The sequence below is a fragment of the Rhinoraja longicauda genome, chromosome 14, assembly GCF_053455715.1.
Source record: "Rhinoraja longicauda isolate Sanriku21f chromosome 14, sRhiLon1.1, whole genome shotgun sequence".
Classification (NCBI taxonomy): domain Eukaryota; kingdom Metazoa; phylum Chordata; class Chondrichthyes; order Rajiformes; family Arhynchobatidae; genus Rhinoraja; species Rhinoraja longicauda.
The window spans coordinates 39,586,723-39,730,901 of NC_135966.1; the positions used below are offsets into that span (position 1 = coordinate 39,586,723).

A 144,179-nucleotide genomic window follows, 5' to 3' on the forward strand; every position below is an offset into this window, starting at 1 on the left:
CTTTGTTGATTGATGGCATGCATTGCTTGGTTCATAGCCGGCTGAAAATTTGCAAGAGGCAAACTTTAGAGGCAAAGCCTCTGTGGCATCAGTGGATATCACTGTCCCACACCAAATGAGCTCATCATTTATACTTTTGTGGAGCATTAAATCATGAAACTGCTGGAGATGCCAGTGTTCCATGTTTATTAAAATGAGGACATCTAAAGTGAGATTTGAAGGATCATACAACACAATTTGAAGCAGTGTTTCTACCTGGTGTTCTTGCCAATGTTTATTTCCTGAACAACACGAACCATCAACATTTCTTAACATCACTATAAATCAATTTGTTCATCATTATCACATTGGTGACTGGTGTGTGTTTGACAATTGTGTTTCCTAACACTGTAACGATCAACATCGGGGATGTCAAAATATATATTTTTTACTTTGGCTCATCCATACAAGGCATTCTATAGGATTGGAGCAGAAGGGTACACTAAAAAGATGTTGACAGTCTTGGATTGTATGATAGTTTTATGTATTTATACACTGGGGTACAATTAAGGCTCAGTCGAGACAACGATTGACAAAACAATATAATGATATCAGCAACATCAATGTTTACAGAAGGTGATAAATTACATTTGATTTGTATTAAGATAGTGGGCAGCTGGATTACCTGTAAGTGATTTGTTTTATTTTCCAATCCTACTTAGCTGCCAATCATTTTTTTCTTTTTTTTTATAACAGAAAGGAGGCTATTTTAACGCACTGAGTCTGTACTGACTCACAGAATGATCCCGTTTCTCCACTTATTCTCCACACATTCCCATCAACTCTCTCTAGTTTCTAATACCTAACTGCATACTAGGGGCAATATACAGTGCCCAGTTAATCTACTATCCTGCCCCTCTTTGGAGGAAACTAGAACACTTGGAAGAAACTCGCAAAGTCACAGGGAGAATTTGCAGACTCCATAAAGTCACGAGAGGTCAGGATTGAAACCAGATTATTTGAGCTGTGAAGTAGCAGTTCTAATTGCCGTAAATCAAAATAATCTGCAGATGCTGGAAATCTGAAATATGTAAAAAATGCAAACAAATAACATCAGATCAGGAATGCATCTGTGAGAAGAAAAACAAAGAATGCTGCATAATGAGCGAGAATTTCAATTGCAAGTGAAAAACAGAAAATATCTCCAATCTGAAATATTAACTATTTATTTTCCCACAGATGTACAAAGACGTACAGGTATGTAGGTTAATTGACTGGGTAAATGTAAAAATTGTCCCTAGTGGGTGTAGGATAGTGTTAATGTGCGGGGATCGCTGGGCGGCGCGGACTTGGTGGGCCGAAAAGGCCTGTTTCCGCGCTGTATATATATGATATGATATGATATGTAGCCTGATCTATAGTGTATTTGCAGCATTTGCCGCGAAAATGTGGAAGAAATTCAGTGCTATTCTGCAAGATAATGCTGGAAACATTCAAACGGTCAGACAGCATCTATGGAAAGAGAAACAGAGTTTTACATTTCAGCTCAGAAACATTTTCTATTTTATTGATTTTTAAAAAAAATTGAATTGAATTGAATACATTTTATTAGCCAATTATGTATACATACAAGGAATTTGCCTTGGTGCTTTGCTCGCAAGTAAAAACACGACATACAGTAAACAATTAAGAATAAAACATAAAACATTAAATAAAACATTATAATTTAAACATGTGAATGAAATAAAATACCAGAGCAAAAGGAGGCTACAGACGTTTGGTTATTGAGTAGCTACTGCTCGTGGAAAAAAAGCTGTTTTTATGTCTGGCTGTGGCGGCTTTGACAGTCCGGAGTCGCCTTCCAGAGGGAAGTGCTTCGAAGAGTTTGTGGCCAGGGTGAGAGGGGTCAGAGATGATCTTACCCACTTGCTTCCTGGCCCTTGCAATGTACAGTTCGTCAATGGGGGGAAGGTTGCAGCCAACAACCTTCACAGCTGATCGAACGATGCGCTGCAGCCTCCGGATGTCGTGCTTGGTGGCTGAGCAAAACCAGACCATGATGGAGAAGGTGAGGACACACTCTACGATGGCAGTATAGAACTGGACCATCATGGCAGTATAGAACTGGACCATCATTGCCTCTGGCAAATTGTGTTTTCTCAGCAGCCACAGGAAGTACATCTTCTGTCGGGCCTTTTTGACTGTGGAGTTTTCAGGTCGAGACTCTTCTTCAGACTGATGAAGGGTCTCAACCTGAAACGTCACCCATTCCTTCTCTCCTGAGATGCTGCCTGACCTGCTGAGTTACTCCAGCATTTTGTGAAATAAATACCTTTGTGGTGTTGTTGATGGTGAGTGGGGGAAGGGGAGCTCTCCTAAACTCTACTATCAATTCCACTGTCTTAAGAGCATTGAGCTATTTAATTTGCAAATTAAGTTTTTGGTCTTAATGCAACTTTTAGAAAAAACAAAAGGTGACCTGCAACATTTCTAATGTTACAAAACTGTGGAGAAATTACCCCAGGTCAGGATATTTTACTACATAAGTGGTGTCTGTATAATTGCGAATTATATTGTTCCAAATGCGATTAACCTCTTTTGTTATTCTTTAGTTAATGCTTCATTTAAATGCAATATAGAATTTCCCCCGAGAGCAGTAATTCTTAACCATAAATCTTTGAGTCTCTATTCTCATCTCGGGGAAAAGAATAGTGAATGTAATGGGAGAGTATTGTGTTTACAAACCTGTTGTGCTTCTAGAAGTAAGAATTTCATTGTTCCATTTCGGTACAGATGACAATTAATCATTCTTGACTCTCTTGACTCTTGAGATGATGGGACAATGTCTAAAAGGATGTCAGACTAATTTTTGACTAATTTATTAACTTCTGTCGATGTTATTGTCTTTTAAATATTGCATAATCATGACCAGAAATATATTTAATATTTGTAATAATATTCTTTAACAGATTTCTAATAAATGTTAAGAAAAGAGGCAGTGGAGTTTATGAGTCATAGTACACGAGTGGATCAATGTCTTGAATCTGTTATTGTGAGAGATAGGAACTGCACTCAATGTTTCAAACAGCTTATAAGTTGTCAGATGTAACTGGTCTTTAATGGCACAACTGTGATCTAGCACTAATGGACTGGCAGTGGAAAAGAAAAGTTGCTATGGTAACCTGAAGTAAAATGTCTTTCTGTTTCATGAAAAGCCCATCATTCTCCAACAGTTGAGTCCTCTGAGACCTGAGTTAATAGTCTGGACTGAAAGTTGCCCATTGCATACATTCCAGGAAGTGTAGCTTGTCTCAAACTAATTGCTTCTGCATCATTGACACCGTCAGTCTGCATTAAATGCTCAGCAATAAAAAAATATTATTCAATTGAATTTGGGTTGGTGACAACTGCCCGACATCTGGAATTGGTTAAGGTAGCTGGCCATCCATCAATCCACTTTCACTTTCTGCCTGTGCCTGGACTGGCCTCTGGCTCGGTCTTTACAATCGATGTGTAATCTCAGGTTACTGACTGCCCTTCCAACCAAACATTTCAAACCAACCACAGACTCATTACTTCACTGTCCAGAATTTAATGGATTGTTAATGGGTCTCATCACTTAAAAGTGCAGTACGTTTTGCCTCCTCTATTTTCCCAAGCCAGTACAATATTCTGTACAGCTGTTAGCGTGCAGTAACTACAAATTCTTTGAATGGGTTAAATATAGTAAAATAGAGCTTTGCAAGCCGAAGCATAAGGGGAGTGCCAAATCATTTCACGTGTAATAGAAATGACAACCGGACGGAAGGCAATGCTTCAAGAAAATTTCTTTGGTCCAAAGGGAGAACGCTTGGTCCACGTTTTACCAATTCAGGTATCTGAAGAAAATGAAGATTACTGCTTGTGCATTACAGGTAGTCAATGCAATGTCTTCATAGATAATTATGCCGTCTTTTAATTGTGCATTGACTAAAAGCTCTTTTAAAACATAGTAAGGTTTTGATGCTATAACTTTTCCATTTTTAAATTTTAGTCACCAGAGACGAGGAGGTGTATATTACTTTTATGAAAATCACAAATAAGGGCCTTAAAGAGATGTACATGATTCAGGAAGTCTGGTACCTGGAAGATCTAACACTGGTGGATGGAAAAGATGCGAACTCAGTAAGACTTACAGTTCTTATGCTTTCCTATCTTATTACGAAGAGTTGTTATTGTGTTCTTGTGGAAAGGAATTAAGAGAAATTCAAAAGTAAGACAACGATCATTCAGAACGGTTGCCAGATTTGGATTGATACATTAATTAATATTTTTAATGATCTATCTTAAACATATTAATTAATGTATCAATCCAAATCTGGAATAAATTTCTGAATGATCATCATGAAAAATTAACTTATGAATCCAAATCTGGCATACTGTTCTAAATGATCCTTGCTTTCAATATAAAACAGGAGTGTTGTGATAATATATACATCGCATGTACTGTGAATAACTATTCTGTCAGAGATGTGAGTTTATAGCAGTGATTTTTGCACCAGTGGTTGAAGTCGACCTGTAGAATGCTCGTGCATTCCGTTTTCTCTGGTGAATTAATGGAAATGGAGAAAATGTCCCCGTAAATCAGGCAGAATTACATCGGCAAATAGAGTCAGGTGGTAGAGACAGAGGTTTAGGAAGCTGGAGGATATGTCATGAACTATCAAAGTGTTTTACAGGCATCTTGGGAATGGGTAGATAACATCACTTATGTAAGTACCGGTAGAATTTATTGTTGTTAGCATTCAGTCAATTCAAATGTGCAGTCGTATATTATTGACATCATATAGCCTAGGCTAACAAAGTAATTTGTAGTAAAATGGTCATATTGCCAAGGCTCTTAAATGGAATTGTTGCTGGACTCTAGAAAATATTACTTACAATGGGGACGTTTTTATAACATAATTTACAATATAACCCCATTCTGCCTGCACCATGAGGACATGATAACTCCATCACAGTGAGATGCAGATTGAGCAAATACATGTGAAATGGCTTTTTTTATTCTTAAATAGTAATTTTATCTTTAAAAATCTGTAATCATTTGAAGTCACTCTTGAAGCTGAACTGTTTAAAAACATTGTTACGTATTCATTCTGATTTGTTAAATAAACCCATTCATTTTAAAGTGAAATAATAAACTGATTTAGTTATTAAATCATCGGAGGTGCACCGATCAATGTAATATCATAGTAATGTAATAGTTTAACGTTAAATTCAGATTGCAATCTATATATCTATGGTGACTATCAGTATTATAGGAGGATTTCGGAAAGTTTCTAGGAGCGTCCAGAAGCACCAGCAATAGTTTCTTAATTTTCAATAGTTTTCTCACATATAGGTGTTGTAAAACCCTCTGAGACATGCTGAGGTTGTGACAAAGTGTCTTTTCTTTCTATCGCTGACCATAAGATTTTTCCATTCTGTGATGAATCAATTATTCATGCAGGGTGCAAAAGAGGTTTACCAGGGTTCTGCCTTTATTGGAGAGTATTAGCACGAAGGAGAGACGGGGCAAATTTGGATTGCTTTCTCTGAGAGGTTGGAGGCTGAGGGGAGATCTGATAGAAGTTTACAAAACTATGAGAGGCATATATAGGATATGCAGTCTGAACTTTTTTTCCCAGGGTGGAAAAATCAAATACTAAGTGGCATAGCTTTAAGATGAAAGTGGGAAAGTTTAAAGCAGATCTCCAAAGATGCAGGTTCAATCCTGACCTCGGGTCTTATCTGGTGTGGTGGTGGATATAGATATGATAGTGGTCTTTAAGAGGCTTTCAGATTGGCACATGAATATGCATGGAATGGATTATGTGAAAGCAGAACGTAGTGGCTTAATGTGACATCATGATTGGCACAGATATCGTGGGCCGGTTGGCCTATTCCTGTTCTATGTTCTAATTATTTAATTGATATCACCAAGTTAATTTCTCTGAGAAAATGTGAAAGGGCACTCAGTTGAAAATCGTCGGTGTGAATCTTAGCCTTCCTCAATGGACGAGTTAGGACTGAAAAGATGAGAAGACTTTAAATAATTTATGTTGAAGTTAAATCACTGCTGGATTTAACGAATGGTGGATGAGAGGTGAGAAACAAGGACCGAAGCTTTCCATTTCAATACTACAAGAAGCCAGCAGCCTAAGAGTTAACCTGTTCCATAGGTTTTATCCTGGAGGTTAGACTTCCAAGAACTAGAGGTAGCGGAAACATAGAAACATAGGAACATAGAAAAATAGTTGGCCATTCGGCTCTTCGAGCCAGCACTGTCATTCAATATGATCATGACTGATCATCTAAAATCAGTACCCCATTCCTGCTTTTTCCCCACATCATTTGATTCCTTTAGCTCTAAGAGCAAAATCTAACTCTCCCTTGAAAACATCCAGCGAATTGACCTCCACTGCCTTCTTTGGCAGAGAATTCCACTCTGTGGCAGAGAATTCCACTCTGTGGCAGAGAATTCCACTCTGTGGCAGAGAATTCCACTCTGTGGCAGAGAATTCCACTGTGGCAGAGAATTCCACTCTGTGGCAGAGAATTCCACTCTGTGGCAGAGAATTCCACTCTGTGGCAGAGAATTCCACTCTGTGGCAGAGAATTCCACTCTGGCAGAGAATTCCACTGAGGATGGTATTGTGCTTACAACACAGCTTGTGCCAGGTGCAACTGAAAGCCATTGCTCCAACCCCTACCTTACTCTTTTATAGTGGAATAGACCTCCTCAATTACATTTACCATCTCTTTCCATATAGACCTTTCCACCCCTGAGGTTAAACTTCGAACCACACTCAGGACTGAAAACCATCCCCCAATCCATATGACTGAATTAATCGACTAGCCTTACAAATTTGAAAACTACCATCATCCCACCCTCCTCTGCCTTTACCACTCGCTTTCTCATTGGCACCTTCGTAAGGCTAGATATCTTTCCAGAGTTCTTCCCGTTTAACTGGATGTCAAGCCTCTCTCTCGTTCAGGTAGACACTTACACTGGTCATAAAGTCATAGATTCAGAGAGTCATACAGTGTGGAAACAGGCCCTTCAGCCCAACTTGCCCACATCGACCAACATGTAGTCCCATCTACACTAGTCCCACTCGCCTGCATGTGGCCCATACCAATCTAAACCTGTCCTATCCATGTACCTGTCTAATTGTTTCTTAAACATTGCAAACATCCTGCCTCAACTACAACCTCTGGCAACTTCTTCCATACACCCACCACCCTTTGTGTGTAAAGGTTACCCTTCCGATTCCTCTAAAATCTTTCCCCCTTCACCTTAAACCTATGCCCACTGGTTCTTGATTCCCCTACTCGGGCCATGAGAACGTGCCTCTAACAGATCTATTTCTCTCATGATTTTGAAACCTCCATAAGATCGCCCTTCATCCTCCTGTGCTCCAGGGAACAGAGTCCCAGCCTGCTCAACCTTTCCCTAAAGCTTAGACCCTCGAATCCAGGCAACATCCTTGTAAATTTTCTCTGTACCCTTTCCAACTTGACAAAGTTTCATAGTTGTATCTTGAGTCTGGAGAGGTCTGCAGGGGTCCCTGTCACGATTCATTCCAAGCAGCTTCGTCACAGAGGACTCTGTGATCTACGGACTGTTCCCAGGGACGCATTCGGAGACCGACATCGAGTGCTGCTGGAAGGTCATCAACTCGGTGAAAGACGCTCTTTGGTCTGCCCGATCCTTGTTGACCTCCCAGCAGAGCGAGCTGTCCGTCGGGGAATGTTGCCGACTGGCCCGCTGCAGACTGCAGGAGTACATGCTGAGGGACGCACTGAAGCTTGGTGCGGCCAACGCCAAGGCCCTGTGGGGGAGGACCACAGTCTAGGGTCCTTCCGCTGCTGGACATGGGGGGCAGGGTGTGGTGGAGACGCCCCTCCATATAAGGGATACTGTGTAAAGGTGTGTAAATGTAAATAAATGTCTGTAAATTTGAAGTGAATGCCTGTATCGAATGTGTAACCTCCGGAAATGTCGGATGGGTTTGTTAAAAAAGATGTTTTGTAAGCAAATATTTATTACTTGAATAAAGTATTTTTTGATATAAAAAAAAAGTATCTTGCAAACAAAAGAAGCAGGTTCTGTAGTGACCAGACTGAACCTTCTTAAGTTGATCCTATTGCTGCAGGCAAATATAATTCTTGCTAACCGATCCAGCACTCTACTGAATCAATAATTGTTAGAAAAGTTCAAACCTTTATTGGACTACCACTCCAGTTTTTTTTTTGAAGCAGGAACTCTATATTTTGTGGTGAAGATGTACTGGAAGTATTTGGGATTGGATACCAACCACCCCCACTCCCACTGATGGTGTACACTGTTTCCACTTCCTTTGCCCAATGTGAAACACAATCATTTGCAGTAACTCAGCAGGACAGGCAGCATCTCCAGAGAGAAGGAACGGGTGACGATTTGGGTCGAGACCCTTCTTCAGACTAACCAGGAGAAAGGGAAACGATAGAAATAGACGATAATGTAGAGAGATAAAGAACAATGAACACCTTTGCTCAGTCCGCCTGGACCTACCTGATCTCCCAGTGGCTAAACACTTTAATTCTCCTTCCCTTTTCCACGCTGATCTTACTGTCCTAGGTCTCCTCCATTTCCAGAGTGAGGCTAAATGCAAATTGGAGGAACAGCATCACATATTTTGCTTGGGCAGCTTGCAGCCCAGTGGTATGAATATTGATTTCTCTAACTTCGACACCCCAGCATTCCCTCTCTTGCCATCCGTCCCCCACCCAATTTGCACCAGCTTCTCGTTTTCACCCAACAAACAACTACCAATGGCCAGTTTCTTTTATCTTACTTCTTGCATATTTTTCACTCATTGTTCTTTTTCTCTCTACATCAGCATCTACATCTCTTGTTTCTAATTCCCCAGACTAGTCTGAAGCAGAGTCTTGACCCGAAACATCACCCATTCCTTCTATCCAGAGATGTGGCTTGTCCCGCTGAATTACTCCAGATTTTGGTGTCTGTCTTCGGTTTAAACCATCATCTGCAGTATCTTCCTACAATTTGCCCAATGTGGTTTAGAGAGGAACCTGAATGCTTGCAGATGAGAATAAATAATTACCAATTGTGAGTTTGTGGAGGCCATGGAGAGTTCATAGAATTGTGCAGCAGTCTCTTTGTCCTACTAAATTATATCACTGGCCTAATTCCACAGCTAAACAATGCTAACAATTTTCAATATCGCACAAGAAATGTTATACATTCGTATTACATTTAAGTGACATTTTCATGGAAGAATGAAAGTGATAATCAGTTTTGGAATGCATTTATTTTTACGAGAAACAGTTGTCAGAGGAAAACTCAAAGATATCTCTCGGGTTCTGCAATGTAATTAGATTCATAAAGCAAGGCAATGAGCCTTCACTGTGATAATTCTGGCCCTAAAACCACTCTTTATCCAAGCCACCAGCAGAGAGAGGCTGGTAACCATTCAGGAACAGTCACAGTGCCACAATCTGTTTTGTGTATTGTGTAATGAACAGATGGATTGGCAGATTTTGCACAAGCACAAAACCGCACATGCAAAGTGTGTGTGGGTCATGGGCAGAGTGTGATCCTCAGTGGCTCCCATTTCTTCTCTAACCAAGTCTTTCCTTCCTTCTTGCTATCAATGGCTGTGGCGCCATGACCCCCTATCTTTCCCACCCTATCAATCAATTGTTAAAACTCATTAACTTTATTTCCTTCCTTTGAACTTTGCACTCGCCCCCAAATCGTATTAGTATTGATATTGCTTTATTATTGTCATGCACACCGAAATACAGTGAAAAATGTTGTTTTGCATGGTGTCCAGGCAGGTCATACCATACATACGACAGTGCATGACAAGACATTGGTTTAGGAAAATAACTGCAGATGCTGGTATAAATCAAAGGTATCACAAAATGCTGGAGTAACTCAGCAGGTCAGACAGCATCTAGGAGAGAGAGAATGGGTGACGTTTCGGGTCGAGACCCTTCTTCAGACTGATGTCAGGGGGGTGGGACAAAGAAAGGATATAGGTGGAGACAGGAAGACAGTGGGAGAACTGAGAAGGGGAGGGGGGGGGAGAGAGGGACAGAGGAACTATCTAAAGTTGGAGGTCAATGTTCATGCCGCTGGGCTGCAAGCTGCCCAGGCGAAATATGAGGTGCTGTTCCTCCAATATCTGGTGGGCCTCACTATGGCACTGGAGGAGGCCCATGACAGAAAGGTAAGACTGGGAGTGGGAGGGGGAGTTGAAGTGCTCAACCACCAAGAGATCAGGTTGGTTAAGGCGGACTGAGCGAAGGTGTTGAGCGAAACGATCGCCGAGCCTGCATTTGGTCTCGCCAATGTAGAGAAGCTGACATCTAGAGCAGCGGATAAAATAGATGAGGTTGAAGGAGGTGCAGGTGAACCTCTGTCTCACCTGGAAAGACTGTTTGGGTCCTTGAATGGAGTTGAGAGGGGAGGTAAAGGGACAGGTGTTGCATCTCCTGTGGTTGCAGGGGAAAGTGCCCGGGGAGGGGGTGGTTTGGATAGAAAGTGATGATTGGACCAGAGAGTTACGGAGGGAACAATCTCTGCGGAACGCAGAAAGGGGAGGAGATGGGAAGATGTGGCCAGTAGTGGGGTCCCGTTGGAGGTGACGGAAATGTTGGAGGATGATTTGTTGGATACGCTGGCTGATGGGGTGGAAGGTGAGGACAAGGGGGATTCTGTCCTTGTTAGCACCTCATCCACTATCTTAAACATTCACATCTTTCATCAGTGATGCACAATGGTCGTAGTGGATTGTGACTGCCATAGCTTGCCAAAGCTTCCTTCATTGTGCGCATTGACATGGTGGACAGAAGGGCATATTTCTATGCCTGTTTCAATGAATATATACAAATGCTGCACTGAAATGACACATTTCGCCCTCACCTATTCCACACATGTGGGAATGGAGAACGATCTGTGATAATCTCTTCACAATCTTTAAAATCATTAATAATTTTGGTAGTACAAATATGGGTGAAATGTGTCCACTTGTGGCCAAGACCAACAAGGAGGCCATAAGTATAAAATAGTCATGAGTAAATCCAGTCGGGAATTCAGGCCAAACCTCTTTATTGCGATGGCGGTTAGCATGTGGCCACACAGAGTGATTAAAGTGTATAGTATGGATGAGTTAAAGAGAATGCCAGATAAATATTAAACGGAGAACATAATTGAAGGCTATGGTGGAGTTAGATGAAAAAGGAAGAGAGAAGGCTTAAGGGCATAAACAACTTACTGGGATCTTTTAGGCACAATGACTTTTTTCTGTGCAATAAATTTTTTGCAATATGTGAATAGACAATAGGCAATAGGCAATAGACAATAGACAATAGGTGCAGGAGTAGGCCATTCAGCCCTTCGAGCCAGCACCGCCATTCAATTGTGATCATGGCTGATCATTCTCAATCAGTACCCCGTTCCTGCCTTCTCCCTATACCCTCTGACTCCGCTATCTTTAAGAGCTCTATCTAGCTCTCTCTTGAAAGCATCCAGAGAACTGGCCTCCACTGCCTTCTGAGGCAGAGAATTCCACAGATTTACAACTCTCTGACTGAAAAAGTTTTTCCTTATCTCCGTTCTAAATGGCCTACCCTTTATTCTTAAACTGTGGCTCCTGGTTCTGTACTCCCCCAACATTGGGTACATGCTTCCTGCCTCTAACGTGTCCAATCCCTTAATAATCTGATATATTTCAATAAGATCCCCCCTCATCCTTCTAAATTCCAGTGTATACAAGCCCAATCGCTCCAGCCTTTCAACATACGACAGTCCCTCCATTCCGGGAATTAACCTAGTGAACCTACGCTGCACACCCTCAATAGCAAGAATGTCCTTCCTCAAATTTGGAGACCAAAACTGCAAACAGTACTCCAGGTGTGGTCTCACTAGGGCCATGTACAACTGTAGAAGGACCTCTTTGCTCCTATACTCAACTCCTCTTGTCATAAAGGCCAACATGCCATTAGCTTTCTTCACCGCCAGTTGTGCCTGCATGCTAACTTTAAGTGACTGATGAACAAGGACACCTAGATCTCTTTGTGCTTCCCCATTTCCTAACTTGACACCATTCAGATAATAATTTGCCTTTCCTGTTCATGTGAAGGCATGAGAGGTATAATTATTTTTAAAATAATTGTTGGAGGCCAGTTTTACTATTAAAAATAACCTAGTTCATACCACAGAAGAACATCAGAAATGGTGATAAGAGTAGGGGCACCGTGGTGGTGCAGGTTGCTGATCTGCTGTCTTGTACCTCCAGTGACGCAGGTTCAATCCTGACCTTTGGACTTATCTGTGTGTAGATTGCATGTTCTTCTCATGTCCAAGTTTACTTCCTCTGGGAGCTGCAGTTTCCATCTACGGCTCAAAGATGTGTGGTTTGGTAAGTTATTTAGCCCCTGTAAATCTCCCAAATGTATAGTGAGTGTGGGAGTATTTGATGTGAATGTGGGAAGAATAAAATTAGTGTAGATGAGTGCTTGATAGACAATAGACAACAGAGAATAGGTGCAGGAGGAGGCCATTCGGCCCTTCGAGCCAGCACCGCCATTCAATGTGATCATGGCTGATCATTCTCAATCAGTACCCCGTTCCTGCCTTCTCCCCATACCCCCTGACTCCGCTATCCTTAAGAGCTCTATCTAACTCTCTCTTGAATGCATTCAGAGAATTGGCCTCCGCTGCCTTCTGAGGCAGAGCATTCCACAGATTCACAACTCTCTGACTGAAAATGTTTTTCATCATCTCAGTTCTAAATGGCCTACCCCTTATTCTTAAACTGTGGCCCCTTGTTCTGGACTCCCCCAACATTGGGAACATGTTTCCTGCCTCTAACATGAGAGGTATAGGACCAAAATCCTTGTTTCTGTGCTTTAAAGTTCCGTGAGTATGCCATATGGTGCTTCCTGTATTCTTCCAGCAACTTTGCCATTCAAGGCGATCATGGCTGATCCAATTTTGTGCTCTTCTCCTGCTTGCTGTCCCAATCCCCTGTTGACCTGCAATGCTTCTATCTCAGTTTTGAACGCATATTGAAATCATATGGACTCCACAGCTCCCGGTGATAGAGGTAAGGTGGGGTGAGAAGAGAATGATTTAGTAGGAATCAGAGGGGCAACCTTTTCACACTGAGGATAGTGGGTATATGGAACGAGCTGCCAGAGGAGGTAGTTGAGGCAGGTACTAAGCATATAATAGACACTTGGACGGGTACATGGAAAGAAAAGGCTTGGGGAGATATGGGCCAGATGTTGGCACATGGGACTAACAGGTGGGGTATTTTGTTGGCATGGATGATTTGGGCCAGAGGGGCTGTTTCCATGCTGTATGACTCTATGATTCTCTGACTCTATCTCCATGGATACATGTGCCCTCTCGGAGAAGAAACACCTCCATATTCATAAAACTCAAAGAGGTTGTGCTGACTGTTACCTTGTCTCCAAACACAGGCCATCTCACCAGCTGAGTGTTCCCAGTATTTTCTTTTTTTTTCTTGGTGATTTTTACTCTCAATATACGTATTGTTAAGATGCAGTGAATTCCAGGTAGCAACGTTGCAAAATAATTCTATCAATTTGTGTACCTCGTCTGAGAATAGGTTTACAATTTTACACAAAATGATCATCAAATGAAAATATTCTTCATGTCAGTACATGTGGCAGTTTGTCTGAATGTTAGTCTAATGCTACCAGAAGCAAATACATGGCACCTAATTGTAGCAACCATCACATCGAATGGATTTCAGCCAGTCAATGTTTTAATCTCTTTTGAAAGGGTATTATAAAATTGATTTGCAATTATAATAAAATTTAACCACAGTCATAATGTCTACTCCAGTACAGCGAGGCTGATTGATACAGCCATTGTTTTTAATATTGATGTTCGTCAATGCTCATTTGAATGAGGGAACATCAACTTTCAAGAAAAAAGATGCAATTATGTTCCACTGAGTGGGAAGCAATTCGAAGCAGACATCAGATGTAAAAAAAAAAACTTGCAGTCTCAAGTTTCGGTCAATACTTTTTTTAGACATAATGGTTTTCTTGACCACAAGAAACATTTAGAGCTTGGATAACAGAATTTTACCACAATGAAGCTAGTGGTACTGGTTCAGAAGCAAACCTGCATAGCAGGCTCAAACAAACAAATCACTGCAGTTAATTGCTCTCATTTATTTATAAAAAAGATTTGCTTTATACATTCAGCCTTTCATAACCCAGTATGTTCCAAAGTTCATTAAACTGTAATACTTGTGATGTGTTGTACACGAGCATATGCAACAGTCAGTTTGTTTATTGAGACTCCTAACATAGCGAGGTACAATTTTATAGAAACAAAGAATTGCAGATGTTCGTTTATAATAAAAATAGTCCTAGAGTGCTGGAGTAACTCAGCAGGTCAGGCAGCATCTCTGGAGAAAAAGGACAGGTAATGATTCGGGTTGGAACCCTTCTTCAGACAGAAAGGAAGGGGTGGGGGATGGAAGAACAGCTAGAGGCAAGAAAAGACCAGGACAAATCAGGGCTGGCAGCAAATGACTTCAGGCAGGGTGATGCCTTGGTAATCCAATTGTTGGTGCAGTCCCGAGAGAGATACATTGTGGTGAAATATGGAACTGGTTAATCGACTAGGTTGGAGGAAGGGGGCAAAGGGGGATGGAAGGAGATGTTTAGATTTAGATTTTGGTTTATAGTTGTCAAGTGTACCAAAAGCTTTGGTTTGCATGCTATTCAATCAAATCAAATAATACCACACATAAATACAATCAAGCCAGACTCAAGTACAATAGGTAGAGCAAAGGGAAAGATAGAAGTGTCCGCAATGGGGAGAGGTGAATCAGACAGTACCCTAATTTATGGAAGAACTGTTCAGAAGCCTATGAACAAAAAAGGTGTTCCTGAGACTGGTGTTGCATGCTTTGAAACTTCTGTATCTTCTGCCTGACGGAACATATAATGAACAGATGAGTAGAATGAACTAAAATGAGCAGATAATCTAGTTTTTGTGTTGACGAGTGAGAAATAAATATTGGCTAACTTACTGAGGAAAACGTCCCTGCAATAGCTTGAACACCCAGCTGAGAGAGTAGGCAGAACATTTCCGCCACTTATGGTCGAACAGTATTGTGCTCCTTTAAAATTACACTGACCTTTGATCCCACTTCTCTATATTCAAATCCAAAGCATTTTTAATTCTGCAGCTGTGCAATGATCAAGAACCGGAAGACATAGGTTTAAGTTGAGAGAGGAAACATTTATGGTTACAGGGAGTAGACAGGAGAATCAAGTTGAGAGGGAAAAATGGAGCAGCCACGATGGCAGAGCAGACGCGATGGTGCGAGTGGCAGAGCAGAAGCGATGGGGAGAGTGGCCTAATTTTGCTCCTATGTCTTACAAATTTATGAGCCTCAATTCTTGATCATTGAATCTCAGAGGAAATCAACTGAATACATTTTGATCAAGTGTAAATCTCAAGATTGTGGAAAACAAATGATATAACATCAAAGGTATCACAAAATGCTGGAGTAACTCAGCAGGTCAGGCAGCATCTCGGGAGAGAAGGAATGGGTGACGTTTCAGATCGAGACCCTTCTTCAGACTGATATAACATGAATATATAAATGATATAACATAATCAATCTGTTTAAAATCTTGCTTGTTTTTAAAATCTTGCATTTTTACTTCCATAGCTGACTTCTTGAATCCATTTTACACCACCACACTAAGCAGAGCTTAAGTGTGAAGTTTGAGCATCAGTTGGATGCTTGAACAGGGAAGATAATTTCCATATGTAAAAATATATTTGTCCCTGGTTTGCATCAGTATCCAATATAGACAATAGACAATAGACAATAGGTGCAGGAGGAGGCCATTCGGCCCTTCGAGCCAGCACCACCATTCAATGTGATCATGGCTGATCATTCTCAATCAGTACCCCGTTCCTGCCTTCTCCCCATACCCCCTGACTCTGCTATCCATAAGAGCTCTATCTAGCTCTCTCTTGAATGCAGAGTATAACACACTCTGCAGCAGAAAATAAAATCAAGATTGGAAATACCACTGATTTCATTTCCCCTCCCTTTATAAAGAGTGTACTTAGGGATCAACAAAAATTATAGACTAAACTTCGAACTATGCTGCTGTTTGGCACAATGCCTCATTCAGTGTTTCAATCTGTCGCTGAGTCATCCTTCAAAAAAGGCCTGTTTTAATCAGGGCACTTTAGCAGGACATATCTTTCAGTAAATTGATTCCAATCCAGATTGGAATTTTGTTACTGCATTCTGAAGATAATTTATTTCCATTCTCTAACAAAATACAATTGAGCAAATCTTTCATGAGCCCCAAGGTGTCCCCGGTGTACACAAGGCCCACTCCTACTACAAAAGTTCTTAAGTATTTAAAAGATAAGCAGCAGGCACCAGTGACTCAAGTCCCAATTTCAGAAAACTGCTTTCAGACAGCAAGATAAGAAAATAAAACTGAAGGAAATAGCTGGAGTAAAGAAAAGGTTAAATCACCCAAATCACCAATATTCACAATATCACCAAAATCCACGGAGTGGCATGGTGGAGCAGCGGTAGAGTTGCTGCCTTTCATCGCCAGAGACCTGGGCTCGATCTTGACAACAGGTGCTGTCGTACTGAGTTTGTATGTTTTCCCTGTGACCATGTGTGTTTTCTCTGGGTGCTCCCGTTTCCTCACACACTTCAAAGACGTACAAGTTTGTCGGTTAATTGGCTTTGGTCAAATTGTAAGTTTTCCCTAGTGTGTGGGATAGTGATAGTGTATGGGGATCGCTTGTCAGCTTGGACTCAATGGGCTGAAGGGCCTGTTTCCGCTTTGCATCTCTAAAGTAAACTAAATTAATGCTATGAAATAATGTGTATGCAAGTGTGGAAGACAGTCATTCAGCCTATTCTGCTTGTGTCTGGACTAATCCATGCCAGGTCATTGCTTCCTGCTTCAATTTCTCAAATAACCTTTCACATTTACTCTTCATAGAGTCTTAGAATCAAACAGCCCCTTCAGCCCAACTTGTCATGCCAACCAAGATGCCCCAACTAAGCTAATCCCAATGCCTTTTAAATGTTACTATTGTACCTGCTCATTCCATACACTCACCATGCTCTATACGAAAATTTTACCCTTCAGGTTCATATTAAATTTGTTCCAGTTACCTTAAACCGATATCCTCTAGTTCTTGATTCCCATTGGAAAAAGGTTCTGTGCATTCAATTTATTTCCCTCGTGTTCATCTCCACTTCTATAGGATCATCCCTCTGCCTTCTGCGATCCAAGGAATAAAATCCTAGCCTGCCGAACCTCCCCATAGCTCAGGTCCTCATGTCGTGGCAACTTCCTTGCAAATATCCTCTGCACTCTTTCCAGGCTTAATAATATATTTTATACAGCAGGGTGACCAAAGCCGAACACAGTACTCCAGTTGCAGCCTCTCAATGTCTTGTCCAACTGCTGTATAACGCCCCAACTTCAATACTCAAATCCCTGACTGATGAAGGCCAGCATGCCAAAAACCATCTTCACCACCTTATCTACCTGTGATGCCGCTTTCAGGGAACTCTGCATTTGTATTCCTAGTCCCCTCTGCTCCACCATACCCCCAGGGCCGTGTGAAGGTTCACTGTGAAGGTTCTGTCCTGGTTTGACTACCCAAAATGCAACACCACACACTTATCTTAATTAATCTCTTTGACCATTCCCCAGCCCACTTGCCCAACTGGTCATGATCCCATTATAATTCTTGAAACAATCTTTGCTACAATATCAGCCATTTTAGTGTCATCTGCAAACTTACTAATCTTGCTTGTGTAGGAAAAAAAACTGCAGATGCCGGTTTAAATCGAAGGTAGACACAAAATGCTGGAGTAATTCAGCGGGTCAGGCAGCATCTCAGGAGAGAAGGAATGGGTGACTTTTCGGGTCGAGACCCTTCTTTAGACTGAAGAAGGGTCTCGACCCGAAAAGTCACCCATTCCTTCTCTCCTGAGATGCTGCCTGACCCGCTGAGTTACTCCAGCATTTTGTGTCTACTAATCATGCTTTGTACATTCTCATCCAAATCATTGACATAGATGAACCAGGGAGGCAACACACCATCCTGAAGTCATGTTTGCATCCACAGAATCTCCTGTCCGTCTCAACCATTGAATCTCATCTTTATCTAATTTTGAATTCTACTTTAAACATAGTAATCAATAATTAACAACGGCTACCTTTGGTGAGCCATTTATCAATCTGATAACCCATTGTGTGCTTTAAATTGCATGGAAAAGCTTGCAACCACCTATTTTTTTCTAAGTCAGCAAATGTGTTGAATTTAAAGAATGTACCTGCTTCCTTCGACTGGCTTGTGTCAATAAGGTAGCATATTTATGCAACAGAATATATCTGTATTGGTCAATGAACATGAGCCACGTTTGGGGTTAATTTCGGCCATTGATGGATGAACTGAGGAACCCATTCATGTCTTAGCTATTGGATCATCTGTGTTCTTTCTATCTTTATACCAAGAGCAGATGGTATAAAGTGGTGAGAGGGAAGGGGTAAGACTGGAGAACATAACAGGTGGAACTTGGGGAACTGCCTATCATGCTTGGGGCAGCATGGTGGCACAGTGGTATAGACAATAGACAATAGACACTAGGTGCAGGAGTAGGCCATTTGGCCCTTCGAGCCAGCACCGCCATTCATGGCTGATCATTCTCAATCAGTACCCCGTTCCTGCCTTCTCCCCATACCCCCTGACTCTGTTATCCTTAAGAGCTCTATCTAGCTCTCTCTTGAATGCATTCAGAGAATTGGCCTCCACTACCTTCTGAGGCAGAGAATTCCACAGATTCACAACTCTCTGACTGAAAAGGTTTTTCCTCATCTCCGTTCTAAATGGCTTACCCCTTATTCTTAAACTGTGGCCCCTTGTTCTGGACTCCCCCAACATTGGGAACATGTTTCCTGCCTCTAACGTGTCCAACCCCTTAATAATCTTATACGTTTCGATAAGATCCCCTCTCATCCTTCTAAATTCCAGTGTATACAAGCCTAGTCGCTCCAGTCTTTCAACATATGACAGTCCCGCCATTCTGGGAATTAACCTAGTAAACCTATGCTGCATGCTGGCAGAGTTGCTGCCTTATAATGCCAGAGACCCAGGTTCAATCCTGACTAAGGCTGGTGTCTGTAGGGAGTTTCTACGTTCTCCCAGTGACCACATACACTTTCCCCGGGTGCTCCAGTTTCCACTCCAAAGACGTGCAGGTTTCTGGATTAATTGACGTCAGTAAAGACTGTAAATGGTCCCTAGCGTGCAGGATAGTCCTAGTGTATTGAGATCGCTGGTGAGCACAGGCTTGGTGGGCGGAAGGGCCTGTTTCCACGCGGTATTTCTATACTAAACTAAATACTCCACCTCTCCACTCTTCATTGCGATTGGCTCTGTTGTGAACATACTACTTGGGATGGATTAGGGTTCAATTCTGATGCAGGATTAGAACATAGAACATAGAACAGCACAGCACAGGAACAGGCCCTTCAGCCCTTCAGCCCATCATGTCCATGCCGACCATGATACCAAGTGAAACTAATCACCTGTGCTTGCACGTGATCCATATCCCTCCATTCCCTGCATATCCATGTGCCTCTTAAACACCGCTATTGTAATTGCCTCCACCACCACCCAGACTGTACATTCCTAGCACCCACAACGCTCTGTTTCAAAAAACATGCCCCCATACATCTCCTTTAAATCTTGCCCCTCTCATCCTAAAACTATGCTCTCTAGTCTATGACATTTCCACATGGGAGAAAGAGTCTGACTGTCAACCCTACCTGTGCCTCCCATTATTTTTATACACTTCCACCAGGGCACCACTCAATTATACGACGCCTCAGAGAAAACAATCCAAGTTTATCCAAACTTTCCTTCCAGAGATAATACCCTCTAATCCAGGCAGCAGTCTAGTAAACCTTTCAACCCAAAATATCGACCATTCCTCTTTGCCTCCATGCTTGCTATTTAACCTATTGAGTTCCTACAGCAATTTGTTTTCTGCTACAGATTCCAGCATCTGCAATCTCCCATGTCTCATAGAAACATAGAAAAATAGGTGCAGGAGTAGGCCATTCAGCCCTTCGAGCCAGCACTGCCATTCAATATGATCATGGCTGATCACTACCCCGTTCTTGGTTTTTCCCCATATCCCTTGATTCCTTTAGCCCCAAGAGCTAAATCTAACCCTCTCTTGAAAACATCCAGTGTATTTCTCCTGAAATACAGGGTTAATGTGATCTTGGCTCAGCCTGCGTGTTGCTAAAGCAGGAAGTCACTGGCTTGGCCCATTGTAGTTTAACATTTCCTAATGTTGTTTTTCTTTTGGCAGCAGCTACACAGCCCACAGTTAGATGAGTAAAGGCAGCTGAGGTTAGTGATTCAATGTAAATTCTAGAGCAAAAAACAACCGACTGGTGGAAATCAGTGGTCAGGCAGCATCAGTGGGCCTTTTATCATATCATATCATATCATATACATACAGCCGGAAACAGGCCTTTTCGGCCCTCCAAGTCCGTGCCGCCCAGCGATCCCCATACATTAACACTATCCTACACCCACTGGTCTCCTACCTCCAACTTCTGAATGGACAGAGGTGGCCTGGTACAGATATGATGTGCCTCATGGATTCCTTCTCAATAACCCAAGCAATCTCCGTGAAAGTCGTGAGGAACACCTAAATGATAGGGCCCTGGAGTGTGTTGCAGTGCAAAGAGACCTAAGGGTATAGATATGTAGGAAAATAACTGCAGATGCTGGTACAAATCTAAGGTATCACAAAATGCTGGAGTAACTCAGCGGGTCAGGCAGCATCTCAGGAGAGAAGGAATGGGTGACGTTTCGGGTCGAGACCCTTCTTCAGACTGAGGGTATAGATATGCAGTTTCCTGAAAGCAGTGACATGGATAGACAGGGTTATGAAAAGGGGATTTAGCATGCTTGTCTTCAATGGTACTCTTATTGCCACATGTGTGAAGTTCAAACGCATAGTGAAATTCCTTTCGTACAAACATTCCAGTAGAGTATTGCCATACCTAAATACATCCCTGATTAGGAATTGTACAGAAATAGGTAAGTGTATTGGTAAGTGTATCGAGTACAGTGGTTGGGATGCCATGCTATAGCTGTACAACATGTTGGTGAGACTACGTGGGCAGATCTGGTCAGATTGCTGTAGGAAGGCTATCATTGAGCTGGAAAGGATGCAGCAAACATTCCACAGGATCTCACCAAGACTTGAGGATTAGAGTTATAAATAGTGGCTATATAGGTTGGGACCTTTTGTGGGGTTGGTGCGTATATACAATGATCTGCCAGAGGAAGCTGTAGAGGCAAGTACAATGGTGATGTTTAAAATACATTTAGACAGTTACATGGATAGGAAAGGTTTAGAGGGATATGGGTCAAATCCAGGCAAATAGGAGTGGTTCAATTATAAATCATGGTCAGCATGGATGAGTTGGGCTGAAGGGCCTGTTTCTGTGCTTTATGGTTATGATTTGGTAGTCATAGAGTCATACAGCATGGAAACAGGCCCTTCGGCCCAGCTTTCCCATGCCAACCAAGATCCTCCGTCCATACCTGCCTGACCTGCCCTCATTTGATCCATATCCCTCTAAATCTTTCCTATCCATGTACCTATCTTAGATGTTACATTTAGATTTTATGTTAGATTTAGCTCTTAGGGCTAAAGGAATCAAGGAATATGAGGAAAAAGCAGGAACGGCTTAGATGATCAGCCATGATCATATTGAATCCCGGTGCTGGCTCGATGGGCCAAATGGCCTACTCCTGCACCTATTTTTCTATGTTTCTATGCTTCTATTTTTTGTCTATCTATATGTCTTTTAAATGTTGTTATAGTATGTTAACTATTCCATCTGGCAGCTCATTCCATATACCCACCATCCTCTGTGTGAAAAGATTGCCTCTCAGGCTCCTGTTAAATCTTTCCCTTCTCACCTTAAACCTAAGTCCTCTGATTCCTGATTCCACAACTCTGGGTAAAAGGCTCTGTGCATCAACCCTATCTTTTCCCTCATAATCGTATACACCCTTTATAAAATCATCCCTCATCCTCCTGTGCTCCAAGGAATCAATCCTAGCCTGCCCAATCTCTCCCTATAGCTTGGGCCCTCAAGTCCTGGCAACATCCTCGAAGAGGCAATATCCTCATATCTTTTCTTGGAGCCTTTATGTCTAAAACACATCTACTCAAAGCATTTCTAAGTATAAAAGCCCAAATAGTATAAAGTATTTGTATGCTGTGCAAGTGAATTTCATCCAAAACCTTATGCTGACCTTATATGCATATGTATGTGTATGTATGTATAATACGTTGTGGAAAGCTAACCGTGGTATTTTGTACACACACATGGAGATTACAAGTACCACTTATGCAAAGTTGCACCACAATTTGTGCTGTACAAATAACACAGACCTTGCTGAAGGTTGACCTTTCTTAAATCTCACTCCATAATCGGATTACTCTCCCTTCAATCTAACGACTCTCCCTACTCTTCCATGCTGGTCACAACTCTCAACTGCCCTTATTCCATCGGGTATCTGTCCTTATTCACTGCATGATCTCCCTCCCTGATTTTCGCCTTGGCTTATCACAGCCCTTCACATTCCCAGGCATCAGAGAATCTTCAGTGCATGCCATCCATTCATGGAGGTGTGGTGGATTACGTTACGACTTTTGACTCCGTAGATTGAAGCTTTAAGTTTCACTCCACTAAATGAAGACAAGATCTGGGCTACGACGTGCTGTATTTCAAATGTGATGCTTTGAAAGGCATTTAAGGATTGGAAATAAATGATGCCTTTACTGGGAATCACATGCAAAAATGTGAATGAGGGTAAACTAAAAGACAGAAAAGAAATGAGGATCTATTTGCTCTCATGGGAAAGCTCCCGTATTTCATTTCCAGCAGAGGGAAGTAGTTCCTAATGTCCCGGCCAGCGTTTACCCCATGTGCTGCATCGTTCCCGATGTTCCCGATGTTGGGGGAGTCCAGAACCAGGGGTCACAGCTTAAGGATAAGGGGGAAGTCTTTTAGGACCGAGATGAGAAAACATTTCTTCACACAGAGAGTGGTGAGTCTGTGGAATTCTCTGCCACAGAAGGTAGTTGAGGCCAGTTCATTGGCTATATTTAAGAGGGAGTTAGATGTGGCCCTTGTGGCTAAAGGGATCAGGGGGTATGGAGAGAAGGCAGGTACAGGTTACTGAGCTGGATGATCAGCCATGATCATATTGAATGGCGGTGCAGGCTCGAAGGGCCGAATGGCCTACTCCTGCACCTATTTTCTATGTTTCTATGTTTCTATGTTCAATCGTGTCCAACCTAATCACCGACTGTTACCCCCATGAACCTCCCTCCAACTGCACCACTCTTTCCCGCTTCTCAACTCCTCACACACCTCCCCTCATCTCCAAATCATCTTCACTGAATCTGAAGATGGTTTCAAAGCTTCAAGACAAATGTCTTCCCGATTTTCTCTCCGTCAATATAACCCTCACCTCAACCTAAATTCTCACTGCCGCCAAGTATGCTTTTGTAAGAAGCATATGAAAAGTGAATAAAGTCTCCCTGCAAAAGTATATTCCGTTTCTGAAATTTGGCAATGATTATATCCAATAAATGAGATTATCTGGTGAGGGCACAATGTTGGTGTTGCAAGTGTGCCTACAACTGCACCTGTCTTTTGGGTTTTTGTAGGGAGATGTCCCTCATATTTAATTACTGAAATTTCCAATTTGCCAAGATGATAATTCATTTAGCTCAGTATTGAAAATCCCTTGCCAGATTACCAAAATATTATTTCAATAAAATATGCTTCTTACAGTCAAAATGCTAGCCATTGATAGTCTTTAACTGAACTGAAAGCAGATATATTCTTTTAAAGCCTCAAAATATATCCTTTCATATTAGAATTTAAATCCAACAATCCTAGCATAGTTCTTGCTAAATCTAGAGCCACATTATTTGCCATATATCAGCTTGGTAGATACTGAGGTCATCCTATTCGGCCCCCCCGACTCCATCAAATTGATAACAGGCAGTCTTGGAAGTCTATCCTGCCTAGTCAAACCGCATGTCAAAAACCTCGGCATGATATTTGACTCTGCATTAAAATTTGATAAGCAAGTCAACGCTGTGGTAAAAGCCAGCTTCTTCCAACTTCGAACCATAGCTAAAATCAAACCTTTCCTCCAATTCGACGACACAGCAAAAATCATTCACGCTTTCATTTCCTCCCGCCTAGACTACTGCAACTCCCTATACACTGGGATCAGCCAATCTTCCCTGTCCCGCCTGCAACTGGTCCAAAACGCCGCAGCGAGACTCCTGACGGGTACCCGTAAAAGGGACCACATCACCCCGATTCTGGCCTCTCTCCACTGGCTCCCTGTACGGTACAGAATCAACTTCAAGCTCCTCCTATTCACGTATAAAGCCCTAAATGGACACTCCCCCCCCTACATCAAAAATCTTCTAACCCCCCTCTCTAACTCCAGGTCCCTCAGGTCGGCCGACTTGGGGCTACTCACTATCCCGCGGTCTAGGCTTAAGCTCAGGGGTGACCGCGCTTTTGCGGTTGCAGCTCCTAGACTGTGGAACAGCATCCCTCTCCCCATCAGAACTGCCCCCTCCATCGACTCCTTTAAGTCCAGGCTCAAAACCTATTTCTACTCCCTAGCGTTTGAGGCTCATTGAGGAGGTGCTGTGAACTGTTTGCGTGCTACTGTATGTTTCTTTTTTTTTTTCCCATTGGAACCTAATCAGATGTACAGCACTTTGGTCAACGTGGGTTGTTTTTAAATGTGCTATACAAATAAAATTGACTTGACTTGACTTGACATACTATGACAATAATGAGTCAAGAATGACAATAAACGCACTTTGCGTTTTACATGTGGGATATGTGCTTGAAAACAGCTCGTAACTTAAAAATGCGTAAATTAAACTTACACATGACTATCCTGCCAGCAGTGAATTTATTCCAAAAACACAAACGTGCAAATCAAACTTTAGTAATTAAAGGTTCAGGAGCGTTATTTAAAAATGCACAAATCAAAAATGCATAAAACAAAAGGAGCATGTGGATAACTACCTAAATGAATCAACCCATGGTAATGTCTCCATGGAAACCAAACAAGAGACAAGGAAAACCCCTAGAATGCTGACTAAACACCAAGAATGCAAAGGTTTACCAAGCGTCAAGGATCTAAAAGATGTTAGTGCATCAGGCACTGTATTTATGCTTGTGCAACTAAGTGAGTGTTCAACTCCAAAGATCAGCAAATCATTCATGCATGCTATCTTTGTTCCAGGGTGTGGTGACTTTTTAATCTGTTGATCGTAGATTTAAATTTCATTGATATGATGACAAGATCTGGGCGAACAAGTTGAGCACATTGATATTGTGCTGTATTTCAGATGCAATGTTTTCAAAGGCTTTTAAAAATTGGAAATAAATATTACTTTTTGCTGGGATCCATGTGCAGAAATCAAGAGGAGGGAGAACTAAAGACAGATAAGAGGCTAGGATCTAAATGTTCTCATGGGAAGACGTAAAAGGGCCTGCACCCCTATTTCATTGTCTGTGGAGAGAAATACTTCCTCATGTCCTCACGCATTTAGATGGACAAGGGCTGGTTAGGGATTGTTTTGGGAGGTTAGGGAGGTCATGTCTCATGAACCTGATTGTTTTTTGAAGATGAGACCAAACTATTTGATGAGGGCAGAGCTGTAGACGTATATATTGATTTCAGCAAGGCATTTGACAAGGTTCCACATGGTAGGCTGCTCTGGATGGTTAGATTGTATGGGATCCAAGGAGAGATGGCTGAATGGATAGAAAATTAGCTTCATGGAAGGAAGCCGAGGGTGATGGTGGAATGCTGCTTCTCAGACTGGAGGCCTAAATTTAAAGATGGAAACTAGATAGACGTTTACATAATGCTACAATGTGAGCATTGAATCATATTAGTACCATTGCAATTTGTGACCATTGTCTACATGTCAAGATTAGATTTGTACCCAATGATTGGTGAGATGTGAGATCACTATTACCTGTACTGAAGATGAAGCTTTGAAAGCTTCTATAACGAGTGCCCTGTTGGTTTTCTCTCCTGCAGGATAACCCACACCTCGACCTACATTTTGAAACCATCTGCAGCTGGGAAGCCAGTAGCACTGCTGCCAAGTATGCTTTTGTAAGAAGCTTACGAAAAGTGAATAAAGTCTACCTGCAAAAGGATATTCAATTTCTGAACTTTGACAGCGATTTTATCCAAGATATGAATTTCTTTGGTGTACCGGAGGACACAATGTTGGTGGTACAACTGTGCTTACAAGCCTTCAACTGCATCTGTCTTCTGGGTTCTTTGTAGGGAGGTGTCGTATATATTCTGCGGCTGAAATTGCCAACATCACCATTTAGCACAGTATGAAAAATTATTTTGCCAGATTAACAAAATATTATTTCAATAAAACATGCTTCTTACAGCCAAAATGTTAGCCATTTATGGTCTTTAATTGAACTGAAAGTTGAAAGCTATATTTTTTTAATGCCTCAAAATATATTATTTTATATCAGGATTAAAATCCAACAATTCTGGCATTGTGGAAACAAGGACCTACGGAATCTGGTTTACAAAAATTAGGCACAAAGTTGTGGAATAACTCAGAGGGTCACAGAGGATCTCCAGAGAACGAGGATAGGTGACGTTTCTGGTCAGGACTCCTCATCATTGTGGTGGGAAGGCATAGAAAGCTGGAAGAGAGGAGTATGACAAAGCCTGACGAGTGATAGGTGGATACTGACAAGGAGGGTTGTGGATATGCAGTGTCCTTCTCATATTCTGGACTAGTCCTGTGTAAACCTGCAGCTTCATGATTTCCAATATATCAGCTTGGTCGAGACATACCGCGATAATAAAGAATAAGTGATTACTCAGAGGAATCAACATTTGTTCATATCTCCATGGAATTCAATCAGGAGACATGGAAATCCCCAATATGAAGAGTGGTCATATTACTGTGTTTATCAAATTACTTGCATACGTCAACATTACAGCTTTTGATATCATTGTTGTTCTTTCTAAGAGATTTCTGGGGAATTGCCACTGGGAAGATGTTTACACAGTGTTTTGAATCACAGTGACACATACAAGCCAAACAACCTGGGATTAAAAAAGTTTTAAAAGAGGTATTAGACCAAAGGCACACAATTGGAAAACAAAGCCATCGTGCAAGAAATGGGGGTTCGCAGTGTTCTATTGCCAAACATCTCACTCATCCTTCTCCACCTGCTCCCCCAATCCAATTCAACCCTCACACACATTTTCTCTGCTGCTGAAAACAAACTTGTTTTCTCTTGCTCCAAGTTCTGATGAATAGTTTTTGACTGGAAATGATAACTATTTTGCTTTCCACAGATGCTGCTCTCCTTGCTGAGTATTTCCAGCATGTTCTGTATTGATAGTCCAAAGATGCCTTTGGTATGAAAGCTGAAGATTTAGACAACCAAAAATAGAGGTTCAGCGATACATTTTAACACAGGAGAGTGTTCAACTTGAAGTAAACTAGCATGGGCTTACTTCCATCAACTGCCTTGTCGTTCTTTGTGATAACGAAAGTACTGACACCTTGGTGTGGTTTTCTTGAACGATAGACTCTGCAGACTCTGTGAGAGAGAGGGTGAAAGTTAAAGTGGATGGCTGTGGTATTAAACAAATGAAGTTGCTTTGACCTGGATGGTGTTGAGCACAATGTGATGAGCTGTAGCCATCCAGGCAAGTGAAAATACACCCAACATGCTCCCAATCATGCATTGCAGGTTGTGGAAAGGCTCTGGTGTGTCAGTGTATGAGTTGTTTGCTACAAGATGTTTGTGTGTGGGTACATTCAGAGGTACTCCGGCATATATAAGTCCTTTATTAGCAGATCCTTGGCAGTACAGATGCTGGCTACCGTTACCTCCAGCTCACCTGATAGTCTCCCCACAAACACCAGGATAATGCAGTACAAAACCCAGCCTAGATTATGGACCGGATGCAAAACAGTAAAACCAGACATGGATCTACACAAGATACCCAGTCTCTCACCCAGTCTTATAGATATTTATGTACTTAGTCAGTTAAGTTTCTTGTTAATGGTGACACACTAGATATAGATGGTAGGAAATCTAATGATAATAATACTATTGAATGTTGAATGAATATTGAATGAAATTAAACATCAGTGAACATCCCCAAATCTGATTATAGAGTCAGCATTAAAAAAGATAATCATGAAACTACTATAATTCCCCAAGAGATATTTGTTAATATTCAGTTACTTATGGTTAATGTGCAACAAATGTGGATTGTGATCTTGTAAAACTTGACTTTATTGATTTCAGCGTCCCTGATCTTTAGAAGTGGCATAATATATGGAAGTGACACTATTGCTCATTTAAAGCATGGGACTGAGGATGAATCTTGAACCTGATCAAGATTTTGAAGCCTTTTATACACCCATGAGACCTCTTGTGATGAAACACTAGCTAGTATATGAAACATAATGATTTTAAAATTATTTCAGTGGTAAATCAGACCAGTACATAGATTTAATCGTGAAGAAAGTGCACTACGCCACAACTTCTCAGAAGTTTAAAGAGATCCAGCATGTCACTGAATACTCGAAAACATTTCTGCAGATGCACTGCTGAAAATATCCTGACTGGTGGCATCATGCCTGCTACGGCAATTCCAAGGCACAGGAATGCAAGAAGCTGCAGAGAGCATTGGACTCAGCACGGTCCAACATGGGCACAACTATCCCCACCATGGAAAGCATCTACAAGAGGTATCGCCTCGAGGGGAGAAGGCAGGAGAATTGGCTAGGAGGGAGACATAGATCAGCTGTGATTGAATGACGGAGTAGACTAGATGGGCCAAATGGCCTAATTCTACTCCTAGCCCTTATAACCTTATGAGAAGGCAGCATCCATCATCGACCCCCACTATTCAGGTCATGCCGTCTTCTCGCTGCTAACAGCGGGCTGGAAGTAGTTTTGTTTATTATTGACACGTGTACTGAGGTACAGTTAAAAGCTTTTGTTGGTGTGCTCTCAAGATAAAGGCATGAATACAATCAAGCCGTCCACAGTGCACAGATGAAGGATAAAGATACAAGATTTAGTGAAAGATATAACATTGAAGTCCGATAAAGTCCGTTTAACGATAGTTTAAAGGTTTCTAATGAGGTAGATGGGAGGTCAGAATTGCACTGATGGGAGGACAGTTTAGTGCCTCATAACAGCTGGGAAGGAACAATCCTTAAGTCACACACCACCAGGTTACAGAGTAGCTATTATCCTACAACTATTCAGTTCTTCAACCAATCTACACAATACCAATGTCCGCTTGACAACAGAACAATAAAGACCTCTTGCACTACCATCGACTTGTTTATTTCTCTAAATATGTTTTGTGCTAACATTTGTTTTAACACAATCTTTTTTTTTACTATCTTGCAGAATTATATGTGTAAGTTATGTATGATTTATAGCTTTGTGTGTCTGAGTCCATGATGCTACTGAACAAATGATTTTCATTGTACCTCACCATACTTGTGCATATGATGATAAATTCAATTTGACTTGATTTGAGAGTCCAAATGTCTCTCCTAATAATTGATTGTAGCACTTTTCCAAAAATAGTTGTTAGGCTAATTGGCTTGCAACTCCTGTGGCTTTGTCTCACACCCTTTTGAATAATTGTTCTCACGTTGGCAGTTTTCCATCCTCTGGCACTGTTCCAAAAATCAAGGATATTTGGAAGGTTATAATTAATGCATTCAGTACCGCAGTGCACACTTCTTTTGGGAACCTAGCCATCCAAGCCAGGTTACTTATCAGTCTTTTGCCCCATTAGTTTACCTAATTCCAATTCTCACGGGATGGTGATAGTGTTTAATTCCTCCCCGGCATTATCCATTAGCCGTAGAGTCACAGAAACAGCATGGAAACTGTCCATTTGGCCCAACTTATCCATGCCGAAGAAGATCGCCATTTAAATTAGGCTGGCAGAGTGGCATAGCAGTAGCTTGCTGCCTTAGAACACCAGAGGCCCAGGTCCAATCCTGACTACGGGTTCTGTCTGTATGGAGTTTGTTCATTCTCCCTGTGACCTCATGGATTTTCCCCGGTGCTCTGGTTTCCTCCCACATTCCAAAGATGTGCAGGTTTGTAGCTTAATTGACTTCTGTATATTGTCCCTGGTGTGTAGGATAGAACTAATGATGGATGGTCAGTGTAGACTCGGTGGGCCGAAGGACCTGTTTCCATGTTGTATCTCTAATACCAAATGAGTCCCATTTTCTTGCATTTGGCCCATATCCCTCTAAACTTTTCCTACCCATGTAGCTGTTCAAAGGCCTTTTAAATGTACCTAACTCAACCTCTTTCTCTGGCACAGATTGATCAGAGGCAAGCATCACAGATTTGCTGGTGGGAAATCCTGATTATCTAATTGAATTTTTTGAAGCACCATCTCAAGTACCATTAAGTGCTTATCTATATTTATCCCATTTACCCCACACTCAACCTCCAGCCTTCTATGCCAAGTATTCGTTTAAATGCACTTACATATTCATGAATATATCCCTCCATCATTGCTTAAGGTAGTATGTTACAGATTTCAACCACTTCCTATAGTGTGATGTCGCACACAGAACTCCAGCTGCCGCCCAAATGACATTTTACATAAATGTACCTTAATTGAGGAGATTCAGCCTTCTGCAGAGTACCCTATCAAACGTCTATGGGTGTGTGGTGGAGAACATAGTGACTGGTCACATCATGGTCTGGTTTGGTAACTTGATCACCGAAGAACAAAGGAGCCTGCACAAAATGATGGATAGTCCCTGGTCCAACATGGGTGTAGACCTCCCCACCACTGAAGGGATCTACAGGATGCGTTACCTCAAAAAGGTTGCTAGTATCATCAAAGACCCACACCACCATGGCCACATTCTCATCTCACTGCTACCATCAGGAAGAAAGTACAGGAGTCTGAGAACCGTTCCCCCCAAGTTCAAGAACAACTTCTTTCCATCAACCATCAGCTCTTCAACCACCCTGCACAACCCGAACCACATCCTTACCTCAGCATTTAACTGCTATGTGTTTAGCTATGCACTTTAACTTATATTATTATGGTCTGGTTATCTAGTATAAAAGATAATTATTTTTTACATTTATTTGTTGTAATGTTGTGTTTAGTGTGCCACTAAAGCTGCAGCAGCCCGCTGTCAAACAGTCTAAAATTTGCCACATTCAAACAGTCCAATGTGCTTTCACTATTTATTAGCTAAAAAAAGAATGCTGACAACAACTTTCTATACAGTAGCTGGTGGTTTTCTGAGGAAGTTGGTTAAAATCTAGCCTCTGCCGTGAGAGTGCCACAGCCCAGTGCAGAATGTGTGGAGGAGTTAACTAACAAAGAGAGAGTGGCACAGGCACATAGCTGGTACAGCCGCTGTACAACAGTGCCAGAAACCTGGGTATAACCTTGACCTTGGATGCTGTCTAAGAGGAGTTTGCACGTTCTTCTTGTGGCCGGGTGGGTTTCTTCCAGGTGTTCCGGTTTCATCTCATATCTAAAAGACACGTGGGTTTATAGGTTTATTGCCCTCTGTGAAAATTGCCCCTAATATGTACGGATTAGAGGGGAAAGTGGGATAACATAGAACTAGTGTAAACGGGCGATTGGCATGGACTCGATGGGCCAAAAGGTCTGTTTCCTTGCTGTATCTCTAAATCTAAAACTAAGATGGTTTTACAATAATGTGGAAAGGAGCAGTTTGCAAAACAACTGAATTGTTCACTTAATTACTGAATCAACACCTAATATTTACTCAGAATGCAAAGCTGTTAAAATGCATTTGCTGACACCAAGCAAACGGAGACCACAATATATTACTGGAAAACATTGAATGATCGCTGTGCTTGCTGTTCTTTTGCTTGTGAAATTCTCATCCTTGATTTTGACAAACTGCACACGCCACGACCTAATATCATTGCAACAGACGTGTCGCTTCTGTTCCGCCGCAGAAGGCAGTGGCAGCTGGATTTTTTCCGGACGCAGCAAATGCTAACTCTGTCTTGCTGATAAGGCTAACTGGTGGTGGTGCAGCTACAGTGTCCATTCCACACAGCACAGGTGAGAGGTGATAGACAACAGTGGGGTCATGAAGCAATGTCAGCATTTTGCACTCATTGGATTGGATCCACTGACCAGACTCAGCACCAGACATCCCTGCCCATTCACACTTATCTACTCCAGCTACAGAGAGTCGTAGTGTCTTAGAGTCTTATGGCATGGAAACAAGCTGTTCAACAGTTCAACAGTTCAACAGAGCTTTATTTGTCATTCGGTACCAAGGTACCGAACGAAACTACATAGCAGTCATACAAAAAAGAACACAAGACACATAACCCCAACACAAACGTCCATCACAGTGACTCCAAACACTCCCTCACTGTGATGGAGGCAACAAAACTTCCACTCTCTTCCCCACGCCCACGGACAGACAGCTCGTCCCCGACCGACCCGCACAGTCCCCGCAAGGGGATGGAAGTCCCCGCGGCCGAGTCGCACCGGGCGCTGAAACGTCTCGCGGCCGAGCCGGGCGATGGAAGGCCCCGCGACCAAGCCTTGCGCAGCTAAGTCTCGCGGCCGAGCCGCACCGGGCGATGTTAAGTCCCGCGGCCGAGCCGCACCAGCGATGAAAAGTCCCGCGGCCGAGCCGCACCAGCGATGTAAAGCCCCGCGGCCGAGCCGCACCGGGCGATGTTTGGTCCAACTTGCCCACAACATGTCCCATCCACGCTAGTCCCACCTGCCTGCAATTGGCCCATATCCCAGTAAACTTATCCTATTCACGTACCTTTCCACATGTTTCATAAATGTTGTGATATACCTGTCTCAACTACCTTCTCCGGCAGTTCCATTTATCCACCACCTTTTGGGTGAAAAAGTTACCCGCAGGTTCCTATGAATTCTTTCCTCCCCATCTAATCTTAAACCTATGTCCTCTGGTTCTCGATTCCCCTACTGTGTTCAAGAGACTCTATGCATCCACCCAATCTATTTCTTTCAAAATTTTGTACACCTTTATAAGATCACCCCTCATCCTCATGTGCGTGAACGAACAAAATCCAAGCCTGTTCATCCTCTCCCTATACCTCGAGTCCAGGCAACATCCTCGTAAATCTTCTCCGCACCTTTTCCAGCTTGACAACATCTTTCCTATAACATGGTGCCCAAAACTGAATACAATACTCTAAATGCAGCCTCACTAACGTCTTATCCAACTGCAATATGACTTCCTAAGTTCTATACTCAATGCTCTGACTGATGAGGACCAATGTGCCAAAAGCCTTTTTGACTACTCTATCTACCTGTACCTATACTCCTGGATCCCTCTGTTCTACAACACTTCCCAGAGCCCTGCTATTCACTGTGTAGGTTCTGCCCGTGTTAGTGTTCCCAAAATGCACTCTGTATTAATTCCATCAATCATTCCACAGCCCACCTGCCCAACCGATCAAGATCCTGCTGCAATTTTTGACAAACATCTTCACTATTTACAATACCACCCACTTTTGTGTCATCTGTAAACTTGCGTTCTCAATGTACGTTCTCAACCAAATCATTGATATAGATGACAAACAGCATAGGTTGTCCTCTCCAGAGATGCTGCCTGTTCCGCTGAGTTACTCCAGCATTTTGTGTCTACCATCAGCAATGGGCCCAGCACTGAAACCTGAGGCATACCACTGGTCACATGCCTCCAGTCTGAAAAGCAACATTCCACCATCTTTCTTCCATGAAACCAATTTTCTATCCATTCAGCTATCTCCCTGGAATCCCAATCCATTTAACCTTCCAGAGCAGCCCACCATGCAGAACCTTGTTGAATGCCTTACTGATAATCATGTATACAATGTCTACAGCTCTGCCTTCATCGATCTTTTTGGTCACATCCTCAAAAAACTCAATCAGATTTGTAAGACACCATCTCCACATACAACACCATGTTGACTATCCATAATCAGCCCTTGTCCACCTAAATGCCTATATATTCTATCCCTCAGAATACTCTCTAGTAACTTTTCGACCACTGATGTTAAGCTCAATGGCCTGCAGTTCCCAGCCTTCTCCCTGAAGCCCTTCTTGAATAGAGGCACAACATTTGGACAGAGGCACAACTTCCAGCACCTTGCCTGTATTTAATGGCAACTCATAAATCTCAGCGAGGACTCCTGCAATTTCCTCTCTTGCTTCCCACAGTGTCCTCGGATATATACGATCAGGTATAGAGGGCTAATAGAGGGCCGAATGAACCAGCCCACAACACGGAGGCATTCAATAAGATGTGGCGAAGCCGCAGAAGGTGATTGTGGAGGACCCACCACTGGAATTGCCATGAACAGGATGCAAACTGGAGGCAGAACTTCACCTCCTGCTCGAGCTGTGGCAGAGTTTCCTTTTATAGGTGTAAATCACTTTAAAATTTAAAGGTTTTTACAATCATCAAGTCAACAGTAATTTTTGTTTTCATTTTTTTGTTTTTTGCACTGTTTTAGTTTTTTTAGTTTTTTGCGCCCTTTTAAATTTCTCACCTTAATCTCATGTCCTATAGTTTGGAATCCTGCAACAAGGGAAAAAGACTTTCACTTGATCCTTGCCCTTCTTCATCTTGTACACCTCAAAAAGGTCACCTCTCAAACTCCTATGTTCCAAAGAAAAAAAGTCCTCTCCTATCCTCTCCCTACCACTCAAGCCTCAAGACCAGGAAACATCCTTGTGAATCTCTTCTGCACTCTTTCCAACTTCATGACATCCTTCCTTTAGCTGGGTGACTGGAAATGCAGAGTCTTGCACAAAATACTTGCCCTGGTTTGATATACCAAAGTGCAACACCTGATACGTGGCAGAGTTAAATTCTATATGTCATGTTTTGACCCATCTTCCCAACCGATCTAGATTTTTTTTTTAGAGGTACAGCGTGGAAACAGGCCCTTCGGCCCACCGAGTCCGTGCTGGCCAGCAATCATCCCTTACACTAACACTATCCCATACACTAGAGACAATTTACAATTTTACTGAAGCCAATTAACCTACAAACCTGCACGTCTTTGGAGTGTGGGCGGAAACCGGTGCACCTGTAGAAAACCCACACATCACGGGGAAAACTTACAAACTCCATATAGATGGCACCCATAGTCAGGATCGAACCTGGGCCTTTGGTGCTGTAAGGTAGCAACTCTATCTCTGTGCCACCATGCCGCCCAGTAGACCCTGTTGTAAACTTAGATATCTTTCCTCAGTTTTGGTGTCCATATTTAAGAAAGGATGTACTTGCTCTGGAGGCAGTGCAGAGAAGGTTTGCACGGTTAATTCCAGGGATGAGGGGGTTGACATATGAGGAAAGGTTAAGTAGGTTGGGACTTTTCTCATTGGAGTTCAGAAGAATGAGAGGCGATCTTATTGAAATGTATAAGATCGTGAGGGGCCTTGATCGGGTGGATGCGCTAAAGATGTTTCCGATGATCGGGGAGACCAGAACTAGGGGGCATAGTCTTAGAATAAGAGGGGGCTCTTTTAAAACTGAGATGAGGAGAAACTTCTTCACTCAGAGGGTGGTTAGTCTGTGGAATTCGCTGCCTCAGGGAGCTGTGGAAGCAGGAACGTTAAATAAATAGACAAAGGAATTAGGGGTTACGGGGAGCGGGCAGGGAAGTGGACATGAGCTATTGTTAGTATAGTAAGACCTGAGTAATCTCCTGGACAAGTTTCGATTGCCTAGCTTGGGGTCGGAGAGGAATTTCCCGGATTTTTTTCCCAAATTGGCCTGGGTTTTTATCCGGTTTTTCGTCTCTCCCAGGAGATCACACGGTTCTTTTGGGTGGGAAGAAGGGCGATAGTGGGAAGGGGGTTGGGGTAGGATCAGCCATGATCGTATTGAATGGCGGAGCGGGCTCGAGGGGCCGGTTGGCCTACTGCTGTTCCTATTCTTTTCTTGTGTTCTTGTGCACATTATATCACCAATTTTTGTGTCACCGCAAACCTGTTTATGCCAATCACATTCTTGTAGAAATCATTAATATATATGCTACAAATCAGATGACTCAGCACTGATCCCTATGGCACACCAATGATCAAGGCCTTCCGTCTGAAAAGCCACCCTTTACCACCACCCTCTGCATCTTCCCTCCAACCCAATTTTGAATCCAATTGACCAGTTCACCTTGTATTTAATTCCATCTACGCTTTCAGACCAGCCTACGCTAGACCTTGTCAAATTCCTTGCTAAACACCATGTGGACAACGTCCACTGTCCACTCATTAATCTTCTTGGTTATCCCTTCAAAAATCTTAAATTTATTAGACAAGATTTCCCATGTACAAACCCATGCTGACTATCCCTAATCACTCCATGCTTATCCAAATGCTGGTAGATCCTGTCCCTAAGAATCCCCTCCAACAACTTTCCCACTGGTGACACCAAGCTCATCGGCCTTTAGTTCTTTGGCTTGTCCTTGCTGCCCTTCTTAAACAGGGCAACATTTAGCCACCCTCCAGTCTTCTGGAGCTTCACGTGTAGCTAAAGATGATGCAAATATCTCTGCAAATATCTCTGCAAAGGCTTCCACAATTTCCTCCTTAGCCTCCTACAAGGTCCGGGGATTCACTTGGCCAGGCTCTGGCTTTATCCATGTTAACGCACTGTAAAACTGCCGTTACCTCCTCTTTGGTCATTCTTATGTGATCAAAGACATCACAACTTGTATTCCTCCATGATCTTTTCCTTAGTAAAAACAAATGAGATATATTCAGTTAATATCTAACCCATCTCTTGTGGCCCTGCACAAAGACAGCCATGCTGATGTTTATTGAGACCCATTCTTTCCATAGCTCCCCTACCCATAGAATCTCCAAGGGCTTTCCTTTCCCTTACTTGGCCAATGCATTTTATGTCCTCTTTTTTTCCTCCCCTGATTGCCTTGATAAGTGCCTGCCATAATGTTATATACTTGCAGAGGTACTCACTTGATCCTGGCTGCCTCAATCTGACATATGCTTCCTTCATTTTTCTGAACAGACCCTCTACATCTCATTAACCAGGATTCTCTAAACTTGCCTGCCTTGCCCTTCACACAAACAGGAACCTGCTGCCACTGTACTTTTTTCTATGCGTCTTTTATAAGCCTCCCACTTGCCAGCCACCCCTGTGCGTGCAAATAGACTCCCCCAATTGATCTCTGCACATTTCCATCAAGTGCCTCTAAAATCGACCTTGCCCCAATTGTGGACCTTAACTTGTGGACCAGTTCAATCCTTCACCATAACTACTTTAAAACTAACAGAATCATGGTCACTGGTCCCAAAGTGCTCTCCCACTGACACTTCAGCCACTTGCTCTACCTCCTTCCCCAAGAGGATGTTCAGTATTGCCTTCTCTCTACTAAGCCTGCCTATATACTGTTTAAGGAAGCTTTATTTGACCCATTTAACAAATTCAACCCCATCCAAGCTTTTTGCACTATGGGTGACCCAGTCAATATTAAGGAAGTTTAAAACTCCCAATACTATCCCATTACTCTTACAATCTCGGAATGTGAAAACATAGAACTAGTGCGAACAGGTGATCGATGAACAGCCTAAACTTGGTGGGCCGAAGGGCCTGTTTCCATGTTGTATCTGTCAATCAATCAATCAATGGAAAACCTCAGGAATGGAGTAACACAATTTTGAAATTTGTTGAAAATCTCCATTAGCATAGTTGAAAAAGGCAGTTTGCATAATTTAGTGCAAAAGTGATTATTTATTTAAAGGATATCAATAATTTAGAGATACAGCATGGAAACAGGCCCTTTGGCCCACCGCATCTATGCCGACCAGCGATCCCTGCACATTAACACTACCCTACACATGCAAAGGACAATTTTTACATTTACCAAGCCAATTAACCTACAAACCTGTACATCTTTGGAGTGTGGGAGGAAACCGAAGATCTCGGAGAAAACCCATGCATTTCACGGGGAGAATGTGCGAACTCCGTACAGACAACACCTGTAGAACCTGGGTCTCCGGCGCTGCATTCGCTGTCAGGCAGCAACTCTACTGCTGCGTCACTGTGCCGCCCTTATAATAACACTCAAAATCATTCAATTCAAATTCAAAATGAAATATCTAACATTTTCCAGCACTAGCAGCTTACTTACCTCTGACATTTCCAATGCATGATTTAAAATAATTAACTTTGTTTTGGTATAATTATCAGTAAAAGCAAAAGAAAATTAAATATAGAAACATCATTATTTGAAGATATCTCACATTGCTGTACTATCAATGAAGGGCTTTAGTTGTAACTAGAACAAGTGGACCAGTTGGGCCCACAACTCATTGGGTTGCCATTGTGATGTGGGGAAAAATTGCACTTTTTTCTTTAAAATAAATGGCTTTTAAAAATAAATAAATAAATAAATAAACAGATCTCAATGAAAATCGCGATTTTTCTTTAAAATGGTGTTTTTTTCTGCATTGGTCTAACACCCTCCCCTCCACTCCCTCACTCCATCCCCTCAACCCCTCTTCTTCCCCACCTACTCCTCCCCCTTCCCCTCCCACCCCCCAGTCACCCACTCTATTCCCCCTTATCCCCCCCGCCATTCTTAGGGGCTCTCCGGCAGCGCCGCCATTCCCGCCCGTCGGGTTTCCATGGTGACGTGGAACATGGAGGTATTACTGTGCATGGGCGGCTGACGGGCACAGCAAGTGGAAAAGGGATTTATTAAAATTTAAAATGTGAATAACAAAATATTACAATTTGAACGTCAATAGGATTTTTTGATGTAGGAATTTTCAACATCAGCATCATTTCCCCTTTTCACAACAGGAAGGAGTTGTCGAAAATCGGCACAACAAAAGGTAAGAATGCCGCCAAAAGGCTCATCGTTCTTTTTGCATAGATCTCGAAGAGTTCTGTCCACCGCTTCAAAGCTCTCCCTCCTAATCATCGGGCACTCATCCCAAACAATCAGTCTCACACTCCTGATCAAATGAACCATGTTGGAGTTCTTCTCAATGTTGCACATGGTATTATCGGTCACTTCGATGGGTATCTTGAATCGAGAATGTGCAGTTCTTCCACCAGGCATCAATGTAGCTGCTATACCAGAGGATGCTACAACAAAAGCAACATCAACTTGACCTCGAACTTTGGAGAGGATCAAATTGGTGAGAATTGTTCTGCCCATTCCTGCTGATGTATCAATGAAAAACATTGAAGGAACATTCCTTTCCAAGCAGCTGCACACATGGTCATACACTGTTCTTTGCTCAGCGTTCAGCAGAGGCTCCTTCTCTTCAACAAATCACTGTTGTTCAGGTCTATTGTACTGCAGTTCACTCAGCAATTCTGGATTGTCACTATCAAGGTTCATCCTCCCATGTCTTGGTAGTGGCACATGAAAGTATCCTAATGTCTTGTTGTAATTCACAAGATTGTCTTGAATGTACAACAGAGCCTGATCATGATGCCTCTCATCAATCATGATATATGGATCATCGATTGTTCGCCGTTCTCTTTGAAGGTAATCTTCAGACATTGAATTCTTGAAGCGATCCCATAATTGTCGAGAAGTGTTGATCTCATCAATCGTCAGCAAAACAAACAAATCTCTCATTGCTTCGGGGAGTCTTGTCCACTCAGCATCTTCCATCGTCTGTTGCCAATGGTCGTCAGATTGCAACAAACCTCTTTCTATGCAGATGTCTTTGAAGGAAGGAAGAATATGTCCGTCATGCATCCTCGATGAATCGAAGGATACTGGCCCTTTTACGTGATGGAGAAGCAGTCTCAAGTAGTAGAGGTCACATCTTGGAGAAACAGTATACACTCGTCCCAGAACGTTGGCTTCAAAAATACCTAGAAGATCTTCCACTATCTTCCCAACCTTCCTTCTTTGCCATTTCTTATTGTTCCATGTGTAAAATCGGGGTACATCAGCGTAGTACAGTGTTCTTGCAAATTGATCTCGAGAACACAATTCCATGAATTCAGTTAAAGTTGTTCTCGTGATATCCTCATTTCTCACCAGCCGACCAGCATCGACTCTGATGAAGACATGTTGTTCTTGTGGTAGATGTACCTGGAGTCGAATGACAGCGGGGCGTCTCTCATGAGTGGAAATCCAAGGATTGATCCCACTGCTTCCAACAGACCAATGTATCTGCCAGTAAAGTACTGTGCAATTTTGTCATCACTGTTAACTCCAAAAACTGCTTGATCACTCCCCTTCAAGGTGTACTTCAACACGTATTTGACCGACTTTACAGAGGAGCATATCTCAACATTGATGTGACATTTGAACAACTTCAAGAGTTGAGCATTACAGGGCACCACCCATTCAGAAGTAATAGGTTGATCCCGGCGTCCTTCTTGATGTCCCTGAAATCCTCCCATATCTGGGCCATTGTGATTTGCTGTTGAAGACCACTGGGGCAAGTATGTCTTCAATGAAATTAGGTTTGTGCAGTTTTAAATGAAACTCTTTCTTCATAACTTAGTCATACATTTCATAACCATTGTTCTTTTATTCAATACCAAGAGAATTGGGATGTGTGGGGAAAAACCAAAATACAAAAACCAAAACAAAACAATTTTTTCTTTGTTGTAAAAAGTATTTCTGTTCAATAACCTTTCTATAAATACCAGAATATACTCATGATAGGCCTGATATTGTACATGTAGTCCAAGAACTACAGACTGTTGGAAATAATAGTCGTTTTTCACACATGAAAGTAGCCCAACACGTATGCGCATTTGGCCTGCATACATTTTTTTTGCTGAAAAGTTGCATTATGTGCCATATTATGAATTTGATGTAAAATTCTGAATTTTGGACATCAAAATTATGTAAAACCAAATGTTGGGAGGTCTGTTGATGAACCATACTGCATCATGTTGGAAGAATGTTGGAACAATACATGTTGGAAGAATGGAAGATGCAGAAAGAGATTCCCGAAGCCGTTTATCGAAAGCACCAGGTGTGGAGATGAGTCACATCCTCTGTACAGGAGACAATCTCCGGATATGGGAGGATTTCAGGGACATCAAGAAGGACGCAGGGATCAACCTATTACTTCTGAATGGGTGGTGCCCTGTAATGCTCAACTCTTGAAGTTGTTGTGGACTGTCTCAGGGTAATGTATTATTCCTACACTCTTGTACTTAGGTATGATTGTACCTATGTATAATAAGACTTTTACTGAATTGTAAACAAATAAGGAATTTCATTGTACCTGGTACATTTTAGTTTAGTTTAGTTTAGAGATAAAGCGCGGAAACAGGTCCTTTGGCCCACTGAGTCTGCACCGACCAGCGATCCCTGCACATTAACACTATCCAACACACACTAGGGACAATTTACACTTATACCAAGTCAATTAACCTACAAGCCAGTACGTCTCGAGTGTGGGAGGAAACTGAAGATCTCAGAGAAAACCCACATGGTCACGGGGAGAACATAAAAACTCCACACAGACAGCACCCGTGGTCCGGATCGAACCTGGGTCTCTGGCGCTGTAAGCACTGTAAGGCAGCAACTCTACTGCTGCACCACCGTGCCACCCTGAGACAGGTGACAACAAAGTAGCGTTGATCAAATATGAGGGAACAGAGCGTTGCAGTGAGATGGGCAAAGTTTAAAGGCGATCATGAGCTAATGCTCAGGGAACACTTTAGTTTAGTTTAGTTTAGTTTAGTTTAGTTTGGAGATACAGTGTGGAAACAGGTCCCTCAGCCCACCAAGTCCACGCCAACCTACAATCACCCATACACTAGTTTTATCCTACATACTAGCGACAATTTACAGAAACCAATAAACCTACAAACCTATTTGTCTTTGGGATGTGGGAATAAACGGAGCACCTGAAGAAAACCTACATGGTCACAGGTAGAACATACAAACTCCCTACAGACAGCACCCATGGTTAGCATCGAACCATATCTCTGGATCTGTAATGTAGCAACACTACCGCTGTGCCACTCTGCCACCCAGGATGGAGTCAGATGGTACACTATTTTCTGCACACTATATTGGGGAGTCACCGAGAGTTTTGCACATAACCCTGAAGCGTTGAACTTACACCCACAACTTAGAGAGCAGACAGTGAGACTGTTAATAAGCCACAGCTAATGTTTGAAACCACAGGAAATAGCAAGATGCTGCGGTTTTTGTATATTCAAGGAGCACTGGTTACGGACATTTGAATATGTAAAGGAAGCAGCCAATTTGAGTTTATTATCCCAGGCACAAGCAGAGTGAAATACAGGTACAATGAAAAATGTGCTTACTGAATCATCAGAGCACATAGACTCAGACATTACACAAAAATAGAAATTATATATAAATTACACATAAATTCTATAAAGACAGTGAAAAAAAACTGCTAAGAAAAAAGACCGTAGTGCAAAACACCATTAGAAAACAAGTCCATGGTAGTGCAAGTGATGGTCCATAGTGTTCCACTAACAAGGCACGATTAGGGTTGTGCAGATCAGTCCAAGAATGTGATAGCTGTAGGAAAGTTGCTGTTCCTGATCCTAGTGGTGTGGGATTTCAGGTTTCAGTACCTCCTGCCAGATGGTAGCATGAGAAGAGGGGATGGTCCAGGTGGCAGGGATCATTGATCTTGGATGCTGCCTTCTTGAGGGAAGGCGCCATCCATCATCAAGCTTTGATGATTTTGATGATGGAGAGGGCTATGCCCGTGACAGCGAAAAGTATCGACACCAGCTTTTGTTCCTTTCATCAAAGTATCATAGAAAGACAAAGCCATACAGATGTACAGAACACAGACATACATTCAACTCATTGTGGTTTGCACTGATCTTGAGTAAAGCTAACTAGGTTATACCCACTTCCTATGCCTCTTATTTGTGATCTGTAGTTAATTGATCTTCAAGCATTCGATTCAGGCACTTCTGAAATACAGTGAAGGTTTCTGCTTGCACTGACCTACTGAGCTAAAACTCCCCATCCTTTGGTAAAGATATCTTTCCTTCATCTTGTCTAAACCTTCTACCTCCAAAGACGTACAGGTATGTAGGTTAATTGGCTGGGTAAATGTAAAAATTGTCCCTAGTGGGTGTAGGATAGTGTTAATGTGCGGGGATCGCTGGGCGGCACGGACTTGGTGGGCCGAAAAGGCCTGTTTCCGGCTGTATATATATGATATGATATGATACCAATTGACTTTAATCTATATTACCTCTCAGATGAGAGAAATAAGTTCTTCCTGTTCAATCTATGCAGCATCTTACAATGTTATATACATGAATTAAATCTCCTTTAAGTCTTTAGTTTAGTTTGGTTTACTTTAGAGGTACAGTAAATAAACAGGCCCTTCGACTTACTGAGTCCACACCACCGTCGATCACCTGTTCACATTAGTTCTATGCTTTCCTACTTTTCCACACACAATCCACGCAAGGCAATTTTAGAGGCCCATTAATTTACAAATCTGTACTTCTTTGGAATTTTGAAGGAAACTGGAGCATGCAGAGGAAACCCGTGCAGTTATAAGGAAAATGTGAAAACCCGGTAAAGACAGCACCCAAGTCTCTGGCACTGTGAGGTAGAAGTTCTAACAGTTGCGCCACTGTGCCGCCCCAATGTTGCACTGAAAACTAACCAACCCCCGCCGATATAGTTTCTCCCCTTCAAGTCATTGAGTAATACAACACAGAAACAGGACCGACAGCCCACCAAGCCCAAGCCAACCATCAAGTAACTTCTATCCTGTTTATTTACCAGCATTTGGTCCTTGGGCTTCTGTACCTGAGTATTACAAGTTCTCATCGACATATTTTAACTGAAATTTTGCAACCTAGGCAACATTCTCTCGGAATCCCTTTGTGCCCACACATTATTTTTGTAGTGTGCCATCTATATATTAAAACTCTCGTTTGTTTGTTTGTTTGTTTGTTCCTGAACTACAGCCAAAATGGCACACGACAGCGCGACAATTTTAGGCCCATCTTACTCACCATCGTCCCATCCCGTTGGTGCTAATGGAAGAAGTTTCATTGAAATCGGTGTTATATTTTTGAAGTTATTCACATTTTAAAGTTTAAATCTATCTCCTAGGGAGGGAGGGAGGGAGGGAGGAGGGTGGAGGGGGGAGGAAGGAGGAGGGAGGATAAGGGGGGTTGAGGGGGGTGGAGGGGGGGAGGGGGGGAGGAGGGAGGGAGAGAGGGGAGGGGAGAAGGGGGAGAGGAGAGGGGGGGAGGAGAGGGTGCTGGGTCCAACGGGTCCACTTGGTTTAGTCAATAAATAAACTAAATAGCTTATCTGACTCTCAGTACCAAATGAGATTTGGGTCCACTGAATATGAGGCAAGCTTGGGATTTATTCAAGTGGGTCCATTTTATTTGTGACTGATTTGTTGCAGTTCCCACGCTGTCCAATGCGTTGTGTTATCTTGGATCATCTTCAAATACTTTCATCTTTCGAGAAAGAATGATTGAGTGAAGAATCAGGAGCAGAAATCTGGCTTGCTTTCCTTTACATCAAACAGAGTTTCTGAGGTAAAATGTTATCCTGACTGAGATCAGCTACACCAGCAGAAAGAGACCTGGGATTTACCCATTCTCTAGCAATCACTCATTATAGAGTCATTGAGGTGCACAGCATAGAAACAGGCCAAACACGTCAATGCTAACAATCGTGTCTATTTATACTAATCCTATTTGCATGTGTTAACGTCATATTCCCTTGCTTATTCACATACTTGTCCGGATGCCTCTTAAATGTTGTTACTATTTCTGCCTCTACAAATTTTTCTAGCAGCTTATTCCAGATCCAATTACGCTATGTGTGAAAAATGTACCCTTCAGATCACATATAAACCTTCTCCTCTAAACCACCTTCACTCCAAGCATAATGGACTCAGCCAATTCAATCTCTCCTGGTAACTCTCGTCCTCCATTCCAGGCAACATCCTGGTGAATATATTTTTTGCACCCTCCCCTGCTTCCGTACATCCTTCCTGTGGTGTGGCAACCAGAACTGTGTACACTACACAAGTACAGCCTAACGAGTATTTGATACAACTGTAACATGACGTCCCAACTCTTGTACACATTGCCTCAGTCAATGAAGGCAAGCATAATGCCACATATACTCAATCTGTCTATCTGTGTTGCCACCTTCAGAGAACTATGTACTTGTACACCAAGATCATTTTGTTCAAAAAAACCTGGCGCAAAAGAGGATGAGGAGTGATCTTATACAGGTGCATAAGACCATGAGGGGAATAGATAGGGAAAATAAGCAGTATTTTACCCAGAATAGGGGAATAAAGAACCAGGTTTAAGGTAAGAGGGAAAAGATTGAATCGGAAAACAATAGTGAGAGAGGCAAGTTTTTCACACAGAGGGAGGTGGGTACATGAATGAGCTGCGGGAGGAGGTGGTTGAGGGAGGTACTATAACATTTAAAAGGCACATGGACAGGTACATGGATAAGAAATGTTGAGAGGGATATGGACCGAAGGGTTTGTTTCCATGCTATATGACTCTTTATGACTCTATAACACCTCCCAGGCACTGTCATTTGTTGTGCAAGTCTTGGATTAACTTCCCAAAATGCATCAGTTTGCACTTCCCTGAGTTAAATGCCATCCACCATTCCCTTGCCCAGTTTCCCAGTTGGTCTGTAGCCTGCTGTAACCTTAGACAGCCTTCAGCACTTTTCATTATACCTACAATTTTGTGTCACATAAAATTACTTATCATGCCACCTACATTCTTATTCAAATCATTAAAATATATGTAAAGCAACAGAGGAACCAGCATCGATCCCGATGCACATCAGTCTCACGCCTCCAATCTGAAAGGTATTCTCCACCAACCTCTGAGTCCTACCACCAAGCCAATTTTGTATCCAATTAGCTAGCTCGCACTGGATTCAATGTCTCTAGCGTTTCAAACTAGCATACCATGCATGACCTTGTCAAAGGCCTTGCTGAGGTCCATTAGGACAATGATTACCTGCATCCTGCCGCCTACCACCTACCTACCACCCTGCCTTCATCAATCCTTTTAGTCACCTCTTCGAAAACTCAATCAAATTCATAAACATGTACAAAACTATGCTGTCTATTGCTAATCATTTCATACCAATCATTTCCAAATGTAAGTAAATGCTGTCTTTCAGAATTCCTTCCAGTAACTTTCCCACCACTAATGTAAGGCTCTTTCTCTGTTTATCCTTCTGTTTGTTTCTTGTTCTCCCTCTCTCTTTTTCACTAATTACAGTCAGAGAGTCATAGAGTCATAGAGAGATACAATGTGGAAACAGGCCCTTCGGCCCAACTTGCCCACACCGACCAACAATGTCCCAGCTACACTAGTCCCACTTGCCTGCGCTTGGTCCATATCCCTCCAAACTTGGCCTATTCATGTACCTGTCTAACTGTTTCTTAAATGTTGGGATCGTCCCAGCCTCAACTACCTCCTCTGGCAGGTTGTTCACACCCTTTGTGTGAAAAGGTTACCCCTCGGATTCCAATTAAAACTTTTCCCCTTCACCATGAACCTATGTCCTCTGGTCCTCGATTCCCCTACTCTCGGCAAGAGATTCTGTGCATCTACCCGATCTATTCTTCCCATGATTTTGTACACCTCTATAAGATCACCCCTCATCCTCCTGCGGCCCAAGGAATAGAGATCCAGCCTACTCAACCTCTCCCTATAGCTCACACCCTCTAGTCCTGGCAACATCTTCGTAAATCTTTTCTAAACCTTTTCAAGCTTGACAATATCTTTCCTATAACATGGTGCCCAGAACTGAACACAATATTCCTAATGCAGTTTCACCAACGTTTTATACAACTGCAACATCACCTAGTAAGAATGTTATTGTAAGAAGTCCTGTTCACTTTTTACATGGGAAAGCATAGTGGAGGAAAATCGTTGAAAGATTGACAAATATGTCAGGTAAAATCTGACGAGGATTATGACAGATGAACATATCTACAATAAATCCATAAAGATGCCCTTCCTATCCAAAAAGGTGTGATTTTCTGCTTTGGTGGATATGGAAGGAAGCTCCTTCCACTGTGGAGCTGTTGTAATTGTTTCTGTCAACCATCAACCATCAACCACAAAGCCTGTAATATATCAAGTAGAAAAATCTATTGCTCCCATAATTACTGCATGTTCATGATTATCTGGGATAATGGTGGGGAGCACTCTGTGAATAAAGCAAACATTCAGCATACACATGTACACACACACACACACACACACACACTCACACACACACTCACTCACACACACTCATGCATACATACACATATCATCATATCATATCATATCATATATATACAGCCGGAAACAGGCCTTTTCGGCCCACCAAGTCCGTGCCGCCCAGTGATCCCCGCACATTAACACTATCCTACACCCACTAGGGACAATTTTTACATTTACCCAGCCAATTAACCTACATACCTGTACGTCTTTGGAGTGTGGGAGGAAACCGAAGATCTCGGAGAAAACCCACGCAGGTCACGGGGAGAACGTACAAACTCCTTACAGTGCAGCACCCGTAGTCAGGATCGAACCTGAGTCTCCGGCGCTGCATTCGCTGTAAAGCAGCAACTCTACCGCTGCGCTACCGTGCCGCCCATGTAAGCACACACACTTACGTACACACACAAACACACACAAACGTACACACGTGCATACACACACGCACACACGCACACATAGATGCATATAGATGCACATGCTCAAAGATGCTCAAATGTTATGGGGAGAAGGCAGGATAATGGGGTTAAGAGGGAAAGATATATCAGCTACGATTGAATGGCAGAGTAGACTCAATGGGCCGATTGGCCTAATTCTACTCCTGACTTGTGAACTTACTTATAAACATACACACATACACATCTATATGAAGGAACATTCAAGATGGCATAGAGAAACTTGAGATGTAGAAACAAAGAGCTGCAGATGATGGTTAATACACAAAAGGACACAAATTGTTGGAGTAGCTCAACATGTCAGACAGCATCTCTGGAGAACATGGATAGGTGACATTTTCGGGCCTGAAAAGTCACCTGTCCATGTTCTCCAAAGATGCTGCCTAACCTGTTGCGTTTCTCCCTCATTTTATGTCCACAGAGAAACTTGAGTCTATTCGTGACCAGTACACAAAAGCCCAATGATCATCATTCTGGAGCAATCGCCCATGAATTCCACACCAAGAGCAACTGCCCATTCTATAATGATCTCATTTTATTCTCCCCATACCTTTATGGGGGGGGGGACAAAAGTAGGAGCCGACGTGCTTTGTAACTTTGTCAGCGCCGTAGGTGGCTGCTATTTGTATACATTTGGTATGCAAGCAACGAATCTCACTGTCCCTAGTCACATGTGACAATAAAGTATTCCTATTCCTATTCCGATACTACAGACAATATGCAGTGGCCAACCTGCACAGATTTGAGGTGTGGGAGCAAATTGGAGCACCTGGAGTAAATGCCTGCAGACATCAACCATGGTCAGGATCCAAGTCTATCGCACTTGGAAGCAGCAGCCTTACTCGACTAGTCTTTAAGGATGGCACAGTGGTGCAGCAGTAGACTTGCTGCCTTACAGCGCCAGAGACACAGGTTTGATCCTAACTAAGGGGGCTGTCTATATGGAGTTTGTACGTCCTCCCTGTAACTGCATGGGCTTTTTCCAGATGCTCCAGTTTCCTCCCACAATCCAAAGGCGTACAGGTTTGTTGGTTAATTGGCTTCTGTAATTTGTCCCTCATGTAGAGGATAGTGCTAGTGTACAGGGTGATCGTTGGTCGGCGCGGACTCGGTGGGCCGAAGGGCCTGTTTCCGCATTGTATCTCTAAAGCCTTAAGTCTAAACGTCTTGGCACAGAGCTGACAGTTCCCATATTGAGCGGCAGGATTAACCTAACTTGGAAAAACAGGAGTTGTTAAGACTCAAGAGCGACACGAAAAGCTGGAGAAATTCAGTGGGCCAGGCAGCATCTCTGGAGAAAAAGAATAGGTTTCTTTGTCATATGTACTGAAACAGAAAATATAAATTATTATTTGCAGCAGTATAACACAGTACTCAAAGCGTCAATGGGAGATCCTGCCTTTCTATATTTGTTTGAGTGTTTTGAAGGAATAACAAAATAGAGGGCAGTGAGATTGGGGTGCAGAGCCTAAAGTAAGGCCTCTACAAAGCCCCACGTGGAAAACTGGTCCAAAAGATTAGAGGCCACAAGACTTTCTCCACCCATCTACCAATAATATTCCCTTCATGTATAACTACTTATCACTTGCTAGGCTTTGTCCCACTCCCACAACTCTTCCAAAGCTCTCCCCTCAACTACAATCAATCTGCAGAATGGTCACAACTCAAAATATTACCTATTCATAAAATGAGTTTTTAATAATGCTCAGGTTTCAAGGCTTCTTTATTCACAACTTGCAGTTGTTACATATCTAGGAGTGTGCAGACAAAGCAAACTAAAAGACCTGCAGGACACTGAGCGATCATTTTGCTGAGCACCTTCGCTCAGTCCGCCTTGGCCTATGCGATCTCCCGGTTGCCAAACACTTAAACTCCAATTCCCATTCCCACACTAATCACTCCATTGTCAGTGTGCGGCCAAACGCAAATTGGAGTAACAGCACTTCATATTTCACTTGGCAGCTTATCCCCTACTCTAACTTTGTAACCCTTGGATTCTCTCTCTCTCCTCACCTCCCCACCCTTGTTCCCCATCCTACTAGTTTCATAGTCGTTCTGCTTAGTTTCATTGCTTGTATCTGCTTGATATCACCTTCTCCACAGCCAGCAATAGATCATTGTGGACTCCACTTTTCCTTGCTCATAGTTGCTGGCTTTGATTTGTCCCTTTGCATACTGTACCTTTCATTCATTTGTTCTTTGTACATTTTCATATCTCTACTTTCCCTCTCCCCTGACTCTCGGTCTGAAGAAGGCTCTGGGCCTGAAACTTCACCTGTCCCTTTCCTCCAGAGATGCTGCCTGACCCGCTGAGCTATTCTAGCATTTTGTTTCTCTCTGCACTGTTTTCATTGTGTTTTTAAATCTACTGGTGTGGAGGTTTAATTTCTGAAAGTACAGGTCACTAAACTTGGATCTGTAGTTTTTTTCGATTTCAAACTACAGAATTTAAATCTCTTTTAATGCCTCCAATCACGACTTTGTACCGAGAAGCTTGGACTTTGGTGCATTTCGTTAGAAGAGTGGCGTTTTAATGCCTGGAAGTCCGATTTTAAAAAAAACTTTGACGTGTCGGGTTTTAATGTTGGAAAACGTAAGTCTATAAACGTGATAAAGAAGGTATTGAATCTGTATGATTTTAAATACGTAAGCAAAGATAGTTAGAATCTTGCAAGTCTAAAATGTAAAAGCCCGGTACTCGGGCTTTTAATGCTTAAAGGCGTGGATTTGAAAAGTTGGAGGCATGTTTTTGCAATACTTGAAAAGGCCGATTTTTAAAACCGAAAACGCGTCGTTGCGTGAAAGTGAGTGTTTTAAACCTGGAAACGCGTTTAAATGCCTTCAGACATGCCCTCGAGTCCGGATAATTTTAAACATAAAGGTTATTTTTATACATATATGAGGAAAAATGGGTTTGAAAATCTGGACAAATGCCTTTAATGTTGGAAAGTGTGTGTTTTAAAACATAGAAGGGGAAACTTTTAAAAGTTTTATTACAGATTTATTTTTCACGAATGAAATCGTGAGTTTCTAAGCATTGAATAACTTTTTTTCATGCTTAACAATGAGGTTTTTAAATCTGGAAATGAGGCATTTTTTTAAAATGCATCTTCCTTTATTTTTAAACTTGGGATGGTGTGGATTTATAACCCCATGTTTAACTTGTCTGAACGAAAAGCGCAGTCTTTGTGCACGAACAATATGTGTTTGTGAACATTGTGTTAATGTCCGAAGATATGTTTTTTTAAGGGCAAAACACAACGAGCTGCAGGAACTCAGCGGGTCAGACGGCATACGTGAGGGAATGGACGTTGTTCGTTTGATCCCGACCCGAAACGTCCAATATCCCTGCCCTCCACAGTTTCTGCCTGACATGCTGAGTTCCTTCAGCATTTGTTGTTTTGCCCAAGTTGCAGCATCTGCAGTTCCTTGTGGATTTTCAAACCTGGATAGAAACATTTTTAATACGAGAAGGTATATTTTGTTTAAAAACCTGAAAGGTGAGATGTAGGTGAAAGCTAAAACCAGGAGCATGGTCCTTTGGAAGTTAGATGTGTATGCCCAGACCGTTTGAAAGTTTTAAAAGAGCTTCTTTGAACTTTGTCGTGCATGTTTGTTGAGAAACCGAGGCGCTGAATTTGGTAAAGTGCATTTTTAAAATCTGTAAGTGCAAATACTCCTGGGAGGATTTATAAAGTTGTAGAACATGGAAGCGTGGTTTCATAATGCCTTTTTTAAAATCTGGGAAATTTGGTTTATAATGCCGCAGAGAAAGTGTACCAGCCGACAGCCGTGGGATGTTTCAGAATGAATGCGTGGACTCTTGATTCCAAGATTTTAAGTGTAGGTTTTTAAACTTGGAAGGATGGGATTTTAATGCCTAGTTTCTTCTAATATTTGGTTCTGGAAGCATAGGTTTATGTTGGTCAAATTGCTCGCTTTCTTTTCTGATGAAGCGTTGTTTTAATTCTGGGAGATAGGCATTTTCCTGCACTGAAATACAGATGTTTTCATATCTACTTAAGAATGTTTTTAAAACCTGCTTTTTTGTGTGTATTTTTAAAACGGGAAAGTTGAGTGTATATACTTTTTAGCATTTTAAACATGTATTTATGAACGCGGAGTTCGTCTGCTTATTGTTGCGGGCTTTTAATCGTGAATGGTTGGATTTTAATGTTTGAAGGCGGGGATTTTCAATCGTGCAAACACGCGCTTTATTGATTGAAAATGTGTCATTTTAATCCTGGAAACAAGATTTTTAATTACTTGGAGGTATAGATTTTTATGTATCCAAGCGTGTGCATTTATATCTGGGGATTCAGGTTTTTAAAACAATATCTGAAATTGTTTCAACCTGGATAATGCTCGAACTACTTTGAACCTACATGGGGCGGGGGGGGGTAACATTGAAAGGATGAATTGAGGAACGTTTTAAACCTGGGAATCTGCTTTTTTTTATGGATCGACGTCTCTTTTATTTTCATTATATCTGGAAAATAGAGTTTTGAAGTTTGGACAGGTATGCATTTAATACGCCAAAATACATATTTGAACCTGGAATTCAATGCATCAAAATACACGCTCTTGTGTCTAGTACGCTTTTTTTTTTTAATCTGGAAGCACGTTTTTAAATCCCGAAAGAATGTTGCAGAACGTTTTTGAACCTCAATTTGATGGTTTTTCTCTATGTTTTTTTAAACTTGCAGAAGAATACTTCAAAAATTGAGAGCAGTGCGTTTTTGAATCTGGAAGCATAATCGTTGAACGTGCAGGTTTTCAAAGCAGGAAGCATGCGTTTCTAACCATAGATGAATAGTTCAAACTGTTTAAAGCTTGAGGTTTTAACATCGGGACAGCTTGGAATTTATGGGGTTTTAATGTCCAGCTAACATTGCATTTGCCTTTCCTATTACCGTTTCTGCTTGCAGATTAACTTTTAGGAATCCTGCAATAGCACTCCCAAGTTCCTTTGCAAATAAGCCTTTTAATGCGTCAACATGGTTGGGTTAAAAACTGGAAGTGCGAAGTTTGAAATCTGCCTGAAATTGTGGGTTTTATGTGTAGAGAGGAACAGGTGATACTGCTTGAAAAATACTGGGGTTTAACCCTGCAAGCGAAGTTTTTTTACACCTTAAAACCTGCCTTGAAACTTGGTCGCATGGGCCTTATTCTATCAGCGTACGTGTTCTAATGCCTAAAGAAGCTTATTTTTAGTCATAGAATCACACAGCACGGAAACAGGCTCTCCGGCTCATCTCGTCTATGGTGACCAAGATACCCATCTACATTTTGAATCTGGAAGCATAATCGTTGAACATGCAGGTTTTCAAAGCAGCAAGCACGCGTTTCTAACCATAGGTGCATAGTTCAAACTGTTTGAAGCTTGAGGTTTTAACCTCAAGGTGGGGTGGGGCCACTGTTGGTAAGGAATGATAGTCACTCCCTTGCAAGGGGTGACATAGAATCAGGAGGTAGAATCAGTATGGATAGAAATGAGGAATTGTAAGGGTAAAAATACTCTAATGGGAGTTACCTACAGGCCCCCAAACAGTAGCCTGGACATAGGGTGCAAGTTGAATCAAGAGCTTAAATTGGCATGTCGCAAATGTAATGCTATGGTGGTTATGGGAGATTTCAACATGCAGGTAGACTGGGAAAATCAGGTTGGTAATGGACCCCAGGAAAGAGAGTTTGTGGAGTGCCTCCGAGATGGATTCTTAGAACATCTTGTACTGGAGCCTACCAGGGAGAAGGCAATTCTGGATTTAGTGTTGTGTAATGAACCTGATCTGATAAGGGGACTTAAGGTAAAAGAGCCATTAGGATGCAGTGATCACAATATGATAAGTTTTACTCTACAAATTGAGAGGGAGAAGGGAAAATCGGAAGTGTCAGTATTATAGTATAGCAAAGGGGATTACAGAGGTGTGAGGCAGGAGCTGGCCAGATTTGACTGGAAGGAGGCCCTAGCAGGGAAGACGGTGGAACAGAAATGGCAGAAGTTGCAGGATCAATTTATCCCAAAGAGGACAGATTCTAAGGAGAGTAAGAGGCACCCGTGGCTGACAAGGGCAGTCAAGGACAGCATAAAAATAAAAGAGAAGTATATCATAGCAAAGAAGAGTGGGAAGCCAAAGGATTGGGAATCTTTTAAAGAGCAGCAAAAGATAACTAAAAAGGCAATACGAGGAGGAAAAAATGAGGTACGAGGGTAAGCTAGCCAAAAATATAAAGGAGGATAGTAAAAGCTTTTTTAGGTATGTGAAGAGGAAAAAAATAGTCAAGGCAAATGTGGGTCCCTTGAAGTCAGAAGCTGGGGAATTTATTATGGGGAACAAGGAAATGGCAGATGAGTTGAACCGATACTTTGGATCTGTCTTCACAAAGGAAGATACAAACAATCTCCCAGATGTTCTAGTAGCCAGACATCCTAGGGTGACGGAGGAACTGAAGGAGATTCACATTATGCAGGAGATGGTGTTGGGTAGATTAATGGGACTGAAGGCTAATAAATCCCCAGGGCCTGATGGTCTGCATCCCAGGGTACTCAAGGAGGTGGCTCTAGAAATTGTGGACGCATTGGTGATCAATTTCCAATGTTCTATAGATTCAGGATCAGTTCCTGTGGATTGGAGGGTAGCTAATGTTGTCCCACCTTTTAAGAAAGGAGGGAGAGAGAAAACGGGAAATTATAGACCAGTTAGTCTGACATCAGTGGTGGGGAAGATGCTGGAGTCAATTATAAAAGACGAAATTGCGGAGTATTTGGATAGCAGTAACAGGATTGTTCTGAGTCAGCATGGGTTTACGAAGGGGAAATCATGCTTGACTAATCTTCTGGACTTTTTTGAGGATGTAACTAGGAAAATTGACAGGGGAGAACCGGTGGATGTGGTGTACCTCGACTTTCAGAAAGCCTTCGACAATGTCCCACATAGGAGATTAGTGGGCAAAATTAGAGCGCATGGTATTGGGGGTAGAGTAACGACATGGATAGAAAATTGGTTGACAGACAGAAAGCAAAGAGAGGGGATAAATGGGTTCCTTTCAGAATGGCAGGCAGTGACTAGTGGGGTACCGCAAGGTTCGGTGCTGGGACCGCAGCTATATACAATATACATTAATGACTTGAATGAAGGGATTAAAAGTACAATTAGCAAATTTGCAGATGATACAAAGCTGGGTGGTAGTGTGAGCTGTGAGGAAGATGCTATGTGGTTGGAGGGTGACTTGGACAGGTTGTGTGAGTGGGCGGATGCATGGCAGATGCAGTTTAATGTGGATAAGTGTGAGGTTATCCACTTTGGTGGTAAGAATAAGAAGGCAGATTATTATCTGAATGGTGTCAAGTTAGGAAAAGGGGACATACAACGAGATCTGGGTGTCCTAGTGCATCAGTCACTGAAAGGAAGCATGCAGGTACAGCAGGCAGTGAAGAAAGCCAATGGAATGTTGGCCTTCATAACAAGAGGAGTTGAATATAGGAGCAAAGAGGTCCTTCTGCAGTTGTATAGGGCCCGAGTGAGACCGCACCTGGAGTACTGTGTGCAGTTTTGGTCTCCAAATTTGAGAAAGAATATTCTTGCTATTGAGGGCAAGCAGCGTAGGTTTACTAGGTTAATTCCAGGAATGGCGGGACTGTCATATGTTGAAAGACTGGAGCGGCTAGGCTTGTATACACTGGAATTTAGAAGGATGAGAGGGGATCTTATCGAAACATATAAGATTATTAAGGGGTTGGACACGTTAGAGGCAGGAAACATGTTCCCAATGTTGGGGGAGTCCAGAACCAGGGGCCACAGTTTAAGAATCAGGGGTAGGCCATTTAGAACGGAGATGAGGAAAAACGTTTTCAGTCAGAGAGTTGTAAATCTGTGGAATTCACTGCCTCAGAAGGCAGTGGAGACCAATTCTCTGAATGCATTCAAGAGAGAGCTAGATAGAGCTCTTAAGGATAGCGGAGTCAGGGGGTATGGGGAGAAGGCAGGAACGGGGTACTGATTGAGAATGATCAGCCATGGTCACATTGAATGGTGGTGCTGGCTCGAAGGGCCGAATGGTCTCCTCCTGCACCTATTGTCTATTATCTATTAGTCCCATTTCCCACGTTGGACCCTATTCACTCTAAACCTTTCCTATCCATATACCTGCCAGTGTCTGCCTCAACCCTTTCCTCTGGCACCTTGTTCCATGTACACACCTCCCTCCCTCTGTGTGGAAAAAGTTGCATGTCAGCTTCCTTTTAAATCTCTCCCCTCTTACCATAAACCTATGCCCTTCTAGCTCATGATTCCCATACACCTGGGAATAGGAAAGTGTGCATTATGCTTCTCATTGACTTTATATGCCTTCTGTCCATTCTGCGGCACTTTATTAAAGGCTTCTGAAAATCCAACTAAACACCAAACACGAATTCCTGTTATTTACCTCCTCAAAGAATTCCAACAAATTTGTCAAGCAAGATATCCACTTCACAAGACCATGCCGACTTAGGCATTTTTTGATGTGCACCTAATTATACAAAAGCCCCCTCCTTAATAATGGACTCTAAAATCTTACTTGTACTAACCACTGAAGTTAGGCTAACCGACCTATAGTTTCCCCTCTTTTGCTTCACTCCCTTCTGGGAACAGTGGAGCAGCATTTGCAATTTTCTAGTCCTCTGGGAAAAGTGCTGATTCTAGTGATTCTTGAAAGATCACCACTAATGCCTCCACAATCTCTAAAGCCACCTTTTTCAGAACTCTGGGGTGTCATCCATCAGGTCCTGGTGACTTATGCACTTTCAATCCTATCAGCTTCCAGAGCACCTTTTTTTGCCCATGCTGAACAAGATGGCCAAGCTACGTTAGTCCCCCCTTCCTCTCGTTTGTCCCATATCCCTCTAAACCTATCCTTCACATGTACCTGTCCAAATGTCTTTTAAATGTTATTATTATAACTGCCTCAACTACCTCCTCTGGCAGCTCGTTCCATGTACCCACCACCCTCTGTGTGAAAAAGTTACCCCCTCAGTTTCCTATACTCTTCTCACCTTAAACCTATGTCCTCTGGTTCTTGATTCCCCTACTCTGTGTAAAAGACTGTCCATTAACCTTATCTATTTCTCTCATGATTTTCTACACCTCTATATGATCAGCCCTAAGCCTGCATTGCAGCTTTGCAGCCATTCCAGCAAGCCCCCTGCTTTGCCTGGTCAATTTACATTTTTTTTAGTTTTAGAGATGCAGCGTGGAAACAGGTCCTTCGGCCCACTGAGTCCACACCGACCAGCAATCCCCGCACATTAACATTACCCGTCACACACTAGGGACAATTTACAATTATACCAAAGCCAATTAACCTACAAATCTGTACGTTTTTGGAGTGTGGGAGGAAACCGAAGATCTCGGAGAAAGCCCACACAGGTCATGGAGAGAAAGTACAAATTCTGTACAGACAGCACCCTTAGTCGGGATTGAACTCTGGCGCTGCAAGTGCTGTAAGGCAGCAACTCTACCATTGCCGCCCAACAGCTCAGGCCCTCAAGTTCTGGCAGCGTCCTCATAAATCTTCACTGCACTCTTTCCAGCTTGACAACCCTTCCCATGGCAGGGTGATCAAAACTGAACACAATACTCTAAATGCGGCCTTACCAATGTCTTGTATGTAGTACTCAAGAAGGGTCCCAACCCGAAACATTGCACATCCATTTCCTCCAGATACTGTGTGCTGAGTTATTTCAGCATGTTGTGCTTTACTACTTTGTCAAGGCCAGTTAAAGATTGCCAATAAAAGCCCTCCTGAATGGAATTTGTTGATAACAATTGTTCTAAATCTTCAACTAAGAATTGTAAGTCATACTTGGACTGTGATCCAATTAGTTATGGATATTGATAGGATCCGAAGAAGGGTCCCAGCCCAAAATATCACCTATCCATGTTCTCCAGAAATGCTAACCTGACCCATTGAGTTACTCCAGCACTTTGTACCTCTTTCTGCAAACCACCATCTGCAGTTCCTCGCATCTTCATCGGTCATTCATATCTGGTTGACTAATGCTTGCAGTGATTCATCAAGAATGTGAGGAGCTCTTGGTAATAAACATCTCCTGCAGACGTATAGATGCTAGGAATTATAGGAGTTCTATATTATTTTCATACATAAATTATTTCTATTTTTATCAATTTTAAAGATGATCTTCCTTCTCCAGGATGCACTTCAGCCCCAAGGATGCAGCAGTCCTGAAAGATTTCCAATTTGCCAGCATACACTGTATGTTCCCTCATCACAGACACTAATGACAGACTAATTAAACAAGAATCTTAACCAAAGTTGTATTCTGTATCTTGTTAACCAAACTGAGGAATCTTAATTCTTTATTTTACTCATCAGATGTTACCTTTGCTAACTGTAGTGATTTTTTCAAAAAGTTGGTTTACTTTTATCCTGTTGCATAGCACAATGCAACCTATTTTCTAGGCAAAGCTAAACACAAAATGCTGGAGTAACTCGGTGGGTCAGGCAGCATCTCTGGAGAAAAAGGATAGGTGATGTTTTGGGTTGGGACTCTTCTTCATATTAAAGTGAGGATCCCCCTCTCCTGTGTCCAACATTCCTCTTTCTCTTGGACTCCCACGGACAGTCATCTACCCTCTCTAGACTTTTTTTTATCCCTAACTGCCAGTGAGACATCAACCGTCTTGACATTTGCATTCCTTTATTTACTTTAATCTCTGAATGGCAAGCCCCTCTGAATGGCAAGCCTTCCGCTCACTTTGAAACAATCCCAACACTATCATCGTACCCGCCAACAAGGGAGGTGGCGCTGTAGTCTGGTGAGCTGACCTCTGCTGTGCTGAGGCCAGACGCCAGCTCTCAGATGCCTCCTCTTACCTGTCCCTTGACCTGGATCTCGCAGATGAGCACCAGGCCATTATCTCCAGGACTATCTCTCATTTCATCATCTCTGGCGATCTGCCCTCCACATCCTCCAATCTCATCGATCCCCAGCCCCGCACGGCCTGCTTCTATCTCCTCCTGAAAATCCACTTTTTTAAAATTGGGTTAACATGTGACCTTTGGGTTGTGTTAATGTGGAATGTCCCTGGTATGGAACAAGTGATCACAGAGAAAATGCACACCAACAACTAAACTGGAAGAGTGAATGAATTATTCTAAGAACTTAACCCAACACCCACTCACCTTCACAGAAAGTATTTGCTGGTTTCTACATTCCAGGATGCTCTATATTTTGTGTGTGTGGGTATGTGAGCTGAGTAATAACATGCTATTCACACGATCAAAAGCAAAATAAAACTGGTTTTAAATAGTATTATCTCTAGGAACATCACAGCTGGAATTTTTTCAGCCAGCACCAAGTCAGGCTGGGTGGACCAACAAAATAAAAATCCAATATTGACTCCATTCTGCAGTCCATATTTCTTTTGTTTTCCATGGTGAGTGACTCTTTAATACCAATTAGAGTCATACAACATGGAAACGTGCCCTTTGGCCCAACTTGCCCTCGCCGACCAAGATGCCCCATCTACACTCGCCACACGTACCTGCATTTAGCCCATATCCCGCTAAACCTTTCCTATCCATGTACTGGTCCAAATGTCCAACTTGTAGCCAACCAAACTGTCCAACAACATTAACACATCATTACAATTCCAAATTGGATCAATTCAAAATATTTTAATTTTTTTGTGCGAAAACTGTTTAGAAATTCATTCCCAGTCAATGGTACCAGATATGGGCAGCATAGTTAAGTCAAGTCAAGTCAAGTCAAATTTATTTGTCACATACACATACTCGATGTGCAGTGAAATGAAAGTGGCAATGCCTGCGGGTTGTGCACAAAAAGAATTACAGTTACAGCATATAAATAAAGTTAATAAGTTACTAAACATAGCACAAAAAGTGTCGACAAAAATTTAGTCTCTGGGGTTATCAAAGTTGACAGTCCTGATGGCCTGTGGGAAGAAGCTCCGTCTCATCCTCTCCGTTTTCACAGCGTGACAGCGGAGGCGTTTGCCTGACCGTAGCATCTGGAACAGTCCGTTACTGGGGTGGCAGGGGTCCCTCATGATCTTGCTTGCTCTGGATCTGCACCTCCTGATGTATAGGTCCTGCAGGGGGACGAGTGTAGTTCCCATGGTGCGTTCTGCCGAACGCACTACTCTCTGCAGGGCCATCCTGTCCTGGGCAGAGCTGTTCCCAAACCAGACTGTAATGTTGCCGGACAGGATGCTCTCTACAGCCCCAGAGTAGAAGCAATGAAGGATCCTCAGCGACACTCTGAATTTCCTCAGTTGTCTAAGGTGGTAAAGGCGCTGCTTAGCCTTACCCACCAGTGCGGCAATGTGCGTTGCCCACGTCAGATCCTCTGCGATGCGGACTCCCAAGTATTTGAAACTGCTCACCCTATCCACAATAGACCCATTTATCTCCAGTGGCGTGTACGTCCTTGGATGTTTAGCCCTTCTGAAGTCCACAATCAGCTCCTTTGTTTTAGTGACATTCAAGAGGAGGCTATTGTCCTGACACCAGAGTGCCAGATCAGCCACCTCCTCCCGGTAGGCCTTCTCATCGTTGTTGGAGATCCGGCCCACCACCACAGTGTCATCAGCAAACTTGATGATGGAGTTTGAGCTGAACCTGGCCCTACAGTCATGTGTGTACAGGGAGTACAGTAGGGGGCTAAGGACGCAGCCCTGGGAGGATCCTATGTTCAGGGTGAGGGAGCTAGATGTGTGTTCCCCCATCCTGACCACTTGGGGCCTGGCAGTGAGAAAGTCCAGGACCCAGGCACACAGAGGGGTGCTAAGCCCCAGTTCCAGCAGCTTTTCAACCAGTCTGCTGGGGACTATTGTGTTGAATGCTGAACTAAAGTCAATGAACAGCATCCTCACATAGCCCCCCTGGCTGTCCAGATGAGAGAGAGCGGTGTGTAGAACCTGGGAGACCGCATCATCCGTGGACCTGTTCGGACGGTATGCGAACTGTAGTGGGTCCATGTTGCGAGGAAGGAGGGCGCAGATGTGCTTCTTGACTAGTAGTATGCATAGTAGTGCATAGTAGTGCAGTGGTAGAATTGCTTCCTTACAGCGCCTTTCATCTGGGAGCGGTAAATCTTTGGAATTCATGACCTATTCTGTACTTCGTCACCGGATAAATTCAAAGCAGGAATCCTTTCATAAACTTTGTGGAAAACAATGGTGTGAAAAGATAAGTGGTCATTACTGGAAAGTGGCACAAACATTACAAAAAACGTTCGTGATCTTTTGAATGGCAGCTCATGCAAGACATCAATATCACAACCAAGAACGATGCAACTCATATCATGGAATTCTTCATTAAAGTGAATCAAAGCACAGGATGTGTTTTCTGAGTTTACATCCAGACGAAAGACTGCTCTCCGAATATTGAAAGTTCTCCTGAAGCTAAAAGACATCCTTATCTTTGTTGTCAATTATGGGCCCAGAGTCTGTAGTTGAATGACAGTGAAAATATCAGCCCTCGCTGTCGTATCTTGGTGAAACAGACAGCAACTACTGCTGCTAGATGCATGGTGCAGATGCATGGTATAGATGCATGGTATGGAAAGATGCATGGTGTAGATGCATGGTGTAGATGCATGGTATAGAAAGATGCATGGTGTAGATGCATGGTATAGAAAGATGCATGGTGTAGATGCATGGTGTAGATGCATGGTATAGAAAGATGCATGGTATAGAAAGATGCATGGTGTAGATGCATGGTATAGAAAGATGCATGGTGTAGATGCATGGTGTAGATGCATGGTATAGAAAGATGCATGGTGTAGATGCATGGTGTAGATGCATGGTATAGAAAGATGCATGGTGTAGATGCATGGTATAGAAAGATGCATGGTGTAGATGCATGGTGTAGATGTATGGTGTAGATGTATGGTGTCGATGCATGTTGTGTAGGAAAATAACTGCAGAAGCTGGTATAAATCGAAGGTATCACAAAATGCTGGAGTAACTCAGTGAGTCAGGCAGCTTCTCTGGAGAGAAGGAATGGGTGACGTTTCAGGTCGAGACCCTTCTTCAGACTGATGTGGTGTTGATGCATGGTGTAGATGCATGGTAAAATCATGGTGCATTGATTCAATTGATATTAATGGGATGATTATGAATACAGAATGCAATGCCCTAACTTGACTATGTAGTGATCTTTAGACTTTAGACCACTGAGTCCGTGCCAACCAGTGATCACCCCGTACACTAGCACTTTACACACAAGGGACAATTTGCCAAAGGCAATTAACCTACAAACCTGCACATCTTTGGAGTGTGGAGGAAACATTTGGTAATGTACCAATCACTATTTGTTCTATCAAAACACATGATGCAATCATAAAGAAAGCCCTTCAACATCACAGCTTCTTTAGACGATTGAGGAGATTTGGGTGGCACCGTGGCACAGCGGTAGAGTTGCTGCCTTACAGTGCCAGAGACCTGGGTTCAATCCTGCTCTCTGTATGGAGTTTGTACGTTCTCCCTGCAACCATGTGGGTTTTCTACAGGTGCTCTGGTTTCCTCCCACACTCCAAAGACGTATAGGTTTGTAAGTTAATTGGCTTCAGTAAAAATTGTTAATTTTTTGTCTAGTGTGTAGGACAGTGCTAGTTAGTATATGGGGTCATTGCCGGTCAGCGCAGTCTTGTTGGGCCAAAGGACCCGTTTCCATGCTATTTCTCTAGTCTAAAATCTAAAGTAAACTAAACTAAAGAGATTCATTATGTCGTCGAATACTCTGTTGAACTTCTACAGGTATATAGTAGAGAACACATTGACAAGTTGTATCATGTCCTGGTTCAGTAACCTGCCCAGGAGTGACGGAAATTAAAATATGTGGTGAACACAGCCCGACCCACCATGGCTATTGACCTCGCCACCATAGAGGTGTTCTATAGGAAGCGCTGCCTCAAAAAGGCAGCTCGCATCGTCAAAGACCCACTCTCTCATTTTACACCTATCATTGGGAACAAGGGATTGGAATCCGAAAACTGTGACCACCAGGTTCAAGAATAACTCCTTTCCAACAACCACAAGGCACTTGAATGCTACACAACGTTAACCGATGAATTATGGACTAGCTTTGGTTGCACTGAGGACTTTTGGTGGTTTTTGCGCTAGTATGGTTATTAATTTAATGAATTTGTTTATTTATTATCTATATGGATTCTGCATACACGTAAGAATGCTGTAAGAATGTAATTGCTGTAAGAATGTAATTGTTCCGTGGTCAGTACATATGACAAATAAACACTCATGACTCTTGAAATACACCTTGATTTCAGACGGAAGATAGACACATAAATCTGATGTAACTCAGTGGGACAGGCAGCATTTCTGGAGAGATGGAATGGGTCAAAATCCTTCTTCAGATGCTGCCTGTCCAGTTGAGTTACTCCAGCTTTTTGTGTCTATCTTCGGTTTAAACCAGCGTCTGCAGTTCCTTCCTACATATTTGATTTCAGACGCCTGTACCAAGTATACGTTCAAAGCATCCCATTCTCTTAGTCTTACCAGATAAACAAAGGCAACTGGCTGTCCCAAAGGGATGATTTATAACACTCTAGCGTGCTCCAGATGATAAAAGATGTGGAAGAGTTTCCACAACTCTTGTAACTGAAGTAGGGTCCTAACCAGAAAAGCTGCCTGTCCATTCCCTCCATAGATGCTGCCTTTCTCATTGAGTTACTCCAGCACTATGTGCTTTACTGAAGATTCCATCAGCTGCAGTTCCTCATGCCTCCTCCTGCATTTTGCCAGATTTTAAATATTTGTCCAAATCCAGCTTCATGCACTCCACCAGTTTAAGCTTTAACGTTAACTCTGTTTCTCCCTCTGCAAACATTGCGTGATGAGAATATTCAGCTACATTTTTGCATCTGCTTTGGATTTCTGTAAGATTTTATTTTTGTCTCGCATGTTTAACAGTGAGAAGGCCCTTCATTTAACAAAATTCATTCCCATTAATCTCCACTTTACAACAGTGAATTGGTAGATTTGAACCTTTGACTTCACAATTGTTGTGGTTTCCTCTTTTGTTAGCTCCTTTGTCATATTTCCACCACCAGAGGCTTTTTCAGAAGAATCTGTTGGTTGTGTCCGATCCAGACCATTAAGTCATCTTTCTTCTCGTGGTTCCATTGACCTTCTGAGCATTTCCTACACTTTGCTTTCATTATAAACTGGGACCGGTGCCAGCAAAGAACAATCACGAGTCTAAAGTTAACTATTCTGCATCACTCACACAAACATCGTACCATTACCTTTGTTTGAGAAGCAAGATTCAGAGGGTAAGGGCTAACAGCAACACATTTTATTTGTTAAAGGGGCATTAAGCACCAGGAAATGTGGATGGCCATGCCTTTTCATGATTCCTATAACCATAGAATCACACAGCACAGAGACATGGTCTGAAGAAACGCTACCCATTCCTTCTCTCCAGAGATGCTTCCTGTCCCGCTGAGTTACTCCAGCATTTTGTGTCTATATCTTCGGTTTAAACCAGCATCTGCAATTCCTTCCTACACAGAGACTATTTAGGTGGTGGCACTGATTCTATGGCAGTCTAGGTGAGTTCTGTTGCTATCCTTCTTCCAGCAGTTCTCAATTATAACCTTTTCAAGCATCTGTACAATCCTCTTCGAATTGCTACTCAAATTGCACCCACAATTTCAGGCAGGGTATCCATATCTGAGCAACTCAATACAGAACTTGTTTTTGTTAATGTATCAGTCCTGTTTGTTTATTCCAGAAACCTCTTGATTTCAGATGCCTGCATCAAGTATCCTCTCAAAGCATCTCCAGGCTAAAGAGAATAATCCAGTTTATCGAATTTCAGTTAAAGGAAATTCCTAGCTTAATTCAATGAATGATTCAATGGTACTTTATTGTCACATGTACCTATTTACAGTGAAATGCTTTGTTTCCCATACAACCCAGTAAAATCATAGAACAGAGCTCACCTAGGCAGGTGAGCCACATTTCTGGTGCTGACAAAGTTACAAAAGTTCACCAAACAGTCCTATCTTCTGCCTGCCACTGCACATGGCAGCAGGTTCCCCCTCCCCCCGTCAGGTTCCCCCTTCATTCTCCGCGCCCCCCCCCCCCCCTTTGCTCTCGGCGGTTCCCCCCTCCCCTTACTCTAGGAGACTTGTTATTCTCGAGCATTTTTTTAATAAAATATTAACGTGGAAAACATCCTGAAATTCCCAAATCATCTCCTTTCCAAATAAGAAAGGAAGTGGTGAATCGAAATTCCATTCACTCGGTGCGATTTAATGACCAAACGTTAACATTAGGATGCTTGATATGCTCACCCACTTTGAGGAAATAAATATTATCAGTAACAGAAAACATTAATTTCCTGAAATTCTTGGCAACATTTACAATGTTTACGGGAATTTTCATGAGATCAAACGTCCCAAGGAGCTTTAGAGCAATAGGATATTGCAGCAGAATTAAATTAATGGCATGAAGAATCCACACATCTGGTCAAGAAGAATCCAAATAAAAAGTTTGAGTCCTTGGAACTGATAAAACATAATTACTCTAGGGGCACTGATTCTCACAAAGTATTTCACTGGTTCTAAAACACTTTGGGATATTCAGAGGTCATTAAACAATCTAACAAAACATTTCCTTATTCTACAGTGGTGCCGCGCCAGAGTCCTGGGTTCGATCCTGACCTCGGATGCTGTCTATGTGGAGTTTGTACATTCGCCCTGTAACGGCATGGGTTTCCTCCTGGTGCTCCGGTTTCCTCCCACTTTCCAAAGACATGCAGGTTTGTAATTTAAATGGTTTTCATTAATATGCCCCTAATGTGTGCAATAGAACTAGTGTCGGGCTGATCGATGGCCTCTGTGGACAGTGGGCTGTAGGGCCTGTTTCCAGGCCGTATCTCTAAACTCTAATGTTAACTGCCGATTATTTCAGGAGGTTAATGTTTTCTTGTACTATTGACGATATTTTATTGTGGCTATGCAAAGCTGAAGTTGTAATTAATGGACGTTTGAGTTTCATTAATAGAACATAGAAGGTAGAACAGTACAGCACAGGAACAAGCCTGTTGGTGCCGAACATGATGCCTACTTGAACTAATCTCATCTGCCTGCACATGATTCATATCCCTCTATTCCCTGCACTTACATGTGCCTATCTGTAGATCAGTGCATGTTCCTTTAACATAATGACCTCACCACTACTAACCACTCCCCATTGTCTCTTGTATAATTGTAGCTTCCCCACCTCCAGCTCGCTCTCTAGTTCCAGTGATGACCACGGACAGCTAGGGCATAACTTGTGTAGTGAAATTAATAAACAATATCCAGTAAAAGACTCTGTGTGCAAAGGACGTCTCTTTACATGGTGTCAGAGCGGTAGACTTGCGTCTCCTGTTTATCGGGTTTTTATTTTTAGCATTTGTTCGTCCCAGTTGTGTCCCATCCTTCCACTTTGCCATGGCTCCCTCGTGTCGTCGTCCGGACACGCTTGTTTTTGATGAGGACATAGTGCACCGCTGGACTGTCTTCCAGCGGGACTACGAGCACTATATAGCGATTGCCCATCCTGATGCAACTGCTGCGATAAAAGCTCACCTGCTCCTCAACCTGGCTGGTCCGGAGGCAATGGAACGCTATGCGTCGTTCGAATTCGTCCCTCCGGAGGACCGCAACGACCCGGTATGTCTCATGGCTAAGTTCACTGCCCTGTGCGATATACCCACCAATAACATTATCGAACGTTTCAACTTTTTCTCGCGGCGTCAGACTCCAGGGGAGCACGTTGACGCCTTCATTGCATCTTTAAGACATATGGCTCGGCGGTGCCGCCTTCAAACGATTACACCCGACGAGATGATCAGGGACGTCCTGGTCAACGGTCTCCTAAACTCTAAGCTGCGGGATGAGCTCCTGATGAAGCCTGACCTGTCGCTAAAGGACGCCATACATGCCGCACGCATGGCCTCTGCTGTTGGCTCAGTATCTCGGCCGGCGCCCCAGGACATAAATTTCACTGGCCGCCGGCGATTGAATGACCCGCAGACCAGGGTCACCCCCTCCGCGCCCACTATGGTCACCCCTCGCAGATGCCCAAACTGCAACTTCTCGTCACACAGGTATAACGTTTGCCCAGCGCAGGGCAAAACTTGTAATTCCTGCGGGAGGCAGAACCATTTTTCTGCAGCTTGTCGTTCTCGTGGGAGACCTGTCCCTGCTCCTAGAGGGAGTCTAAACAACCTTGCGACCGATGATAGCGCAACCGGTTCCCGGTACCAACATGAGGAACTCCATGGCTCAGATACGACTTCCTCCCATGGAGACTCTATGCTGTTTTCGCTTTTGGGTGCACCTGCATTGATAACGGATCCATCCGTGCATGTTACAGTCAATGGACACTCCTTCCCTGCCAAGGTCGATACTGGGGCTTTTGCAAATGTTATGTCTGTGGGCCTCTTCGAGCAGATAAGCTCGGGGGAGAGGGTTACTCCTGACAACTCCCGCCTCCATGCCTATGGGGGAGGCGTTCTGATTGCCGTGGGAAAGGCAACGGTTATCTGTACTGTTCTGGAGACCTCTCGGCCCCTCACGTTCCTCCTGCTAGCATCTGACAACGTCACCCTGCTGGGCGCCCGTGCATGCCAGGACTTTGGTTTGGTCTCATTCCACCGCGACATCCACCTGGTGCAGGCCCCCATGGACCCCCTGATCGAGTACCCTGACCGATTTGATGACGTCCTGGGGAAGCTGCCCTGTGCCTACAAGATCGTTGTGGACCCGGGGGTCGACCCAGTGGTCAGACCGGCCCACCGTGTGTCTTTTGCCATGAAGGGCCGCGTGGAGTCCACACTACGTGGCATGGTGGACATGGGCATCCTCAAGGAGGTGAGTGCCCCCACCCAGTGGGTCTCCACCATGGTGGTCGCTGCCAAGAAGGACGCGAGCGAGATCAGGATCTGCATCAACCCCAAGGACCTGAACCTGGCTATTAAACGCCCGCACTACCCCATGCGGACGGTGGAGGACGTCGCGGCACAGGTCGGTCCAGCCACAGTTTTCTCGGTCCTGGATGCCAAGAGCTCCTTTTGGCAGATCCCGCTGGATGCACGTTCCTCCTTCCTGACCACCTTCAGCACACCGTTCGGCAGGTTCCGTTTCCTCCGCATGCCTTTTGGGATCAACTCGGCAAGCGAGGTTTTTCAGCGTACGATGGAGCAGCTGTTTGCTGGGTTGCCGTGCGCCATCATTGTGGATGACATCCTGGTGTACGGGAGGGACGTCGCTGAGCATGACCGACACCTCCGCCAAGTCCTGGACAAGGCTCGTGAGATCAATCTCAAGCTTAATCGAAGGAAGTGTCGGTTCCGCGTTGAGGAAGTCACCTACGTCGGCCACGTTTTCACGGCGGGGGGCCTGAAGCCAGACCCCGAGAAGACGGCGGCGATCACCGAAATGCCCGCTCCCACTGACGTGCCCGGCCTGCAGCGCTTCCTGGGCATGGTCAACTACTTGGGTAAGTTCATACCCGACCTCAGCGAACTGAGTGCCCCCCTGAGGGAGCTGACCAAGAAGGACAATGCCTGGGTCTGGCTCCCGCACCACCAATCGGCCTTCGTGGCCCTGAGGTCCAGACTCGCACGGACCCCCACTTTGCAGTTCTTCGACCTGAACAGGCCAATCGTCCTCACCTGCGATGCATCTCGGTTCGGCCTTGGTGCTGCCTGCCTGCAGCTCTACGACGACCGACAGCTGCCCGTCTCCTATGCCTCTCGCACAATGACCCCTGCTGAACAGCGCTACGCCCAAATTGAAAAGGAGCTCCTTGCCGTGGTGTTCGCGTGCTCCAAATTCAGAGACTACGTTCTGGGAAAAACTTTCACCATCGAAACTGACCACCAGCCGCTGGTCTCTATTTTAAACAAGCCCATCCACGCAGCCTCGTCCCGCTTGCAGCGAATGATGCTGCAGCTGCAGCGTTTTACATTCGAAATCGTGTACCGCAAAGGCAAGGAGATGTTCGTGGCAGACACTTTGTCCCGTGCCCCACTACCTTCCATTTCCCGCCATCCGTACGAATCGGCTGACCTGATGGTGTTGAACGTCAACATCGTTCCATCTTGGCAGATGCAGTCCCTGGTCACACACACTGCCGCTGATCCGAACCTTCAACAGCTTGAGGGCGTCATCCGCCGTGGCTGGCCTGAACGACGGTCTTCCCTGCCGGCTGGTGCCGTGCCCTACTTCCTGGTTCGGGATGAACTGGTGCTGCACGCGGGCGTGGTGGTGAAGGGTCACAAGGTTGTGGTGCCGGCTGCGCTGCGAGATCACTACTTCCAGACTGCCCACAACGGACACCCAGGGGTGGAGGCCACGTTATCCCAGGCCCAAGCACAGTTTTACTGGCCTGGCATGGTCAAGGACATCCGGGACAGGGTCTCCGCCTGCGCTGCCTGCAACAGCCTATTACCTCATCAGCAGCGCCAGCCTCTCCTGCAGCAGCCGGCTCCCGAGTTGCCGTGGATGGCTGTTGCCGCCGATATTTTCGAGTGGCGTGGCAAACACTACCTGGTCCTGGTGGACTCCTACTCCAGCTGGTTCGAGGTGGACCTGCTGCCGTCCCTCACGTCTGCTGCCGTCATCGGGAAGCTTCGCCGCCACTTCTCTACCTTTGGTTCCCCGGCATCCCTCCAGTCCGACAACGGCAGCCAGTTTACCAGCGCGGAGTTTGCAGCTTTCGCCACCCGGTGGAACTTTCGCCACATCACCAGCAGCCCCGAGTACCCGCAAAGCAATGGACTTGCAGAGCGCGCTGTCCGCAGCGCTAAGGAACTGATGGAACGTTGCCGGCTTGACAGTTCGGACTTGTACCTTGCCCTCCTCAACCTCCGCAACATCTCCCGGGACCCCGCGCTCGGTTCCCCTGCCCAGCGCCTCATGTCCCGCACCACTAGACCCCCTATCCCCGTCTCCCAGCAATCCCTGCAACCCACGGCTCGGAGCCCTGCCGCTGTCAGGGAGCGCTTCACTGAAAAGCAGCTCATTCAGAAGCGCTCCTTTGACAAATCGTCCCGTCCCCTTCCACCTCTGTTCGCTGGCCAGGTTGTCCGGATGGAGTCCACCTCCGGTCACCACCGGCTGGCCGTGGTCGTCGGCAATGCTGACTCTCCACGGTCGTACCTGGTCAACTACGAGGGCACCGTGTACCGTCGTACCCGCCAGCACCTGATGCTGGTAAACGAGCCTGCACCGCCTCCCGCGGTCCCGTATTCACCTCCCGTCCAGTCCCCGGTGCCTGATGTGCCTCCTGCTCCGGTACATCCGCAGTCGCCCCAGCCCCCTTCCCCTCCCTCGCCTGCGCGTGTATCGCTTCCCAGTCCTCCTCCTTCCCCTGGTTCCCCAGCCTCTGTACCCGCACCCGTCCATGCTGTTCCTTCGACCGGAGGGGATGGTGGGTTGCGCACCCGCTCTGGGAGAGTGGTCAGGCCGCCTGTCCGGTACGGTGTGTACGAGTAGTCTGTGTTGTGCTGCATTCTATCTGCTCCCTGCTTGTAGTTTGAGCCTAGCGCATGAGCCGTGGTCACTTTTGTTTCCAAGAGGAAGGATGTAGATCAGTGCATGTTCCTTTAACATAATGACCTCACCACTACTAACCACTCCCCATTGTCTCTTGTATAATTGTAGCTTCCCCACCTCCAGCTCGCTCTCTAGTTCCAGTGATGACCACGGACAGCTAGGGCATAACTTGTGTAGTGAAATTAATAAACAATATCCAGTAAAAGACTCTGTGTGCAAAGGACGTCTCTTTACACTATCCAAAAGCTTCTTAAATACCATTATTGTATCTGCCTCCACCACCACCCCAGGCAATGCGTTCCAGGCCTCCTCCACCTTCTAAACACTAAACATTATTACCTTTACTGGAAAGCACTGACAGGATCGGTTAAAGTCAGCATGGATTTATGAAGGGGAAAACATGCTTGACAATCTTTTTTTAATTAAAAAAAAAGCCTTTGACAAAGTCCCACACAAGAGATTTAGAGATTCGTGTGCAAAATTAGAACACATGGTATTGGGGGTAGGGTATTGACATGAATAGAGCATTGGTTGGCAGACAGGATGCAAAGAGTAGGAATTAGCGGGTCCTTTTCAGAATGGCAGGCAGTGACTAGTGGGGTGCCGCAAGGTTCTCTGCTGGGACCACAGTTATTCAAGATATATATAAACGATTTAGACGAGGGAATTAAATGTGACATCTCCAAGGTTGCGGATGACACAAAGGTGGGTGGCAATGTGAGCTGCGATGAGGATACTCTGAGGCTGCAGGGTGACTTGGATAGGTTGGGTGAGTGGGCAGATGCATGGCAGATGCAGTATAATGTTGATAAATGTGAGGTTATCCATTTTGGTGGCAAGAACACGAAGGCAGATTATTATCTGAATAGTGTCAGATTAAGAAATGCCTTAATGTACGATAAGTGTGAGGACTCTCTTCATTGCTTCTAGCTCCCTGTCATAATCTTTGCCCCCCAACATTTATGAAGCATCTGGATGAAATCCTTAATCACCAAAACATTGGTCATGTGGGGCTGAAAGACCTGTTTCTCTGATGTATAAATCTATGACCATGAAGGCCGATGAAACAAGATGGTCCATTGTCAGTCAATGGCCTGAAGTAGTCCTATGGTCCTTGAATACTTGCGAAGAGTGATGAAGAACCAGAATAGATACACCATGGAAAGCAAGGAACGGCAGATACTGAAGTCTTGACCAAAACACAAAATGCTGGAGAAACTCAGCAGGTCATTTGGATGACAACAAGCATGGCAAGATTAGCAAGTTTGCTGATGATACAAAAGTGGGTGGTTTTGCAGATAGTGAAAGTGGTTGTGAAAAATTGCAGTAGGATCTTGATCGATTGGCAAGGTGGGCTGAGGAATGGTTTATGGAATTTAATATAGAGAAATGTGAGGTGTTGCATTTTGGGAAGTCTAACATGGGCAGGACCTACACAAGGAATGGTAGGACTCTGAGGAATGTTATAGAGCAGAGGGAGCTGGGACTGTAGGTGCATGGTTCCTTGAAGGTGAAGATGCAGGAGATCGGGTGGTCAAAAATGCTTTCAGCACATTGGCCTTCATCAGTCAGAGTGTTGAGTTGGTGAGACCGCATTTAGAGTATGGTGTTCAGTTCTGGGCACCATGTTATTGGAAAGATGGTGTCAAGCTGGAAAGGGTACAGAGAAAATTTACGAGGACGGTGCCAGGACTAGAGGGTTTGAGCTCTAGGGAGAGGTTGAGTAGGCTGGGACTCAGAGTGCAGGGGGATGAGAGGTGATCTTATAGAGGTGTATAAAATCATGACAGGAATAGATCGGGTAGATGCACAGAGTCTCTTGCCCAGAGTAGGTGAATCGAGGACCAGAGGATATAGGTTTAAGGTGAAGGCGAAAGATTTAATAGGAATCTGAGTGATACCTTTTCACACAAATGTGGGTGTATGGAACAAACTGCCAGAGGAGATAGTTGAGGCATGGACTATCCCAACATTTAAGAAACAGTTAAACAGATACATGGATAGGACAGGTTTGGAGAGATATGGATCAAATGTGGGCAGATAGGACTAGTGTAGCTGGAACATGTTGGCCAGTGAGGGCAAGTTGGGCTGAAGTGCCTGTTTCCACTCTATCACTTTGTGACTAAGCAGCATCTGTGGATGGATTTGATAGGCCACGTTTCGGGATGGGAGCTTTCTTCAGACGACACCATAGTTATCTGATAAAGTTCCTGTAGAGCATGAAATTTAAAATAAACTACAAACGCTGGAAATCTGAAATAAAACAGGAAACACTAGAAACAACCCATCAGGTCAGGCAGCACTACCAACTTTGTTTCTCTTCCCTCAGCAACTGTCTGATATGCTGAGTCTTGTTGTTGAAAGCGGGGGTTTCTTTTTCTCATTTTTACAATACACACATGAATCGATGTTTCCTGAAACCACTTGGCTTCTCTATGTCCATTATTACCAGATGCTTGGAGAAAAGGAATAGTGGACGGTTCGTGTCCAGACCGTTCTTCAGACTCAGAGTCAGGGGAAAGGGAAACGAGAGACATAGACGTTGATGTAGAGAGATATAGAACTAATGAATGAAAGATACGCAAAAAAGTGACGATAATAAAGGAAACAGGCCAATGTTAGCTATTTGCTAGGTAAGAACGAGTACAATGGGACTCAACAAGATGACTTTGAAGCTGGTGCGACTTGGGTGGGGGAGGAATGGAGAGAGAGGGAATGCAGGGGTTACTTGAAGTTAGAGAAATCAATATTCATACCACTGGGTTATAAGCTGCCCAAGCAAAATATGAGATGCTGTTCCTCCAATTTACGCTTAGGCCTCACTCTGTCAATGGAGGATGCCTAGTTCAGAAAGGACAGTGAGGGAATCGGAAGGGGAAATAAAATGTTTGGCAAACTGGAGATCGCGTGGGTTCAGGCAGACTGAGCGAAGGTGTTCAGTGAAACGATCACTCACGGGGCGATTGTTTCGCTGAACATTTTTGCTCAGTTCGCCTGGACCTCCCTGACACTGGGCGATCATTTCACTGAACACCTTCGCTCAGTCCGCCTGGACCTACCTGACACTGGGCAATCATTTCAATCATCGTTTCATAGTGGCACTTAAGAGGTTTTTAGATAGGCACATGAAATCAATAGAATGGAGAGATATGGAGCACGTACAGGCAGAGGAGATACGTTAAACTTAGCATCATGTTCAAACACAGATAGCAGGTGGAAGAGCCTGTACTTTTGCTGTATTGTTTATGTTCTGAATCTCGCGATAATAGATCATTTGACCCACATTTTTTCTCTTGAGAGGGAAGTGTGTGATTGGTGACTACACCCTAAACGGAGCTGCAAAGTAATTGGTAACATCTCTCCTTGCTTAACTTTTCTCCATTTCAGGTATCTTCTGCTATACATGCATTCTGCCTGTAGAGTTTCTGCAATCAACATTTGCATTATTGGGTGCAAACTCATTATTGGGTGCAACCTCATTTATAATGACATATAACATGGACATGGAACCATTTAGCACAGGAACAGGCCCTTCAGCCCACAATGTCTGTGCCGAACATCGTCCTAAAACAAACGCTTATCAGGCTGTATATAATCTGTCTCCATGTGGTAATCTAAAAGCCTCGTAAACGACACTATTGTATCTGTCTCCACCTCCAGCCCTGGCAGTGCGTTCCAGGCACCCATCCTGTGTTAAATATTTGCCCCACACATCTCCTTTAAACTTTGCCCTTCACACCTTAAAGTTATGTCCTCTAGTATTTGATCCCTTCATCCTGGGGAAAAGGTTCTGAATGTCTACCAAATCTGTGCCTGTCATAATTTTATATACTGAATCGCTTCTCCGAAGGTTGTATAAAATGAGCAATGAGCTTTAGTTTTTAGAGATGTTGTGCCAAAACGGGTCCTTCAGCCCACTGACCAGTGATCATGCAGACCAGTGATCACATTGTCCCTAGTATGTAGGATAGTGTTAATTTTACAACTTTACTGAAGCCAATCAACCTACAAACCTGTACGTCTTTGGAGTGTGTGAGGAAACCGGAGCTCCTGGAGGAAATCCACACAGGCACAGAGAGAACATACAAACTCCGTACAAACAGCACCTGTAGTCAGGATCAAACCCAGGTCATGAGCACCAGAAGGCAGCATCTCTACTGTAACACCACTTTGCCGCCACTACCATGGTCTCAGGCCCCATGGCCCACCGAGTCCATGCTTTTGGTCCACCGGGCTGCATGTGGATCTGCTCAATGCGGCATTTTCAGCAAAATTGCTTTTTTCTGTTCTCATCTTTGTGAACTCTGTAGTTGTAGAGCTCAATGTTCACTGCTCTTTGCAATGTTTGCAATTCTGTTGTAACCCAGGTGGTTCAACATTGCTGTGACAGGTCTGCACGAGTCAATTTGTCTGCAATTGATTGGAGGTCATATTAGCTTCACATGGTAGCATTAAACAAACAAAGTAAGCTAGCTTACACAAAAAAAAACTCTTCTCTCTGTTGAAACTATGTTAATGGATAACAATGCATTCTTTGCACGATGGTCTTCAATCCACATTAATACGCAATATCTTGGTGAAATAAATCCGTTCCTCTCATTTCAAGGCAGCTTTCAAGACAACCCATCCTCAAGTGGCAGAGTTCGGTTTAATGATATGCCGGTGGTTATCTGTGAGGCTCTTAATGCTTATCTTTAAAAGCTGAACCATGAAGTGGTCAGATTTAATCAGGGTTTTTTTAATGGTATAATTTCTTGTAATAGGGAGTAGGCAGAGTTACGGGTCTGTCCCACTTTAGGCGATTTTAAGGCGACTGCTCACCGGGTGTCGCGGGCATGATCGTGAGGAGTCTTCCAAAAATCGTAGTGGATCTCAGCGCGTCGCTGAGAAATCATCCGGTTTGAAATTTCTCCGGTATCGTTGCTTATTGCGGGCGCTGTCGCATGCTGTCCCCAGGTTTGATAGGATCTTTTAGATGCATTTAGAAGCCCATAATATTAAAATAAGTAAAGTCATACCATAAAATGCTTGTGTTTAACCAATTTATTGACAGTCAGGACATTTGACAGGTAGATTGGAGGCGACAGTTTGACGGTCAGGTAAGCGTGGGAATTTTCGCGATGTTTTTGGCCTCAGCCATTACATTTAAAGTGGGCTCCAAATCCAGATATGCAACCCAGAAACCAGATATACATCTCCCTTACGTTTTCAAAGAATGCCCTCACACTTTTCACAAAAATCCATTTAACCACTTAATTTTTTTTTTTTTTTAATACAGCTATTAGTAAACTGGAAGTAAATCCAGTTTATTCCTTGTTACAGTGAAGCTTGGTTTTTAAGTAACCCATACAAGGTGTTATAGTTCAAAACTCTCAAGTACTTACCGACTTGTCAGTGATTTCAGCGAAAATTAGGACACCGGAGAAGCATTGACAGCTTGGGAATTTCGTTATGTTTATGGCCATCAGCCATTACATTTAAAGTGGGCTCCAAACCCCGATATGCAACCCAGAAACCAGATATGTATCTCCCTTACATTTTCAAAGAATGCCCACACACTTTTCACAAAAATCCACTGAACCACTTTAAAAAATTTTTTTAATACATCTATTAGTAAACTGGAAGTAAATCCAATTTATTCCTTGTTACAGCGAAGCTTGTTTTGTTTTTTAAGTAACCCATACAAGGTGTTATAGTTCAAGTGCTTACCGACTTGTCAGTGATTTCAGCCGGAGAAGCATTGACAGCGTGGGAATTTCGTGATGTTTCAACCTGACTCGGCATTGTCGTGGTCATTGTTGTCGGGTAAAAGAAAAGTTCAGCGATCTGCTAAGACTTTGACAGTCGCCGGCAATCGCCTTAAAATCGCCTAAAGTGAGTTAGGCCCTATAAGGAAGGTTGGTAGCAATGTTAGTTATAGACATCTGTAGCAATTCTGTTACAGAATTCTGTTTATTGGACTATTCTGTCCTGGTAAACAGGGATGTCCAGTATAAATATAGGATGGCACATTGGTGATGCATCTGGCTCAAGCAACTTAGGGGATTGCCTCCGGGTGCTCTAGTTTTCTCCCACATCCCAAAGACGAGCTGGGTTGATAGCTTGTCTAGGAAGAAAACTGCAGATGCTGGTTTAAATCGAAGGTAGACACAAAAGGTTGGAGTAACAGCGGGTCAGGCAGCATCTCTGGAGAGAAGGAATGGGTGACGTTTCGAGTCGAGACCCTTCTTCAGACTGAAGCCTGTTCTTTCAGACTGAAGAAGGGTCTCAACCCGAAACATCACCCATTCCTTCTCTCCAGAGATGCTGCCTGACCTGCTGAGTTACTCCAATTTTTTGTGTCCACCTTGGGCTGATAGCTTAATTAGCTACTGAACATTTCCCCCACAATAAGTGGCTGATGCTAGAATCACAGTGGTTTTAATGAGCATTGCTGAAAGAATAGGTTACACGGAGGAGAAATAAGCAAAGGAATAATGTGGGTAAGGTTGTTTTGAAAGCTGGCATTGACTTGATAGACCAAATGTTCTTTCACTATGTCATAACAATGTTTGAAAAATATGAGATCCCTCGTTCCACGCTTACTCAGCCCCCTGGTCCTGGTCGTGATTAGGTCCTCGGCCTGAGGTGGGCACTTACACTTGTAATCAGGAGAGCCCTGATATCCAGTGAGAGGAACACTGTGAGAGAGAATATGTAGGAAGGAACTGCAGATGCAGGTTTACACCGAAGACAGACACAAAATTCTGGAATAACTCAGCGGGACAGGCAGCATCTCTGGATAGAAGGAATGGGTGATGAAGGGTCTTGACCCAAAACATCACCCATTCCTTCTCTCCAAAGATGCTGCCTGTCCCGCTGAGTTACTCCAGCATTTTGTGTCTATACTCTAAGAGAGAAATCGAGCACAGCATCAGGTAGGTGCCAGGATCTACAATGACTGCAAGGAAATGAGAGCAGCAAGGAGGGCATTGAATGACAAATGAGCAAAGAGAAAATAGCTCAAACCTGGAAATCTGAAATTAAAAAAAATAAAACTCTGGAAGTTATCACCAGGATTTGCAAAGCCATTGTATGCATATCTTTAATTACAAAGGTGCCAATATGGTGGCCTGGAATAATGTGTGACACTAAATTCAGGGAATACATAAATATGCATCTTTTACCCATGTCAACAGCATGTATTGAGTCCTTTCTACATCGGGCACAAAGCGCTGGAGCAACTCAGCAGGTCAGGGGGCATCTCTGGAGGACATTGAGAAGTGTCCCGATCCAAACTGTTGCCTATCCATGTCCTTCAGAGATGCAACCTGACCCGTGTTTTGTGTTCTATGCAAATTTCCGGCATCTCCAGTTCTTTAAACATCCTGATAAATCATCCTAAATGCAGCTCAAGATTATATCCCCAAACTTAATTTGTTGAAAGGCAGCTTGTGGTAGCCACATCATCACTTTGTGAACCCGTATGCTCAAGTTATCAATCCCGACCCCTTAAACCTCCTACGCCCAGTTACCTATTTCGTAGCTTACAACCCTGAGGTCCACTTACCTTATAATTCAGGTAGCAGTGGCACATTATCTACTACATTGGACCTCACTCTTTAGGCACTGAGAATTACTTGGTATTTACCTTCCAGGGCCTGAAATTATGGTGTGTTAGATCACTCTGGCCTGATATCCAGATCTCAGTTAGTGATCTATGAGAGAAACCTGTAAGGGGTTTCTGCACCGAGCTTTCGCCCGACCTAAGGTCCCCGTGCCTTGCTCTGATCCCTTGACCAGGACGCGCACACTGGTTCCCCGTGAGTGGTTCGACCCACTCACCCCCTACGGTTCTAGACACTGGACTTAGATGCAGGAGCGCTGATAGTGCAGAAAAACTCAACCAGACCAGATTTGAAGACCAGGGTTTAAATGGAAAAGGCTTTTATTGAGCGTTTGGGACTATTGTACATGAATGCTCTTCACAGTTCTATAAGACATATCTATAAGACACATACCGAATTACATGAATACTTTTGACTATGAATCATAAAACGCACAGTTCTACAAGACATATACATGAATACTTTTGACTCTGAATTCTAAAACGTACAGTTCTACAAGTCATATACACGACTGTAAGATGGGGAACGTACGACACATCGCAAAATTGGCCAACACATATTTACTTATACACCCACGTTAATTAAACCACCCTCCCCTCTACATTAAACTATGTCCAGGATGTGCAGGATCGGGGTACATGCTCACCATGGGGCTATTACTGGGGTTACTGGCTGTTCGTGCTGCTTCTCCGCTGTTCTCCGTGCCGTTTGTTGCCTCCTCTGACTTCTGTCTTGCATGCCTTTCTTGCCTGTCTTTTTTTCTTGCTTCCTTGCGTGCGGTTTTCGTGAGTTTAAAACCCAAAAATCGTGGCCAGTTATACTAATTCTGACCCGTCCTATCTCCCGCCAGATCTCGGGATCTCTTTGTTTCAAAGATGGGTATTTGAGATTTCTCTTTGATCTGCGTTATTCCGGGGGTACCGGTGATGACCAGACGGTCTATTAATCTGTTTCTCGTTGAGAGGTGATGGGTTTAACTGGTTTCCCATCTCCTGCCAGATTTCTATGGGCTATTGTGCCCCCTTAACGAAATTAACTGTGTAGGTCAGCTTGGGGCATTGTGAGTATGCTGATGTCAGCGTCCCAGTGTCTGGACTTCGACCTGGTTTCGCAGGTTTCTGCACGGCCAATATCCATCCATTGTTCTGGCCGTAGCTTTGCAGAAACCTAGAGACTGGGCTGTGGGGTTTTTGCTTTTGTGGCTGGTCACGAGGTCCCGCGGCCATCTTGGGACCCACTGATTGTGACATCCCTTGTTAAAAAACTGACCGCAGCCTTTCTCCGCTATCAGCCCCAGTCCCGTATAAAATGTCCAAACTGCAGCTCTTTGGTTTTGTTGTTTTGCAGAATGAGGGAAAACTTCTCAAATCGTACAAACCTCTTCAATAGCAGCCCAAAAGGAGGCGAGAAAAGATCAGAGAGAAGATAAACCTGTTTATCTATAACCAACTGTGACAAGGCACACTACAAAGTATCAAGAAATAGAAAAATTGCAACCAATTGTCAATTATCTTCAACAACTTTACAACTGATTCAATTTGTGGCATGCTCATTGCTTTTACATGCACTAACATTTTGCTAATTTGTGAATCTTGTTAATCAGAATTTGCTTATATTTTGGTTTGAATGGAGTTTTCAAAATTTCTCTGTACAATGGATTCTTGATAGATTTACTCATGTTCCAATCATGACTGCTTTCAGTTAAATCACTGGGCCCCATAGCAGAAGCGTTCACATCGCGGGGCTGGAAACTAGAAGTGTCCTGAGCTAATTCTGCTACCACCATCATCAATTGTACAAGTGATGGCTCCCACTGACATGCCTGCATTAGGCCCATATGCCTCTAAACCTGTCCTATTGATGCACCTGTCTAATTGCTTCTTAAACGTTGCGATCGTACCTACCTCAACTACCTCCTCAAGCAGCTCGTTCCATACACCCACCACCTTTTGTGTGAAAAAGTTACCCCTCAAATTCCAATAAAATCTTTCCCACTTCACCTTAAACCTATGCCCTCTTGTTCTCGATTCCCCTACTCTATACAAGAAACTCAGTGCGTCTACCTGATCTATTCCTCTTATGATTTTATACACCTCTATAAGATCATTCTTCATCCTCCTGCACTCCAGTGCTTCGAACTAATCTCATAATTTATAAACTTGTTTATTTTTAAATGAAAGGTGATCATTAATGTTATGTTCTGCGTTGCCGACTATCTGAAGCTAAAACAAAATTTTGGCACTGTGTAAGATCTTGAAGTCGACCTCTTTAACATCACCAAGATTATCAATTCTTCTGTATAATTCCACAAATGTCAACCCACTCCAGGTAATCTGCTGCCAGAAACCGATACATAATTTTGTTAACAGCAGAGTTGACCATTGACAGGAACACCTTGTAGATTTCTCATTCTTCATCGTCCACTTGTTTAAGATCATCTAAAATTCTGCCCTGTGTACCTCCAATTTCAAGTTCCCTTCAAACATCATTGTGGTGTTTGCTTAACTATATTAGCTCCTGACTGCACTTTATCTCAATTTAAAAATGTTCCATCTCTTTTCCAAATCTCGTCGTAGCTGCCCTCCCCTTTTCCCAATAGCTCCAACCCTCTGAGAAATGCTCAGTTTTTCTATGCTGGCTTCTTGGTATCCTAAATTTTGATGAATCCTTCATTTACTACTGTGCCTTTAGCAACCAAACTTTAGTATTTTTTGCCTTCCCCCTCTTTCATTCTCCTTTCCTCTGAGTGGAGTTTGCATGTTCTGTGATTGCGTGGGTTTTCTCCTGGTGCTCTGGTTTCCTCCCACATTCCAAAGACATGCAGGTTTGTAGGTTATCGGTCTCTGTAAACTGTTCCGAGTGTGCAGGCTGGAACTAGTGTGAATAGGTGATCATTGGTCGGCACAGCACGGACTCTGAGGGCTGAAGGGCCTGTTTCCAAACAGTATCTCTAAACTTAACCAAACCAAAAGAAAGTCAAAATGAACAGCATCTGTGGAAAGAAAAACAGATCTAAAGTTTCAGATCTAATTATTAAAGATCAGAAGTGGAGAAGAGAGATTAAAAGATAGTTTTAAATTGCAGTGAAGGGGAAGGAAGGGATAGATAGGAGAAAGGGAATCCCTGTGAATGAATTAGGCCAAGGTTTCCAGCGGATGAGTTGTAGGAAATGTCCAGTCAAATAGGATAATGGTGGGCCGTTAGAGGGTGATATTACAGACAAGGAAGAATAATCTGTTGAAACAACAAACCACAAATGCTGGTTTATACAAAAGGAGATAAAGTGCTGGAGTAAGTCAACAGGTCAGACAGCATCGCTGGAGAACATGGATAGGCCATGTTTTGGGTTGGGACCTTTTTTCAGTCTGAAGAAGGGTCTCGACGCGAAACGCCACCTATCCATGTTCACCAGAGATGCTGCCTGAGCCACTGACCTACTCAAACACTTTGTGTCCTTTTAAGCATAATCTGTTATTAGTAACAAGGCAGTAGGATGTGTCCACAAGTCTTACTGCACAAATGGAGAGAGAAAAAAATGAGCCAAGATCACAGGTAGGTGACTTAGAAGTGGCCAGTTCTGACACAGACAGAGAAAAAAAGTTAATTGAAGTTGCTTTAACTGGGTAGGCAGGTAGATTAGAGTGGGATGCAAGCAAAAGCCCATGAGTGTCTTCTGTAAACTGAATACAAGTATTTTCCAAAGCCATCACCTGTGTTTTCCAAAGCCAATCTGTGTTTTGTTTCTCCAACATAGAGGGGATCACATTGACAACATAGAATAATTAGATTTTAGCAAGGTCTAAGCAATGCACTTTGACACAACAAATCTTTGGTTGCTGGCTGCCTGCAATGAGACTTTTTCAATTTCTCTGGTTGGTCATTTAGTTTGGTATGGTGGCTTGCAGCTAAAAGGACGTTGAGTCAAAAGGCCTGTTTCGAAGTTGTGTATATCTAGAACTGTCCTTAACTAAAAACAAATCCCATTTTATAGTGGCCTTCTTCAACATCAGTGGAAGAATTTAACTTGGCAATGTCTAACATGTGAATGCGGGGCCTTACTATCTGCAAACAGCTGCACTGTTTGCTCACAACACAAACTGTCCTGTTTACTCACTACAAGCAAACAGTGCAGCAATTTGGAGACGTTAAAATCTCACAATCACCAGTTACATATTATACTTCCAAAATGCAGGGACTGTAAAGCGCTTATTGACATCCAATTATGAGATCATGGATCTGCAGCAAAACACAAAGTCCTAGAGGAACTTAGTGGGTCAGGTAGCATCTGTGGAGTGAATGGGCAGGAGATGTATCGGATGGAGACCTGTCTTCAGATCCCAGCATTTGCAGTACCTTCTATCTGCATTTGGGTCTTCCTTTGTTCATATATGTTTACAGTTGGTTGTGTTACTTTCCATTATTTCTGGACATTTCTGGTTTATTTTTAGTTTAGTTTAGAGATACAGCATGTAAACAGGCCCTTCTGCGCCAACCAGCGATCCCCCATACACAAGGGACAACTTACAATTTTTACCAAAGCTAATTAACGTGCAAACCTGCACGTCTTTGGAGTGTGGGAGGAAACAGGAGCACCTGGAGGAAATGGGGAGAATGTACAAAATCAGCACCCGTAGTCAGGATCAAACCCAGGTAATTAATTGGCGCTGTAAGGCAGCAACTCTATAGCTGCACCACCGTGCCAACCCACAAGGTTGAAGAAGCTGTAGAATTCCTTTTTGCCATTGACCTGGTGAGATCATTTCTGTGGTTTCACTAGAACATCAGAAGCGATCCTGCAAACTCAATGTTTTACAAACAGGAAATTAATTACTTGTTTTATGAAAAATGCGCCCGTTTGGTTCTGCGAGTGGGAAGATGCAAAGTTTTGTTTGAAATATAATAACTTAATGACTTTGAATAGGGTCCGTGTCAACTGGCAGTCTCAGAGAGAATGGTTGGTTAATAACATTGTGGTCAACAGCACATTCCTGAATCCCATGCTTGGGAATTGAGGTGTGGAAGTACTGTACATCATGTCAAGTCAAGTCAAGTCAATTTTATTTGTATAGCACATTTAAAAACAACCCACGTTGACCAAAGTGCTGTACATCTGATTAGGTACTAAGGAAAAAAAAAAGAAACATACAGTAGGATCTCTAGGTGAGCGACGACAGGCAGCCAAACACAATGGCGCGGCCATCTTGAACAAAATGTTTAACTAAAGCAGAATGGTGTCCCGCGGCCGTGCCGCACCGGGCGATGGAAGGCCCCTTGGCCGAGCCGCGCCGGGCGATGGAAGGCCCCGCGGCCAAGCCGCACCGGGCGCTGTTCAGTCCCGCAGCCGAGCCGCACCCGGCGATGGAAGCCGCACTGGGCGATGGAAGGCCCCGCGGCCGAGCCGCACCGGGCGCTGCTCAGTCCCGCGGCCGAGCCACACCGGGCGATGGAAGGCCCCGCGGAAGAGACCTAAAAAAAGAAAGATTTCCCCCACCCACAAAGGTGGTCTAAAAGGCTTTTGGCACATTGGCCTTCGTTAGTCAGAGTATTGAGTACAGAAGTTGGGAGGTCACGTTGCAGTAGTATAAGACGTTGGTGAGACTGGGGTTGAGAGGAAAAGATAGGTCAGCCATCATTGAATGGCGGAGTAGACTTGATGGGCCGATTGCCTAATTCTGGTCCTAGAACTTATGAACTGAAACACTGCAGGCAACCTACAGAGGCCAATCAATCTACAAACTCGTACATGTTTGGGATGTGGGAAGAAGCCAAAGCACCTGGAGAAAACCTATATGGTTACAATGAGAATGTGAAAACCTCACGCAGACAGCTCAAAATCAGGATCGAACCCGGGTCTCTGGCACTTCAGTCAGAAACGCTTCCAATTTGATATCTAAACTTTATGCTCATTGTGGCTCGTCTGAATGAGGCCGCAAATCTGGAGGGAAATATAAGTGAAGATAAGTAGTTTATTTTCCTTATGTTTTAAATTAGATCAGTTATATGTGTTTTTAAAGAGATGCAACTGGTCGAGCTGCTGCTCTCGGGCAGATCTCGGCCACTGTCTGTGTGGAGTTTGCACGTTCTTCCTGTGACCCCTCGTGCTTCATCCGGGTGCTCTGGTTTCCTCCCACATCACAAAGATGTGCCGGTTTGTAGATTAATTGGCTTCTATAAAATTGCCCTTCGTGTGTAGGGAGTGGATGCGAAAGTTGGATGCAATTAAACAGTGTGAACAGGTAATCAATGGTTGATGTAGACTTGGAGGGCTGAAGGGCCCTGTTTCCATGCAGCTCTCTTTCAATAAATTATGCAATTGTTTTTCCATTATTTCTGGACAGTCCAAATCATCTTAAATGGATGATTATTAAGGGCATTTAGAAAAAGCTGAAAATATATTTGAGAGTGCAGCCCTTCTAATTAGGGGCTGGCCCTTATGGTTCACTGCCTCAGATTTTATTTTAGTTTTGTTTAGCGATACAGCACAGAAACTACTGAATCCACGCAGCCCAGTGATCCCCGCACACTAATACTATCCCATAGACACTAGGGCCAATTTACAATTTTACCAAGCCAATTAGACTACAAACCTGTATGTCTTTGGAGTGTGGGAGGAAACCAGAGCTCCCAGGGAAAGCCCACGTAGGTCATGGGGAGAATGTACAAACTCCATCCAGATAGCCCCCGTAGTCAGGATTGAATCCGGGTCTCGGGCGTTGTAAGGCAGCAATTCCACCACTGCCATCTACCGTGCCGCCCTAATCTGATGACATTTGGAGAATGCTCTCTTCCGAGGCAACTGCATCACAGAGGAGTCTAGGTCAAGTAGACCCGTTGGACCACAGACACAAAGGCTGACCTTGAGGATCACACGGGAAGCTGGCACAAAGCTTGGTTCAATTTGTGAATGCTCTGAGCTATCAACAACATTTTTAATAATGTCAGCTTTATTGGTTGGTTTCGGTAACAAATATTGCAAAGGCAACAGAATGCTTTTGTTTAAAGTGTACAGATTATCTGATGACTGACCAATGCCCAGGTATTCAAGCCAAGGAGGAAATGAAGAAACAAAGAACAGCAGATGCAAAGATAGACACAAAGTGCTGGAGCAAACCATCCTTTTTCTCCAGAGATGCAGCCTGACATGCTAAGTTACTCAAGCACTTTGTGTCTATTCAAGGAGGAAATGATGGGCAGATCTAAGCAAGATCATCTCCAGAACAAATTAGGATATTTATAGCATTGAGATATTTATTAGTTCATTGCTCAGGATGTCATTTGGCAGTCTGGAGATATTACCGCAGATGATCAAAACCTGGTAAAGGAGGGTGAGTCTGAGAGTCACATTGTCAGAGGGCGAGGAAAGGAGGGTGAGTCTGAGAGTCACATTGTCAGAGGGCGAGGAAACAGATCCTTTGGTCCAACTCGTTCATGCCAACCAAAATGCTCCATCTGAATATCTGCCTCATCTGCCTCCGCTGCAGCTCATTCCATATACCTATCATTCTCTGAGTGAATAGTTTCCTAATGGATTTTAAAGGAAGCAATTCCAGACCTTGGGACCTCAACTGAAGGAATGGCCATCAATGGCCTTAAAATCGTGGATGTGTAGGAGGTAAATATTTCAGAGGGTTGGAAATGTTGCAAAAATGAGGAATGGGAGAAGCCACAGAGAGCAAAGATGATTGTTGTCATCAATTAAGTATATTCATCTCTTTGGGACAGAGAATTGCCAACATTCACCCATCCTTTGAGCAAAGACAATTCTTCTCAAGTCAATCTTAAATGGATGAGCTTTCTTTCTGAGACCCTGGCCTAGAATTCTAGACCATCCAGCCAGGAGTAACACACACTCAGCATATTCCCTTTCAATTCCCTAATAATTTTATATGTTACAAGATAATCATCTCTTAATTTTCTAAAATTGAGGGAGTATGGACTAATTATATTTAACCACACCATGCAGATCAACCCTCACTCCACTGGAATCAATAAAAACAAAATTTGTTGCTCCCTTTTCAACAAGTAAGTGTAGTTCAACAGGAACGATAAGTTTGTTGCAAGGAACACCAGTCATTTCCTTTGTAGGCCATCAGCAGGAAACGTAACTAGACTTTAGAGATACCACGCGGAAACAGGCCATTTGGCACACCGAGTCAGTACTGACCAACAATCACCTCATACACTAGCAGTATCCTACACACTAGGAAAAATTTACAGTTTTTTTTACCAAAGCCAATTAACATGCAAACCTATACGTCTTTAGAGTTTGTGAGGAAATTGGAGTACCCAGGGAAAGTGCTCTATCGTAGTTCTTTTCTTTCTCAACATCAAAGAGACTACATTTAGTTTAAGGAAGTTTAGCTCACACCTTTATTCAGCTGTGAAATCCTTTCAGATTATTTGTATCGTTTTGCTTGTTCATTTTATTTATCAATTTATAAGGTCATAAGATCATGTGATAGGAGCAGAATTGGGCCATTCGGCCCATCAAGTCCACCATTCAATCTGGCTAATCTATCTTTCCTTCCTGACCCCATAGAAACATAGAAACATAGAAAATAGGTGCAGGAGTAGGCCATTCGGCCCTTCGAGCCTGCACCGCCATTCAATATGATCATTGCTGATCATCCAACTCAGTATCCCGTACCTGCCTTCTCTCCATACCCCCTGATCCCTTTAGCCACAAGGGCCACATCTAACTCCCTCTTAAATATAGCCAATGAACTGGCCTCAACTACCTTTTGTGGCAGAGAATTCTCCTGCCTTCTCCACATTACCCCTGACACCTGAACTAATCAAGAATCTTTCTATCTCTGCCTTAAAAATATCCATTGGCTTGGCCTCCACAGCCTTAATTTCTTGATTATTCTTCACTGATGTTTTATAAAGTAACCCCTTTCTAGGGGTTCTGTTTGTGTTTGGCAATGGGGGGAAATTTTCTTTTAGTCTATCAACCTGGCCTCTCATTGTTATTCTCAAAGTTAATGGAGAATGTTACGACTTTATGATTGTCCTACCTCATCATAAAACAGCGTCAACTGGTGCTCCTGCTCCTGCATATATTTATGTAATGTTTATATTTTGAGTGTAGGCAATTCAGAAAGTTATTGATATTCAGATACTAAATGAATAAAGATATTGGTGGTGTAGAATGTGAGATCTCAAATGCTAGAGTGCCATCTATTACCGATAAGATCTTATTATTGAAATGCTTGTGAGATGCAGTATGTAGTATATTCAGACTAGTTCTATGTTATCTCACTTTATTATTAGCTCCCTACACACTCGAGCCAATTTATGGAGGCCAATTAACCTACCAACTGTCACATCTTTTGGATATGGGAGGAACTCGAACTTCCTGGAGGAAACTCATCGGGTCACAGAGGGAATGTGCAAACTCTACACACACAACTGTGAGGCAGCAGCTTTAGCAGTTGTGCCACCGTGCCACCTTATGGAGGGTGTATGGATAGTGAAGGATCAAGAGAGGTTGAGCTGGTGCTCGTCAGTGTAAACCATGATGCCACTAAATAATCCTGAATCAAATCCCCAATAGAACTAAAATTGTAAATGTCTCAGATCACATTTTTGTGCATTTCACACATAGATTTGGGGTCATATTGCATGGAAGCAGGCCCAATTTGTCCCTGTGAATCAATTTGCCTATTTAAGCTGGTTTCACATGCCTGTGTTTCACCAATATCCCTCTAAACCTCTCCTATCCATGTTCCTGTCCAAATGAATTTCAAACTGTTGTTATTGGACTTACCTCAATCACTTCCTCTGATAGCTCGTTCCATATACAAATCACCCTCTTTGTGGACAAATCTTCCCCTCAGGTTCCCAATAAATCTTTCACCTCTCACATTAAACCACCTTAAACCCTTTAGTTCTTGATCCCCAATCCTGGGAAAAAACACTGTGCAATCACCCCATCAATGCTCCGCAAGATTTTAAACATGTCTGTAAAATCGCCCTTCAGTCTCCCACACTTGAACAGTTAAAGTCCTAGCCTGCCCAACCTCTCCTTACAACTTAGTCCCTTGAGTTCATGGCAATACCTTTATAAATCTTATCTGCACACTTGAGAGAAGGAATGGTTGACGTTTCGGGTCGAGACCCTTCATCTGAAGAAAGATCTCGACACGAAACATCACCCATTCTTCCTCTCCAGAGACAGTGCCGCTGAGTTACTCCGGCATTTTGTGTCTATCTTCAGTTTAAACCAGCAACTGCATTTCCTTTCTGCCCATTTTATCTGCACTCTTTCCAACTTCATTTTTTTGGCCATTGTGCTGCCTGACATCTGACAATCAACAAATACAAACTTCTCAATTATAACTCGGCAAGCATACATTATCATAGAAAATAGAAATTAGGCAAAAAATAATTTATTCAGATATAAATATGAACAACAATAACATCAATTTTACAATATAAAAAATATTTCCACATTATCATTTAAAACAAAAACCATCAGATTAATTCCTTACAAGAATCTCAATGAGAGAATCGCATAATAAATAAATAAATACTATATCATTTTTGATTATTACATTCCTTTGAAACAAGATCTTAAAAAAACAACATATTCAATTAATCTCATCAATTAATTTGAAAATGTCATAAGCATTTGTTTTGAATTGAATCAAATCGTTGATTAATTAACCTGGTTGGTGTCACATGCTGTAACGTTTCCCTTTCAAGGTTTTTCAATCTGACCAAAGTCCAATGTTATCTTGGGTTTAAGTGACTTCTGCCCCGGCTGTTTCTGTTAATGACTTGTAAAAGGTCAGTGAACCTTGTCAGGAACTCTCGAGACCTCACTTTCGCCACTTCAGGCTGCGGGCAGTCTATTCTCGACTAAAATGTATTTGAAATGTATGATCAGTGGAAAGAAAATTCAAAATGGTGATTCTGAAAGTAGATATTCTAAAGAAATGTGACATACCGAGTTTCCTTTTTCTACTTCTAAGTTTGACAGGATGCGTTCCATAACAATGCTGAGTTCACCACGATTGCCATTCGACACATTGACTTTCTTCAATCCTTCGTGGAACTTGCCAAGAATGCCATTACTACATCCAATATCCTAATGGGAAAAGCAACAGTGAATTGGTTTTATTGCATTGATTGTTTACCTTTAAGGCTGGGCTTTTGTCCATCAGGACACTGCTGTAAATCATCCACTTGTGATATTAGCTTAATTATTCCCTCTCTGTTAGCACAGCCTGACCCATTAAGCAATCATTCAGTCCTGCATTTTGCAATATATTACATTTCTTTGCATTATCACCGTCCACCCATCGACAAATGAATTTAACTAAAACAAGTTCAAAGTGTCAGAAGTTAAACCGGGATGGAACGTATGCAGTAAATGGTCGGATCCTAAAGAGTGTTGTAGAATAGACTTGGGAGTACTGGTTAATTGTCCCATGAAACTGACAACAGTTTCAGGGTGGTGAAGAAGGCATTTGACATGCTGGCCTTCTTCAGTAAGGGCATTGAGTATAGGAGTTAGGAGTTGTGTTACAACTGTGATGCAGCAGATGACCTGTTGGGCTGCGGAATACCAGGTGGGTCATGCGGCTGGATGCAGAAGGCTCGGCCAGCTGCAGCCTATAGGGGAAAGCCGCCATACCATCCCCCGAAGGTCAGAGATTAGACAGGAAGGAGCTGGTGACGATGAACATGAGGAGCAAGGCCAGTAGGCGAGCGAACCGGGGTCTTGTCTTCCACAGCCTCAACGTCAGCTGCGGAAGATGCCCCTGGTCACAAGGGCAGATGGACAAGGAGAGGGGCTTTGGTTCACTGGATGATCCGGACAAAGGTGACAGCTGGAGCCCATGCCGCAGCCTGCGATTGGCCTGGATCAGGCTATGCTCCATAAGAACTAGAGTGCAGACCGGACTGGACTTCGGAATGGCACCAAAATGTGGCGCCTCTTGCATGCCGTCTCAATGGAGTGTTTTTTACACACTTAGCTGATCAAGGATTGTACTTAGGTCTGGCAATACATTACTGAACTACTCAATTTCACTGTGCAGTTGCATATGTGACAATAAAGCACCATTGACTAAATGTACACATTGATGGTGAGACAATCATTGGAGTACCATAATCTGTTCTGGTTATTGGCAGGATGTCATTGAGCTCGAGAAGGTTGCAGAAAATATTCACGGGGATCTTACCAGGACTGGAGGGATGACCTTATTGAAGTATAAAAAACTATGAGGGGTACAGGTAAGGTGTACAGTCACAATCTTTATTTCTCTGAGTCATAGAATCTAAAACTAGAGGGAATAATTTTAAAGTGAGAGTGTAAAGTTTAAAAAAAGAACCCGAATAGCATTTTTTTTCTATTAGGATTTATCTGGATAAATTTATTTGGTTTCATACGTGATAGGAGCAGAATGAGGCAATTTGGCCCAAGAATTCTACTCCGCCATTCAATCATGGCTGATCTATCTTTCCCTCCTAACCCCATTCTCCTGCTTTCTCCCCATAACACCTGACACCCATATGGTTTGCAGTGCAGATAGAGTAGACGGTCAGAGTCTTTCTTCCCATAGTGGAAATGTCAAAGGCTGGAGGGCATAGCCATAAGATGAATGGGGTAAATTTTAAAAGAGATGTGTGAGGCAAGATTTTTACACAGAGCATGTGGAGAGTATCTGGAACACACTGTCAGGGGTGATGGTGGAGGCAGATACGATAGATGCATTTAAGAGGCTTTTAGATTGGTACATAGATATGTAGAGTGGCGAGATATGGATCACCTGCAGGCAGATAAGATTAGTTTATCTTGGCATCATGTTTAGCACCGACATTGTGGGCTAAAGAGCAGGTTCCTGTGCTGTTCTTTTCTATGTGCTATATGCTATGTTCCATAGGACCACAGTTAGAAGGATAGATTAGAGAGGCAGGGGTGTTTTCCTGTAGAAAAGGCTGAAAGAGATCTGGCAGAAGTATACAAAACATTGAGGGGTCAGGACAGAGTATTCCCTTTGGAGGGGTCAAGGACTAGTAGTGACATGTACAAAATAAAGGGGAAGAGAAGTAAGAATGGTAAGTAAAACGAACAAGTCGAATTTTTTCTGTGCACTTTATGGTTGCAATCTGCAATACACCACTTGCAGATGTTGCCAAGTTTATTTGAGGTTTTCACATAGTTGCGGGGTGAATATATTGGTGGACAGAAATTTACAAGGCAACAAAGGGCATGGGTTGGAACTAGTGAGTTGCTCCATTTGGGGGCAGTCTGGACATGATGGAGTGTCATTGCGGAACATGATGAGGTGCTTCCACCACCACCCACTAGAGCGTGTTCCATGCACCCACCATCCTCTGGGGTTTTTTTATGTAGAGGGTGGTGGATGATGGGAGTTTGCTGCCAGTGTTGGAGATGGAGACAGATACGATGGTAGATTTAAGAGAAGATTTTAAATAGGCACTTGGATATCCAGGGATATCCAGGGATTGGAGGGATATGAATCACGTGCAGGCAGATGAGATTAGTTTATCTTCAGCACGGGCATGGTGGGTCGAAGGGCTTGTCCCTCTGCTGTACTGTTGTTCTATGCTCTACGATTGGTCTCCTTTGGTGCTGGAACCATTCCATATTCCATGATAGATCAAGCAAGGAAGATAACCCCAATTTTGCAAGGTCCAGCTCCCTGAAAATGCTTTGCCCTCTCTTGCCCGCTGACCTGATTTTAAAAAACAACTTATTAGGCATCATGTAAATTCCCTTCTGAAAATTATTATTATTGAATCTACTTCCATTTAGGCAAGCGTTCAAATTAACAATGATAAAAATCCTTCACCAGTTTATTTTTCCTAATATTTTGGATTTCTGCCTCTCACTTCTGCGGCTCCTGATTGCCTCTTCGGGACAGTAGAATGTGCTTGACACTGGGGTGCCTTAAAACATAGACCCACTACCCTCTTCTCAGGGCTAGTAAATATATTAAAGTCCTCATTCCAAAGAAAACCTTCATTTTTCACAATACTGTAATTTTAAAAAACTTACCAGGTTAATCCTTGGTGTGTCCATATTTCTTGGAAGTGCCTAAAAGGAATGAGATTTATTTATATTCATGTCTTACAAAAGGGGAGTGAAAGCCAAGGAAGTTTAGAGAGAAGTTTGGGCACTTCTCAGCCTTCATCGTGAAACGTGAGATAACACAGGAGAAGGTGGGTGGGATCTGCACGGCACTGCGACCTCCGTACGGTCGTCTGCAGAGTTTCAGCTGAGGGTGGAGTTCCTGATCACAGCTGTCAAAGTGCTGGGAGGTGCAGAGTTAAAGCAGACACTCCCCCTCAGGAAAGGAGGCAAAAACCAGGACGTCAACTCATTAAGTCTGCTCTTGCACTCTAAAAGTGGACCCTTAGGTGAGACTGCAGACGGCTTCTTCTGCCTGATCTCCTGGCTATAGACATACTCTCACCAGTGACAAATGCAGGGTGTAATCAATCAAATAAACTGCTGAAAATATACTTCTCATGATAGTTGAATAGCTATTAAACAAAAAAAAAGCTGTCAATAGCAACTGAACTTACCTTTAAAATCTTATCTTTGTTGGATCGAATGTCCTGTAAAATCTCTGTAATCCTTGAAGAAGCATGGCCACAATAGTTACAATAACTAAACAAAATCAGTACGTATAGAAAGATCATCTTGCCACAATGTTCAAAAGATGTTGGATAAGTACTAGTTTCACACAGTTGTTATTGCTAATATACACACACGTGTAATTCAATTTATACACAAAATGCAGGAATAGTACTATTGTCTTGCTGTGGGTGGAGTGGGTGGGGAATGCCACTTACGGTTATTAAGTGTTTTCATTTCTCATAGCTATTGTAATCCTGTTTGTGCGCTGTTTCCGCTGAGAAAAAAAAATGCTTAGTCTGGAGAACACAGGATTTTCTGAGGCCGAGGAGTTCCTAATTTTGTTGACTCTAAAGTTCCTGCTTTCACGGCATTACCAAGGTTACAACTGGCATTGGTATCTGCTGTGATTTATCTCCCATGCATTTTTCCATGAGCTCTCTGCTGCACCCTGCTGCTTCTCAGCCTTTCTCCGTGCACACACCAATTTATTCTACACCGAGGTTTACCCAAGTGTGCCGCTCATCAGGAATTGAGATTTACTGAAGTTTACAAGGAATCGTTGATTGAAGGGTTGTACACAATGCAAGTGGATGGGAGGGCAATTTACTTGATTCCTTCTCTCCAGGCTGATTATTTTCAATGTTGATTGTCCTGCGGAGAGCTTCACATTGACGAGGTTCGTGACTTTGATTTAGGAAACTCCATTTGAACAATGTCTCTCTGCCAGTCATTGGTTGTGCAGTCAATGCTTCCTCCCTCCACTCTACATGGAGATGTTGGTGTCCTGCTAAGTTGTCCCTCTGGTGGTTTTCCTCTTGCGCCTGATGTTCTGCTCCTTCCACCGGCTCACCGTCAGTCTCCTGATCTGTGTGTTGCCCTTGTTCTGACACTGGCTCAGGCCTTTGGATTGCAAGAGTGTAGAGCAAGCAATGTTGAAGTCACTGCATCTGACTGTCCCAGGTTGTTCCAATCTGGAAAAGGTACCAGAATCTCATTTCCAAAAGGACCTGTGATGTTTCCCACAGCAATGTAATGCAGTGGTTGTGGTGGGTCTATGTATTAATGAGGAGACGGGAGAGTAGATGGTTGTCTCTGTTCTCTGAGATCTATTCCTCCATTGCTGAGCGGAGAAAACATTAGGCAGTGTGAGCCCCCTAAGGATTAAGGCATTGTGTTTCCAGAAGCACGACATTCATCGTCAGGATGATCCACACCTACCTGCCTTTTGAGGAGAAGGTGTCTAAAGTCTAACATAGAACAGTACAGAATGGACTAAGCCCATCGGTCTCCAATATCTGTGCCAAACACGATGCCAGGGCTAACTCTTATCTGTCTGCACATAATCCATATCCCTCCATTCTATGGGGGAGCTTGAGCATAGCCTTAGTGGGTAACCAGCAAAGCTGGCTAATGTCAGTGGCCAACGTAACACCTGCACCGCTCCATAATGGTGGCTGATGATATCACATCTTTATTAAGAGTCGCTGAATGGTCCCTCTGATGCTGTGGTGTTCAGTGTATTGGGGGGGATCGGCAAACTTGGAAAGATCAGAGGATGAAGAATCTGAGTCAGTAGCCTTGAGATCAGTGTGGGCTGTAGAGCGTGTGCAAGACCCTGTCCCGTAGAACGGTATATATGTCGTATAAGAAGATAACTGCAGATGCTGGTACAGATCGAAGGTTTTTATTCACAAAATGCTGGAGTAACTCAGCAGGTCAGGCAGCATCTCGGGAGAGAAGGAATGGGTGACGTTTCGGGTCGAGACCCTTTGATATCAGTCATTTCTCAGTGCTAACATATTGCACGTTATAGTTGGGAGGAGAGGCTTGAAAATGTTGACTGCTTGAAGAGAGGATATATTATTTATAGTTTCAACAGATTTTCTTCGATAATTACATTTAAGAGATTTTCAGATGGGCATGTGGATATGTAGGGAATGGAGGGATGTGGATTTTGTGCAGGCAGATAAGAAGTCACCTTTGGTATTGTGCTCGGCAGACATTGTGTGCCGAAGGGCCTCGTCCCGTGCCCACTGTTCCATGTTAGACTTTGAAGGGCCTCGTCCCGTGCCTACTGTTCTATGTTAGATTTTGAAGGGCCTAGTCCCGTGCCTACTGTTCTATGTTTTATGTAAGACTTTGTAGGGCCTCGTCCGGTGCCCACTGTTCTATGTTAGACTTTGAAGAGCCTAGTCCCGTGCCTACTGTTCTATGTTTTATGTTAGACTTTGTAGGGCCTCGTCCGGTGCGTACTGTTCTATGTTAGACTTTGTAGGGCCTCGTCCCGTGCCTACTGTTCTATGTTCTATGTTAGACTTTGGAGATACTGTGTGGAAAAAGGCCCTTTGGCTCTGAGTCCGTGTCCATCAGCGATCACACTATATACACTAACCTACACACCCGAGGGTCAATTTTACAATTTACCGAAGCCAATGAATCCACTTTGGAGTGTGGGTGGAAACCAGACCACCCACGCGATCGCAGGGAGAACGTACAAACTCCGTGCAGACAGCACCCATAGTCAGGATTGAACCCGGATCTCTGGCACTGTAAGGCAGCAACTCTGTCACCCATGTGCTGTGGAATGAGTCAGTTCTTTCAATGTCCCACAGTGATTGGCTACCTGCCCTTAATCCATGCTACTTCTTCCACTATAGCACCAGCAGTAGTCTTCCACTGAGAGACTAGCTCCGATCACCTGCCATATTGGAGTGCAGTGTGAGGTGCAGGCACATGGTTGCACTAACAGTATGGCTCTGGCCACCAGTGAGACTCAAATTCAAGGCCCAACAGCTGCCAAAGTAATCATGGAAATTGAAGATTTGTGAACGTTTTTGATATTCACAAACTCACAAAATGGCATGAGGCCACATTTAAGTACAAAAATAAAGCTAAATGATCCCAGGAATGATTGGGTTAACATATGATGAGCATTTGATGGCACTGGGCATGTACTTGCTGGAGTTTAGAAGGATGAGGGGGACCTCATTGAAACTTATCGAATAATGAAAGGACTGTATAGAGTGGATGTGGAGAGGATGTCTCCACTAGTGGGTGGGTCTAGGACCAGAGGCCGTATCCTCAGAATAAAACGACATACTGGATAAGAGATGAGGGGGGATTTCTTTAGTCGGAACGTGGTGAATCTGTGGAATTAATTGCCACACAAGGCTGGAGGGGCCAAGTCAATTAATATTTTTAAGGTAGAGATTGATAGATTTGTGATTAGTACATGAGTCGGGAGTTTGGTGGAAAAGGCAGGAGAATGGGGCTGAGAGGGAAAAATAGATCAGTCATGATTAAACGTTGGAGTAGAGTTGCTGGGACCAATAGCCTAATTCTGCTCCTACAACTTGTGAACATAAAATCTTGAATTTTACGACACAATTTATTGGGAAAGAAACAAAATGTGCACAAATGCGCAATTGAGAAGAACTAAATTAAATAAAACATCCTACTTACTTTCTTCCCACCGTTTTGAACGGGGCAGCTGTATTTAACCTGGCATTAGCTCAGTGAGTGGACAGGGCAGGCTGAGGGTTGAGTTATGCGCATGGCACCAAGGGGTCCACCATTGCAGCACAGTTCAGCCTCAATGCAGGTAACTGTGTGGAAGCTGAAATCAATGGCTTAGTGTCACACCAGCTGTGAATGGCATACCTGGTGCAACGGAAAGCATCTAAACCTCAGGCTTAGCACTCATGTCAAGGCTGAGGATCTGTCTACTCGGCTGAACTTTCAGCCTTTGTAAACAAGCATTTTCGTATTTTAGTTCTTAGTTTAGTTGTGTTGAGTTTAGTTTAGTTTAGTAGTTTAGAGACACAGCATGGAAACAGGCGCTTCGGTCTATCGAGTCCACAGTGGCCATTGATCACCCATACACTACTCCTATCCGACACACTGGGGACAATTTACAGAAGCCAATTAACCTACAAACCCGCACGTCTTTGGAGTGGGGGAGGAAACTGGAGCACCTGGAGAAAACCCACACGGTCACAGAAATGAACATGCAAAATCCCTACAGACAGCACCCGTAGTCAGGATCGAACATGGGTCTCTGGTGCTGTGAGGCAGCAACTCTACTGCTGTAGCACTGTACCTTAAAACAGAGAAATGTAAGCAATTAAACATCTCAGGGAGAAAGTCAGCCTTTTGTCACCAGGTGACGTGAATGGAAAACAATGATTGTACATACAAAATATGTTTCACTTGCATAACATTTCTCACCACGAAATAATTCAAGTCAATAATTAATTTATGAAGTGTATTACTGTTCAATAGAGAAAGTGGACCCTGCAAGTTTTAATAAAGAGCAATGAGATGAATGGATGATTGATCATTTTTCAGTGTTGATGCTGAAGGAATGAACACTGGAAAAACAGCAGAAGCAAGGAAATGCAGATGCTGGTTTGGAACAGAAGACACAAAGTAATGGAACTCATGCAGCGGGTCAGGCAGCATCTCTGGAGAACATGGATAGGTGACGTTTGGAGTTGGAACCCTTCATCAGTCTAATGAAGGTTCCCAACCTGAAAAGCCACCTATGCATGTTCTTCAGGTTTGCTGCCTAATCCACTTGAGTTCCTGAAAAACAGTGTCTTATTTCAAAGTGGCTCTGGGATTTTATGGAAACAGAACCTCAGCAGAATTTCTTATCCAAAAGAACAGCGTAGCTGATGAGACTGTAACGTTCCAATTCACAGATGAGTCACAAAATGAATCAGGGTATTCACCGGCTTCCTGTTTCATTTTTCAGAGGTATGAGAATTTATGCCAATGATGTCAACTGTTGCCCACTTTTAGCTGCTGGGGAAATGCAAGGGTGTATTTGGACTGCTGAGGCATTCTGCAATGATGATAGCATGACGACTTGAAAAATCTTTTGTAGGGTAGAGGACCACAAAGATGGAGAATGTTGACAGAGCAATGGATCATACCTTGGGGAAGGGTTTAAATTAAAAAATATTGAGTGTGGTTTCATACGTTCCCTGTATGCTGCGTGCAGCAAAAGGTTCAATTGAGCCGCGACAGCAAACAGCAAGTCTGGCTCGCCCACTGCGGAACTAGAAATCCACCCAGGGAGGGAAGCCCGGCAAGCCCGGCCCCTGTTCGCCCCTGAAGACCAGGATTTGGAGAGGAGGGTGGAAGGAGGCAGCGACAGCTGCAGACGCTGGACAAGAGGTCCGGTAAGAAGAAATGGGAGGGGGTTTACCTTCCGAGCCTTCAAGGTCAGCTGTGAAAGGCTGAGGAACAAGGGCTGAAGTGGGCCGTGCAAGGAGAGGGTCGACGGCTCGCAGGATGACTGGAATAGAGGTGTCTTTTGACCTTTGTGGTCAGCTGTGACTGTGAAATGGAGTAAAAATGGCACTGCTTGCTGATGAACTCAGTGGGCTGTACTTTACATCCTGTACTCGCTACGGGATTGTGCTTATGTATGCTGATAGTCTTGCTGAGCTGCATGCTAAAAAAGTATTTCACTGTATTTTGGTACACGCGATAATAAAGAAACCATTGAACCATTCTACACAGTCAGTGGACGATATATTTGTTGGTATTTGTGACTGCTTCGATGTTTCTCGTGAATGTGATTGAGTCAAAACATTTGAGGTGAGGAGACTCGAAAAAAATTAATTCTGTCACTTGATAGATCTAAGACATTGCAGTACACAAGTAATTTTTTTTAGCAAAGTAGCTTTAATAAATAAGTAATTTTATAAAAGATGCAACAAATATTATGATCCATAAATGAAACAACATCTTTCCCAATTCCTAAACTGAAAATGAAAAAATTATATTAGATCTCATCTGTGATTTTCCATCGCATTACAGAGTTTGGCGGAGGTTAATGTAGAGAGGAATTCGAAATAATTGTGTCTGTCCAATACCAGAACCAATTTGTCTTCATGTGATGTTCCATTAGAAATAGAACTCTTTCTTTGAACTTGTTTCAGAAAGTCCGTAAACCTTTCCAGGAACATTTCTTTCTGCACCGTTTCATTACCACACACAAAATGTTTAGTCTGTAAAAGAGACATCAGTCAAGAGATAATTGTCCAGAAACTGGATTGCATAACCAATGTTTTACGGTCAATTTTTGTTAATCCGACGCTTGCTACTTTGTAATATTCATTATAGACACTAATTTTTGAGAAGTAGGTCATAACTCAGTAGGATGGCTTCAATGTTTTAAACATCGTCACAGAATCAAAATATTAATTCCTCCTGGAGGGGCTGTCTGTTGTATGGCCATGTCTGTATAAGGGGGTCGACTGATGTCTGCAGCATAGACAAAATGGAACTTTCTTATAGACTGGAGTCCAATGCAAGACTGGTTTTCCACATTAAGTGGAAACAAATGCAAAGGTTGCATTACTGCAACTCTTTGCATCAATGAAGATGGCAGCCACAAGCTTAAACTTCCAGTTGTAACCAAAGTTAGTTACCTCCAAGATCATAAAATCCAATAATCCAACAAATTTGATAATCCAATATTTACAAGGCATGTCGAAATAACAGGAATAGACTGTACCTAGCAAAATTGAATCCTAAAGCAAAGTAAACTACAGTAAATTATGCCAGCTAACATTTCCAAAATTGGAATGGTCACTTCCAAAGGGGATCCCTGTTATCGTGTGTGGTGTAGTCTCAGTGTCGTACATGCATAAAATAATATAAGATATCATGAAAGGGGCGTCTGATGCCTTCAGGAAATAAACTGCAGATCCAAGATCTAGAAAATGACTGCTATTAGGCACTACAAGAAATATAACCCATTAAACTCTATTATTTACCCATGTTATAGGTCTCTCACTCATAGCAGGACACCTAACAAGTCTAAAGCATATTGGAGACCATTTGTGTAAGAAAATAACTGCATATGCTGGTACAAATCGAAGGTATTTATTCACAAAATGCTGGAGTAACTCAGCAGGTCAGGCAGCATCTCAGGAGAGAAGGAATGGGCGATGTTTCGGGTCGAGACCCTTCTTCAGACTGATGTCAGGGGGGGGGACAAAGGAAAGATATAGGTGGAGACAGGAAGACAGTGGGAGATCTGGGAAGGGGGAGGGGAAGAGAGGGACTATCTAAAGCTGGAGATGTCAACGTTCATACCGCTGGGCTGCAAGCTGCCCAGGCGAAATATGAGGTGCTGTTCCTCCAATTTCCGGTGGGACTCACTATGGCACTGTAGGAGGCTCATGACAGAAAGGTCAGACTGGGAATGGGAGGGGGAGTTGAAGTGCTCAGCCACTGGGAGATCAGATTGGTTAATGCGGACTGAGCGCAGGTGTTGAGCGAAGTGATCGCCGAGCCTGCGTTTGGTTTCGCTGATGTAAATAGGTTGACATCTGGAGCAGCGGATGCAATAGATGAGGTTGGAGGTGGTGCAGGTGAACCTCTGTCTCACCTGGAAAGACTGTTTGGGTCCTTGGATGGAGTTGAGGGGGGAGGTAAAGGGACAGGTGTTGCATCTCCTGCGGTTGCAGGGGAAAGTGCCCGGGGATGGGGTGGTTTGGGTAGGAAGGGACGAGTGGACCAGGGAGTTACGAAGGGAACGGTCTCTGCGGAATGCAGAAAGGGGAGGGGATGGGAAGATATGGCCAGTGGTGGGGTCCCGCTGTAGGTGACGGAAATGTTGGCGGATGATTTGTTGGAAACGCTGGCTGGTGGGGTGGAAGGTGAGAACGAGGGGGATTCTGTCCTTGTTACGAATGGGGGGGGGGAGCAAGAGCGGAGCTGCGGGATGTAGAAGAGACCCTAGTGAGAGCCTCATCTAATGGCCTCTCCAATGGCCACACTGAAGCTTCTTCTGTAGTTTTGTAAAGCATTAACCCAGAAGGACAGTTCTCATCGAGGTTGCCTTCTTCCTAGTCCTGGTGGTGTTTTCCATCAAAGGAGAATGTTGATGCGATCAGTTCCCTACCCAAAATATCACCTATCCACTCCTTTCTTAGATGTGACCTAACCTGCTGAGACATTCCACCACTTTATGTTTTATTTTATTTCAATTACAAAATTGTTCTTTGAGTGGGAAATTGTGATGGGAATACAACGGGACTGATGGGAAATAACAATCTACGTGGATGCGTTACATATAGGGTGTGGTTGTGGATTGTGTGTAAGTCTGTGTGCGTGTATGTGAGTGTGTGTGGGTTTGCACAGGCGTACTTATGTGTCCACGTGTCTTCATGTTTGTATGCCTACATGTATGAACCTGTGGGCACATCAGCATTAAAGAGCAGTAACAGTTGATTGAATGATGTCCTAATTATTTTATTTTATAGAGTCATAGAGTTATACAGCACAGAAATAGGTCCTGTGACCCAACTCATCCATGCCAACCAAGGTGCCTGTCTGACCAAGTCAATTTTGACTGCATTTTGTCCTCATCCCTCGAAAACTCTCCTCTCCGAATACCTGTCCAAATGTCTTTTAAAAGTTGTAATTCCCGCTGGCAGTTCGTTCCACATAACCACGCCATATATGTGTAAAACTTTATATTTTTTCCCTCTCACTTTAAGTCTATGCCCTCTAGATTTTGAGGGCATAGACAATATAGGCTTAATATAGCTGGCATTAATTTATAATAATGGAGGGCATAGATTTATGCCCTGTTCTACTCAGGAATCATAGTAAAAGGATAATGACCAAATACCATATATATGCCCCTCGATTGTGCTGATGGCCCTTCCTAAATTAAGGCATCTTTCTCTGAATGTGTATGAAGGAACTGCAGATGCTGGTTTAAATCATAGACACAAAATGCTGGAGTAACTCAGCTGGACAGGTAGCATCTTCAGACTGAAGAAGGGTCTCGACCCGAAACATCACCCATGCCTTATCTCCAGAGATGCTGCCTGTCCTGCTGAGTTACTCCAGCATTTTGTGTCTATCTTTATATTTCTAAAGATGTTTCTTTTTTTTCCCTCCTGGGATTTATAACATACACTGGCTCCTCAATGTCTCTTTGAGGTAAACCTGGTGTTCTTTCTGAGCCCTCTTCAGTTACTCTATTGTAGATCAAGGTTTACTAGATCTGTTTGTCAGTCAATTGTGTCAGAGAGGGTGCAGACAAAATTCACATGATGCCTGGTTTGGAGCATTTCAGCTGTGAGGAGATTGGATAGGTTGGGTTTGTTCTTCCTGGAGCAGGGGAGGCTGAGGGGTGATCTGATACAACTTTATAAAAAGACGAGGGTAGATAGTAAAAAAATCTTTTGTCCATGATGAGGCCTTCAAAGGCACTTGGGCATAATTTTAAGGTGAGAGATGGAAAATTTAATAGGGGCCGAGGAGGATTTTATTTTACAGAGAGGATGGTTGTGTTTTGGAATGCATTATCTGAAGAGATAATTTCTATGATCCCTGGGATGGCGGGACTATCATATGAGGAAAGATTGAAAAAACTAGGCTTGTATTCACTGGAGTTTTTGAAGGATGAGAGGGGATCTTATAGAAACATATAAAATTATAAAAGGACTGGACAAGCTCGATGCAGGATAAATGTTCCCAATGTTGGGCAACTCCATAACCAGGGGCCACAGTCTTAGAATAAAGGGGAGGCCATTTAAAACTGAGGTGAGAAGGAACTTTTTCACCCAGAGAGTTGTGAATTTGTGGAATTCTCTGCCACAGAGGGCAGTGGAAGCCAAATCATTGGATGGATTTAAGAGAGAGTTAGATAGAGCTCTAGGGGCTAGTGGAATCAAGGGATATGGGGAGAAGGCAGGCACGGGTTATTGATTGTGGACGATTAGCCATGATCACAATGAATGGCGTGCTGGCTCGAAGGGCCGAATGGCCTCCTCCTGTACCTATTTTCTATGTTTCTAAGAGTTGGTGGAACCAGATACTCTTAGGAATCATCAGGTCAATGCCATGATTTGCCATGAATTGCATAAAAAGCCAAGGAACTAATGTTCGTAATTGGGATTGGTGTAGATAGATACAATGGGTGGCATGGACATGGTGGGCCAAAGAGCCTTGTTTCTGTGCAGTGTGATGCTATGACTTCAGCTGTGCACTTTCTGGAGAGCCCCAATTAGATTACAACACTGTACATAACATTACTACAACACAATAGAAAAAGGAGAAATCCAATTACAAGGCATATCCCTTCCATAGTCAGAGGTATCACAAAAAGCTGGAGTAACTCAGTGGGTCAGGCAGCATCTCAGGAGAGAAGGAATGGGTGACGTTTCGGTTCGAGAACCTTCATCAGAGTACCTGAAGAGAGTCTAATTGATGACTTATTAAGGGTCTGAAGAATGGTCTCGACCCGAAACGTCACCCATTCCTTCTCTCCTGAGATGCTGCCTGACCCGCTGAGTTACTCCAGCTTTTTGTGATACCTTCGATTTGTACCAGCATCTGCAGTTATTTTCCTACTCCCTTCCATAGTCAAATGCTTGATTACAATTGGAGGATTATGTCAAGTACTTACATTTGGTTTTTTCAATAACTGTAAATTTACGAGGATAACATTTACAATGCCGTTGTCGTGGAGGGCTGCTGTGCTAATAGTGCAAATGCCTTTAGTAAATGTCTCGATTTCTTTATCACGGCACTTGCAAGCCTGAGGAGATTTAAAAAAAGTCTATCTTAATAGGCCATCAATTAGACTCTCTTCTGCTGTGAAGATGATTCACTCAAGTTATTTGACCACACAAGCAAACAAGATATCTGATCAACATTAAAAGCAGAAAATGCAGTTCAGGCCACATCTGTGGGGAGAGAGACAGAGTTAGCTTTTCAGTTCAATGGTTCTTCATCATAACTGGGAAAGAGAGAAAATAAGTTAATTGAAGTGCCGGAGGGGTGGGGGAGGGCTTATGCGCTCGTTGGAGAAAACTCCAACTTCAATGAGTGAATAGGAGTGGTGAGAGGGTGGAAATTTAGACCAAAGATTGTCAGAGTTATAAAAAAACAGAGCAGGAAGGGAGGTTTTGCAGCTCAAGCTGGGCAGATACTCCCCAGATATATCCAATGGAGCAAATGAAAAAACAACCTGATAAAAGTACCTGAAACTAGATTTCAATAGAGTATCCAGACAAAACAAAAGGCATTTCATCCCTTTTCAAAAGATCAGTATAGATTTCTCTGTGTTAGTCAGGCGAGGACTTTATTCCTGGGAGCGCGGCAGGGTAGGACTCTAGTCCTTGGAGGGCAAGAGGATCCGGGTTAACCTTATAGTGGTGTACAAAATCATGAGAGGAATAGATAGGGTAAATGCATAGTCTTTTTCTCAGAATAGGGGAATCGAGAACCAAAGGACAAAGCTTTAAGGTGAGAGGGGAAAGATTTAATAAGAACCTGAGGGACACCTTTTTTACACAAAGAATGGTTGATGTTTGCAACGAGCTGTTGGCAGTGGTAGTTGAGGCAGGCGCTATCACAATGTTTAAGAAACATTTAGACGGGTAGATCGATAGGACAGGTTTAGATATTTAGATATAGGTTTAGATATGGGCTAAATGCAGGCAGGTGGGACTAGTGTAGATGCGGCAAGTTGCTCTGTGTGGGCAAGATGGGCGGAAAGCCCTGTTTCCTTGCCATATGACTATGAATTACATATTTGGGATTTTCAAAGGTTTCAAAGGTTTTTTATTGTCACATGTACCAATTAAGGTGTAGTGATATGAGAATTACCATAAGTTGTTTAGTTGGCCCTTTTTATTCTCACTGGGAGTGGATGATACACCCACCCTAGTTTTCTGGCCATATCTTTCTGCTCTGTTTTGCAACTCCCATATTCTTTTGCAAAGTTTCTCACTCTCAAACTGTTCCCCTTCATTCATTGGGCGGATAACACATTGCCAGTTTACCCCCATCACACACACTGGTTTTACCCAAGAAGAGATTGTACAACCCTCCCTATAACTTTATGAGCTTCCTTTCTCTCCTTCCCGGTTCTGGTATAGGGTCTTCAGCTTGCGACGTTAACTGCTTCAATTTCCACAGAGGCGGCCTGACCTGCTGAGTGCTTCCAGCATTTTCTGTTTTTATTTCAAATTTCCAGCATCTACACCTTTTTTTGATTTTCAACTTATCTCATCCAGATCCTTTGAAAAGCAAAATTCAGCGCGTTGTACATCTGAAATACAAACTGAAAATTATTGCAGAACTATGTGGAATAGATATGGCGAATGCACCCAGACTATAGGGAATCAAAAACAAGACGACCTAGGTTTAAGGTGAGAGGAACAGGATTTGATATGAACCTAAGGAGCAACTCAGAGGGCGGTGGGTATATGGAATGAGCTGCCACAGGAGCTCATTTAAGGCAGACACTAGAACAACATTTAATAGACATTTGGACAGGTACATGGATGGGAGAGGTTTGGAGGGATATGGGCCAAATATGGGCAAATGGGACTAGCTTAAAGGGGGCATCTTGATTGGCATTGACAGGTTGGGCCAAAAGGTGTGTTTCTGTGCTGTATAACTCTACGACTCAATATCTGTATCTATTGAGAGTGGGTGATAGTTATCATTGGAAAAGTGAGAAAACAAATGTGTTTTAAGTTTTTAAAACATCAAAAATGCAGGAACTCTCAATTAAAAACAGAAAATGACATTTTAAATTGCAGAGGAAGGGAGGGGCAAAGACAATATAATTGCAACCAACAAGTAGTGGAGGCAATAAAGTTATCCAGGTGACAGACGCTATTGATGCAGTTTTAAGAGAGAGTGATAAATGCTTATTGAGAAGTATTCATCACCTTCTCTTAGATGGTATCACAGCCTTTGTGTCATCTGGAAAACTTTGGCCTCTAAGTTCCCTTCATTGTCTCCACCTTTTCTCTTCACTGCAATTTAGAAGTGGGATTAGTGTCAATCGGGCATCTTCATCACATGACTTGGTTTCTCACATTTCCAGTTCTGATGAATGACCATTCACTATCTCTTCCCCACGAGTGTAACCTGACATGCCGAGTATCTCCAGCATTCTCTATTTTTATTGATCTGTTATTTTGTTTTCCTCTGGTAATTTGAAGATTATCATCCTATAAATATTTATTGAATGTGGGTATTTCATATTTTCCATGTGGGTATCATACCTACCTGACTCTAGGTATGAGTCAGAGACCCATAGATTCTGAATAGTCTATGGGTCTATTCAGACCCTTAGACCCAAATATGGGTCTACTCGGCCCATATAGTTCATCCCAGCTGACAGAATATTTGCCACAGCACCATTCCCCTGCATATTGTCCTGCAAACTATTCTTCTTTAAATGCCGACCTTTCCACCCCATTCCGCTCTCCAGTCACTCACCTACTGTTACAGCAATATACAGTAGCCAATTAACTTACAAACATACCTTCAGGTATGTGAGGAAAACAGAACACCCAAGGAAAACCCGTGTGGTCATGATAAGAATGTCCAAAGTCTATTGTGATAATATTTAAGGTTAGTGTAAGAAAATAACTGCAGATGCTGGTACAAATCGAAGGTATTTATTCACGAAATGCTGGAGTAACTCAGCAGGTCAGGCAGCATCTCAGGAGAGAAGGAATGGGTGACGTTTCGGGTCGAGACCCTTCTTCAGTCTGAAGAAGGGTCTCGACCCGAAACGTCACCCATTCCTTCTCTCCTGAGATGCTGCCTGACCTGCTGAGTTACTCCAACATTTTGTGAATATTTAAGGTTAGCATCAATTTGGGTCACTGGTGCTGGTAGGCAGCAGCTCTAACAACTGCACCACTGTGTCTCCTTGTCACTATTTATTGTTTGATCGACTGAAAGATACAGCATGGAAATCGGCCCACTGAATCTACGTGGACCATAGATCACCCATTCACACTGGTTCTATATTATCCCACATTCGCATCCACTCCCTACACACTTGAGACAATTTACGGAGGCCAACTAGCCCGTAACCTGCATGTCTTTTGGGACGTGAGACGAACGTGGAGCACCTGGATGGAACAGAGGGAGCATTTAAACACCACACAGACAGCACCCGAGGTCAGGGTTGAACTCAGGTTGCTCGTGCTGTGAGGCAGCAACTCCACCAACTGTGCCACTGTGCCACCACAGTGCACTTGTACAGAAAACCATTACAGAATCTAGATGAATCGTGCATATCTATATATATGTGTATATATATAGAAAGATAGAAAATAGGTGCAGGAGTAGGCCATTTGGCCCCTCGAGCCATCACCATTCAATATGATCATGGCTGATGATCAGTACCCCGTTCCTGCTTTCTCCCCACATCCCTTGATTCTGTTAACCCTAAGAGCTATATCTAACTCTCTTGAATGCATCCAGTGAATTGGCCTCCAATGCCGTCTGTGGCAGAGAATTCCACAGATTCACAATTCTCTGGGTCAAAAAGGTTTTCCTCATCTCAGTCCTAAATGGCCTACCCATTATTTGTAAACTGTGACCCCTGGTTCTGGACTCCCCCAACATAGGGAACATTTTTCCTGTATCTAGCCTGTCCAATCCCTTAAGAATTTTGTATGTTTCTATAAAATCCCCTCTCAGTGAATATAAGCCCAGTCGACTCATTCTTTTGTCATCTGTAGTCAAATGGGGGAAGTGGGATTAGTGTCAATAGGACATCTTCATCACATGGGTAAGATGGGCCGAAGGGCCTGTTTCTGTGCAGTATGACCTCATGACTGTGAAAGTTTTCAATTCAGAATGTACCTATCGATATTTATGATTGCTAGATTTATATAGCAGAACATACAAATTAGTGGTATGCAAATTTCCCAACCACCGGGATTGGATATAAACTCAAGATCAATCATCCACATGTCTCGATGGCATCGCGATGTTAAAGCTGCCACAGTATTGTGTTCTGTATGAAAATGATAGCAGAACTCTCAGGTCACAGTTGCTACACTAATCAGTTTACTGATATCTTCTGAGGAAATATACCAGTCAACTGAAACCTACCTCACCTCCTTGTGGCTCATTCCCAAACCAAAGTGGTTAACATTAACAGCTCGCCAAAATGAAATAGAATCCAGTGCACTTGTCTCAAGTAGCTCGAAGAGATAAAGATTTAAATGCAACAAGATCTTCTGCTATCGTCACGACAAAGTGTTTTCAGCTCCGATAAAATTTAATATTATCTTGGTTTCAAAATACAAACAAAATGTACTACAATTAAATAACATGGATTCAACTATGAGAGAATTAGATCGGTTGGACAGTCAGAACCTTTTCCCAGGGTGGAGATGTCAAAGCTGAGAAGACGTAGCTTTCAGGTGATGGGGACAAAGTTTAAAGGAGATTTAGGGTGTAATTTGTTTGACACAGGGATTGGCGGGTGCCTGGAACACATTGCCGGGATGTCATAGATTCATAGAATCAAAGAATTACAGTATAAAAGCAAACAGCATGGAAATAGGTCCTTCAACCCAACCTGTCTATGCTCACCCATTTGCGCATGTTTGGCCCATATTCTTCTAAACCTTTCCTATCCATGTACCTGTCCAAGTGTCTTTCAAATGCTTTTGTCGTACCTCTCTCAGCCACCTTCTCTGGAAGCTCGTTGCATTTTCCTACCACTTTCTGTGGATGGTGGTGGAGACAGATATAGTAGAGGCATTTATGTAGCTTTTAGATGAGCTCGTGGATATGCAGGGAATAGCAGGATATGGGTCACATGCAGGCAGAGGAGATTAGTTTAACTAGGCATTATGTTCGGCGCAGACATTGTGGATTGTAGAGCCTGTTCCTGTGCTGTTATGTTCTATGTTCTATCCAATTATTAGTTACATTTGATCATACAAGACAAGAAATCCATATGAATTATATACAAGAAAATTCCAACAATGTGGCATCCTGTATTATAGACCAATATTTTCTGGACTCTTGGATGTTATTGCTAGTAATACCCAAAAATAATTTTAGTAGTGTTATTTTTACTAGTTCCATAGTATTATAATAAGTGGGGTGGACCTTGGCTGTGGCCCTGACCACACATTATGTACCAGGAAATGCAAACTGGACTAAAGAAAGACCCAGATGCCAACCAAACAAGATATATGAACGATCAGATTCAGAAATATCAGAGTTTTCCTGAACTGAGGAAACAGTGCTTGTATAAAATATAATATTGCATTTATAAATAAAGGACTTACATGTATTTTCTTTGGTGCATCCAACTTTTCTGCCAAAGCCTGAAAATGGAGAAAATATATTTACGTTCAGGGTTGTCGATAATAAAAGATTAGTAATTAGCCCATTGTCGCTGAGTCAGACCGAACTGGATTTTATGCTGCATTCTGAAAACCGAAGCACATTTACCTAGGCTGGAGCTTGAGCTCGTCAGACGACTGGAAGTGCCTTCTTTCAGCATCATAGTAAACTGGCCTCTTATTTGTCCTTCCTGGTGAATTTAAAATATCCCATGCTAATATGCTATTATTTATCCCAAGCTAAATACCAAGCATTTGGAGCAGCTGGGAGGTGCAGCGGTGGAATTTCTGCCTTGCGCTGGAGACCTGGGTTCGATCCTGACTACGGGTGCTGTCTGTACAGAGTCGGTACGTTCTCCCTGTTCTCCAGTTTCCTCCCACACTCCAAAGACGTACAGGTCTGTCGGTTAATTGGCTTCTGTAAATTGCAAGTTGTCCCTAGTGTGTAAGATAATGCTAGTGTATGAGGTGATCGCTGGTCGGCATGGGCGAAGGGCCTGTTTCCGTGTTGTATCTCTAAAATCTAAATTTTAAAGTCAAAATATTTTGAAGAAAAGCATGATATTGTTCATTGGAACCCAGCCAACTCTTATCCTTAAATATGCGTCATTAGAAAGTTATTATTGTTGTGCTCTGTTTGAGAGACTGGCACAAATTGTCTGCCACACACAATTCCGACATTCTGACGGCGACCACACTTCAAAAAAAATAAAAATAGTTGTAAAGCATTTCTGAATGTCCTGGCAGGAATTTAAAAAATCTACATTATACATAAATGAAATATTAATACCAAATATTAACACCAAATTTAACAAAAATAATCAAAAATAATGCTTTAATGTCGGTATGCACAATTAAAAAAATATATAATTGACAGAAATTAAACTCACGTTCAAGATGTCTGACTTGTTTCTGTCAATCGCTTTTAAAATTTCTTGAACTGGAATGTTGGCTTGGCTTGACATAGCACAGCAGGTGAATAAGATAATGCTGACATGGAACATTTTCTTCAGAGTAATGGCAGAGTTTGTCTTACTCTCTGTCTCTTAAGGTGTCACAACCTATGTAACTAGCTTCAGCCCTTTTATATGTTCAGATTGGAAATGCACCTATCACGTTCAAACTAATGCGAGTGATGAAAGCCCCCAAAAAAAATAATCTATTTTGGAATATACGTCTTTTGACACATCACACTTTGCATGTTGTTTCATGTCTATGTGGTTACATTTGCATTTATTGCACTTATGTGTTCACATGATATGGCCATCTTGAGGCAGGGAGGAGTTTCTCAGTCACTGAAGTCAAAGAACTGGTGTGATGGCATCTCCTCATGGAGGACGCTCGGTAGTGAAACCCTTAGCTGTGACTAATCAATGTGTGTGCCTTGCTCCTGCAGGCTGACCACGTGGCTGTTCCCCACCACATCCTGTTGCTGCTGGTGTTTTCCCAGCAGGTACATCTGGCCAGTGATTTCACCGGCAATATTGACCCTGAGGTATCGGCGACACGGCAGACATTACCTCCAGACCTCTGGTGGAAATCGTAAAGCATGCAATGTCATGCAACGCTTTCAGCATCCCTGCGGGCGGAGCGCAGCCACAACTCTCCTGGTGGAGACCGAACAACTCGGCCTGGTCTGGATAGACAATTAAGACAGATACAAAAAGCTGGAGTAACTCAGTGGGTCAGGCAGCAGCTCTATTCCTTTTCTCCAGAGATGCTGCCTGACCCACTGAGTTACTCCAGCTTTTTGTGTCTATCTTCGGTGTAAACCAGCATCTGCAGTTCCTTCCTACACACTGGGTATGGACATGTTTAGTTTAGAGATACAGCATAGAAACAGGCCCTTGAACCCACGAAGTCCATGCCATCCATTGATCACCCATTCACACTAGTTCTATGCTATTCTCCTTTTGCGTCAACTCCTTACACACTACGGGCAATTAACTTACTACCCCCTGCAGTCCTTCTGGTAAAAATGCTTTCACAATGTGGTTGGACTAAATGTTCCAAGATATTAATTCAGCACCGATGAAGGAAGAGCGATATATTTCCAAGTCAGAATGGTGTTTGACAAAAAATGGTTCAAGTACTCAGTGGAAACATGAGATGGATCATTCTTGTCTTTAGTATTCATTGGCCGGTCCTAGCATCAGCAGAGGTTGGTGGTGGATGGTTATATTTTGGACTGGAGGACTGTGACTGGAGCACCCAGGGATTGGTGTCACATGAATTGATGCTGAGTTCATTGCCATTTATCACCTAGATCAATGGCTTGGATGAGATGTACAAGGCATGATTAATATGTTTGGTGATGACAGGAACGTAGAGAGTGTTGTAGACAGTGAAGATGGTTATCAAGAATCACAGCAGGATCTTGATCAGCTAAAGGCTTCAAAATGCTGCAACTGGTAGAGCTGCTGCCTCACAGCAGTGAATCTGAGCTTGATCCTGACCTCAGATCCTGTCTGGGAAGTTTGCATGGTCTCCCTGTGATAGCATGGTTTTCCTCCAGGTGCTCCAGTTTGCTCCTACATCCCAACGTGGGGGTTTGCAGGTAATTGGCCTGTGTAAAATGCCCCTTCCATAGAGGGAATGGGTGCAAACGTGGAATGGCATAGAACTAGTCTGAATGGGTGATCAATGGTCAGCTCGGACGGTGGGCTGAAAGGCCGGATTCTTTTATCTTTGCTATATCTTTTAAGCAATCAATCAATCAAGCTGAGCAATTGGGCGGAAGAATGGTTAATGAAGTTTAATTTAGATAAATGTGAGGTGTTGCATTTTGGGGAGTTGAACCAAGGCAGACATTCCCTGTTAATTGTAGGACTCTGGGAAGTATTGGAGGGCGGAGGGATCTAGGAGAACAACTTCACAGTTCTCTGAAAATGGTGGCAGATAAATGGGTTAATGGAGAATGCTCAAAGCACTCCGGCCTTCATCAGTCAGAGAATTGATATAGAAGTTGGGAAGTTATGTTACAGTTGTACAACTCATTGGTGAGGCCGCACTTGGAGTATTGTCTTCAATTTTGGTCAACTTGCTTTTGGAAAGATACCATTAGCCTGGAAAAGGTGCAGAGATGATGTACTGTCATGTCTTGCGCTCGTCTTGCACTCATTCAGTTTATGGTTATACACAGGGTCCATTTTTCTGTCTGGGATTTATCCAGAGGTGGAGGATAAGTGTGATGGATGTTCGGGCCCACGCTGTCATTTGAGCCATATGTTTTTCCTTTGTCCTCGATTACATAATTCTTGGTCGGGCTACATTAATATAATGTCTACCGTAGTGGGAGTACATCTACAGGCCTGTCCATTGATACCCATCTTTGGGACCCCGGATGAGTCAGGTCGATTAAACTCTGTGCAAAATTAAATTATTAATGTTACATTGTGGCGGCGCCCGGGGGCTAGGCCGCTCCCTTGGCCATTCCACTCGGCACTCAGTGGACAGGAGGGATTAGGTCACTTCCTGGGTCAGTTCCCTTGGGTCAGGTGGTCTGGGACTATAAAAGGTTTTGGGTGTGTCGACTCAAGAGTTCTTGAGTGCGGTGTTTGTGTGCCTTGCGAAATAAAGTATATCTACTATTCACCTGGCGTCTGGCCTGATTTCCGCGGTGACCGCACCCACTACACTGGTGACCCCGACGCACCCACTACAACATCTTTAATATCCAGACGTCGCCTACTCCCACAGTGGAAATCGCCTAACCCTCCCTCTGTGTCACAGTCGCTCAAAGATGCAGTGTTTTTTTCTTAAACTTGAGAAAATTAAATATACATTGAGGGAATGTACTGATAATTTTTTTCACAAATGGCAACCTTTTTTTAAAATCATACTTTACAGAATGGCAGGTTCTGCCGGACTAAGGGGTGGTTTGTTAAATTCTGTTATGTGTAGGTGCTCTCTTCATTTTTAATTAGCCGGAGTGCGGTGGGTGGGTGGGGTGGGTATGGTTGGATTCTTGGGATTTTGCATTACTAAATATTTTTTAATTATTTCTATTTCTTTTATGTTTCTGTATATTCTTCTATTTTTCTTTTGTGTATTATTTGAGTGTTTCTTATTAACACGTCTCTTTTCTTGTGAATTTGAGAGGCAACCTTTTCACACAGAGGGTGGAAGGTATACGGAATGAGCTGCCACGGGAACTAGTTGTGGCATGTACAATAACAAATCTCTGCCGCGGGCGGGGAGAGAGCATCCCCCATGGATGGGTGCCTGTGGTGTGCAGGAAGCGTCCCCTGGGACATTGCCAGGACGTTGCAACACTACCGATCCGTGGACACATTGGCGGGCAGGGAGTGTCCCCTGGGGCAATAGGCTGGCGAGGGGGGACAGGGAAGAGTAGAGGGAGGCACTCACGTCGGCCCCGGGTGTCCATTGCGTCGGGCAGAGCGAGCCTTGGACCCAAAACCTCTCCTGCAGCGGTCGGCAACGAACGGCGGCGACGGCCATCTTGTTGGACCGTGTTGGACCCTCTGCCGCCGCGCTGCACCACAGGAGGAAAGTCTAGCGCGCGGCATGCCGGGACGGGCGCCGGTCCTCCCGGGGGGAGGGGGGGAAGCGCATTTATTAAAGTTTATTAGGTCATTTGTTTTTAAAAAGTAACAAAAGTTGATTTATTCAACAGCGGGGGAATGGTAAGGAGGGTGGGCCTAAAATGGGCGTGCTATCATGTACGGATTTTTCCTGATTGATTAGTACGACTAGATGTTACAATCCTTAAAGTTTGCACTACAATTGACTGGTGTTGTTCTTGGGGGTGACCACTAGGCGATGTTGCTACCATTCAGACACATCTTCAGTTGTGTACCTCAACGTCACTGGGTGTTTCGGCCTTTTATCACAAGACACCCTCAGTCGAGGCAGGCCCACTGCAGGGTGATCAGACCTGGGTGTATGTCTTAATGTTAGCCTCTAGATGGTCACGTGGCAGCCCAGACAGTATCTTTTCTTTTCAGCCACAGCCAGTGACTGCTCCGTTCAGCGGCATTTGCAAGTTCTTTGGTTGCCCTCCTTTGGGCCTGCCCTCTGACTCCAACTTCTCTCAGGAGCCTTGCAGTGGAACTGGCTACAAAGCCCCTGCACCCCACCTCCACTGGACGCACCCTTACACTCCAACCTCGCTCCTCTGCCTCTACTGCAAGGTTGGAATATCTCAGCCTTTTCCTTTCAAATGCCTCGTCCACAGCCTCCTCCCAGGGCACCGTCAGCTCAATGATGAAAACACGCCGACAGGAGCTGGACCAGAGGACGAGGTCTGGTCGCAGGTTGGTAGCTGCGATTTCAACTGGGAAGGAAAGCCTCTGGCCTAGGTCAACCCGTATTTCCCAGTCTCTGGCTGCGCTCAGTGGGCATGAGTTGAGAGGCGAGGTGGTAGTCTTCCGTTTCTCTCCTTCACAGATGAAGGATGGGATTTGCGGGAATGTTAGCTGGGCATTGATAGGCATGGCGTTGGTGGTAACTCTCTTGCACTCGAGTGCAGCTGCCAAACACTTCAGCACCTGGTTGTGTCGCCAGGTGTATCTGCCTTGTGTTAGGCTGGTCTTACAACCGACCAGAATGTGCTTGAGATTTGCTGGAACTGCACACAGGGGGCAGGCTGGATCCTCTCCCAGCCAAAGATTTAGGTTTGTGGGAGAGGGAAGGACATCATATGGAAGAAAACCGCACAAAGAAACACGGGACAAACAAACAAATGGGGAAACAAACATACAGGAAGTGGGGAACAAACAAGATGAGAGTTTTAGTAATATATAGATAGATTTGGATAAGTACATGGATAGGAAAGGTTTAGGATATGTACCAAACTTGGGCAAAAGGGATTGTATTAGATGAAACATCATGATCGGCATGGATGAGTTAGACCAAAGGGTATGTTTCCACATCGTGTGACTCCATGACTCAATGATTCGCATTTTTGAAAATTTCTCTTAATGTTTGCTCTTTGAATGTCAAGTACATTCCTGACTGATATAACTGTAGAACTTTGATTTGACTTGTTCATCATGAAATTATTTACCTAATGTTTAAAGTTATATTTTGTTTTCAGCAGAAGTGCGCTCCCAGTTTGTGGCTAACTGAGCTTGTACCACACATTTAGATGCAATGGTTCAATGGTTCTTTATTGTCATGTATGCACAGCAAGGTGAAATTCCTTTGCACGACCCACAAATGCACAGTCGACATATTTTGGCGCAGTTTACAACAAAATAGAAAAAGTCCAATGTTTTTAAATCCGGTCCACATGCTGGATGTACCGGAGTGGTCCCGATCCAGGTAAGCCACAGTCTACTGAAGTCCGACGACCCTCCACTCGCTCAACAGCCTCTTTGCCCCAGGGGGCTCCGACTGCAGCCGACCTTGAAGGCGCTGGAGTCAATAACCTGGTCCCTCTTTTACTGATCCACTCCTAGTACTGTAGGTACTAGCGACTCCCTCCTCGACTTCCTCCTGTAGGCAGAGGCCCGCGGCGGCCTGCTACCGCACGTACAGTGCATTCAGAAAGTATTCAGACCCCCTCACTTTTTCCACATTTTGTTACGTTGCGGCCTTATTTTAAAATGGATTAAATTCATTTTTGTTATCATCAATCTACACACAATACCCCATAATAAAAAAGCGAAAACATGTGTTTAGAAAGTTTTGCAAAGTAATTAAAAAGAAATAACTGAAATATCATATTTACATAAGTATTCAGACCCTCCGCTATGACACTCGAAATTGAGTTTCGGTTCATCTTGTTTCCATTGATTATCCGTGAGATGTTTCTACAACTTTACTGGAGTCCACCAGTGGTAAATTTAATTGATTGGACATGATTTGGAAAGGCACTCACCTGTCTATATAAGCTCCCACAGTTGACAGTGCATGTCAGAGCAAAAACCAAGCCATGAGGACGAAGGAATTGTCCGTAGACCTCCGAGACAGGATTGTGTCGAGACACAGATCTGGGGAAGGGTATAAAACAATTTCTGCAACATTGCAGGTCACGAAGAGCACTGTAGCCTCTGTCATTCTTAAATAGAAGAACTTTGGAACCACCAGGACTCTTATAAAGCAGGCCGCCCGGCCAAACTGAGCAATCAGGAGAGAAGGGCCTTGGTCAGGGAGGTGACCAAGAACCCGATAGCCATTCTGACAGAACTCCAGAGTTCCTCTGTGAAGATGGGAGAACCTTCTAGAAGGACAACTATATCTGCAGCACTCCACCAATCATGCCTTAATGGTAGAGTGGCCAGACGGAAGCCACTCCTCAGTAAAAGGCACATGACAGCCTGCTTGGAGTTTGCCCAAAGGCACCTAAAGGACTCTTAGACCATGAGAAACAAGATTCTCTGGTCTGATGAAACTATGGCGAGTCCGAAACTTGCTAGTTGTAGACGAAGTTTATTGCAGCCGCAATACACGAATACAGAATCAAAACAACAAGTTACAGGACAACCAATATAAACTTACTGTCTTCCTTGAAGACTTCGCCGAACTGGCTAAATCGGGCGCCAAACGCGCACCTGACATCGCTGGCCAATCAGCGATGTCGTTTGCTGGACCAATCCTCATGGTCGCGTTCCCACGTGACCTCGCTGGCCAATCCGAGGGTTCGACGACCTGGACCATTCTCTATGGTCGCTACATGACCCCCCCCAGAACCCGAGGTGCGGAACCTAGCAGGGAGCCGGATTTCGCGACCATAACGAGTACGGAGAGGGACAGCCTGAACCACAGGAGCCGGAGGTTCCGGACTTGGTGGAACAGCCGGAACGGGAGGTTCTGGAGGAACTACCGGAACGGGGGGTCCTGGAGGAACTGCCGAAACGGGGTGTCCTAGGGGAACTGCCGAAACTGGAGGTCCCGGAGGAACTGTCGGAATGGGGGTTTGTGGACTGGGCGGAACTAACGGAGGTCGGCCTCTTCTAGGGGTTTGACCGACCAGGACTGGTTGATCTGGGTCCAAATGGGCAGGTTTGAGCCGGGACACCGAGACGAGTTCACTCTTGCCGCCCATGTCTAAGGTGAAAGTAGCCGTTCCCTTACGTAAAACCCGAAACGGCCCTTGATAGACCCTCTGCAACGGGGCGCGATGGGCATCTTTACGCAAAAAAACAAACTCACAGTCCTTCAGGGAAGACGGTTCATGTACCATGGGACACCCATGACGTGAAGTCGGCACTGGAGCCAGGGAGCCCACCCGTTCCCGGAGAGCTGCTAACGCTGATGGGACTGTAGGGAGCAGGGCTGAAGTGTCCGGAAACAGATCTCCAGGTACTCGAAGGGTCGAGCCATATACCAGCTCTGCGGACGACGCACCGAGATCTGGCTTAGGAGCCGTCCGGATGCCCAACAGAACCCAAGGGAGTTGGTCTACCCAGTCTGGGCCTTCAAGCCTTGCACAGAGGGACGCCTTAAGTTGGCGGTGGAACCTTTCTACGAGTCCATTTGCCTGGGGGTGATATGCAGTTGTGGGTTGTAATTTGGACCCGTACAGTTCCGCCAGCGCGGCCCAGAGGGACGAAGTGAACTGTGGTCCTCTGTCAGTTGTAATAACTGCCGGGACCCTGAAACGAGCTACCCAGTGAAGGGCCAAAGTCCTAGCACAAGACGCTGACGAGATATCACACAATGGGAAAGCCTCTGGCCACCGGGTGAACCGATCCACCACCGTGAGGAGGTGGGTGTAGCCCCGGGAGGAAGGCAAAGGCCCGACCAAATCCACGTGGATGTGGAAAAAACGAAAAGCCGGGACTTCGAAATCCTGTACGGGGGGCTGGACGTGGCGCTGGACCTTAGCGGTCTGACAGGGCACGCAGGAACGTGCCCATCCCGCTACCTGTTTCCGCAGGCCATGCCAGACAAACCTCGCTGCCACCAAGGCAGAGGTGGAGCGGATGGACGGGTGTGCCAGCCCATGAATGGCATCGAAAACCCGGCGCTGAAGGGAGGGCGGTACTACCGGCCTGGGGCGAGGAAGAGAAACATCGCACCAGACTTTCGTGCCCTCCGACCCACAAGCTACCTGGGCCAACTTCAATCCCGAAGTGGTGGACTGGTACGTCGAAACGGTATCCGCCAGGAGCTGTGCCTCCGCGAGCTCCTGGGGATCCACTTCGCAGTCCACCACCGAAATAGGGGGAAAAGCAGGTCTAGACAGGGCGTCAGCAACGGCATTCAGCTTACCCGCGATATGACGGACATCTGTGGTAAATTCTGAGATAGCAGTCAGGTGCCGCTGCTGGCGGGCCGACCATGGGTCAGACAATTTCAAAAAAGCAAATGTTAATGGCTTGTGGTCCGTAAATGCCACAAATGGGCGGCCCTCGAGGAAATACCTGAAATGACGGACAGCTAAATGGAGAGCTAGAAGCTCTCGGTCAAATGCGCTATATTTCAGCTCGGCCGAATTTAGTTGCCGGCTGAAAAACGCTAAAGGCTGCCAACGGCCACCAACCTGCTGCTCCAGAACCCCGCCCACCGCCACGTCAGAGGCGTCAACCGTCAGGGCCGTGGGGGCGGAGGGGCTCGGATGGACCAGCATGGTGGCGTCTGCCAAGGCTGCCTTAGCTGCCGTAAAAGCCGACTCTGCGGTCGGGGACCACAACAACTCTACCGGATTACCTGCAAGGCATTGGAAAAGTGGGCGCAGGACTCGCGCCGCTGCCGGAACGAATCTATGGTAGAAATTAACCATGCCTACGAACTCCTGCAGCCCTTTTACTGTGGTAGGCCTGGGGAAAGCCCGGATAGCCTCCACCTTCTCTGGCAAAGGGACAGCGCCGGCAGGGGTAATTCTGTGACCTAGAAAATCGAGAGCAGGCAGGCCGAATTGACATTTGGAGGGTTGAATAATGAGCCCGTGGTCTTGGAGCCGCTGGAACACGGTCCGCAAATGGGCCTGGTGTTCTTGCACTGAGGGGCTGGCTACCAGGATGTCGTCTAAATAAATAAACACAAAGGGTAAACCCCTGCCCACGCGGTCCATCAGTCGCTGGAAAGCCTGTGCCGCGTTCTTTAAACCGAAAGGCATACGCAACCATTCAAACAACCCGAACGGAGTAATAGTTGCAGTTTTTTGTATGTCCTCCGGTCGCACCGGAATCTGATGGTATCCTCGCACCAAATCGATTTTGGAAAACACCACCGCTCCTTCCAGTCCAGATGAAAATTGACAATATTATCAATTTAAAAATATATGACTGTAAAGAAGGTTATGTACCTATCTCCAATAAAAATTTATCTTATAAAAAAAAAAGAAAAGTCCTGTAGGTGCGGTATGGGGTAGCGATCAGCCGTGGTGACAGCATTGAGACGCCGATAATCGCCACATGGCCTCCACCCCCCAGATGCCTTGGAGACCATGTGTAACGGCGAGGCCCACGGGCTGTCAGACTGACGAACAATTCCCATTTCCTCCATCTTCCTGAACTCCGCCCAAGCCACCACCAGTTTGTCTGGCGGTAGTCTCCTGGCCCGAGCGAAAACGAGAGGGCCTTCAGTGCGGATGTGATGGACCACACCGTGCTTAGCTGAAGGTGCGTCAAAACGTTGGACGAGCAGCTCTGGGAACTCTGCCAGAATCGCAGCATACGAGTCGGGGGCCACGACGACGGCCTGGACAGTAGGGCTGGGCGAGGAGGCGATTGCCGGAGCGACGTGCTCGTCTTCAGCAGCGGGTCGGAGGTCGTTACCGCGGACATCAGGAACCAGTGAAAAAGCCCAGAGAAAATCTGCGCCCAGGATCGCTTGTTTGACGTCGGCTATGATGAATGGCCATTCGTACGTGCGGAGGCCTAAAGCAAGGGACATCTTCCGTGTGCCAAAAGTGCGAATTGGGCTGCCGTTAACCGCGATGAGGGTGGGACCTGTCTTACCCGATCTGGTTTCGAGGTCGGTCGGCGGCACTATGCTGACGATGGCTCCGGTGTCTACCAAAAATTCTGTGTCCGTGAATCGATCATGGACATAGAGGCGCCGGTTCTGGCCAATCGTAACTGCCCCTATGTACGATCGGCCGAGGCATTTCCCGCGAAGGTACAAGGCAAACGACAGTTGCGGGATTCGTTACCCCATCGTAGGTGATAATAGCACCAGCCGCGCTTGTGCGGATCTTTTTGGCGGGCTTTCGGGTAATTGGCGGGAGACGTGGCGCCATCTTTCCGTCGCTGTGGCGTGGTCACCGATGTCGAGACTTTGTTGATGGAATCACTTGCCTTGTTTTTTCCCGCTATGAGCGCGTCCGCTTTCGCTGCATATGCTTCGGGGTCCTTAAAAGAACAATCCGTAAGCAGCAGTCGGACATCCTCGGGAAGTTTCTCGCGGAATGCCTGTTCAAACATCGGGCAATCCGTATGCTCACCGGCTAGCACCATCATTTCAGCCATGCGGACGGAAGGCAGTTGGTCTCCAAGCTCCGGTAGGTGCAGAAGTTTTGCCGCACCACCATGCTTATTTAACCCGAAGGTTCGCAGTAATGCCTTCTTCATGGTTTCGTATTTGTCTTCCGCAGGTGAATTTATGATAAACCGCATCATGCGCTTGGTTGTGTCCGGCGATAGAGCGCTGACGAGGTAGAAGTACTTCGTGGAATCGTCCGACACCTTCTTTATGTGGAATTGAGCCTCGGCGTGGATAAACCAAGCTTGCGGTGCGTACGTCCAAAATAACGGAAGATGAACGCCTGCCGCGCTTGACTCCGGTGTGCCCTGCTCGGTCATCGTCAACGAGGCGTCGGGTTCCTGCTCAGTTGGTGATCGTCCAGATCACGTTCGGGGTCACCAATATGGCGAGTCCGAAACTTGCTAGTTGTAGACGAAGTTTATTGCAGCCGCAATACACGAATACAGAATCAAAACAACAAGTTACAGGACAACCAATATAAACTTACTGTCTTCCTTGAAGACTTCGCCGAACTGGCTAAATCGGGCGCCAAACGCGCACCTGACATCGCTGGCCAATCAGCGATGTCGTTTGCTGGACCAATCCTCATGGTCGCGTTCCCACGTGACCTCGCTGGCCAATCCGAGGGTTCGACGACCTGGACCATTCTCTATGGTCGCTACAAAACCAAGATTGAACTCTTTGGCCTGAATGCCAAGCTTCACGTCTGAAGGAAACCAGGCACTGTTCATCACCTGGCCAATACCATACCTACGGTGAAGCATGTTGGTGGCAGCATCATGCTGTGGGGATGTTTTTCAGCAGCAGGAACTGGGAGACTAGTCAGGATTGAGGGAAAGATGAACGGAGCAAAGTACAGAGAGATCCTTGATGAAAACCTGCTCCAGAGCCTTCTGGACCTCAGCCTGGGGTGTAGGTTCATCTTCCAACAGGACAACAACCTTAAGCACACTGACAAGACAACGCAGGAGTGGCTTTGTTAGAAGTCTGTGAATGTCCTTGAGTGGTCCAACTAGAGCCTGGACTTGAACCTGATTAAACATCTCTGGAGGGACCTGAAAATAGCTGTGCATCGATGCTCCTCATCCAACCTGACAGAGCTTGAGAGGACCTGCAGAGAAGAATGGGAGAAATTACCCAAATACAGGTGTGCCAAGCTTGTAGCGTCAGACCCAAGAAGACCTGAGGCTGTAATAGCTGCCAAAGGCGCCTCAACATAGTACTGAGTAAAGGGTCTGAATACTTATCTAAATGTGATATTTCACTTATTTATTTTTTATTACTTTGCAAAAATTTCTTTTTTTACTATGGGGTATTGTGTGTAGATTCATGATAAAGAAAATGAATTTAATCCATTTTAAAATAAGGTTGTAACATAACAAAATGTGGAAAAAGTGAAGGAGTCTGAATACTTTCTGAATGCACTGTAGCCATGGGCGCCTGATGGGTCTTCGTTCTCGGCAGCTGTTGGGTCTTTGCGCTTGTTGGCAGGGTCAGTCCTCGCTCTCATTGTGCAGCAATTCGATAGGCTGGGCTTATTTTCCTTGGAGCACAGGAGACTGAAGGGTCACGCGATGGAAGTACTATGTTTTAGCTGTAGGTTTGGATTTATTCTTGTCACATGTACTAAGATACAGTGAAAAGCTTTTGTTTGCATGCTATGCAATCAAATCAGATAACACTATACGTGAACACAATAGAACAAACTTAGAGGGAAAAAAAAGATACAGAGTGCACAATATGGTTCCCAACATTGCAGTGTAACAGTTCCAGAGAAAAAGTCCAATGTTCGCAATGAGGTAGGTTGGAGAATCGTGACTGTACCCTAGCATATGGAAAGACCATTTTAAAGACTGATGACAGTGAGAAAGTAGCTGTTCCTGAGTCTCATGCTGTCATGATGAAGGCTGCGTTCCCAAGGCAGTATGAACTGTAGATTGAGTTACTGGTGTGGTCTGGTCTGTGTGATGGACTGGGCTACAACTACAACTCCCTGAAATTACTTGCGGTCATGGGCAGAGCTGTTCCAAAACCAAGTATCACAACCCACCAGTATTCTTTCTTCAGTGCATCTGTGGAACTTTGGTTAGAGTCATTGGAGACATGTGGCACAGATAGAGTAGGTCGAACCTTGTTTCCTGCCGACCATCCACCACCTATTGTTACTAAGTGCACATTAATCCCATTTTTAGTCTGCCCAACGTCATTCTATTGCTATTGCATTCCATTGCTATTCAGGGAGTGCAGCGTAGGATGGCGGGACTGACATATGATGAAAGAATGGATCAACTGGGCTTATATTCATGGGAATTTAGAGGGATGAGAGAGAATCTTATAGAAATATATAAAATTCTTAAGGGATTGGACAGGGTAGATGTAGGAAAAATGTTCCCGAAGTTGGGGGAGTCCAGAACCAGGGTCACAGTTTAAGAATAACACACAGAAAGACACAAAAAATAGGAGCAGGAGGGGGGGGGGGGGGGGGGGGGGGGGTAGGCCATTTAGGACGGAGATAAGGAAAACCTTTTTCACCCAGAGAGTTGAGAATCTGTGGAATTCTCTGCCACAGATGGTAGTGGAGGCCAATTCACTGGATGTTTTCCAAGAGAGAGTTAAATACAGCTCTGAGGGCTAACGGAATCAGGGGATATGGGGAGAAAGCAGGAATAGGGTACTGATTTTGGATGATCAGCCATGATCATATTGAATGGTTGGCTCGAAGGGCCGAATGGCCGAGTCCTGCACCTATTTCCTATGCTTCAGAACAAAGTTAATAGGAATTGTAACACAAAGCACACATAAAGACAGCAGATGACCAATCAAGGAGGACGTAAACTCAGTGGAGTCAGGACACCTTCAGACACCTCTGAAGAGACAGGTTTTTGTCTAGAGAACATGGGAAGAATGAAGGGAGCTTTCGTTGAGGTATTTGGGAGCATGAATACCACTGCTTAGCTTTGCTGATGACCCAGTAGCATAGTTTGGACTGTGGATGGAGTCAATGGTGGGGAGTCTGGTCTAATGGTATAGAATTTAATAAACCTCAGTATATAGTGAAACTTGGGTCTGCACCAAAAATGGTCTATGTTGAAAAGAACCCATGCGCTTACATTTCTATCAATGCTATTATGGAGAGTAATCTCTACCCTAGGTAGATTGCTCAGGACAAGGTCAAAGAGAGTTATCCTGCCAGTAAGTTAATCACTATCTGCCACAGACCCAATCTGGTGGCTACATCCTTCATCAGACATGATAGCGGGAATCACCCATGCAGAACCAGAAACTTCCTAAATCGCAAACACTTGTATGGGAGTGTCAAACTTCTGCACGTTTAGATTGGATTGTTTTCTCTGGAAAGTCAGAGATTGAGGGGACACCTGATCAAAGTGTATAAACTTATGCGAGGCATAGGTAGGTCGACAGTCAGAACCTTTTTCCCAGGGTGGAAATGTCAGGGGCCAGAAGGCATAACTTAAGGTGAGGGGCAAACTATAAAGGGGATATGCAGGGCAGGTCTTTACATAGAGAGTGGTGTGTGCCTGCTACCAGGGGCAATGGTGGAGGCAGATACCATAGTGGCATTCAAGAGGCTTATGGATGGGCACAAATATATGGAGGGACATGGATCACATGCACATTGAGAAAATTAGTTTAACATGGCATTATGTTCAGCACAGCAATTATGGGCCGAAGGGCCTGTTCGTAGGCTGTACTGTTCTATGTTCTATAAGTGTAATTTGGAACGTTCGACATGAGGGTTTTGATCCAGTGTGTCCAATGTTGATCATCACATTTTAGAAGGATGCAAGACTTGTCAAAAGAATCAGATCTGATAATAGAAAAAACATTTTTTTTTAAACAGGGCAGATATCTAGGCTTGGGAATATTACTCCCGAGAGGAGAATGGATGCTGATTTGTTCATATTCCTCTAAAATAAATTTAATACATTTCTGAAGAACAAATAAACCTGAAGTACAAGCTAAATGTAGGAATCTGAGGAAAAAAGTGGGAGAGTGAAAGGTCTAGTGGATAATGGATAAACTCCTACGCTGTTGTACACTTCAGTAAATCAATGATCAGTCTGAAGAAGGGTTCCAACCCGAAATGTGTCCTGTCCATTCCCTCCCCAGGCGCTGTCTGACCCTCTGAGTTCCTCTAGCACTTTGTGTTTAGCTCAGTTATTCCATTTCCGTTGTTTCGAAAGTTCCCAGTGAGTAAGAGAGAAAAAAAAACCCACATTTAAAGTAACTTGAAGTAAGTTACAAACAGGTTGTAAAAGATAATGGAAAATATATCAGACAGTGTTAAATATTTACCTTCCTGAACACCTTCAGATTCAGATTCAGATTCAAATTCCAATTCTAATTAAGATTAGACCATAATAATAAGTTCATAATACATAGGAGCAGAATTAGGCCATTCCACCTATTGAGGCTACTCCACCATTCAATCATGGCTGATCTGTTTTTCCCTCTCAACCTCAATCTTCTGCCATCCCCTGTAACCTTTGACGCCCTTAAGAACCTATCAATCTCTGCCTTAAAAATACGTAATGTCTGACTCCATGGCCATATGTGGTAAAGAATTCCCCAGATTCATAACGCTCTGCCTAATGAAATTCCTCCTTATCTCGATCTTGAAGGAACATCCTTTAATTTTGAGGCTGTGCCCTCTAGTTCTAGACTCTCCCATCACTGGAAACATTCTTTCCACGTCCTCTATGATAATCCTCAACACTAGTGCTCCGCAAGGATGCGTTCTCAGCCCCCTTCATTACTTCTTGTACAACCACGACTGTGCAGCAATGTACAAATCTAATTCAATTTATAAATTCACAGACAACAGCACTATTGTGGGCCGGATATCAAATAATGATGAGATAGAGTACAGGAACGAGATTGAGAGCCTCGTGACCTGGTGTCGAGACAACCACCTTTCTCTCAATGTTAGTAAGTCGAATGAGATCGTGGTTGACTGCAGGAAGCGAAACGGTGCACCTACCCTAGTTTTTTTTAAATTGCATTGAAGCAGAGATGGTTGAAAGCTTCAAATTCCTTGGAGTAAATATCACCAATAACTTATTCTGGACCACACATATTGAAGCAATGGCCAAGAAAACACACCAACGACTCCACCTCCTTAGAAGGCTTAGGTAGAAGAACCCCAGTTCATTTTCCTACTAGCCTTGCTCCTCGCGACCATCATCGCCGCCTCCCTCCTCTTCGGTTCACTGGACTTTGGGGGATGAGCAGGGGCTGGGCTCGGCGGCTCCCCCTACAGACCACGGCCCACCAGGTCCTTCTGTGTCTGTCTGCACATCTGGCCACAAGGTCCGCTAGGTCTTCCTGGGCCGATTCCTGTCTCGCGGTGGGTGAGCCCGACCTGCAGTCAGGTATGACCGTGATTGCCAGGATCCTTCTGCTGCAACTCCGCTCCCTAACAGCGCTGTAGATATATCACACCTCAGGAACTGCAGCCATTCAGACGGCATCTCGCAATCATTTTCTCAAGGTCAATGGGGCACTGGCCCAGCCTGTGAAGTCCACATGCCTGGAATAAACATAAAAATAGACATTTATATTTAACTGTTTAAAACTGCCATTTATACCAGGTGAACACCAAAGAAACATTGTAGAGAGTATTACAATGAAGGTAAAAACCCACAAATTGGGAACAATTCTGAGATTAACTGGCTACTAGACAGACATGTTTTCTTGCTCAAAAGCAGAGCCAAGAATTGCAGGACCTTTCTCTGCATCTTTCCAGCATTAGCTATACCTGATGTCAGCATGATATTGGAGATACAAGTGATGGCTGATGCCGGAATCGTGAGCAAGGAACAAACTGCTGGAGGAACTCTGAAAGTCAGGCAGCATCTGTGGAGGGAAATTTATTGGACATTTCCCTCCCCTGATGCTGCCTGACCCAATGAGTTTCACCAGCACTTTGCTTTTTTGTCAATGTTATATTGCCAACCTTATAATGTGTGAGTGCAAAGCAATTGTGCACATGTAGTGGCTGCAAGGTTGTGCAGCGGTAGAGTTGCTGCCTTACAGCGCCAGAGACCCGGGTTTGATCCTGATGTGGTGCTGTCAAAACGGGATTTGTACATTCTCCCTGTGACCACATGGGTTTTCCCCGGGCGCTCAGATTTCCTCCCACACCCCAAAGACGTACAGGTTTTTAGGTTAATTTGGCTTCGGTAAAAATTGTAAATTGTCCCGAGTGTGTAGGATAGTGATTGTGAGCACTGGGATCTCTGGTCGGCATTGACTCAGTGCGCCTAAGTGCCTGTTTCCATACTGTATCTCCAAATTTAATCTAAACTAAACTAGTGTCAGATTAAATGGGCTCCAGTTCCCAAGACTGTGGTACTGTGGTAATTTTATTAAGAAGGGATGAATTTTGAGAATATGTTTTCATTATTTGCCTTTCAAATCATTATCGTCAAGATTATCAGAAAGACCTATTAGTCCAACCTTTTCCAGGGCAAAAAGCCTTGCCGCTCAAATATACCTCATCAATCTAATATAATCCATTCAAATTGTCAATTGACAATTTTAGGCCCACCTTACTCACCATCGTCCCTTTGGTGCTAATGGAAGAAGTTTCATTGAAATCGGTGTTATATTTTTAAAGTTTAGATCTATTTCCTAGGGAGGGAGGGGGAGGGGGGGAGAAGGGAGGATAAGGGGGGTTGAGGGGGATAGAGTGGGGGGAGGGGAAGGGGGAAGTGAAGGGGAGGGGGCAAGGGGGGGAGGGAGGGAGGGGGGTGGAGGGAGGGAGGGAGGGGGGGAGGGAGGGAGAGGGCGGGGGGAGGGGGGAGTTGAGGGGGGCATGGAGTGGGTGAGGGGGGGGTGAGGGGAGGAGGGGGGTATAAGGGGGGTTGAGGGGGATAGAGTGGGGGGAGGGGAAGGGGGAAGTGAAGGGGAGGGGGCAAGGGGGGGAGGGAGGGAGGGGGGTGGAGGGAGGGAGGGGGGTGGAGGGAGGGAGGGGGGTGGGAGGGAGGGGGCGGGGGGAGGGGGGGAGTTGAGGGGGGCATGGAGTGGGTGAGGGGGTGAGGGGGGGGTGAGGGGAGGAGGGGGGGATAATGGGGGTTGAGGGGGAATGGGGTGGTTGAGTGGGTGAGTGAGGGGGAGGGGGAGGGTTGCACGGAGGGTAGTCGGACCCGCAGGAGGGATTTAGACCCAATGGGTCCTCGCCCATCTAGTCTGTTGTCTAAGCTATTCAATGTTCACATTTTTACATATGTATTTCATGTTCATTCATGTAAATTATGAACATAGAGTTTCCAATTCTCATTCGTATCAAATGTCACTTTGCACCTTTCACTGGCTCAGACTTTTCATTTCTATGTTCAGTTCAAAAAATTGCCCAGAAATGGGTGTTGATAATGATATCGCAATGTCAATGGTTCACATGGGCTGTAGGTCAGTGCCACAGAAAACAGTCGATCTTCAGAATCATGTGTGAATTATGTAGAGGTAGTAGTCAATTCCTGCTTGATAGCTTCCTTTGAAGCATCCAGAGATAAATGGGAGGTCATTGGGGAGGTGAAAGGCACAACTTTCTCAGCACAGTTTTGCTAGATTACCTACCCATTAATGTGGGTGAACACCATGAAACTGCATAGGAAAATAACTGCAGATGCTGGTACAAATCGAAAGTATCACAAAATGCTGGAGTAACTCAGCGGGCCAGGCAGCATCTCAGGAGAGAAGGAATGGGTGACGTTTCGGGTCGAGACCCTTCTTCAGCCTGAAGAAGGGTCTCGACCCGAAACATCACCCATTCCTTCTCTCCTGAGATGCTGCCTGGCCCGCTGAATTACTCCAGCATTTTGTGATACCATAAAACCTGCAATTATTTTCGCAGCAATTTCTATCTGCTTGAAGTATTAGTTTAAAAACAGACCATTTTTTTCCCACAAAACATTGTCGTAAATAAGATTGAAACAAAGTCCTTTCAACATGACTCTAATGAGTTAAATGTCAGATCTTGGGTCAAGTATTTTGACAAGGAATTCAAAAGGAATCTTAGGCAGAGAATAAATGGCATGACACAAAAGGACACAATGTGCTAGAGTAACTTTGCGGGCCAGGCAGCATCCCTGGAGAATATGGAGAGGTGATTTTTAGGTTGGCACCCTTCTTCAGACCCTTCTTTTAATAAAAAGATCCAGAGAGAATAGAATGCAGGCAGGGAAGGTCCAAGAGCAGGGGGACTGTTCGAGCTGGGAGAAGGGGTTGTCACTGGGAGGCAAGTACTCCTGCCCATAGAAAAATCACAGAAGCAGAGGTGAGGGAAGAAGAGCACTATATCATGGCAAATCTGGAATTTGTTGAGGTGTGGGGATGGGAAAACAAAGGTAAGGCTTCTGTAGAGGACTGACTGCTCTGCATCTGAAAGGGGAAGGTCAGGTGGATGGTGAAAACATAACAGAGATGAGGCCTGGGGTCAGAGGAGGGCAATGGGGTGAATGGGGCATGTACTGTGGGGGGATGATGGGACTGAGAGGGGAGGGTGTGTGAGAGGTAGTGTCAGAATGGGGATTAGGAGAAGTAGCATGGTTGGAATAGGGAGAAGGGCAGCAGGACCCAGTGATACCATTACTGAGGTTCCTTGTTCGAAGGGGGAGCAGTAGGACACAGGAGAGTCAGACCATGTGGTGTTGTTGGAGCCGTCCACGTGGAGATCCTCGGCCTGGAACTGGGCCAGGAACTCTGGCGAGTCAACGGCTCTGTCCTGCTGGTGGCCAGGGGAGAGGCAAGGATCAGCAGAGTTAATGGTCGTGGCCCACAGGTGGCCAAAGTGCAGGAAAGTGTCGGCGAAGGCGGCAGCAGGTATGGCCTGGGAGCAGTGGAGGAAGCTGCGATACGGAGGTGGCGTCGGTCAAAGTGTGGGAGGAAACCGGAGCACCTGCAGAATCCTATCTGCCTATCTAAAAAATGTATTTGCCTCCACCACCACCCCTGGCAATGCATTCCAGGTCCCTACTACCCTGTGTGTAAAAAACACCCCACACATCTCCATTATATTCCACCTTATATAGATATCCTCTAGTGCTAAACATTTCTACCCTGGGAAAGAGGTTCTGAGTCTATCCTTTCATTATTTATGAAACATTTGAAACATAGAAGATGGACACAAAAGAAGAAGCCTAAGAACCATATTGACAGGGTTCGAAACATGGCTGGAACAATTGATCTGAAGAAACAGTAACTTGAGCTCCAGGGAGAGCTTTAAACTAATACCGGGAAAGGGGTAGGAAAGATTTGATTGGGGTTCCAAGTGATTTAAAGGGGGAAGTCAAGGCTATAAATCAATGTCACTAGTTTGGAGATGAGCAGAATAAGGCAGGAAGGGCCAGACCCAGGCAGTTTGAGGTTAACCATAAATCAGTAAACATCAATAGATGTAGATGCAAAAACAAAACAATGAAGGAATATGGAGATCTGGTAGGAAACTGGGTAGGGCTATGGAATCTGCACCCTCAAAATGATCTCGCAAAGGAAGTTTCACTCTTCGAAACCGCTTGTGTTTCAGTTTGGTCCTCTGGCTCCCTTGGTGTTGAGGCCTAATCTGCTGGAAATGTTGACCTGGAATTCAGTCGGAAGATGGGTCAGCCCAACTCAGTACTTCCGGCTAAGTTCAATCCTACTTTGAATAGAACCCCTCAGTTTCCTATAAAATCTTCCCCCTTTACCTTAAACCTACGCCTTCTGGTTCTTGATTTCCCTACTCTGGGCAAGAGACTCTTTGCATCTACCCAATCTATTCCAGTTCCCCGATCCATACTAGTTGCCTGATAACAACTGAGAAGAAATATGGTGTGTGCAGTCCTTCAGTATGCACTGCCTCCCTCCACCCCACCGGCCAACTTGTTAGATTCCCCCCCCCTCACTCCGCCTCCCCCCACCCCCCCACCCTCCCACAACCTTCACCACAAAAAACTTTCCTGCAAGTTACTAGATGTACTGCCTGATAGTGGCAGAGAGGAAGTAACTTGTACGTGACAAAAGATAGGCCAGTCCATTTAATACCTTCGCTTTAGAGATTGAGCATTAACCAGAGAAACTGCAGATAAGGAAAGCAAGTCAATTCTGTTTATGTCAAGTTCAAAAGAAAGGATAAAGAGATAAAAAGTGTGGGAAGAAACTGGTTTAAAACGAAGATATAGCCAAAATGCACGGACTCTGAAGATGGGAGAGTGGGGGGGGGGGGGGAGAGTGGGGGGGGGGGGGGGGGAGAGCGTGGGAGAGAGTGTGGGGGAGAGTGGGGGAGAGTGGGGGAGGGGGAGAAAAAAGATAAGATGGAAGGAATGAACGGGGATAATCACCAAATAATCATGTCCAGAAATCTGTATATTTGCCAATACTTCCTATCTACTATGAATGATTTCCATTGCTGAATGGAAATTATGCCCATGACTAATTTCGCTTGTGTGGCATTGATTTTAAACCTGCAAAATTCCAGATAACCTTGAACATCACAGGGTCCCGTTGCGCGTCGCCCCATTCCAACCTTACTACTTCTCCTCACCCCCCACCCTTGCACTACCCCTCACATCACACCCCTCCTCTCAGTCCCAACCATCCCCCCACAGCACTTCACCCGAGTCTCCCTCCTGCCCTCTAACCCCAGCCCTCACCCCTGTCGTGTTTTCACAATCTACCTTGACCTCCCTCTTTTGGATGTCCACAACAAAGGCCTTCGCCCACAACTCCACGAGTTCTGGGCTCGCCATAACGTAGAGCTCCCCTTCCATTGCCTCCGCCTCCAAGGCTTTTTCTGTGGGAAGAAGTCCTCACCTCCCATTGATGACCCCTTCTCCCAGCTCCAACATTCCCCTTCCTATCGGACTGTCACCCCCCTGCCGAGCTTCCGCCTTCTCAGCTTTATTTTCAACTACCAGTGTAACATCAACTGTCTCTACTCCCCTGGCCCACTACAATTTCACATCCTCTGAACTTACAGCCCTCCGCTCACTTAGCAATAATCCCAACGTTGTCATTCAAACCGCCAACAAGAGAGGTGCTGTTCTTGGTTCTTGGTCCTCCAAAATATTCCAAATGGAATTTAAACTGGAGGTGAACTGTTGTAGTATTGAAACATATAAAATTATTAAGGGAATGGACACGCTAGAGGCAGGAAACATGTTCCCGATGTTCGGGGAGTCCAGAACCAATGGCCACAGTTTTAGAATAAAGGGGTAGGCCATTTAGAACGGAGATGAGGAAAAACCTTTTCACTCAGAGAGTTGTGAAGCTGTGGAACTTTCTGCCTCAGAAGGCAGAGGAGGCCAATGCCATGGTTGCTTTCAAGAGAGAGTTAGATAGAGCTCTTAATGATAGCAGAGTCAAGAGATATGGGGAGAAGGCAGGAACGGGGTACTGATTGTGGATGATCAGCCATGATCACGGTGAATGGCGGTGCTGGCTCAAGGGGCCGAATGGCCTTCTTCTGCACTTGTCTATTGTCTAGTCTGGCAGGCAGATCTTTACCATGCTGAGGCCAGGCGCCACCTCCTCATAACTACCCCTTGATCATGACCCCTACAGACGAACACCAGTCCTTCCAGGTGAGACACAGATTCATGAGCACCTCTTCTAACCTCATCTCTTACATCCTATTTCACGATGTGACCTGCTGTACATCAACAAGACCAAGCATAGACATGGCGGCCATTTTGCCAAACACTTGCACTCGATCTGCCAAACCCTACTGGATCTCCCGGTTGCTAACCATTTTAACTCCCCATCCCATTCCCATACTGACCTTTCTGTCCTGGTCCTCCTCCGCTGCCAGAGTGAGGTGATACACAAACTGGAGGAACAGCACCTCATATTCCACTTGGGTAGATTACAACCCAATGGTATGAACATTGACTTCAATTTTTAGTAACCTCCAACCACCACTCCCCTCTCTCCTCACCCCCCCCCCCATTGTTCTTCTCCCCCCCCCCTTCCTCTCCCGTATCTGGACTTGCATGGATTCCTGCACCCCTTTCCCCTACCCCCTCCTGCTACATTCCTTCTTATGGCTTTAAAAATTGCAACTCTTCAGTCCTTCTATCTCACACCTGTTCCTCTTAATTCTGAACTTTGTTTCAACCATCTGCCTACCACCCATCCCCCCTTCCCTGTATTCACCACACGTTGTCCTGCCTCTCCTCTCCCTCAGCTTTCTTTCCTCCGCCCTACAATCAGTCTGAAAAAGGGCCCAAACCCAGACGTCACCTGTCTACGTCCTCCAGAGATGCTGCCTGACCTGCTGTTACTCCAGCACTCTGTGTCCTTTCCAGAATTCTTTATTTTGTTATATGCAAATGTTAAAAAAATACCCATATTGGCTCATAGAATCAGCATTTGGTTTAAATTCATACATTTTTGTGTTTTCGTTTCATTTATAAATACATTTTGATTATCTACAGCTGTGAGAAATGACAAAGAGGCCATTTTTTTCATTCCTTGTATGTTGAATGATAAGGAATGGGGATAGAATGGAAAAATAATCAGCAAAGAAAGCCTTTGTGAGCAGAGACTTCTAAATAAACACACATGTATTTAAAATCTTGCATGAGATAAGGTCAATTTGTTTGTGCATGATTTGTGGCTTACTGTACTCCTTATCTGTTTGTTGATACAGTAATTGAATCAGCAAACTGATTCTTGCCAGCACAACTCTCTGTTTAATACAACGTTCAAATTAAGCCTTGCATGAGTGTTTGCTTGAGGTATTGACCAATATCAAGTACTACTCATCCATAACAGGAAAGGTGGGAAGGCTTTGGAGAGAATGCAGGGGAGGTTTACCAGAATGATGTAGGAAAGAACTGCAGATGGTGGTTTAAACTGAAAATAGACGCAATAAGCTGGAGTAAGTTAGCAGGTCAGACGGTATCTCTGGAAAAATAGAATAGGTGACATTTCGGGTCAAGATCTTTCTTCAGAATGAGAGTCAGGGGAAAGGGAAATGAGAGATATAGATGGTGATATGGAGAGATAAAGAACAAACTAGACCAAGTAGACCCATTGGGCCCAAACCACTCCTGCATTGGTGCAGCACCCTCTCCTCCCCCACTCTCCCTCCTGTCTCCCCCCTCACTCCCTTCTCCCCCCTCCTTCCCCCTCTCTCCCTCCCCTCGCTCCCTTCCCCCTCCCTCCCCCCCTCCCTCTCTCCCCCTAGGGTTGCCTCTCCTGCATTGGTGCAGCACCCTCTACCCCCACTCCCTTTCCCCCCTCCCCCCAAAGTCCCCCCTCTCACCCCCACACTTCCCCCTCCCTCCATCCCCCTCCCCCACCCCCCCAACAATCCCCCCTCCCTCCCACACCACCGTACCCTCCCCTCCACCCCCTCTCCCCACATCCCCCCCTCCCCTCCCCTCCTACCCTCCTGCCTCCCCCTTCCTCCCTCCCGCCCCTCCCGGGAGGAACACGCGGTTGCCATTGCAACCCACCTCCTGGCCCGGGCGGCCACCATTGGTGGAGTGGAGGTGCGGGGTGAGTCCTGTCCCGTCCCGGTGCAGGAATGTTCAGTGGTAGACGGCGGCGGCTCTCCCACTGTTGCTGAGCCGCTGGACTCTGGGCGGCGTGGGGAAGGTGCTGAGCCGGCCGTGGAGAGGAGGGGGGGACAGGGGAGCCAAGGGCAGGCCCAGCGCCAGGCCCAGGCCTCGGCCTCCACCAACGCACGGTCTCACCACCGATGCTGTTGCTGCGCCTTTCCCCTTGGCCCACCTCAGCCTCACGGTTACCCGGTCACGTCCAGGCCCAGGCCTCGGCCTCCACCAACGCACGGTCTCACCACCGATGCTGTTGCTGTGCCTTTCCCCTTGGCCCACCTCAGCCTCACGGTTACCCGGTCACGTCCAGGCCCAGGATCCGGCTCTGGCTGCTTCCCCTGGCACGCGCGGTTTTTTAAACTTTAAAATGTGAATAACTTTAAAAATATAACACCGATTTAATGAAACTTCTTTCATAGGACCATGGGACGGCGGTGAGTAAGGTGGGCCTAAAAATGTCGCGCTATCATATACCAATTTGGCTGTAGTTCAGTAACAAATGAACAAACAAGAGTTTTAGTGTGTCGATGCTGCCTGCTTTAGAGAGTTTCAGCTACGGGAAGAGGTTGGATTGTTTTGGTCGAGAGGAGACCTGATAAAAGTATATACCATTATGAAAGGCACAGACAGTCAGAAACTTTTTTGCAGGGTTGAAATGTCCATCATTAGAGGGCGCAGCTATAAGGCGGGAAGAGGAAAGTTTAATGGAGATGAGCGGGGCAAGTTTTTTTATACAGAGAGGTGGTGGCTTGGAACGCACTGCCATTCTCATCATTGCTTAATCTTCAATTGGGAAAGACATAAAGACATGAATATTTGGAAGCAAAGAACACTAAAAGCGAATTATTAAAGAAAGGAAGAAAAAACATTGAGCCTTTTGGGCCATTATGAGCCCTGACGAGACTCCACCTGGAATAATATATACAAGAAGAAATATCTATCTATCCCTATCTAAGAAGGAATATACTTGCAGTGTACAGAGCACCATAATGAAGGCTCATCAGAGTGATTCCTTGGTTAGAGGTGGGTTTTGTCCTCTGAGGAGAGATTAAGCAGACCTTGCCTTTACTCTCTGGGGTTTTGGAGAATGAGAAGTAAATTCTTTGAAACGTGTTACTTTTAAGGGATAGGGTAGATGTTTCTCTGAGACAGGGTGTCTTGCAGGGAATTCAAAATAAAGGGTTGTTCATCGCTGAAATGAAAATAAATTCCTGCACCAGAGCTCAGTGAAGTATTGGAATTCCCTCTGCAAAAGGGATAGAGATTCATATGGTTTTACACAGCAGAGAAATTAAGGGATATCAGATTAGTGCAGGAAAATGATGCTGAGGAAAAAGATCAGACATGATCACATCGAATGGCAGAGCAGTCATGAGGGACTAAATAACCCACACCAGCTTTGAATTTGCTCACGCATTCAATTTTATTCTGTTTACCAATAATCTTCTCATTGTCCACTGTATTTTTAATTTTCTGTGCCGAAAACATTAGCACTGACTAAAACCATTACTGATGAAGAGTGGCACAGTGGCGCAGCTGGTAAAGCTGCTGCCCACAGCACCTCAGACCTGGGTTCGATCCTGACCTCTGGTGCTGTCTGTGTGGAGTTTGCACGTTCTCCCTGTGATCTGCGTGGGTTTTCTACAAGATCATCGGTTTCCTCCCACACTCCAAAGACGTACAGGTTTGTAGGTTAATTGGCTTGGTAAATGTAAAAATTGTCCCCGGTGGGTGTAGGATAGTGTTAATGTGCGGGGATCGCTGGTCGGCGCGGACCCGGTGGGCCGAAGGGCCTGTTTCCTCGCTGTATCTCTAAACTAAACGAAACTAAACTAAATCTCAAAGACATGTGTGTTTGTAGGTCAATTGTCCTCTGAAAATTGACCTACCTGTGTTGGGAATGAATGAGAAAATGGGATAACATAGAATTAGGTTGGGAAATTGTGAGAATCAGAGAGTGCAATGGTTCTTCATTGTCATGCACGCACAGCACAGGGACATTATTTTGCACAACCCACAAATGCACAACCGCCATATGTTGGTGTAAGAAAATAACTGCAGATGCTGGTACAAATCGATTTATTCACAAAATGCTGGAGTAACTCAGCAGGTCAGGCAGCATCTCGGGAGAGAAGGAATGGATGACGTTTCGGGTCGAGACCCTTCTTCAGACTCCAGCATTTTGTGAATAAATCGCCATATGTTGGTGCCGATTAAACGAAGAAAAAAAAGAAAAAGTCCAAAGTTCAAAGTCCAGTCCCCGTGCTGGAAGTACTGGAACACCTCTGATCCAGGTAAGCCCAGGTAAGCCCCAATTAAGCCCCAAGTAAGCCCCAGGCTGTTGCAGGCCCCACCACCTGATGCCCCTCTCCTTGTCCAACCGCCTCTGTGCCCCGGGGGCTTGAAGGCACTGGAGGCAATACCCCTGTTCCTCTCCTACCGGACCACTCCTCACGTTCATCGCTGCCAGCGGGCCCCCTCTTTGAATCTCTGGTCTTCGGGGCTTCCACGCTCCCCCCTGCAGGCCGCCCAAAGAGGTGGGGCAAGTACCGGCTGATTAGATCAGGAGACAAGGGTGTGGGGGTCCAGCAAACTTTTAATAAAGGATGAGAGGATCCCAGAGGAGGGGTGCTAAATAGAATCACCGAGTCATGAGGGATAAAACAGGCCCTTCAGCCCACAGAGCCCATACAAAAATTTACATCAATCTCATTTTCTTTTCTCCCCACATTCACATCAACTCACTCCAGATTATATCATTTGACTACAAACCAAGAGCTATTTACAGTGGATGATTAACCTAGGCTGATTAGCAAGACAAAGGAGATAGTGATTGTAAATTAATACTTCACAAACTCTTAAAGCGTACAACATCTTTTAATGATAGCACAGCGTATTACATACATCTTCAAGCACTGGCTACGTTCCTCTACTGAACTGTACCCAGGAAGGGAAGGCGTTATGATTGATGTTAACTAGGCGGGGTTAATGGTACTGAGGTAACTATGTTATTGGTTGCATATAAACCATCTACATCCTTCCCCCTAGAAAATTAAACAGATTGTTGTCACAACAACAGAATTAAGCAAAATCGCCATAGCGCACAGGTGGCTTACTAATCCGGCCCGAGCGCGTACGAATGTCTCCCCCTCCCCCCGAAAGAGCAGAAGAAACCGGAGGACACGAGGCAGCAGGGGAACCAGGGAAGGGAGGTGCGGTGGTAGAACCGGGAGAGTGGGAACCGGCAACAGGGGACCCGCGCAGAGGGGAACCGGGCGCGCGATATGGGGACCGAGGCATACAAGGAACGCTGGCCGGGACGGCAGCCGGCTGCTGGTATGAGAGCGGCGGGGCATAGGGTCCCGGGGGCTGCGGCTTTGGCTCATTAACCGCAAGCAGGTGTTGTCGGCTTCTTCGGTAGATGGTGCCCTCATGGTCCACCAGGTACGAACGAGGTGAGTCGGCCACCCCAACCACGGTGGCCAGACGGGAGTGACCGCCGGCGGTCTGCAACCGAACAACCTGTCCAGGCAAAAGAGGATCGAGTGGTCTGCACGACCGATCGTGGGAACGCCGCTGGCTGTCATGCTTCTCTTGAATACGCCTCTGCACGGAGGCAGGCTCCAGCACCCGAGGTTGCAGCTGGCGCTGGGCAATCGGGATAGTAGATCTGGTATTCCTTGACATCAGACGCTGAGCAGGTGACCCCATGGCCGGATCCCTGGAAACATTCCTGAGGTTTAGGAGATCCAAGTACAAATCAGTGTTGGAAAGTCTCGCCTGTTCCATCAGATGCTTGGCGCTGCGGACGGCCCGTTCTGCAAGTCCGTTGCTCTGTGGGTACTCAGGGCTGCTGGTGAAATGCACAAAATTCCACTTGTCCGCAAAACTTTTGAATTCTCGGCTGGTAAACTGCCTGCCGTTGTCAGTCTGCAGCCTGACAGGGGACCCAAAAGTGGAGAAGTGTTTCCGCAGCTTTCGGATCACCATCTCCGACGTGAGGGATGTCAGTAAATCCACCTCGAACCAGTTTGAGTATGAGTCGACCAGGACAAGGTAGTGGTTACCACGCCACTCGAAGATGTCAGCAGCCAACGAGGACCAGGCCAAGGCAGGGGCAGGCTGTTGCAGCAGGGGCTGTCGCTGCTGGTGTGGAGCAAGACTGTTGCACGTGGAGCAGGCAGAAACTCGGTCTCGGATATATTTGGCCATTCCGGGCCAGTAGAATTGGCACTGAGCGTGGGCGAGTGTTGCATCGACCCCAGGGTGTCCGCTATGGGCTGCGCAATAGTAAGAGTCAAACAGGGAGGACGGGACCACAACTTTATGTCCCTTGACGATGACGCCATTCTGGAGCACCAATTCGTCGCGGACCAGGAAGAAAGGCTGTGTTTCAGATGGCGCAGCGGAGCGCTTTGTTGGCCACCCTGCTTTAATCACAGTGGCAAGCCGCTGCAAAACTGGATCGGCAGCGGTGTGCTCGGCCAACACCTGTAGCTGCTTGGTGGGAATGAAATTAACGCCCAGTACAAGCAAGTCCTCTGTTTCGTAGGGGTGGCGATCACAGGAGGTCCGCGGGGCGCGCGATAGGGTGTCCGCAATGTGCATCTCGGTGCCCTTCTTGTAGATGATGTCGAATTCGAAACGCTGGAGCTGTAGCATCATACGCTGCAGCCTGGCGGGGGCAGCGTGAATTGGCTTGTTTAGGATGGTCACCAGTGGCTGGTGGTCGGTTTCGACCGTAAATCTGCTGCCGAACAGGAAATCTCTGAACTTGGAGCAGGCGAACACCACCGCGAGCAGCTCTTTCTCGATCTGAGCGTACCGCTGCTCGGTGTCCGTCATGGTGCGGGAGGCATAGGAGACAGGATGTAACGATCCATCGACAGACTGAAGGCAAGCCGCACCCAGACCGAACTTGGAAGCGTCACAGGTGACGGTGATGGGGCGACTTACATCGAAGTACCGCAACGTCGGGGTGTCAATCAATTTCGACTTGAGGCAGTCAAAGGCCTGCTGGTGATGTTGGAGCCAGGCCCAGGCAATATCCTTTTTTGTCAATTGCCGCAGGGGAGCACTCAGCTCACTGAGGTTTTGTATAAACTTCCCCAGGTAGTTCACCATGCCTAAGAATCGTTGTAGACCTGGCACGTCGGTGGGGGCTGCCATCTCGGAGATGGCAGCTGCCTTCAAGGGGTCGGGTTTTAGTCCGTTAGAGGTGAAGACGTGTCCCACATACGTGACTTCTGGGACGCGGAACCGGCATTTCTTGGGATTCAGCTTCAGATTGACCTTCCGCGCCCGATCCAGGATGCTGCGGAGGTTCAGGTCGTGCTCCGCAATGTCTTTCCCATAAACCAGGATATCATCCACGATGATGGCACATGGCAGGCCCGAGAATATCTGCTCCATAGTTCGCTGGAACACCTCGCTAGCGGAATTAATGCCGAATGGCATTCGCAGGAACTTGAATCTGCCAAACGGTGTGGCGAAGGTCGTTAGGTCAGAAGACTCTTTGTCCAACGGGATCTGCCAAAACGAGTTCTTAGCGTCTAGGACCGAAAAGATGGTGGCCTGCCCGACCTGAGCCGCCACGTCCTCAACAGACCGCATGGGGTGGTGTGGTCGCCTGATTGCAAGGTTCAAGTCCTTCGGATTGATACACACACGTATTTCATTCTTGTCTTTCTTTATCGTGGCAACCATAGTGGAGACCCAAGCGGTGGGATCGCTAACCGCTTCTAGCACCCCCTTATCGACCATGTTATTCAGCATCGCCTCGACCCTGTCTTTCATGGCGTGAGACACCCTGTGAGCTGCGCGGGCTACAGGTTGTACGTTTGGGTCAACGGAAATACGATATGTGAGTGGTAACTTTCCCAGGTCATCGTTGAACAGGTCCTGGTATTCCACAACAGGGTTGAACGACAGTTGCACTTTGTGGACCGTGCGGTCGAAGGACACCAGGCCAAGATCTTGGCACGCACGGTTGCCCAGCAGGGTTACACAGTCAGAGTTCAAAACATAGAAAACGAGGTTTCTCGTTGCCTTTTGCAGCACACAAGTTAAAGCAGCCCTCCCCACAGGCCTTAGAATTTCTCCACCATAGGCATGCAACGTAGCGTTGTCAACAACCAGGGGCTCATTATTCCTTATCTTATTGAAAAGATTTATTGACAATACGTTGACCTTCGCACCTGTATCCAGCTTTGCAAGGAAGGACACACCATTGACAGTCAGAGCTACAGAGGGATCAGAGCGTTGGGCGGTTGTGTGTAGGAGGGTAAACACATTCGAATTCTCAGGAGGATTAATTGGACCTGCCTCGTAGGAGTCGACCAGGCTGGGCTGTAAATCGTAACAGCCATCAGATTGCCTCAGCATGTTTAGACTGGGTCTGGAAATCTGTGCCTGTCTCCCACGGGAACGGATCGAGCGACAGGCCGCAGAGAAGTGGTTTAACTTTTTACAAAAGTTACAAAATTTGCCATAAGCAGGGCAGGTAGACAGTCTATGGTGCATGTAGTTACAGTTTGGGCACCTTTTTTGGGGCACTTCACCAGGACCTGGGTTGGCACGCGGCAGAAAAGCATTGTTTACCATCCGAGGCTGGGGTCTCCTACACCCAGCCAGGTTGATAGACTTATTGGCCGAGTCTCGGTGGTCATCTGGCAATACAACGACCTCAGACAATCTGCAGGCATGCATAGCTTTTTCCAACGTTAGATCCGGATCCCTTAGAAGCTCACATCGTAGCTGCTGGTCACGCATGCCAGTTACTAAAATGTCTCTAGTGAGCTGCTCCGTCATGTCACCAAAACGGCACCGCTGGGCGAGATAACGCAAATCAGCAATAAAACATTCAACAGGTTCATCCGGCAACTGTTTTCTTGTAAAGAACCGTGCCCTCTGCAGAATGCGGTTCGAGGGCAGGTCACAAATCTCCCTGAACTTACGTAGCAGGCAAGCGGGGTCACTGGCAGATTCTGCAGGGGTAATCTCCACGTCGTCGTCGCCCAGGACCGCTGGAGCATAGGTGAAAGTTCTGGCTCTCTTCATGGCATCAGGTCCGACAAGGTTGAGTAGGAGGGAGGCTTTAAGGGAGTCAGGATCAGCGCGATGTGCGACGTTGACAAAGTGGGTGAAATCAAACTCAAACGTGTCCCAGCGCTCAGAAATGTCAGCATCAAAGACAAGCTGCGCGGGCTTTCTGCAAGAGGACGCCATGGTCAGAGAGATTAAGCACAAAAAGGCACAAATCAAAAAAAAGAAATAAAACCCGACAGACAGGAGACGCAAGTGTCTTCCACTTCCGACACCATGTAAATTAATACTTCACAAACTCTTAAAGCGTACAACATCTTTTAATGATAGCACAGCGTATTACATACATCTTCAAGCACTGGCTACGTTCCTCTACTGAACTGTACCCAGGAAGGGAAGGCGTTATGATTGATGTTAACTAGGCGGGGTTAATGGTACTGAGGTAACTATGTTATTGGTTGCATATAAACCATCTACAGTGATCGACTTCAGTCTGCAAAGCAGTACACATTCCCCGATATGCATTGATGGCGCCGAATTAGAGATGGTTGAAAGCTTCAAGTTCCTAAGAGGAAATATCATCAGCAATTGTCCTGAACCACCCATATCAAAGCATCAAAGCAATGACTAAGAAAGCACACTAACGCCTCTACTTCCTTTGAAGGCTAAGGAAGTTTGACACGTCCCCAACAACTCTACAGATGTGCCTCAGAAAGCATTTAATCTGGGTGCATCGGTTTGGGAACAGCTATATCAAAGACCGCAAGAAATTGCATGTAATGTGGATGCAGCCCAGACTCTCACACTAACCAATCTTTCCTTCCATTGTCTCCATTTACACTCCACACTGCCTCGGCAAGGCTGCCAGCATAATCAAGGACGAGTCTCACCCCAGTCATTTCCTCTTCTCCCCTCACCCATCAGGCAAGAGGTACAGAAGTGTAAAGGCACACACTTCCAGGTTCAGGGTCAGTTTCTTCCAAGCGGTTATCAAGCAGCTGAACCATCCTGTCGATAACTGCAGAGAGGTCCTGAGCTATTATCTACCTCATTGGAGACCCTCAGACTATCTTTAATCAGACTTTACTGAACTTTATCTTGCACTAAACGTTATTTATTTGTATCTGTACACTGCTGATGGCTTGATTGTAATCATGTATAGTCTTTCTACTGTTGCATGCAACAATATCGTACCGAGGTACATGTGATAATAAAATAAAATAAACTAAACCAAGCTACCATCTTAGGGATGTTGGACGAAACTGGAGCCGCTGGGAGATGGTACAAACTCCACGCACTCAGTGCTCGCGTGAGGATTGAGCCCAGTTGACTGGAGGTGTGAAACAGTAGCTCTATTAGTTGTGGCACTGTGCAGCTAAATGGACTTCACTGAGCAGGGCCTTGGTCTGAAGTAGTGCTGTGATATCACGGTTGCCCTCATGGCCCAATGCTGCCCAACAAATATCTCTTCCAGGATAAATTGGATCAATTTTCTGGCAACCTTCATTTGCAGCGTTGCACAAGGAATTACATGTTCAAAAATTATTTGTCACATTGCTGTTTATGACTTAATTCATTGTGAATTCAGAATTGTGAATCACCCTATGAATTTTCAGCTGGCCACACAAAACATTTTCAGGAATCCCCTTACAATTCTCCATCCTGAAACCACAAAAGTGGAGCTTTGTAGGTTTGCTATTTTTTTATTTAAAGAAAAAGGAAAATCATTCCTGCTACAATCTTGTTCAACATTGAATGCATATGATTAAGCTGAAAAAATTAGAACAAAGAATAAAACAAAGGAGGTTCAGTGTTGAGGTGGAGAGAGAATTGGTTGGCGGACAGGAAGCAAAGAGTAGGAATAAACAGGTCCTTTTCGGAATGGCAGGCAGTGACTAGTGGGGTATCGCAAGGCTCAGTGCTGGGACCCCAGTTATTTACAATATATATTAATGATTTGGACAAGGGAATTGAATGCAACATCTCTAAGTTTGCGGATGATACGAAGCTGGGTGGCAGTGTTAGCTGCGAGGAGGATGCTAGGAGGCTGCAGAGTGACTTGGATAGATTAGGCGAGTGGGCAAATGCATGGCAGATGCAATATAATGTGGATAAATGTGAGGTTATCCACTTTGGCGGCAAGAAAAGGAAAGCAGAGTATTACCTGAATGGTGGCCAATTAGGAAAAGGCGAGATGCAACGTGACCTGGGTGTTGTGGTACACCAGTCATTGAAAGCAAGCGTGCAGGTGCAGCAGGCAGTGAAGAAAGCGAATGGTATGTTAGCATTCATAGCAAGAGGATTTGAGTATAGGAGCAGGGAGGTTCTGCTGCAGTTGTACAGGGCCTTGGTGAGACCACTCCTGGAGTATTGTGTGCAGTTTTGGTCTCCTAATCTGAGGAAAGACATTCTAGCCTTAGAGGGAGTACAGAGAAGGTTCACCAGATTGATCCCTGGGATGGCAGGACTTTCATATGAAGAAAGACTGGATAGACTAGGCTTATACTCGCTGGAATTTAGAAGACTGAGGGGGAATCTTATAGAAACATATAAAATTCTTAAGGGGTTGGAGAGGCTAGATGGGGGAAGATTGTTCCCGATGTTGGGGAAGTCCAGAACCAGGGGTCACAGCTTAAGGATAAGGGGGAAGTCTTTTAGGACTGAAATGAGAAAACATTTCTTCACACAGAGAGTGGTGAGTTCATTGGCCAGTTCATTGGCTATATTTAAGATGGAGTTAGATGTGGCCCTTGTGGCTAAAGGGATCACGAGGTATGGAGAGAAGGCAGGTACAGGTTACTGAGCTGGATGATCAGCCATGATCATATTGAATGGCGGTGCAGGCTCGAAGGTCCGAATGGCCTACTCCTGCACCTATTTTCTATGTTTTCTATGTTTCTATGTTTTGTGCACTTTCTTTTTATATTTTCTCGGTTTGACAATATAACTTCCAGAAATCTGCAGAAGATTGTGCAAACCTGATATTCTCAAATTTTTCAAATTCCAGTTTCAAGTTTCTCATGTTTTGTAAACATAGCCTATGCCCTGACAAAGTGCATGTTTTAAATTTGTTTGTCCCGCTTGCATTGACATTCCAATTGCATAGCGATGCTCCTTATCCTAAGATAGACACAAAAAGCTGGAGTAGCTCGGCAGGACGCGCAGCGTCTCTGGATAGAAGGATTGGGTAATGCTTCGGGTCGAGACCCTTCTTCAGACTGAGAGTCGGGGGA

General features: G+C 44.5%; 1 protein-coding gene and 2 long non-coding RNA genes across 4 annotated transcripts; 2 read left to right on the forward strand and 1 right to left on the reverse strand.

Moving 5' to 3' along the window:
- Positions 1-3,769: 3,769 nt before the first annotated feature.
- Positions 3,770-26,518, forward strand: LOC144599923 (exocyst complex component 1-like). Its single transcript, XM_078411190.1, has 3 exons — positions 3,770-3,893; positions 4,013-4,143; positions 26,264-26,518. The coding sequence occupies exons 1-3, from the start codon at positions 3,770-3,772 to the stop codon at positions 26,516-26,518; spliced, it is 510 nt and encodes a 169-aa protein (XP_078267316.1).
- A 23,947-nt stretch (positions 26,519-50,465) lies between these two features.
- On the forward strand, positions 50,466-110,593 carry LOC144599926 (uncharacterized). 2 transcript variants are annotated; one of them, XR_013548056.1, is made up of 5 exons: positions 50,466-50,549; positions 65,635-65,767; positions 90,305-90,406; positions 109,184-109,291; positions 110,340-110,593. It is a non-coding gene; the product is annotated as an uncharacterized LOC144599926 (long non-coding RNA). The 2 variants fall into 2 exon arrangements; XR_013548055.1 differs by lacking the exon at positions 50,466-50,549 and adding an exon at positions 51,286-51,430.
- Positions 88,682-93,048, reverse strand: LOC144599924 (uncharacterized). Its single transcript, XR_013548054.1, has 4 exons — positions 92,996-93,048; positions 92,196-92,234; positions 89,115-89,255; positions 88,682-89,026 (listed from the first exon to the last, which is right to left on the reverse strand). It is a non-coding gene; the product is annotated as an uncharacterized LOC144599924 (long non-coding RNA).
- Positions 110,594-144,179: the final 33,586 nt, after the last annotated feature.

Excerpts from the sequence above, each read along its gene's own strand:
- LOC144599923 (XM_078411190.1), top strand. The coding sequence starts at position 3,770 with ATGACAACCGGACGGAAGGCAATGCTTCAAGAAAATTTCTTTGGTCCA. Across the intron at positions 3,894-4,012 it reads TTACTGCTTGTGCATTACAG|TCACCAGAGACGAGGAGGTG; the intron begins GTAGTCAATGCA and ends TTTAAATTTTAG. Across the intron at positions 4,144-26,263 it reads ATGGAAAAGATGCGAACTCA|GATAACCCACACCTCGACCT; the intron begins GTAAGACTTACA and ends TCTCTCCTGCAG.